This window comes from Tamandua tetradactyla, chromosome 13 (assembly GCF_023851605.1).
Source record: "Tamandua tetradactyla isolate mTamTet1 chromosome 13, mTamTet1.pri, whole genome shotgun sequence".
Taxonomy (NCBI): Eukaryota; Metazoa; Chordata; class Mammalia; order Pilosa; family Myrmecophagidae; genus Tamandua; species Tamandua tetradactyla.
The window spans coordinates 94439988-94582255 of record NC_135339.1 but is presented as its reverse complement, the minus strand read 5'-3'; the positions used below and the strand labels follow the sequence as shown (position 1 = coordinate 94582255).

Genomic DNA, 142268 nt, shown 5'->3' with positions numbered 1-142268 from the left:
CTCTGGATTATAGGGCAAGAAGTGATCAGCTCGGACAGAAGGTCACTGCAGCGTCCTCTGATATTTTGTGCACTGTGATCTGGGTGAAGCCCATGGGGACAGCTGGGGAGTGTGGTGCTCTCCTGCCCGCATTGCCCTCCCACGTCCCTTCTTCTCTCCCTCCTTTCCTCTCTCTTTCTGTCTCTTTTTCTCTCTCTTTTTTTCCCCTCCTCCCTTCCCTAAAAGTAAAAACAGATAAAAACAAACATCTAAGTCCCCATGCCATTCTCCCCACTGTAAAAAAAAAATATATATATGGCACCTCTACCATCTTCTTCCTTACTTAGGTTTCTATATATATTGATTTTCCCCTCCATTCATCCTTTAAACAATTTTTATTGTGAAAAATAGCAAACATATAAGAGTAGATGGAATCAAATGAGCCTCTATGTACTTATGACCCAGCTTCAACACCTCATGGCGTCTATACCTCAATCCTCCACCTGCCCTCTCTGCTATTTTGAGGCAAACCCCAGACATCATATTTCTTTACATAAATATTTCAACATGTAACTCTAAAAGTTAGTAACTCTTAAAAATACCTGACCTGTGTAAATATATCTCAATAAAAATTGCGTTTAAAAAAAAAACACCTGACCACTATACCCTTATCACACCTAAAAGTAATTAACAATAACACTAATTTTTTCAAATAGTTACTTTGTGCTCAAATTTCTCTTTCTCTCTCTCTCCCTCCCTCTCTTTCCCTCACCCCCACGCCAGCCAGTGTCAGGAAACAAATCCATCTCCTTTTTCCCCTTGCAATTTATTTGTTGAAGAAAATGAGTCATTTCTCCTATGCTTTCCCACAACCTGCATTTTGCTGACTGCAGCTCTAGGCCAGCACATAACATGCTCCTCTCTCGTCTGTGCTCTGAATTTGGCAGTTACCTCCAGAGGCTTGATTAGATACAGGTTTTTTGTTTGTTTTTTAATAAATTAAAGAAGTTGTAAGTATACAGAAAAACCATGCAAAACCAGGTTTAATTTTTTTGTGGGGGAAAACCAAACTATTTCACACGCTGTGTTAGGGCCTTCTATGGGGGGACAGAATTTCTGGTTGACTTTGTGTTATTAGCAGCTGTTTGTGATCGATGAGTGGATTCATTCATTCAGGAGGAGCAGCAAAACAGTGATGTTCTCATCCCCATATTCTCCCGTCATTTAGCTGGACCACTTCTGTAGCTAAGGGGTTGGGGGAAGCTTTCCCCTTTTCACTCGAAAGGCAAAGAAACCACCAGCCTGATGACATTTCCTGTCTCCTCTTTGAAGAGCGGCTGGTGTGGGCAGAGAATCCCAGGGCCCTTGGCCTCTCCCCGCTTGTCACCAGGGCACATGGACTCGCTCTGCCCAGCCTTCCTTGGTGTGGTAGTTAGGTTCAGGTGTCTACTTGGCCTGGTGAAGGTGCCTAGTTCTGTCGCTGTGGACATGAGCCAATGGCTTGTGGACCTCATCTGTTGCTGATTACGTCCACAGTCGCCTAGGAGGCCTGCCTGCTGCAATGAATGATGTTTGATTTAATTGGCTGGTGCTTAAATGAGAGACTCAACGTAGCACAGCCCAAGCAGCTCAGCATACCTCATCTCAGGGCAAGCAGCTCAGCCCAGGCCTTTGGAGATGCAGAAAGGAATCACCCCAGGGAAAGTTGTTGGAACCCAGAGGCCTGGAGAGAAGGCCAGCAGGGATCACCCTGTGCCTTTCCATGTAAGAAAGAACCTCAGTTGAAAGTTAGCTGCCTTTCCTCTGAAGAACTGCACATTTTTAATGAAATAAATCCCCCTTTATTAAAAGGCAATCCATCTCTAGTGTGTTGCATTCTGGTAGCTAGCAAACTAGAACACTTGGTCACTGTGCCTCTTGGGCCATGTGTCCTGCAGCTGCAGTTGGCACCTCTGCTGTGGCCACAGCTGCGTTCTGCTTTTGTTGGTCCATTTTTCTCTTCTGGAGCAGCAGTGAGGCTGTGTTTCAAGTCATCCTGGGGGGAGGGGGGGTTCCCGGGTGCAGACCTTCCTGATTGGCCTGGCACTCAGTCCCCAGACACGACCTCCTGCCCTCTCCTGGTGTTCCGCCTGCACTGCACGCCCCCTCCCCAGCCCACAGTGTGCCAGAGTCCGTCCCAATCTCCAGGAAGCCTGTGGCCAGAGGTCTCTGGCCCCAGACCAAGGCCAGCCAGGCCAAACACACCTCAGAGGACCAAGCAGGGGATTCTCCGAGCGCTGGCCGCTTCCTCCCCTGCTCTCCACCACCGGGGCCCGCCGGGCACCAGACAGAGCCAGGCCCCATTCTCGGGCTGCTGCACTGAAAGTCTGAAGATGTCCTAGGGTGTCAACCGCAATTTGAGGTGAAAGGTGAGAAAGGATGACGACTCCTGAGCGTGCGGGCAGCCTGTAAAGGAGCCTGGCTGGGGCACTGCCTTGGAGTGGACACAAGTGGCTCCCAGAGGGCAGGAAGAGGTGGAGGGGCGCAACGTCAGGGCCGCCAGTGGGACTTGGGCTCCCAGTTCCTGGCCAGGCTGAACCCCTCAGCCTCCCCAGTCCCCCAGTGGGTGAGGTTCCCCAGGCGGCATTCCCACACAGAGGAGCGAAGGTGCAGCCTTCCGGAAGGCGCCACATAGTTTGGGTCTCTAAGTGCACAGCAGCCACCTCCACCTGGAAGCCCTGCCGGGGTTCTATTGTGGGGGTAAGGGAGGAGAGCGGGACGCCCAGAGGCGCAGCCGCCCTGGAGCCGGTGGCCCTGCTTCCTGCTTGCCCAGACCTGTCTTTGAGTGTGTTCGGGTTCGGGTTCAGACCACATTAAACAGAAAAGGGTTTCCTCCTGAGAGCCGCAGCCAGCCGCGCGCCGCCGCCTCCAGGTCTGCATCGCCTGCGGAAGGAGGGCTGGGTTACCGCCCCGAGAGGGCCGCGAAGCTCCGCGGCAGCCGCGCCTCTCCAGTTTCCGTGACTGAGCAGCTGCTGGGCCTAGCGCACCTCAGTTTCCCCGGCCTCCATGCGCCCCAGACCCCCAGGCCCTCGGCCACGCAGCTCGCGGCACTAGGTTCCATCGCGGGCCGCACACAGGCCCCGCGGCCGCCCCGCCCCCGCCTAGACCGCGGCACCCGGGGAAGCCCGAGAAAGCCTCGCCCCGCCCCCTCCGCCCTCGCCCCGCCCCGCCCCCTCAGCCTCGCCCCGCCCCCTCCGCCCTCGGCCCCGCCCCCTCCGCCCTCGGCCCCGCCCCGCCCCCTCCGCCCTCGGCCCCGCCCCGCCCCCTCCGCCCTCGGGCCCCCCCGCCCCCCGCCCCCCGGCCGCGCCGCACGCGCCGCACGCGCCCCGCGACCCCGCGCACGCGCAAAGGTCCCGCCCGCGGCCAATGGGCGACGCCGTCGCGGAGCCCACGTCGCGCCCCGGCCCGGAGCGGTCAGTCGGGGCTCGGACGGCGGAGCTGGGCCTGCGCGCTGTCTCCTCTGCCCGCTCTGCCCGCGCTCTCCCCGAACCGCTCGGACGCGCCCCCGCCCCGCAGACCCCGCGGCCGCAATCTCCCTCCGGAGTCATGTCGCTGAGCGGGGCCCCCGCGCTGCAGGAGGAGAACCTGCAGGGTAAGGCCGGGCGCGGGTCGCGGAGCCGGGGGCGGCCGGGGGGCGGGCGCGGCCAGGGGAGGCCGGGGGCCCGGGGGAGGCCGAGGGCCCGGGGGCGGCCCGGGGGGCGGGGTGGCCGGGGGTCGGGGTGGCCGGGGGTGGCCGGGGGTCGGGGGCGGCCCGGGGGTTGGGGTGGCCAGGGGGTCGGGGTGGCCGGGAGAGGCCGAGGGCCCGGGGGCGGCCCGGGGGGTGGGGTGGCCGGGAGAGGCCGAGGGCCCGGGGGCGGCCCGGGGGGTGGGGTGGCCGGGAGAGGCCGAGGGCCCGGGGGCGGCCGGGGGTCGGGGTGGCCGGGGGTGGCCGGGGGTCGGGGGCGGCCCGGGGGTTGGGGTGGCCAGGGGGTCGGGGTGGCCGGGAGAGGCCGAGGGCCCGGGGGCGGCCCGGGGGGTGGGGTGGCCGGGAGAGGCCGAGGGCCCGGGGGCGGCCCGGGGGGTGGGGTGGCCGGGAGAGGCCGAGGGCCCGGGGGCGGCCGGGGGTCGGGGTGGCCGGGGGTGGCCGGGGGTCGGGGTGGCTGGGGGAGGCCGAGGGGGTTGAGGAAGCCGTGAAGGCAGGGGAGGCCTGGGGGCCTTGGGGAGGCCGAGGGTCGGGGCAGCAGTGGGGGCCGAGCCGGGGGCGGCCGCTGAGCAGCAGCGCTTCCCCCCGGGAGGAGGACCTGGGGGGGGGCTCGGCTGTTGGCAAGAGTTAAACTGTGCGCAGTTGAAGGGTTAACTTGCCCCTGGACTAAGGGGTCCTAAAGGGAAAGCCCCGGCACATGGTTTTTCGGGGCAGGGCAGAGGTGACGGGAAATCGGGGCGCAGTCCCATCTTGAGGAAGTCTGTGAAGGAGCAGTTGGCCGTGGATAAATTCACAGTTTATTGTTGCAGTGTTTTAGGAAGTAGCCTGGGCAGCGCTGTGGTCTGCTGCTCGTAGGGTTCGGGTGGGGTGGAGTGGGCTTGGCCTTCTCGGGGCGCCGATGAACCAGCCGAAGTCATTCCGATTCCGGAAGGGGTGCTGTGGTGAGAGGCGCCGTGTCAGCCTGTCGTCCCCAATTCCAAATGTGTAAAAGGCTATTTAAAAAGACACCTTCTTGTCGAAACCGCTGCAGTGTGGGCCTTCCCCGCCGGGGCTGGGCAGTGGGCAGCGTGAAGGAGGTGTCCCCCAAGAGTGCGCTGCCTGGGCAGAAGTGCCTCCCGCCAGGCCCACTGTCCGCGGAGCCCCTGGGCAGAGGCTGCGGGTGCCGGACACCGCCTACAGCTGGCCCGCCTGAATTATTCCTTGTAGCAGCTTAAACCTCACGTCGCAGTAGAACCTTTCGAGTTTTCTTGCATTTTCTGTGGTTTGGCCAGTATTGATTTCAGCAAACAAATACTGCAAATTGAATTTTATGGTTTTTAGTTTTTAACGATTAACATTTGTATCTTAGCGACCATCTTTTTTTTCCTAAAAGAGGAAGGAAGGAAAGGGGGAAGGGTGTTTACCAATATTATATAGTGCTCCTTTTTTTCAGGAAATGAACATTTGAAAAATGATACAGGCATGCAGTCAGTTTTATTTTTAAGGTTGGTGTTCCATTTCTCCTGGAGGGTCATCGTGAAAACAGTGTAAAAGTTGACTTAGGGGTCAGAAAAGTACAAGAAGAAGGACGCTGTTCTGCCCCAGCTCCTTGGCGTTTCAGAGGCGGCAGGAGCCCCAGCCCTGGAGCCTGGCCCTGTGCGCCCAGGGCACCCCTCCCCCCCAGCAGGAAACCAGGGCTCCCCGCAGCTAAGGGGGGCCTAGGCTCAGCCCCCCTGGGTGGGTCTGCCCGCACAGGAATGCCTGGCACACCTGGCTTTTTCCTTTGGCCTCACTGACACAGCCCGGGCCCAGGGGGTGGGTAAGGAGCCTGGCCACTGCTGACTTTTGTCCTCTCTGAAGCAAGAGTTCGCCAAGCAAAGTGAGCGTGTAAATAAGCTCTGGAGAGGACTGTTGAGCCCTTTGAGAGTGCATTTGCAGCCTTCACTAAGGTGGTTGAAGTCCTTGGACTCTTCGGCTGTATTAGAAAGCTGCCTGTTGTTAAATTGTTTTTCAAGGTAAGATTTAGTTAGCCTAAACTAAATCTTTTTTATTGTATTGTATATGTACTTAAAAGCTACAACCACATATTTTAAACTCCTGTAGTTCGGGTCTTTTTTAGCATGGACTCATTCCCCCATTTGAAATAGATTAAGGGAGGTTTTTCTTTCTTTTTGTCATGGAGTAAGATCCATGGAATGTTTTATAAGTCCTTTGCCTTAAAATCACCCTTTTTCTAATGAACACACTCCTTTATTTCCAGTACTGCTTATTTTACCTCTTGGTTCAGACATTAAGCCTCAAGTTGAGGGTCTTTGGAGCAGAGTTTGGGGTCCTCTGGAGGGGAGCCCATCAGCTCCTCCCTCCTTGGTTTAGAACCCAAATTGCTGAGTCACTGGCCACACAAGACTGCCAGCTCAGGAATTGAAAGGTTTTTGTTTTTCTGTTTTGCTTCTTCTATAAAAAGATGGTTACCCGCAGAGTGGAAACTCGCATTGAGGATTCCCTGGGCCGCCCTCTGACTGTACGTGCAGCGGAGCACGCTCCCTGCCCAGCCCCGCCGGGAGCTGCCACTCCGGTCACATGGGACCGCCCAGCTGCCCCGAGACTGTGAATCTGCACTTGGCTTGCACAGCTCCGCTCTGAGTTGATTCTCCCTTGTTTACCTCTGAATGGAGGCCCGAGGAGGCCCTGGTAGCCGGAGCCCGTGGGAAGGGCAGCAGGCTGTGTGACCAGATGCTTGCAGAAGAGTTAGCAGGTAGCAAAACTGATTCTGCTCCCCTTTTGCTACCCGGTCCTTTCTGGTTAAAGCTGTTGACAGGTGGGATGCTTGTATTTGCCGTTCCTTTTCTCTTTAGCTATTCTACTGCTCAGATGCAGGCAGGAGATTGGCTTTCGGGATAAGGTCGTGCTCTGGCAGCGCTGGATGGGGTGTGCCTGACTTCCCTCCTGGGATGACCCATTCTCCAGGGCAGAGCTGATGGCACCAGTTCTCCGGAGAGCTGGGCAGTGTGCTCTGAGAAAGCAGAATTAGGAGCTCGCTTGCCACTTACTGCTGCAGCTGGTCAGGCGGTTCTCTTGCCATAAACCACCCGCCAAGGGTGAAACCAGTGAAGAGAGCTATACTTGGATTTCTTCTGGAGGGTGTAGCATCCTGCAGTGTGAGAACAGAAGGGGCTTCAGGTGTCTGTAGTGTAGTCCAGCCCCTTCGTTTTATGAGGTGGTTAAAATGAAGCCCTGAGGCTAAGGGGAAAACAAACCTAGAAGGAAGTTTTCAGAAGACAGGGCAGGCAACACCATGAAGGGAAAGGTGTGGCTCTGGTAGGTGCTGGTGGGATGCTCTGGGTCTGAAAGAGTGCCACTGCGAGGGGCCGAGACTCCGCCCCAGCCCGTCCCCTCCAGCGGGCAGCTGGACGCTGCCTCAGCCATGCTGTTGACTTTTAAGTCTCTTGTGCTCCTCTCCCAGCTCACTTGAGAAGCTCTGAAATGAGAAGACTGTGATTCCTCGCAGCTCGCCTCTCCCGGAGAGGAGGCCCCGCTCGCACAGGGGCCTTTATCTCCCTCCAGCTTAGCAGCTCTGCCTGTCTCAAGCTTGTCCTCTCTGCAGCAGCGGCCGCTCATACGAACCTCTGCTCTCATGTGTGTCCCCCGCCTGGTGAACTACTTGTGTGCTTGCCTGTGGTTCCAACCCTGCCTGGATGTCCTCACCATAGAGCTTTTCAAAGCAGACTTGCCTGGGTTTCCGCCCAGCTCTCCAAACTGACCTGCCTGCACCCGCCCTGGGCCTGGGGTAGGGCCTCGTGTGGATGCGCCTTGCAGGGCTCTGTCGCCGCGGGCAGGTCGCGGCCTGTGCCGGGAGCAGGAGGGGAGAGCCTTTGCCCCGGCAGGTGGCCCTGTGGCTGCCGCGCTAGAGCGCAAGCTGCTTGGGGCACTGAGTGAAGCTTGAGGTCAGGTGAGGTTATATGTATATAAAACAGATGAGGGAATTAATGGAAACTAAGAGATGGGTTGTGAACCCAAAAGTATTGGAAAAAATAGGTAAGTTTTATCGTGGTAACGTGTGCACAGCACATTTCTTATTTTTACCACTTTAAAGCACTAAATTTAGTGCCGTGAATCACATTCAGGAAGGTGGACCACCACCACCTGTTGTCCACACTTCTCCGTCGTCCAGACAGAGGCTCTGGGTCTCTCGGGCACCCCCTCCCCGCTGGTCACTTTCCTTTTGTATCTCACCCAGCTGTCCACAGCTCAGGTCGGCTTTGCACTGATTCCCAGCTGCCTTGCTCGGGTGGGTTTAAGACTCACTGGCCTCATGACTGTGTTAGAAATGCAAATTAGAAGTAGGTGAGGGGAGCCAAGGGAAGACAAGGAGAGGGACATAAAATAAACCAGAAATGAGGGCTTGCCCGGGAAAAGCAACACCATCATCTTTTCCTTTCTAGGGTTGAATTGTACCAGCCTCTTGAAATAAATTACGAAGAAGTTTTCTAGGGGTGCTAAGCAACCTTAACACTTATCTTTCTTAAAAAGATGAATGATCTTAATAATTGCGAGATATTAGCAGCATAAGAACACACGTTTTCCAGGAAGCATACTTTCTGTACTCAGATGTGGTGGGTTAATAATAAAACTCTGGTTCCTTAGTAAATCATTCTTTGGAATAAAGCATTTGGACCCAAAGCTTTTGGCTGTAGACAACCCAGCATGGGATTCTTTCCTCTCTCAAAGATGCTTGGGACTCTTAATGGGGCTGGAGCGCCCCAAACTCTCCATGCGTCAGGCATCCTGAGAGATCTGGGGGTGCTGTAGTTTAGTCAATTAAATTGAGCCAGGCTTGGAATCTCAATAATGTGGATTGAGCCTTAAAAAAATGGAACTGTGCCCAAGGCAAGGGTCTGTTACTGTTTCAGGCTATGGGGCTGGGGCTGGCTGAGTGTCATCTGGAAGCCCGAGAAGGAGGGCAGGTGTTTAGGACGAGGCTTCAGCCTTCGGAGGGTCAGCCCATGGAAATAGGGCCCGCAGCCTGGGTGGACATGCTGTCAGAGCGGCTATAGGAGTGGCTTTGTGTGTAAACAGATGGGGAGCATTTTAGTCTCTGTGGGTGGGCACAGGCTGGTGGCCTGGGCTTTTCTCATCCTGGGAACTCCAGGTTTCCAAACAAACACTGGCCTTCTGTGCGTTTGTGATGTGCCTGTGCAGGTTAAGAAGGAAAACCATGCATTCACTGGACACCTGAGCGTGGACATTTTGTTAGCAGGCAACAAAGGGCTGTTGCTGCCCGCTGCAGGTCCACATTGGGTTTGCAGGCCTGGGACTTGCTTTTTTTCTGATTAACATGGCAGATTCCGTGACACGTGGCCTGCTGAGGCCAGGCCCAGCCTCCGGAGAAGCCCACCTGCCTTTACTTTCAGCTCACATGTGGAGTGAAGAATGTTTGGCTCCTTTTTTCCCCTAATTGCAGGTGCTGTAGAGAGCCATGCTGATTTAAGGACAGAGTAGTGCTCAGGGTAATTATTATTGTACTTAGTAAAATTACAGTGACTACAAAATGAGTTGATTGTGTTTTTCTAGTACTTAAATTTCTGGCCTTTTGTATTCTGCCTTCTCCCTCCTTCTGCTGCAGTCCATCCTCCATTCACTGCCAGAGTGGTCTTTTAACTAAACCGATCTGTGTGGATAAATAGGCCTATGATACACAATAGAGAAACCATTCTGAGCCCCGAAACAGGCCTATGCATGTAAGCATGCCTAAGATATGGCATGGGAGGCACCCCAGAACAGAGGAGAAAAGAGGGTTTCTGTAAATGGTGCTGGGGAGGCAGTGCTCCATATGGAGAAGCTGGAGCTGTTTGTGGTCATTCACAAAAACCAATTCCAGGCAAATTTTAGGTCTAAAAGTGTAAGTCAAAACAGTGTTGCTTTTTTGAAAATAATATTATAGTAGCATATCTTTGTGATCTCATTTTGGCACAAGATTGCTTAAATAAGACCAAAAAAGCATTTAAACGAAAAGGAGCTGATGGGCTTGAACTGAATTAAGATCAGTGTTGAGACATTACTAAGAGAATGAAAAGGTAAGTCACAGAGTTAGTTATTTGTGACTCCTAGAACTGTGTCTAGAATATAGAAATACAAATCAGTAAGCGGGAGACCAACAACTTAGTAGAGAAAAGGGTAAGAGATTTGAACAGTCAATTCACAAAAGATGATTCCCAAGTGGCCTGTCAATGTGCGGAAGTGCTCAGCCTCGTCAGAAGTTGGAGAAATGCTGACGTTGGCTGTGGAGATGTTGCCTGTCATCCAGCGACCTCAGCCCTGGCTTTGTGTGCATTGGAAACCTGTGCAGGTCCAGTAGCCCCGCCCCAAATACCTGCCAGATCCTGGCACCTGAGGCAGGAGGGGACTGTGCAGATGTCGAGGATCTGAGAGGCGGTGGCCCTGAGTCTTCTGGGGCCCTAAACGCTGTGGGCGTGTCCTGTGGGGCCACACCGTGCGCAGTGAGCAGAAAGGGTTGTGAAGAGGAGGCAGAGACCGCAGCTGTGCAGCCAGGAGCACAGGCCCTGCAGGCTCGGGAGCTGGGTGCCCTAGAGCCTCCAGAGCAGTGGGCCCTGCCAGCCCCTCGGTTCCCGCGAGTGCAGCCGCACGAAGGGGTGCGCACATGCCCAGCAGGAGCCACTACAGGAACCTGGACTGAATTGTCCCTGGAGCAGCTCCAAACCTGGGCACAACCTGAATACCTAATGGAGATTCAGTAAAGCACGCAGTAAAATTCTTTGCGGAAACAAACATAAAAAAACAGCTGTGTGCAGCACCCTGGGGGAATCCCGCTGACATTGGCAGCCCTCTCGCCATGGCGTGAAGCCTAAACCCCTTGTGCTTTATGGTCACCGCCCCCGACCCTCACTGTGGAACTCCAACCGCTGAGCCTCGCGCTCTCTGGAGGGCGTGCATCTTCCTGCTTGTGGGAACCTCCTGCTCTCTCCCTTCATACCAGAATTGTTCTCCTCCTTCAGTCCCCTCATCCCTGCCTGCATGAGTCCATGCCCCTCTCGCCCAGCCTGCCCCTATGGGGTGTGGTGTCACCACCCTGCTCCCCCATAGCTTGGGGTCCATGTGAGAAGGTGTCCCGCCTCCCCTCTCTCCCCAGCCGCTTTCCTGTCCTTGGGGACTCATTCTGGATGCCAGCCTTCCGCATAGTTTGTGCAGTGCAGTTTATGTCCCAAAGTCAGTTGCTGAGTTGGAGTGCACTTATCATCAAATTAACTCCAGAGAGTGGGGCTGGGGGCAGATAAAGCCTGCCTTAAAATAATGGCTTTAATTGCTAGGGTCGGGAGGGGTGACATTTATATGCTTTTATTTTGATAAGCAGGTGGCCTGGTGCTCAAAGAAAATCCCTAATCTATGATTCTGTGTGTATAGAGTTTTTGGAATATGTGATGACAGGTATCGGTTTTTAATATAAGCCATAGCAAATGCAGGTCTCCCCGGGAAAGCTTGGCTGAGTGACACACTACTCTGGAGAGTCAACTTAGTGATTTCAGGTCAATCAGAAATTGCCTCTGTTTGATTCAGAAAGGGATTAATCTGGCGTCCCATCCAAGTAAGAATAGAATTGCAGTCATAAATGTGTGTCTTCTCGGGCTTTGGGGTCAGTATGTGCGGCTTGCCTGGAAGTGGGCATTTTTAATCCCGCAAGCTTTTGCTACCGTCAGCTGTTTCTAAGCATTGGTGCAGGAAGACCCTTGGGCTCACTGGGTTCCAACCAGCTTGGGGGCTCTGAGCATCTGGTTGGTGTCAAGGGCTGGCACAAGGTAAGCAGAGGAATTCTCTCTGCCCTAGAGGCCTTGCCCTGGTGCCCAGAAGTGGGCGGCAGCAGGTACTGCACGCCGTCCCAAGGGGCGGTTCCCTGTGTGTCTTCCCATGAGGGCCTCTCGGAGTTGCAGGGCGAGCTGGGTGTGTGTTAGGACCGAAGTCCAAGAGTGGGTCAGAACTCCAGCTGTCTTTGGTTTTGTCCCCAACAGGCTCCTGGGTGGAACTGCACTTCAGCAATAATGGAAACGGGAGTGGGGTTCCAGCCTCAATGTCTGTTTATAATGGTGACATGGAGAAAATCTTGCTGGACGCCCAGCATGAGTCTGGCCGGAGCAGCTCCAAGAGCTCTCACTGTGACAGGTAGGGTCAAGTAGAGTGTGTCTCACGGGGCTGCCCTCCCCAGGGGAGCAGCGGCTGCTGTGCTGGAGTAAGGGACATTCCTTGTCAGCATAGGACTTCTCTGGCCCTCCTTGCACAGAGGGACCCTTGCCCTTTGATCGGAGGCACTGGCCTAGGGGATGAGTCTGGAGGAACCTTGGGAAACTGGGGAGCACACAGGACCAGGCCCCTGCCCCGCAACCCGCATTGTAGATCGGTCTTTGGCTCAGCACATGAAGCTGTGGGCAAGCTCCTGGTCACTTAGAGTGGTGTGAAGGTGGGGTGGCTGATGGGCTGTGGAGCTGGAGGTGGGTGAGAAGGCCAGCGGCTGGCAGGGGATCCCGTGCCTGACCCGCTTCCAGGGCTGAGAAGACCAGAATTGTCAGAACAGGAGGGAAGAGACACCGGGGGGACCTTCCATCTTCACCGAGGAGAGGCGTCCCTGCCTTCTGGGCTTCTAGAAGGCATGCTGACGTGCCCCTCTGTCTCCCCTTCCTCCCACGTGACAAGCCCGCCCCGCTCACAGACCCCGCAGGACGCGCACAGGGCTTCTGAAGCAGACACCCAGAGTCTTGGGGAGAAGAACAGCTCCCAGGTAAGCCGCGGAGGCTGCGCTGTGCGTTCACAATAAATGAGGGTGTTTCGAATGGAACTGCGTGGAGAAAAACCTGGCTTTTGGGTGGTGGGTGGTGGGGTGGGGCGGGGAGCCCATGGCTGAGCCCTGGCTCCCTGGGACCCTTTTTCTAATCTTCACTCAGCCTCTCCTCTGTGGCCCCAGGCTGGTGAAGGCCGGTCCCCGCGGTGGCCGCTGTTGCTCCCGGCCTCCTTGGCTGCCCAGGGCCTGGTGCCCTGGGTGCTGCTGATTGCCATGGGATTGTGGGCACAGCTTGGCCTTGCCTGGGCTCCCGTTGGAAGTGTCTCTGTAGCAGAGCTCCGTCCTTGCTGCCTCGGGGGCACCACTGGGCCGCGGTAGCCTGTGGCAGGGAGCGGACTTCACGTCCTGCACTGGCGAGCCCGACGTCGATTGGCTCTGGTGCTGCATTCTCAAATGTCTCCAATATTATCACTCTTTTTTTTCTGACTTCAAAAGTAATTAGGTGCTGAGGTACCGAATTTTGAAAGTGTGAAAGCAACACCTGTACTAAGCTGAACTTTCTAAAGTCCCTTTTAACTCATGTTACATTTAGTCTGTCAAAACATGTTAAGGTAGCTGGGGTCATGGGTGTTCATAAATGTCCACCCTTCCCCTCGCGTGCACCCTGGAAGCGCCCCTCGTCACGTGCCTGCTGCACAGCACCTCCCTCTCTTGGCCGCACTCCTGGGAGACAGGGCTTTCTGCCCTGCTCTTGTTAAGCGGCCCTGCAACCAGCGTCTGTGTGGCCACTTTTGTCCTCACCCCACACGGCCTCCTTGGTGTCATGCTTTAGCTCTCGGTCCCATCAAGACCAGCCTGAGCACCTTGGTGGGGCGTTCCTGGAAGCCCCTGATCCCCCCCAGAGGCCCTGCTCCCTGGGTCAGCTTGCAGCCAGTGGTCTGGCGCGAAGCCGGTGCCTTCTGGTGGGGTGGGACACTCATCGCCTTCTAATGGATGCTTGCTTTATCTTAGTCTGAGGAAGATTATATTGAGAGAAGGAAAGAAGTCGAAAGCATCCTGAAGAAAAACTCAGATTGGATATGGGATTGGTCTAGTCGGCCAGAGAACGTCCCCCCCAAGTGAGTCTGTGTCCAGTGTCCCGGGGCCTTCCTTGGCTCAGGCACCTGCTAACGCCGACATTGCCTCCCCCTAGGGAGTTCCTCTTTAAACACCCCCGGCGCACGGCTACTCTCAGCATGAGGAACACAAGTGTGATGAAGAAAGGGGGCATTTTCTCTGCGGAGTTTCTGAAGGTTTTCCTTCCATCCCTGCTGCTCTCTCACCTGCTGGCCATCGGGTTGGGGTAAGTGACTCCTGGCCTGGTGCACTGGGGGGGTCCTGGAAGTCCACTTCGTAACTGGCCGCCGGTGCATTTTCACACGCTGACCGTACCCGTGAGCCCGTCACATCAGGAAACGGGAGGAAAACCTTCAAGCCCAGAGGCCCCCCCTTCCCGCCCCTGCCTCGTCCCATCCCAGGGCAGCCCTGCTGTTTCTCAGCGCACAGCTGCTTTCTGCCTCTCCTTTCTGCTTTCTGGGGTGGGGAGGGGGGGCCGCAGATAAGGACTCCTGTGTTTGGCTTCTTTTCACATACCGAGTATAGCTGGAGTTTATTCTTATTTCTGCTGTGGAAATGCCGTAACCTGCCCCTGCCTCCTGCTGCTGGACGGTTGCAGTGCCTTTATGGGCTGCTGTGGGTCAGGACTGCTTGACTTGACTCTCGCGTCGCGGGGCGCACAGGGGCTCCAGGGTCCGGGCTTTGCTCCCTGAGAGGCCAGGCGGGTGGAATGGGAGGTCGGAGAGCCAAGGCCAGAGCCCAGCCCCAGCCCCTCTGCATGGCCACAGCTTATTGGACAGACTGCCGTGTCAGTGTGGGCTTCTGATTTGGGGGCACCCTGGGGCTGAAGCGCTCCCGTCAGGCAAAGAGGAGGCAGGAGTAAAAGTCTGCTTGGGTCACCCTTCTTCCAGGACCCACTGATGGGGCATGTGCGAGCTGGTCTATTTTAGGTTGAATGACCATGGAAACCTGTGGGTCTCCAGCAGATCATCCTGGCCGTCGCCCTTTGTTGGGGTCCCCAGCCTCGCTGCTGAACCCCAGAGGCCCCGCAAAGGCAGTGTGCCCAGAATGGCCCTCACCCGTTCCTCCTTGGCCCCTTGCTTCTGACCCTGGGTGTTTCTTGCACACGTAACACCCAAACTGGCTCTCCTGGGCTGGCACTTTCCAGAGTGGGACCCGTAGACATCTGCATGAGCCCCCGTCCGCCAGGGGCAGAGCCCCGTCACCTGCACTTTCCCCTGCTTCGGCTTTCGTTCCGCATCTCTGCAGCCTCTTCTCCTCTGTCCCCTTTCTGCTGACTGGGAGCTGGAAGCCTGGTGGCCCCGTTACCTGGCCTGAGCCCATCCTAGCACACACCTGGCCTGTCTGTGTGTCTGACGCACCCTGCGCATCTTCCCATCCTCCTCCTCGCCCCACCTCTCCCCAGGAGCCCCCCGAGCCCTCTGAGGTGTAGGCGCCCCCATCATCAGACTCACGCTGGTCGATGGTAGCTTTGCCCCATTCAGCAGCTGGCCCCGGGGGCAGGGTGGTGGCCTCACAGCCATACCGAAGTCGCAGCTGCTTCTTGGCAGGGAGGCTCCTCTGCACGGGTGTTTCTTGGTTAGGTTATCATAACTTTCCCCGTTACATTCATACGAATGAAGGAGGAAACTAAGGATTGTGGATACTCATCACAGAATTTCTAAAAATAGGTGTAAATTAGCCAGCCCTCTTCCATGTGCCGCAGCTGGCTGCCTGCAGTGGTGGGGAATCAGCGGCTGCGCACGAGGCCACATTAATTGCCAGTTGCTTTTCCCTTAAGGATCTATATTGGAAGGCGCCTGACCACCTCAACCAGCACCTTTTGATGAAGAACTGGAGTCCGACTTCACACGGTGGGGCTCACATCTAAGCCTGCCACCGGCTAACTGAAGAGAGACCCTCCCCCTTGGGTGGCTGCGTGGCTGGTGGTGTTTGTTGTGTAAATGCTGTGTTCCTAATTTGGTGGTGTGAAAGGCTAACACTGAACCCAGGCCAACCTGTCACCACACTCCTGGGGTTGACGGTGGGCAGGCAGACTGAGTATTGTGGTATCTGGGAGCCAGTTTTCTCTGGAAATGACAAATATCTAAGTATAAAAAACTTTAATACCCTGGTCACGATATATGTAGGACTGGAATAGCAATCATCTGTATACTTAATTCAGTTGAGACATTTATATTTCAAAAGAATTAATGTTGATATTAAGATAATGTTGATACTAAATTAAGGGGCTTATCCAGAATAAATCTTGTGGCCTTATATTCTTACGCTATTGTAGAAGACGTCATGTGCTCCCTTTAAATGGGTGCGGGCTGTCTCCTGAAGGTGAGGTGAGCATAAGTGCTGCTTGCTGTTTAGGTCCGAAGCAGAGCCCTGGCACAGCGGGCTCTGCAGTGCTGCACACAGGGTGTGCTCGGCAGGGTGCTAGCCGCCTGCTGTGGAGTCACCCGCTCGGTGGTCCCTTTGCTGTTGAAGGTGGCTGCTTCCACTTGTTCTCGTCTGCAGCTCATCTGTGTGTGCTCTTCAGACTGGAAGTAGAGAAAATAAAGTTTTGCCGGAAGCCACCCTCCGTAGCTGCATCTTTGGTAGGCGCCATGGGGCGTGTCTTGCTGGCCGCAGCTCTGCGTTCTGCTGTGTGTGTGCTGCATTTGTACACATTTCCTCATTCAATCTAGTTGTGTTAACTATAGCTAACCTTTTAGTCCTTTAAATCCTTGTTTACATTTAACTGAATACCTTGGGCTGGAGTGGCAGGCTCTTTCACTGGGGAGCCCTGGAGGCAGTGCCAGCCTGCTCCCAGGTGGGGTTGAGGCTCAGGAAAAGACACCACGGGGCAGCACGGCCAACTAAATCCCTTTGGCTTCAGAACAAATCTGAAATAACTGGGTCAGTTCCCGTGCTTTTCTGTCCGAGTAACGCCAGGATGGTGGGGAGGAGGGTGCTGTGTGATCCCAGCAGGCTCTGGCTGTGGCTCCTTCTGCGGACTGGGGAGACCCGTCCTCCGTGTGCTGTCACCAGGCCACAGCGGCCCCTGACAGCCAGTGATGTTTCTCACTCACAGCATTAGTTGAGCTGGGGAAACCAGCAGCAAGTACTGATCTTAAGTGCTTTTTGTGTAATAGATGTGATGTGAAGGCCAAGACCAGTCTAATTCCAGATACCAGAGTAGTCATTTTATTCATTAAAATGAGGGGGAAAAAGATGTGTCTATACAGACCATTATCACTCATGAATATTCATTTTAAAGTCCAAATTATTACTTTTATAAAAGAAAACCAACTCTGCATTAATAGAATAATATCCAATGACCCAAGTAGGATTTCTTGCAGGAATGTAAGCTTGATTGACTATTAGGTATCTGCTCATATACCACATTAATACACTAAGGAATAACAGAACCAAAATAACTGGAAAACAGTATCTGGATTGGGTGCTGAAAGGTTAAAGTAGAAACCTGAACACAAATGCTGTCCTCACTAGTGAGCTTTTCACATGGGCATGGGCTAGCAGTTCCGAAACTGCTCTGTGTATCAAGACAGAGCAAAAAAGCACACTGTGGGTCACGGAGGCCAGTGAGCCCGCTGCGGGAAGCCCTGGATCCCGGAGTGTTGGGTTGGTACTGGGATTTTAACTCGTGAGTTAAGACGTGCGCCCAGGTAAACACGGAAACATGGGTGTGTGTGTAATCACACGCGCATCTCCTCGCTCTGTTAGACGAGAGCAGAGCCCCTGGAGCGGTGAGCATGCCCGGTGTCCTAGCTGTGGCTTCCAGTGCCCTTCTCCACGGAAGGGAACCAGAGTGTGTCGGAGAAACGATTAATTCCATGGCAAGAAAGCTGGGCTATTCATGGTGACAGAAAGTAGGAAGTGCTCAAAACATGAAGGAGAAAATCTCAAAGGAAAAAAAAAGGGAGTACACTGAAAGGACCCAGGAGCCAACCTGAAGGTCAACTTCCAGTGGCCACAACTGGGACAGATGAGCAAGATGGCAGGAATGGATTACAACCTGTGGAATAAAGCAGCTATCCAAGAGTCCAGACTGATGAGCTGCAAAAGCTCGACACCAACTGTAAGTGACTGTAGCACTTCCAATACTCGGCCACAAATGGGTTCAAGGTCATTCTCTCAGTGTCAGGCTCAGGCCAGACTCTGCAGGCTCAGGGCGTCCTGTACAAGACCTCCCTTCAGACAGCAGCCCCAAAGCCAGGGGCCCAGGCCACCTGCACTTCTGACCAGCTGGCTGCACATTTCAGGGTTCTCGCCACTCTTTTGCATTCAGTAATGACTCATGGAGCTTGCTGAAAGCACTATGTTTATGGTTAACAGTTTTATGCATAGTAAAAAGATACAAATAAGGCAGAAGAGAAGGGTGAGGAGGAGGAGGGTCCTGAAGGCAAGCTCCACCCTCCTGGCACAGTGATGCCATTATCAATCTGGACTCTCACCTGAGCTTCGAGTGTCCCAAATTTATATGCCTTTCATCACAGAGGCGTCCTGTGTCCCTATAACTGAACTCAGTTTCCAGCCCCCTCCCCTCCCCTGAAGTCTCAAGATTGGACTGCTAAAACCTGGCTCAGTGCTCCAACCTCCCCAGTCATAGCCGGGCTTCCGGGGTGACCGGCCCCAGTCATCTAATTAGCATGACCTACTTGGGGGCCACCATGAATAACAAGACTCCAAGGATGCAGAGGTGACCTCTGGGGAACTAAAGTCAGAGGTCAGCCAAGTTCTTTATACTACACCTAAATATAAATAACCAACTAAATAAATGGGAGAAAAGGGACAGTACTTTCTTATATAATCCCAATGCATAGAGAAGGAATGGCAGGAAAATAAAACCATTAGGCAAACACCACAGTTACATCATCATTGGACAATGGATGCTAAAGTGAGTGCAAAAGAATGATAAAACAGGCTATTATAATTTTCTCAAAGTTTTCCCCCCAAGATGCTAATTCCCAGAAGAAAATGCGCACATCTGACATCATGTCACTCCTTCCCAACCTAACGCACCAAGGCAGGCACCACGTCCTTCAGCGTTGTTCTTGCAAAATGCGTCATGACCTCAACACAAATACCCAGGCAAGCCCAGGCAGAGGGAAATTCTACAAAATAACTGTAGCGCACAGTTCAGAAGTGTCCAGGTCATGGAACACTGAGGGACTGTGACTCTGGTAGAGCCAGGACACGTGACAGTTAAGTGCAGTGTGGCTCCTTAACTGGGTTCTGGACAAGAGAAGAAAGCATTAGTAAGAACAACAGGCAGCATTCGAAGGAGAACAGGCATTTGTGTTCACTCCAGGTTTTGAGACTACCGTGGCTACTCAGGATGCGACCATTAGGGGAGGTGGGTGAAGCCCATACAGGAACTCTGCAAAAGTTCTGTCATCTTTCCAAGTCTTAAAATTATTTCAAAGTAAAATGTTTAAATAGACCTTTTTACTCAAGTGTTTCTCTGGACTAGCAACATCAGGTTGCTTGGGAACCTGTTAGAAATGCAAATTTCAGGGCCCAGACCACCCCATGGGGTCAGAATCTGCATTTGCAAGCACCCCTGAGGACTGCTTTGCCCAGTGGAGTGACCAAGCCCTAGGTGCAGGCACAGAGATGCCCAGTCCCCAGTGTTCAGGGAGCAACAGAGGCAGGAGTGGCCGTGGTCTGCCACCTCCTGTGCCAGAGTGCAGGCAATGGGATTAGGGCAGTTTATCTGCGTTTTATATATATATATATATAAATTTGCAGGTAATCAAAACTTAGGAAAAAAAATTCTAATAAAGACTCATGGAGTTACACTGTGTTAAGATTTGAGAGCACACTTTTGTTCTTGTGATGCAGAAAACAGGTTTAAGAAGACACAGTGTCTGATGCTGAGATCCTTCTTGCCCCTTCAGTGAAGACTTAAACTGCAGTCTGTCCCTACATGAGAAGACCACATGGCCAGACAGAGCTCTTTGGCTCAGGCTGGTGGCTTCCAGGCCAAGCCTGGGCAGTGCTGGCTGCACGCCTACCTCCCAGGGGTAAATACAAGCAGGGGCAGGTCGTTTTAAGACCTGGAGGTGGGTTCCTGGTTTAGAAAATTCCTCTTTACTTTTGCATAGGAAGAAGGCAACCATTTGTTAACACATGAAAATAATACCTGGGTTTTGCTTGTATTGCGTAAGATAGCTTATCGCAAGTGCAAGTTTTCGTTAAAAAATGCATTTCCACGTTTGAGTACAAGCTTATTCAAATTCGCACATCTGAATCCAGGCAGCAGGCTTCACGTAAAGCTTCACGTAAAACGGGCACAGAATATTAAGCAATGAAAAAAAAATTCACAAACATACCTTTCAGGAATAGATAAACATTTTCCAACTTTAAATGAGAAGCAAAAAAAGCAAACTGATGTCGTTCATAAAAAGCTTGTATATAAAATGAGAAAATGTGCAAACACCACAGGCTCTACCTTTTCATGAGGGGAAGGGTCACATGGAGTCATAAGTATATAAGGGAAAAGGACAAGATGGGGAACTTCAAAATGCCTTTTAAAAGTATGTAATTCTCAGCATTGCATCTGCCTGTTTTGTCAACAAGTGTGACTGCTAACCAAGGACCGCCTGGGGCACAGCACGACAGCAGGGTCCGTGCTGCTGGCCAGGCTGGGCCACGTGGAGCTGCCTGGACACGTGAGGCCTGTGGCAGGCACCTTCCGTTCAGGCCCTTCTGAGACAGGAAACGCTCTAAAGGAGAGAAAGCTGTCCAGATACACAGTGCAAATCCAGTTACACATTTAAAATTTATTAAACTTTTTGGTCAAAATAGTTGAGCAAATATATACAATTCCATTTTACTAGAATTCTTAAGGACCAAAGTTGACTACAGAACTCACTTCCACATTTCAGAATTTTTAACTGTGTCACAGCCAATATACAGTGTAAGAAATATTTTTAAATTAAATGTCCTTTTAGAATCTCAAATTCCTAACTTGAACTAAAGTGGCATTCTATGAGCATTAATTTAGGGCAGTGATAGACAGTTATTTCTTGTTTATGTCTACCATTAGAAATCAAAATACACTTTAATTCAACCATGGGCCGCATGCCCAGCCTGACCGTACATCCCTGGAGACAATACCATGCTTAGGGCTCGTTTTGGATCCCACGTCAAGAAGCATCTACCACTTGGCGTTGTTTCACCTCATTTTTTTTGCCCTGGGAAATTGTAATTTTTTAATAGCAAAGATTTTACTTTAAAAGTAAACCACCAACATACTGGTGGCATAGCATAATAATTAAAATAGTTTAAGTTTCCTGGCTTGAAATGCAATGTGTAATCAACTGTATAATTTTTGAAATATCCAAAAAGTGTATTTCTTCCCCAAAGTACTTTTTAAAAAGGTTTAAAAAGAAAGAATATAAGTATTCACTTGTAGTCAATTTGAGGCATACTTCAGACCAGGTATATTATAGCAGCAATTTCATGACTATTCATCACTGTTTCTTAGAATTTTCTTTCTTAGAATGGATCTCAGTTAAGGCTTTTCCCCACACCTTACCTGGTGAGCCAGATGTACTGTTTCTACAAAAAAAAAATGTTGTAACAGTTTTTGGACAGATATATTTAGTGTGAAGTAATGTGCATACTTCACCATTCTGCTAATTAAGGACAGAAGTTTCCCAAACTCTTGGAATAAGTAATTCTGTATGATGTATTATATGTGATTAAAATAAATAAAAAGATGTTACTGTGTTCAGCTTCAACCCCTTAAAAGGGCTACTTTATCAGTGGCTGTCCCAACAGAGGGACCTGCAGACATGGGTGAGGGTGGATGCCACCGGCTCAGGCTCAGGCCCTGTCCAGGCGTGGGAGATGGTGAGGGCTTGGAGAGCTGTGTCATTGACGTGTGAAGGCCAAAATATGACAGCAGAAAAAAAATGAAATAAGAGAGAGAGAGAAATATTATATTTGACAACTATTCTTGAATATTACTTTTTTGGTCTATAAACCGGAAAGGAAGGCTCAGACTTAAATAAATACATTTATTTTGAATAATGGCCTTTATTGAGCGGGTCCATCAATTCTGCTTCGAGTGGGTGGTTCTGTGAGCTGTGGCACTCACGCCCCACCTCCCTGAAGACAGAGCCCCCACAGAGCCCCCCAGAGTGCCCAGCGAGGCAGCGTCTCCCCGGCCTATCAGGGGAAGGACATGCGTCACCACTCTGGACAGAGAGGACAGTGATGCCTTTTTCCTGGTGGAAAAACAGTCAGGCTTAATTATGCAAGGTAAGATGATGTGTTCCTCAAATCAGCCTCGTTAGTTGATTTTGTCCTGGAATATATACAAGTTATTGGTGGCTGCTACAGCAATGATGTTCTCCAGGGGATGCCAGGCTGTGTGGAGAATCTTCTTGCTGAAGTCCAGACTGTCCACACTAATCTCATCTTTCTTCCTCTTACCACCTGTACATACTTTCCGAGGCTTTAAGATCGCTCGAGGTTTGCTGTTTTCTCTGGAAGCTTCCAATGTAATATCCCTCCGTGTGTTTCTATCAAACATTCTAAAGAAATTGTTGTAGGATCCAGTCATAATAGCACTGTTTAAAAGAAAAAAGAAAATGATCCTAAGTCACTAGGAATTCAACAGAAAGGACTGATACCCTACACCTCCTGCTGCAGGGCCACACAGGGCAGACCAGGACAAAATTATCTTCAGAAATGAATGAAAATTAATGAGAAGAGAAATGCTAGGAACTTCCTTATTGAACTTCATATATATGCATATATTCATATCAGTAAAAATACATATTATAGTATAAAAAAGGAAAAATACTGGATTTATACAGTTAATTACATATTAATGTTTTTGAAAAACAGTGAGAAAAGCTACATATCCATGTGTCTCGGCCATAAGTAACAGAATTACATGCTTTCGAGCCTGGGGCAGTCTGTGGCCGATGTAACCCAGCACTGAGCTTCCATACCTGCCCGAGGAAGGCTGATGACCCGCAGGTCTGCGCACACACACTCACTCACCAAGGGGTGTGCTTGTATCTCAAAAAGCTCACAAAGCAACAGACATACAAGTCACAGTGAATCCCATTTGGCCTCGACGCTGCAATCCTGCCCAGCAGCGTCTGACCACCTCCGCAGCTGAAAACCACCACTGCAGCACACACTGTCCCATGGCACCCTCCCAGATCCTTGGGAGAAACAAGTCTTTTTTTCCCTGCAAAATTCAGAGAACATGGCTGAGCGAGAACTCCCATGCTGTGACTTCCTCCTCATTTACACTGAGCATCCAGTTTTCCCAAGGACACTTCTGCCTTCTTTTGCACTCTATGTAACATCAGCATCTCTTGCCAGTCTTTCTCCTGTCTCATGTCCACTTGCTTATATTCTGTTCCTGCCCAGCGAAGAGCCTTCTTGAGTTTCCACATGCCAGTCTTTAAGGAAGAATGTGAAGAAACTCGGCGATTCACTGTAGTGTTCAGGGCCGATTCTGGCTGTCTGCAGGCACGCTCGTCTGATTAACCTCATCTAATCGTACTAGTGGAAAAGATACTCAGAAAAGAAAAACTGTGCACAGCTAATACTCTCTATCCTGGACACAGGAGGGACACTGCGTGTGGAGGGATCTCTGCCGACTCAGAACCACAAGATTCTCAATGGGGGTGGGGGTGGGAGGTAGATGGGGGTGGGGGTGGGAGGTAGAGGGGGTGGTGGTGGTGGTGGTGGTGGTGGTGGTGGGTGGGGGAGGACAATTCCACCTGGGGTTTCTCCCAAGTAGTTTCCATGTACAATACAGTAGCTATGAAAGGAGACGTAATTGAAACGTGTCATCTGGGCTGTTGTGCACACGTGTAACCTGGTGTTCAGGGATCAGGATGAAGCCCGTCAGGTCGGGGTTAAGGTGACTCAGAACACAGGAGTAGGGAGACACTGTAGTTGAGAACCTCATCTCCTCTTTGAGACCAAAGGAACAAAGGTTTATTTTGCCCAGAACCTAAATTTCCTATAGCACATAACCTGTCTATAGGTAGATCATTTGGACAATCCAAACACAGGGAACCCAGAATAAGAAAGGGAACCTTTAATCCTGTATAATTTAATGTAATGCCTGGATACATCCCGGAGTATATTAAGCAAATAATCAAAAAGTATTGGCAAGGTCCCTTGAGGGACAGGAGAAAAAATATGGAACTATTAAACTTTATCACTGGGTAAACCCCTGACACTGTCTCAAACATTAGGGACACCCAAATCAACAGGGCAAGACACTGACCTTGAGGCTGACTCTTGTGAAGTTTTATGTAGGTAGCCGAGAAGGTTAGCCTACCTATAGGTATGCCTGAGTCACCCCTGGAGGACCTCTGCTGTTGCTCAGATGTGGCCTCAGTCTCTCTAAGCCCAACTCTGCAAGTGAAATCATTGCCCTCCACCCTACGTGGGACATGACATCCAGGGATGAAAATCTCCCTGGCAGTGCAGGAGAGGACTCCCAGGGATGAGTCCAGCCATGGCACTGTGGGATCACCAATTCCATCCTGACCAAAAGGGAGAAAAGAAGTAACAAATAACATTATCAGTAATTGAGAGAGTTCAAATAGTCAAAAGGCCACTCTGGAGTCACTCTTAACGCAAGTTTCAGTTAAATATTGGTAACTATCATAACTTGCCAATCCCCCACCAAAACCATTCTCGCCAATCCTAAAGAACACCTAGGGCGTTATATACGATTCTGCAAAGGTTCCAGGCACTAGAGTAACTTTCCCGAAACCTACAACCTCCAGCTGAGTCCCTGGACCAGATAAGTCCTGAAACGCAGAGACGCCAGTCTCTCCAGAACATCAACTAGTTTCATCCCCCATCCCATATTACCGACAGCCCTTCCAACATGAAAAAGTTAGAATGGGCATAATTCAAATACCCCTGAAGGGTGAGAGAAAGACCAAAGGTGATGGTGGAGTTATACAGAGAAGGTAGGGCTTAACAAATGAGTAGGATTGCTGTATAATTATACTGTTATTTCTTCTAGTCTCCAGTGTCTTAGAGTAGCTAGAAGTAAAAACCTAAAATTGTGGAATTGTAACCCATACCATACTCTGAAATCTGTCTACAACTAATTGTTGTGATGTGCTTTGAAATTTATTGTTTTTGGTAAAAATGTTATTTTTTACAAAAAAGAAAAAAGCCAGTTTTGATGATAAACACACAGCTACATGGTAATATTGTGAACACTGAGTGTGCACTCTGGATGATTACATGGTGTGTGAATATGTATCAGTAAAAAAAAATAACAAAAAAATATGCTCAACCTGAGGCATACACAGGATACTAGAACTCAACAGGACCCGCAATACTTATTCAGAACACAGACCAACAAAAGATGTTTTCACAAGAAGAAGTATTTTTCACTGGCATTGATTAGAATTGCTGGTACATGGTAATAATTAAAAACAAACTGACTTTTTTCCAGTTTTATTATTACTTAAAAATTCCTAACAGACACGACATGTGTGGGGACTGTTCTTGGCACCCCCTCTGCCTTGCCGCCACACATTTCATAAGAACAGCTGCCCTCAACTGGCCATGGGCTGTACTGTACCCCACAGGGCAGGGAGCCATGAAATGGGGGCTGGTAGAAGCACAGAGGGACATGGCTTTGCAAGCAAGGGGGTACATCCACTTCTGCTCGAAAACCAGAGTAGGAGGAGGCGGTGCCACGTGGCAGCACGACACTAGGCAGAGTGAGAGAAGTGCCCACAGCCTCTCCGCACTTCACCCATCCCTCCACAGAAGCTCCTTGTGCAGGAAGGCAGAGGAGTGACTGCCAGAGTATTGAATGAAGTTACTCATAAGCAAACACCACCGGCAAAGTGCTTGATGTTTTGGGGGTGATGTGTACTGGAAATGCATTTTGCAACACTTCAGATATACAAAAAGAAATAAAGAATAAGAGTATAAACAGCCACGCACCCACCACTAAGCTGAAGAGATAAGCCATCACCAACAGGTAACCCTGCTCTGTGCCCCTCTGGAGAGACAGCCTCCTGTCCCCTTCTCCCAGCAGGGAGTCACTCACTGACGTGTGTGTGTGTGGTGTGTGCGTGTGTGTGATTCCCGTATACATTATATTTTAAATATTTAGATATCCTTCAAAAATAAATGAAATTGTCTTGCATGCTTTTAACATCCCATACTGACCTCGCAACGTGCTCTTTGCTTGTTTACTGCTGTGGGAGTCCTCTGTGAGCATACAGTTCTAGTTCACAGATTTCTGCATTTTGGTACCACACGTTATGAACAGATGACAGTTACCTGTGCTGGCACCTAACAATGGCTACCTGGTGTTTCCGAGTGTGCACTCTGGCCTGCTGACCAGTGGGCACAGCGCTGGGGCCTCTGCGGCCAGCTGCCAACAGCCAGAGTCTGGGAAGGAGAGTGGTGGCCAAGGCCACTGGTCTCCACATCCCTGCCCTGATGTCTCGTCACAGCAAAACGGCACCCCTGGTGCTTCAACTGCTGGTTATAGAGGAGGGACATTTTAAAAATGTGTTCACTCACGTCTCAATTTCTCTTAATTCACATTCATGGTTTTACTATATTTTTAGGAGTTGTTTGGCACTTTCCTTTTGATTTGTAATTCTTTACATGTTCCAGATACTTATGCCTTTGTTATATTTGTTTTGGTGGGTTTTATTTTCGCCATTTTATTCTGCTATAAAAAGTTGAACATTTTAATGTAGTTGAATTCCATAATATTTTTCTTTTCTTCATTGTTTGGGTTTCAGCATGGTTTATGCATAACTTCAGAAATTATTCACTCCCCAGAGTTCAGGAAGATACATGCCTATAGTTTCTCTAGTCTTTAAACCGCTAGGGCTTACTTTAATGTGTGCTGTGAAGGAAGGCTCCAATTTTTGCCCCACTTCACACAAATAACAATGTAGTCCGACACACAGTTTTACAGATGCGTGTCTTCAGCTTTGCTCACACTGTCACTGCGTGTTTTGCTCTCCTATCCACCTTAAGTCTCAGACCCTCCTTCTCGGCTCACTCTCCTTTTGAAGGAAGTGCATCCTTGAGACATTCTTTTTGTGGGTTTCCACTTAATAGTAAATTCTGCCTTCTGGTTTCCACTGCTGCTAGAGACGTCTACTCTCAGGCTGATGTCCATTCTCCAAGGGTAATTTGTCCTTTCTTCCAAACTGCTTTTAAAACCTTCTCTTTGCTTCTGGTGTTCTGCAGTTGCATTATGACATGGCAGGCATGTCTTTGCATTTACCTTGCTGTGGCTTTCTGTGCTTTGTGAACCTATGTATCCAGTCTTTCATCGGTTACAGAAATTTCCTGGCCACAATCACTTCAAATATTACTTTTCCACAACTCTCTACCTCTGGATACTACTCTCCATGCAGATGTATGTTCTATGTCATCCTATCCATGTTCTTAACCGTTCCTTCTGCCATCTCTTTTTTTTTTTGCATGACAGGCACCAGGAACCGAACCCAGGTCTCCAGCATGGCAGGCATCTTCCATCTCAGGGCTGCGTTTTTGGTGGCCTCCTCTGCCCTTTCTTCCAGCTCACCCAAGTGAGAGATCTTCTGCAGCCACAGCACATGTGCTGCCAGACATGGACAGTGATTTCCAACTGCCGCATTTTCCGGTCATTTTCAATGTCCGTGGTTCCTTGGTTAAGTTTTTGGTTCCTTTAAGTCTATGAATGTTACAAGCATTCTTATGTCATATTCTGTCATTCACGATTTCAGCATCCAAGTCCTTCCACAGAGGCTGAGCGCTGTTGTCTGCTGTCTCTGCTGGCTTGCTCTTGGTGGTTTTCCATGTGCTAGGTTAAGCTTTAAACCATAAGCTCACGTTTAACTGATTTGATCTGTGGAATCCTGAGGGCAGGGGTATACAGGGGGATGCAGTCCACCATGGGTCCCCTAGGACCTTGCATGTTTTTTCTGGGGTGCCAAGACTACCTGGCACCCAGGCTTGTGGCTCAGGGCTGTGACTGCAGTGAGCAGCCTCAAGGAACGAGAGAATGCCTCCCTCCGGACAAGGGGCAGGCTTGTTTAGGGCGCCCTATAAAAGCAGTGGACTCCTCAAGCTCAGAGTGTCCTGGCTGTTGGCACAAACCCCAGTGCCTGTACAGCATCTACCTGGGCTCCTACATGTCACTGTTGGGACTTGGGGGGCATGGAAGACTGACGTCACCACAAAGCTCATGTTGCCAGCTGTGCCATGAGGAACAAAGTCCTGTCTTCTTAACCTGGGAACTTTGTTTTCAGCTAACACGCGCGACACTCTAACAGATAGCAGGCTAGCCTGTAAGTAGGCCCTGAAAGCGTGTTATCTCTCCAGGTGCCCACAGCCTGTCTTCTTGGAGGGAGTTCTTGGTCTGAGGTTTTCCAGACGGGGCAGCTAGTACAAACACTAACCCCAAACCTCACAAGGTGTTACCAATCTCCAGGGATTTGCATCCACCCCAATGCAAGTTCTCAGACAGACAAATTTCCTTCTTTACTCTAGCAACCAATAGCTGGACAGTGTTTTCATGACCCATGAGTCTCAGCTTCAACTGTGCTCCTCCTGTGGGCCCAAGGCCTTTCCTCTCGTACTACCTGGCAGCTGTTGATGCTGAGGCAGGAGAGCCCTGGTATCAGCAGGAACCTCCAAGGCCGGCTTGGGGCTCTTTTACCACTCAGGCTGTTACTCCCTCTTCATTTCTATCTGTGGTGAATTTCCCTGCTTTGCCTGTGAGTTCTGCTCTGCAGGTGAAGAGCTGGTTTTGTTTGTTTTTATCACATCCAGCATTTCTAGTTGCCTGTGCAGAAGGGCTTTTCAAAACGCTCAGCTAGTTACCTTCTGCCAGCAGCAGAATTCTGTTTACTTAAGGTCTGAACAAATATTCCATTTGTAAGTGATACAGGATAATCTCTTTCCATCATGTGAAGTGTAACTTTTTGTGTAATATTAAAGATATAACTCTCAGCAGCACTAAAATGATCATCTTTAAAGAATGTGCACAAAATAAACGATCAGGTATCACGAACTATCTGTCACACGATGAACTAAATCATTCAGATCTGCCATCTCCACTTTTGTCTAAGGAAGACAAAGACAGTGAGCTCTGCAGGCATGTTCTTCTACTTCTCTCCAAAAGGAAAGGTGCGATGAAATGTGGCCAGGCTGAGTCTTTTTACTTCTCCTTTATCGTGGGTACAATGAAAAGTAAGAAACTGTCGTTCCCCAAGTATTTTTAAAACAGCCAGTGTGTCCCTAGTACCATGCTGTCTAAACAGAGCTGAAATTACAAGCAGGGGGGCGGAATTTACTTGGACATCCTATTTTCTCCAGCTTGACACTGTCACCAAAAGGGCAAACAAAAGTTCTGAGCAACATTTTCTTAGTATTCCTTCTCTGCCCCCTTCCTGGCCTTCTCCCCTGCACAGGCCCTAAGGTCTGAAGAAGGCATGGCAGCCAACTTTGGACAAGTGCTCCTGATCCCATGAGCCTTACCTATCAGAGCCGTTCCAGCAGCACTCGAACTTGTCAAAGATGCAGTCGTTTTCATAGAGAGAACAAAGCTTGCTTCGAAGATATTCATGAACCTTAATGAAATCACATGAAGGTTAGAAAACATGACTCCTGTCAAGATGCCCTTTGACTGCTGCCGCTGCCCCCTCACCTGGTGTGTCTCCACTGGCCTGCTCTCCATGTTGAGGTCCCATACTTTCACCGACAGGTAGTCTCTAGTTATCATGTAGCGGCCACTGTGACTAAATTTTACATCAGATATGGAAGAAATTATTTCTGAAAAGAAGGACCTACTACTGGGATCTTCAGGTTCCTCAAAAACTGGAAAATAAAATAAAGGCTGTTTAGCTTCTGTTCAAAAACTGGAGCCTAGATAATTTTAAAGTCCACGTAGGATTTAAGACTCATTGAGACCCATGAGGGACTCAGCCCAGGAGAGACACTGACGACTGTTTAGGGACACCAGAGGGAACATCAGTGGATCCAGGAAGTATGTTCCTGGCGCTCCTCCAAGTCCACGGCTGAGAACTGCGGACAGGACATCCCAATGCCGTCACAGCTGCTAGCGAGGGCCAGGCACCAGAAACAGACATCCAGACGCAGCCTGGAGCCAGGAGCTCCTAGGAAGAACCTGGTGGCGGTGACTGAGAAAGCTCCTCAGGGCCCTCTAAGTGCATCCTGGTTAAGAACCACCGCCTCCCAGGAGGGCCACGGCCACTGAACATCTGTGCCCTGCCCCTACGACACCCAGGCCACAGCAGATGCCTGCCCCTCACTGGCCACCACAGGGAGGCTGTAAGGGGCATTTCATGACAATGCACACAGGTACTTCGGGGTATCGAGGAAAGGGGCCCTGGTCTTGGGGTGTTCAACAGCCCACAAAGCTGCCAGAGTGACAGGTCTTTCCACCCATCAAAGCCAGTCGGGGAAAAAGGAATTTCATCTTTAACATTAATTGTCATGATCTGCTTGTGGAGAAACTGAATGACAATTTTCAGAAAGACTCTAACCACCTTCTTGGTGGCGAAGCCCTTTCTCCTGAGTTTTTCTCAGCAACCAGTCCAGTACCCCACCTGACCCCAAAACGGAGCCCAGGGTCCTCGTGCTCAGCCAGCTTGAGGCAAGGAGAAGGGCCTCCCTTCCCTCTGAGCTACCTCAGGCACATGGACCTGGAGCGAAGCTGGGGGCTGGGTTTGAGAAGCGTGGGCCCTTACACTTGGAGTGCCTGTCGCACAGGGCGGAAGAGCGCATGTCGCAGAGTCTGACGGTGCCCTTGCTGCTGCTGTAGACGAACACGTTACACTGGCGCGGGTGCAGCTCGGCCGCAGTGATCACCTCCGTCAGCTCCTCCATGTTGGCTGGCTTGATGTCCACGATGTCTGGGGCATCGTCAAGGCAAAGAGCACCCATTCGGATGCCAGGTGTGAGGCGAGTCGCCACACTGGAGGGTGGGGATTTCTATCGGCACACCCCGGAGACTGCGGCAATGCGTCTGGCTGGGGGCTACGCCCAGACAACACAACACCACCTAAGCCTTTCTGCCCCTGACTAATGCTCCAAGATTTTAGTAACAGATATTGCACAGGTGATGGCATGCTAATGACAGGAAAAGGAATGCAAGCAAGTACCCCTCTGTGCAAAAAAATCCACACTCCAAATAGTAAATAATTAAACACAAGAACACTGCCAAATTCCAGAAGACTGTTCAACTATGTGACAGCAAGGATGTGTTCTGAGCAGTGAGAACAGCACCACAGTAGGGTACCTGACAGAAAGAAAGCTCACTGCTGACTCTAGAGTCTTAACCCAGGAAAGAAGACAAACCATAGAAATTAGTTCAAAAACCAAGGGTAGAACTCCACTTTGAACCAAGACGGAGTAGAAGGGACCAGATTTACCCTTTCAGCAGAAGCAACTAACAAAAAGACAAACCATGCGAAACCAGGGCTCAAGACACTGGGGTTACGGGAGGGAAGGGCCGAGACTGCTGCACCTGCTGCCTGGTGTATCCCTTGGATGCTGCACGGCGTGGGGAACCCAGGCTGAGTTTGGTAGACTCCAGAGCTGGGTGCCCAAGAAAGCTGAGGCCGTTCAGCCCCCAGCACCGAATACTAGAGAGAACCTTCAGAGAGAGAGAGATAAGAGACCTTCCTGTGGGTTCAGGTGAGGTTGGTCAGCACTTACATGAGAGAAAACAAAGAGGATGGGGAAAGACCCAAGAGAGGATTCAGGAAAACAGTACCCAGAGAGCACACAAGCTGCCCAAATGGCCGAGCTGGGGCCGCCGCGCAGCTAGTAAGGAGCTAATAAGCAGTATACGGTATACGGCACACCCAGTTGTTGGAGGGGCCAACACCAGCGAGTGGCCATCCCTGGATGCACAAGGACAGGTGTGAGGAGCAATGTCAGCAAGGCAGGCAGAGCCCACGACAGGTGTCACTGTGGCTGGCCTAGCGCCAGGGCCCTGAGGGGCGGTGTCACTCAGCCCTACCTTCCCCCTTGCTGCAGACTGCCTTGCCTGTGGCCCCTCTGCCTCTGCTCCCCAGGCACCAGTTCCTTCTAGGCCCTCCTCTGCTCTCCCTTCCCCATGCCCACCCAGGAAAGCAGCTTGCTGTAAACCCTCAGTCATCCCCAAATGTGGCAAATCTAGGGAGACTAAAACCAGATACCGTCATTCACATTTCTTTTGTACCCTCTGCTCGGAAGCCTTTTCTCTCTGCCTCTCCCTATAATGGGCACCACCGCCTGGCACCTGGAAAGCTCACACACAGGCACGCATGCACTCAGCCTCACCAGTAACCCAGGAAATGGAAATAAAACTACAGGAGGATGTATTTATTGCCAATTTGAGTGTAAAGTGGGACTATCATCCATGAATGGTGGTTACCTCGAAGGGGGAGAAGAACAACTGGACTGGAGTTACCCATGAGGCAGAGGTCTGCTAATGCTCTTTTTCTTAAACTGGATGGGAAGGACATGTTTGTTAGTGTCTTTTTATGTCTTATATATAAATAATTATCTTCTACTTATTATATCGAGAATATAAAAATGAGGGGGTCTGCCTCTCTGGATCTCAAAAGGCACTAAGGTACTAGAATTACAATAATTAAAAGTGTGGTCAGTGATGTTGAGTAGCAAATCCAGAGAAGGTCCATAAGTACAGTGGGACTGAGAATCAACCCAAGGGACCATTTCAAATCTACGATGCAAGGAGAGGCTTGTTCAACAAGTAGCACCGGGCAACTGGCTTCCATGAGGGGAAAGTACAATTAGGTCCCACATCTCACATGAATGTGGATCAAAGGTATTCGAAAATTGTAATAGTTACAGGTAAATATATGGAATTGTATGTGTCTCATGATCTTGGCTACTGGGAAGGCCACTTTAGGCATGATCACAAGGGCAAAAATTAAAAAAAAACAAAGGAAAAAAAGACCATATTAAAAAAAAACCTTTATGTATTAGAATTCTCACAAAACATAAAGAAAAAAATGAGCTTCCTGACAGGAAAAAGATGACAAAGGACAGAACAAAGCAATTTACAAAAATGGACACTGAATTAAAAGATAGTCTAAAGTAGTAAGAACCTGCTCTTATTTTGGTCTCATTAAGAAAAAGCCTTTTCTTCCTTAGAGTAATGCTCCAGCACCGCGACTGATGCGGGCTGCCCTCCCATCAGGAAGAGCTCGCCAACACAGACATGGGCCACAGTTTAAAACCCCACAAAAGCCGAGGGTTTAGGTTAACAAATGTGCACAGAGACGTGTGGACTCTGATGGTCACTGAACCACTGCAGGCTGGAGATAATCCATTGATAATCCTATCAACGGTAGGAAGTAAGCGAATGGGCCATGTTTCATGCAGTTATCTAAGCAGACAAGTGTGATGGAACAGTTTTGGTCATGGATGAATGTAATTAATGGTACTGAATCATACTCGAAAGTGATTAAAATAGGAAAGTTTGTTATGTGTATGTTACCACAATAAAACCTTTAAGGAGTGGACAAGTAAATTTTTATTTTTATGGATGTGGAACGGCAGTCATAATATATTAGGAAAAACAAGGCTTAATAAGAGGGGCTTATCCCTGAGCGCCAAGCAGCGTGCTAAGAGGTCACACCTGTTTACCCCGACCTTGTTACAGCAGCAGTCCAGGGAGGCGCATTCCAACACCTCGTTTTCACAGAGGAGTAAAAGGGCCTGGAAGGGAATGCAGGGATCTGGCCGGAGTCCCAGGGAACCCAGCATCTCAGTGAGGAGGAGGACCCCGGTTTTGTGTTTCTAAAATAAACAGGCTGATACACATGTACAAGTCTGGAAGGACAGGCACACTGTTCATAACGGTTATCGCTGAAGGAGGATTAAAAGGGGGAGAATTTTTCTTCTTTGAAATTACTTGAATTTTTTCCAAAATGATTATTATTATCAGAAGAAAGAATTATGAAAAATAGAGGGGTTTAAGGACAATAAAGAGAGAAAGCAGGAGCAGTGAGTGTAAACTACCTAATCTGGCAGTTTTCCAAAGCCAAAAAAAAGAACAGACAGAACAACAGAAACAGCAGTCTGCTCACTAGCACCGATGCTTCCCAAAGCAAGCACGTTCCAGCGTCCACTACGACGGTTTCCTCCCTCTCAACAGCTACGTAGAGAATGAACAGTCTTAAAATGCTTTTTTTCCCACAAATTAAGTGAAAGTACAGCAAAATCAGTAAAAATTGAGTGTGAAATACTAGAACTTAAAAAGTCATATACACTTAACTTTGTAAGATTTATGAAAGTAAAATCCTTAATAAAATCTTAGCACAGGGATGTACTATTGTAATCCTATTTCCCAACTCTGCCCGACTGTACATCATTCTGAAATGAGGAAGATCTGACCACAGCCATCTGATACATACATATCATGGTGCTCACTGATTTTCTGGACAAATCAGTTAATTCTTTCAATTTGAGATTAGCTAGCCATATTCAGACTTTCATTTGAAAAATAATAGGACCCTTATCTTCAATATTACAAAAAAGATGATTCTTTCTTTGATAATTGTTTAAATGTCTCATCTTCTAACAGAGTTTTCCTATCATCAGTGAATTCTCAGGGTGGGTGAACACCAATCCAGTCTAAGCCAATACTGTCTGTTCTATTATCTACAACAAGTTAAGAAAAAAATGTTCAATAGTGTAATTTCAATACTAAATTTCAAATATATATCTTTAAAATTGCCTTTAATTCAACCTATTAGGAAACAGAGGGTCTGGACCTCAGGACAGTCCCATTATAAGAGAACTTTCCCCAGACATACGGGGATGTTTGTATTTTTACGAACACTTTAAACTAGAGAACTTATAGGCTATCATGTAGCAAACCATATTTGAAAGATGAGAATCTGAGCTACAGGAGGACAGATACACGAGACTATCTGAACAAGAATCCTAAGAATAATGCCGCTTAAAGGATACTAAAGCTTCTATCTGTGATTTCTAAATGCCAGAGATTAATTCTCAGGTCATCTGCAGAAAGGTATGTTTCATGATCACTATTTACTGAAATGGAATTTATATGATACGTGTGAGCATTTGCAAAAATCCGACGTGGACTTGCTTCTACCATAAGGTCCATGGGCTTCAATATTGGGACCTAAAAACGGAAGGAAATAGGAATTCAAAACAAAGACCACAGCAGCATAAAATCAGAGCACTTACAGTAGATATCAAAAAAGGAATAAATCTATACTCACAATTAAGTAACAGTTTTATACAGGCACTCCTCAAAAGAACCAACAGACAGACCTGTTAATAAGACTACCAAATGAAATGGCATCTATGCAACAGAGTTCTCCCCTGGTTTCCGCTGCTAAGGCTAATGTGTTCTTGTTGAGGAAATGAAGACAGACTGGCACCCCAAGGCTCCCACACAAGGCTTTGCTCCTGTCAGTCTAGACGGTGGGTCACGACAGAGACACCAGACACAGAGCCTCCCCACCAGGTCCGTGAGGACTCCAACCTTGCTCCCCTCCCTGAAACTGGAACCCTCCAAAGTGAGAGCTGGGACTGCAAACCTTCTGGTTTCCCTTTGGCAGTGGTTTGTTTCTCCCTGAAAATACTCTGGAAGAGTGCACAAGAGAGAGCCTGGAACAGATGATGCTGTTTCTTGATTGGGTGCTGGCTACAGGGGTGCATTCAATGGTGAAAGCTCTCTGCATTTTTTGTATGTATATTATACTTCAATAAAAAGCGAAAAAAAAAAAAAAAGGCCAAAGCCCACACCCCACACCCAACTTGAGTGCTGCAGTCAGGAGGCCCAGGGAACAAAGGCTGCACTGGCAGAGGTGGGAGAGGTGGGAGAGGTGGCAGAGGTGGGAGCCAAGCACCAGTTAGAGGGAGCACAAGGCCAATCCAGGCGATAGCATGCAGCCGTGAAAAGGTTATTTCACTCAGGTTGACCAGTTAGGAAAAAATGTTCCAATGTGAGAATAAAACACATGCATCCCAGACTAGCAAGAATAAAATGCAGCTTTAAAAATAAAACAAAAATTTAGGTTTTGTAATTAGAAATCAAAAGGGAGAGCAGGAAACCTCTCAACTTTGTCTTCTCTAGCTGAAATTCTGTAAAAATGAACTTGGGAGAAGGTATACAGAAACCCTTCCCTCATTTAAACTGAGACTGCATTCTTTAGAGCAGGAAGAGCCAGCACGCACAGGGCTCGATGCACACACATTAATCCTTTAGCAAGATTCCAATTCATCAGAAAATACGACCACTGCAATACATATAATAGAAATTCCTTCTTTTAGTCAATTTCTTTTCTGGTATTAAAACAATCTGAGAAGAACAAAATGATTAAAAACAGCAAAATCTCTGACTGTTACCCAGCTAAATCCAGACAAGTAACAGCACATTTGAACTCAGGCTGGAGCTCAAACACGGTCCTGAACCCCCAGGAGAGGCGGTCACCAACTCTGAGCTTCCACCACCCAGGGCTCACAGAACCGCTCAGGATGAAACCACACCTCTCTCAGGGTTTAGACTAGTTTCATTTTAGTAACTATAAAAGCAGGTGTGTCCAAAACCCAAGATGGGGCCCAACAGAATGGAGTTTCCCAGACTAGACATGTGCGTGCCATGGCGATGAGGTGGGACTGACTGGGGCACTCTGGCCTGCAGTCTGACCTCAAGTGGAATCTGGAGGAGAGTGTAGGTGGGCATGTGAGCACGCAGGCCAGGAGGTGGGGCAGTGGCAGGATGGAAGACACAAGGGACACAGACTTTTGTCCAGCCCTCACTGCACCCCATGAACTTGTCCATTCCATGACACATCTAGTTAAAATTAGCGGTTTAGGTGTTGATAACTGTTAAATTAGTGTGACTGTTGCTAGACGTGATTAATCTCAAAATTTCACCACCAATCCAGGGACACAAAAGCAGCAGTATGTGCATATTCCAGGCTTTTGGTTCAAATTACAGTTCTATAAACTAGATTTGAGGAAATTACACAGCATTTTTGGGGGCATTAGCCCAGTGGAAAAATGTCATCACATCACATCAACTTATGTGGTTTGGGGAGGGTCCTGCTCCACCCTGCACCTCTCCATGGGGATGTGCACCCGCCACAACCCTCTAAGGACGGGACTGCCAGGTGGGCTGTCAGCTCCACTTTGGGCACCTGCTCTCTCAGCCCCCTCGACCCCCCAGAATGGTTAGGAAATGTCATGGAAGCAAACCACTGTTCTCTGGGCCGAGTGAGTGCCCCCAGGTCACCAGCGTGAGGTGCAAAGGTGGCAAGCACCGGTTTCTAAACACAGCGATCTTCTTTGGGGCACCTCAGCTTCCAATGTGAATTGTGCACTATGTCTTCCTCTACGGGTGGGGGGGCAGAGGTCCCAGCATTCACTGACCTCACGAATCTCACCCACCCTCAGCAGCCATGCTCATTTGGGAGGCAGTGTTGCCCAAGGGAAGCCTCTGGAACTGGTAGCACCTCCCCAGCCCCACATCAGACCAGGCATCTATGGGCTGACTCAAATTTATCTGACCTCCTTCCACCATAGTTCATCTAATTTAAGACACATCAATTGTGTGTACCACTAAGCCAATTATAAGACATCGAGATTTCAAAGTTGTATCAATTTCACAGACATTAAAAATCTCAAAATGTGAAAAAATCTAGGTATGAGAACTGATTTAATACAGTCATTGCATATTGAAGTTGGAGGTACCAAAAATGGAGTGAAGAATTTAACAAAAAAGAAGCAATAATGCTAATGGACTGACTGACAAGGAAAGAGGAGAAAATCCCAAGGATTCTGAAACCTGAGAATTTTCCTTACTTAAATGAGAGGATTTGATTAAAACATCACAAATCCAGAGCTTATCTTTCGATTTATAACCTCTGACATTTCATCTTGGGAAGGGTTCGCAATTCCATTTGGACATCCACCCTATCAATGTGCTATTCTGAACTTTAAGAGGGAAAAGTAGCTGATAAATTTAGAAATATTTCTGTCATGAAATTAAATTTTTGTTTTTTTCCTTATGTATTACTGAATTTTCTAAGGATAGTGGGTGGCCTTTTGCTTTTATGAAAATAGAAGTAATGCCATTTTTAACACATATACATAATAATGATGCTATCACTGCAGATGACTTTCATGAATAAAGAAAGCAGATATCACAAGATTTCTACTTAATATTCTCTAAACAATTGATATAAGCATCATTTATTCATTTCTGAAAATGACGGGGGACATTATTTATTTAATAATGATCATTCATTCATGTGCGGAAAGCCTATTTTATTTTGTTGCTACTATCTCAAGATGGTTTAATGATTACAACTAACAAATGAATTTATTACTGCATGCAAAGAACATCAAATAAATACTATGGGCAGTACACAGTAATATGTTGTTTTTAATTTAGTGACAGCTTTATTTTGTTATTGTTCTTGTTATTTATTTTTTGCTGTGGGATAGTTTAAAAAAAATTCAAGGCATACCCGTAGTGCTGTAATTCTGAATGGGTCTCGAAGTCGTCCATCTTCATCTTTCAAGTTATAGCCTTCTGCTCTTTTATCCCGTTCACTTATTTTCCATAATTTAATAGTTTTATCTGCAAATAGAAACCTCAGTATTCATATTAAAAGGAAGACCCTAACACGTGGCACTATAATTATTATATTAGCAAACCTTAAAGTTTTATGTTGATTCATAAAGCAAAGGTCTTTAAACACTGACATTTCCAATTACGGCTGAACACTTTGGATGATACAGAAACAGAAATCTACGTAGAATAGACTAATGTTGTTATCGTGGGGGTTATTTAGCTTAGTTTTTTGTTTGTTTTTCTGCATACTGTGAGATTTCAATCCAAACATCATTTGCTTCCTAGCAGATAATTTACTCTTCCACAAAGTTCTTCTAGAAAGGGCTAAAATGAAGAAGAAGACACACGGAGAAAAAATTAAAAATAAAATCCTAAATCAAATAGCTACTTTAAAAAAAGTTCTTACCATTTGTAGACAGTAGAAAATGAGCAGCATTCTGTTGAGGTAACCACCTAATTTTGTTAATTTTTTCCTCAATTTCTAGACTTTTCAAATAGTCAAACTCTGGTTCATGACTTTGAAAGGTACTGTAAACATTATACTCTCCCCTGGAATGAGGGCGGCTTTTATTCTGCAAGAGAACAGGACAGCTGTGTGATGAACAGACTTCAGTGTAGAGAAAGTCCTGGTGCTAACTATCTGACTGTCAAATGGACACATTCATGCCTAAAAGTTACAGATATCCTGAGCCAAAAAAAATAAACACATGAAACTCAGAATTAATTTAGCTGGAATAACAAAGACTATTTCCCAATTCTTCTCTTCCATTCTAGAGCAGATAGGCCAAAGTCAGTGGCTGCTTTTAAACCAACTTTTGCTGGAACACAGGCCTGTGCAAGCATTTCTGTGCTGTGGGCAGCTGCGAGGGGTCCCAGGGTCTGCCAAGCTAGGGCTTCAGGGAAGGGGTGCCCAGGTCCTCAAGGAGGGGGAGGCCAAGGTCGAGCACCTCAGCTGCACCTGTGATGGCAGGACTGGGGACCATGCATATGTCACAAGAACTGGAGAAGGGCGAGTGGCAGGCACACAATGAAGACTGACAGCAGTTACAGTAAATACACTAGAACTCCACGGAACTAAAACAGACAAACCTTACAATGCTGAGTTGGAAAAACGAGTGGCACAAAGATACCACAGTAAAGTATCTCATGTAAACATCTAACACACGCAAGTTTTATAAACTAATCAGAGCAGACAAAACATGCCTGTGAAAACAAGACACCATTTTCAAAACTGTGATCAAAATTGTAATGGAGGGAGAATAAAGTAAGATCAAGGAAGAAAAGTGGAAGAATAAAATGGGGCAGGAGTACAAGCTTCGTCTCTACCTGCCGTGCTTGATTTTCTTTTATAATAAAGGAATAAATCTCAGTAGTGAGTACACAGATATATTTCTATATCCCTGAAATCTTCTATGTCTAAAATGAAATTTTATATGAAATACTAAATGTCACAATTAAAAACCAGAGATATCAGTATTTTGTTTAATTCTTGCTCTATAATCAAGATGTAAAATCTTTTACGATTTCCTCTAGCATGTGTGCCAAAGTATTTAGATACTTCATAGATTTCTGTATTAAGGTAAAATACTATGAGAAAACCCCAAAAAACTATCTCTTCACTTCATCAGGCTGGTTGTATTCCTTGGACTCAAGCTGAGCTCCGCAGCCTGCATGGGAGGTTAATGGAGTTTACATACTCTACCTTTGTTAACAGCCCCTCCTCTCTACAAAAAAGGTACAACACACCTGCGGGTAGCTCTAACTAATGTGCGGATGAGAAAAAAGAAAACAAATTATATAAAAAGAAAAATCTGTAGAAACAAGTTAGTTCCATGCTGTAAGAGGTGAGGTTTATCCACAAAGAAAACTAGCAGCACAGAAACAGACAGGCCCCCCCTGGCTGTTTCTTCCAGAGAACTAATACAGATGCTCCTTACTCGGGCGTGGGAGGGTGGAGAGTTACTGCCCTGAACTCTGAAATCCAAAAATCAACCTCCAGCCCCTCCAAGAACCTGTTCCCCTTAGCCCTTCCCTAACACCCTGAGCTCTTGCACCGGCCTGGGCAGAGTAGGCCTCTTCAGTGAGGGGGGACAACAGAAAGGTGGAGAGGAGGGGCTCTGAGTGGGACTCAACTGAGAGCAGGAAAGAGAGTCAGAGTCAGAGGTGGTGGAGAGGAGGGAGTCAGAGGTGGTGGAGAGGAAGGAGTCAGAGGTGGTGGAGAGAAGTCAGAGGTGGGGCTACGAGCCTGAGGTCCTGGGCACAGGGCAGACACGAGGGAAGTCCAAGGGTGGAGAGCACATGTTGGCCCAACAGTGACTTTGTATTCAGACAAGCTGATTGCTGATGTAACTGGATAGAATATTAAAAAATGATTCTGTGGAGAGGTTTGGAGCCACAGGCTTGGGCGCCCCAACACACAGGTCACAGGTGATCTGTACAGCTGAGACTGAGAGCAGGGAACCTCTCGAGTCTCATGTACTTGACTTCCCTGTTAGACTTAATTTGGACAGAGGGTTCTCTTGTAGCGAGAGGAGAACCAGCTTGAAGATGAGGCTTCTCCTTGCCCTTCCTATCCATTTCTGCATGGCCGGGACTGTGCCACGGCTCCTAAATGACCCAGCTCTTTCTTCACCCTGAATCTTCAACACTCTGGCCAGGCACTGCCTTGGCCCTTAGCAATCCTCCCTGCCTCACCGCCTCTTAGACACCACCTACCCCACGTTCTGACAGCTCTGACATCTCCATGCAGCTCCAAGCTGAGAGCTATGGTGGTCAAGTGGCAGCTGCGACACCGGAGTTGCTTCACTGCTGCCTTCTATGGTGCTGCCTCCATCTCCATGAAAGCAACTCTCCCTTTTACATAGCTGACAAGGACAGGACACCTTACTAATAATAGTTTGAAATCAATAATTAATATTAGCTATTAAATAGTGTACAACTTACAACTATTGAATAATTTATTATATTCACAAGGAAAAATTTCAAGTTAACAGTGGGTAATACACATGGCAACAACTAAAAATACTGACCAAAATCAAAGTTAAATATATTTAAAACATAAAACTCCTCTCAGACGTTAGGTATTTGAGAAGAAGGTAGAACACAAGAGCCTTTCTTATGTTATCCAAAATATTAAAGAAAAACATGGAAAAATAAGATGACCTGGGTTTGACAAGTTGCAGTTAACTGGGTTTACCAAATTTAAACAACTTTAGGGATATGGAGTGGTCACTTCCTGTCATGGTGAGGTTCATGTGTCAGCTTGGCCAGGTGGTGGTACCTGCCTGTCTGGTTGGGCAAGTACTGGCCTGCCTGTTGCTATGAGGACATTTCACAGAATTAAATCATGATCTCATGGCTGCATCCACAGCTGATTCCATTTGTAATCAGCCAAGGGGAGTTTCTTCTTTAATGAGTGATGCTTAATCTACACTGGAAGCCTTTTAAGGAGGATTCAGAAGAGACAATCTCTCTTCCTGCTTCACCCAGCTAGCCTCTCCTGGGAATTCATCCAGACCCTTCACTGGAGTCATAAGCTTCACAACCTGCCCTGTGGATTTTGGACTCTGTTCCCATGGTTACGTGAGACACTTATATAAATTTTGTATCCATGGATATTTCCTGATTCTGTTTCTCTAGAGAACCCTAGCTAATATAGCTTAGTACCGAGAGTGGCGTGGTTCTTAAGAAATAGAATCTTAAAAATGGGTTTTCATGAATGGTTTCTACTATGACTGGACTCAAAGGCACTAAGGACTTTGATTCCTGCCAGAATTATGCTGCCAATCCATGGGGTGAGATGGCAAGAGATAGTCAAAATATCACCACTGGAGTCTTCGAATGCTTCGCTTGTACAAATCCAGGCTCTGGGGGATACCGTACTTGACACCTTTATGGAGTTTTGTGGAAATAGTAAGTATAGAGCTATTGGCTGCTAGTTGTTAGATACACTGGATACATCAATGAATGAAAGGGATGGGCTGAAGGCTTCAAATGAGAAGCTTACGCTCTGACAGATGTAAATGTTTTTATGAGTGTCCTGAAGGAAAATTTTATTTCCTGTAGCTGTAGACCTGAGAGCTCCGAAAATCAAACTCAGAATCTTATTGTTAAAGTACCACCTGCAGTTAAAGTATGTGCTGTTAAAGTGAGAGCACTGATTGGAAAGGAGTAGATGGTGACATATGGATTGATAATGATGTTGGTAGAGAGGTTGAAACCCTCGGCCATGCTGAGTCTTCTTGAGATAACCCTGTAATAGTCTGCCCTGAGGACATAGCCCCCACCGCCAGTCTGCCTTGAGAAGCTGGCCACCCAACCTCCACCTGAAGGGATTAGCCCTAGAGTGATTAATGTTTCAACAGATGAAACTGCAAATGAAGGCCCTGAAGCAAATGGCTTGGAAGACACTTCTAATTCTTTTCATGACCCACCCCCACTACCCCTCATTTCTTCCAGACCTATAACTACACTAAAGTCCCAACAGGCCTCTAAAGGTGAGGTACAAAGCATCACACATAATGAGGTTTGTTATACTCCAAAAGAACTGTGTGAGTTTTCCAATTTATATAGACGAAAATCAGGGGAATATGTGTGGCAATGGATTTTAAGGGTGTGGGATAATGGTGGGGGGAATATAAAGCAGGATCAGGCTGAATTTATTGATATGGGCCCACTAAGAAGAGATTCTGCATTCAATGTTATAGCTCAAGGGGTTAGAAAAGGTATTAACTGGATGGCTGACTGAAACATGGATCAAAAGGTGGCTGACATTACCTGAGGTTGAAACGCCAGAGCTGCCCTGGTATAATGTGGATGAGGGGATCCAGAGGCAGAGATTGGAATGTTAGAGTGGATTTATCATGCAAAGCCTGCTCTTACACCCCAGGAATGTCTGGAGGATGCACCTTTACCAGAACTGTGAGAAACAAATTGTGAGACTAGCCATCATCTCTGAAGAGCTCTGTAGCTGCACTTCTCTGTAGGTCAGATATTACTGTGGGAACTGCTGTCACAGAGCTGGAATCCTTAAACACAATGGGGATGACAGGATCCCGAGTTGGCAGAAGCCAGGTGGCAGCACTTAATCACCAAAGACAGGGTGGACGTGGCTATCATAAAAGACAGTATCAAAGCAGGAGTCAAAATAATCTGACTCACAGAGACTTGTGGCATTGGCTAATAAACCACGGGTAACCAGAAGTAAAACAGATGGGCAGCCTATTAAATTCTTGCTTGAGCTGTATAAACAAGACTTCTAGGTCAAGTGAACAGAAGTCTAACCTGAATTACAAAAACAGAGAGTCACGGCTTCTTAATCGATTTCCAGAGTTGAGACAGTTTACAGATCTAGAGTCTCTTGAATGAGGGGGAGGTCAAGTCCATCTGGGTTAGGACCCTGTTACACTGCCACAAATTTATACTGTTAATCTTCCTCCAAGCCTTCCCCAAGGAGACCGACAGCCTTTTACCAGAATAACTGTGCAATGGGAAAAAGGAAATGATCAGATATTTTGCAGATTATTAGACACTGGTTCAGAAGTGACATTAATTCCAGGAGACCCAAAATGTCACTCTGGTCCACCAGTCAGAGTGGGGGCTTATGGAGGTTAGGTGACTGATGGAGTTTTAGCTTAGGTCCGTCTCACAGTGGGTCCAGGGCCCACTGGACCTGTCCTGTAGTTATTTCCCCAGTTCCAGAATGCATAATTGGAACAGACATACTGAGCAACTGGCAGAATCCCAACATTGGCTCTCTAACTCGTGGAGTGAGGGCTATTATGGTGAGAAAGGTCAAGTGGAATCTACTAGAACTGCCCCTACCTAGCAAAACAGTAAATCAGAAGCAATACCAGATTCCTGAAGGGAGTGCAGAGATTACTGCCACTCTTAAGGACTTGAAAGATGAAAGGGGCAGTGATTCCAACCACATTGCCGTTCAACTATCCTATTTGGCCTGTGCAGAAAATAGATGGGTCTTGGAGGATGACAGTGGATTATCTTAAGTTTACCAGGTGTTAACTCGAACTGCAGCTGCTGTTTCAGATGTAGTATCATTGCTTGAGCAAGTCAGTACATCCCCTGGTACCTGGTATGCAGCTAAACAAATGCTTTTTTCTCAATAGCTGCTAGTAAGGACCAAGAGAAACAATTTGCTTTCAGCTGGCAAGGTCAGCAATATACTTTCACTGTCCTACCTCAGGGGTATATCAACTCTTCAGCTCTATGTCATAATCTTGTTCGCAGGGACCTTGATAGTTTCTCCCTCCCACAAGACATCACCCTGGTCCATTATATTGATGATACCATGTTGATTGGACCTAGTGAACAAGAAGTAGCAACTACTCTAGACTTACTGGTAAGGCATTTGCGTGCCACATGACGGGAGATAAATCCAACAAAAATACAGGGGCCTTCTACCTCAGTAGAATTTCTAGGTGTCCAGTGGTGTGGGGCATGTCTAAACATCCCTTCTATGGTGAAGGATGTTACTGCATCTGGTCCCTCTTATGATCAAAAAAGAGGCATAACACCTAACTGGTCTCTTTGGACTTTGGCGATAACATATTCCTCATTTGGGTGTGCTACTCTGGCTCATTTACTGAGTAACCAGAAAAGCTGCTAGTTTTGAGTGGGGACCTGAACAAGAGGAGGCTCTACAACAGGTACAGCTGCTGGACAAGCTGCTCTGCCACTTGCACCATGATTCAACAGATCCAACAGTGCTGGAAGTGTCGGTGGCAAATAGAGATGCTTTCTGGAGCTTTTGGCAGGCCCCTATAGGAGAATCATAATGCAGACCCTTAGGATTTTGGAGCAAAGCCTTACCATCTGCTGCAGATAACTACTCTCCTTTTGAGAAACAGCTTTTGGTCTGCTACTGGGCCTTACTAGGAACTGAACGCTTAACCATGGGCCACCAAGTTACCATGAGACCTGAATTACCTATCATGAGCTGGGTGTTGTTTGACCCACCAAGTCACAAAGTTGGGCCCGTGCAGCAGGACTCCGTCATAAAATGGAAATAATAGATATATGAGATAGGGCCAGAGCAGGTCCTGAAGTAAGTTACATGAGGAAGCGGTGCAAATGCCCACAGTCTCCACTCTTGCCACATTACCTTCTCTTTCCCAGACCAGAGCTATGGCCTCTTGTGGAGTTCCTTACAGTGAACTGACTGAGGAAGAGAAAACTCGGGCCTGGTTTAGATTGTTCAACATGACATTCAGGGACCATCCGGAAGTGGACAGCTGCAGCACTACAACCCGTTTCTGAGGTATCCCTTAAGGACAGTGGTCTGGGAAATCCTCCCAGTGGGCAAAACTTCAAGCAGTGCACCTGGTTGTTCATTTTGCTTGGAAGGAGAACTGGTCAGAGATGTGTTTGTATACTGACTCATTCTTACAGAATGCCTTATCCATCATCATGGTACTCCACACTGCATTGCTTCTGATTAAGGAACACATTTTATGACAAATGAAGTACGGGAATGGGCACATGCTCATGGAATTCTCTGGTCATACCATGTTCCCCATCATCCAGAGGCAGCTGAATTGATAGAACAGTAGAATGACCTTTTGAAAACTCAATTACGGTGCCAACTAGGTGGTAATACCTTGCAGGGCTGGGATAATGTTCTCCAGGAAGCTGTGTATGCTCTGAATCAGTGTCCAATATATGATGCTGTTTCTCCCATAGCGAGGATTCATGGGTCCAGGAACCAAGGGCTGGAAATGGGAGTGGCACCACACACTATTACCCCTAGTGATCCACTAGGAAAATTTTTGCTTCCTACCCCTGTGACCTTGAGCTCTGCTGGTCTATAGGTTTTAGTTCCAAAAGGGGAAGTGCTTTCACCAGGAGAAACAACAACGATTCCATTGAACTGGAATCTAAGACTGCCATCTGGTCACTCTGGGCTACTCATGCCCCTGGATCAACAAGCCAAGAAGGGGATTACGTTACTGGCAAGAGTGACTGACCCTATCAGGGGGAAACAGGACTGCAACTACATAATGGAGTAAAGAAGAGTTTTCCTGGGATACAGGAGATCCCCTAGGGCATCTTTTAGTGCTACCATATCCTGTGATTACAATCAATGGAAAACTTTAACAACCCAATCTAGGCAAGATTACCGATGACACTGAAACTTCAGGAATGAAGGTTTGGGTCACCCCACCAGGCAAAGAACCATGGCCAGCTGAAGCGCTTGCTGAGGGTAAAGGGAACATGGAATGGGTAGTGGAAGAGGGTAGTGATGAATATGAACTACGTCCACGTGATTGGTTACAGAAACGAGGACTGTAATGCTGTTTTGTTCATGTTATACTATTTAAGTTGTAAGATATCAGGTTTAAGAATGAATATTACCCAAGGACTTGTACCCTATTCTGGGAAGATTTAATGCATTTCCAGTTGTATGCAGGACATTTAAAGCATTGTTAGTTGAGGAAAAAAATTTGTCCTTTTCTTGCTTTCTATTTAGAAATTAAGCATGGTTTAAGGTGATGTGTATACCTGCCAAGTTGACAAGGGGTGGACTGCCATGGTCAGGTTCCTGTGTCAACTTGGCCAAGTGGTGGTACCTGTTTGTTTGGTTGGGCAAGTGCTGGCCTATCTGTTGCTAGGAAGACATTTCACAGAATTAAATCATGATCACGTTGGCTATATCTACAGCTGATTCCATCTATAATCAGCCATGGGAAGTGTCTCCTGCATGAATGATGCTTAATCTAATGACTGGAAGGCTTTTAAGGAGGATTCAGAAGAGACACTCTCTGTTTCTGCTTCGGCTGGTGAGCCTCTCCTGTGGTGTTTGTCCAGACCCTTCATTGGAGTTGTCAGCTTCAGAGCCTGCCGTATGGATTTTGGACTCTACACTCCCAGTTATGTGAGACATTTTTATAAGTTTTATATAAATGGATATCTCCTGCTGATTCTATTTCTCTGGAGAACCCTAGCTAATACACTTTGCATAAGTTTCTTAATATAATCAAGTACAGCATTTAATAGGATATGATACCCAATGTATTATCCAACAAGATGCCTGCCTCTCAGGATAGTCAATTTCATGTCTGAAGTTAGATGTATTAGGTTTAAAACATGACTCACTGGTGTATGACCCTGAACATCTCTTCCCATTTAGCCAAGCAACCTCCCCTGCTACTAGCTCTCCCTCCAAGTGACTCCTGGGAACCTGATTTACTGCAGCAGGAATCCTGTGGCAGTCAGAAGGTCAAGAGGCAAAAGGGAAGCTTTCCAGCCTTTGCACTAAAGTTCTAACACAAAAATTAGGAACTAAAAGATGAAAAACTAATTGCCCTCTAATCTGATGGGAAAGACAAATGACCCTATTTATGAATATATTTGGGAAAAGGCAAGACGACACCTGGCAGAACCCCTGGCATTGCTGCAGGGAACAGACACCTAACATTTACATCTCCTGCACCTTCACAGACACTCATTAAGAACTTGAAGAGGCACACCAGAAATAAAAGGGCAGCTGGCAAGGCCTGGTGCTATTTTGCACTCTCTTTGTATAACTGAAAAAGAAGCACCTGTCCTGCACTCCAATGCCCCTCAGAAAGGAAATGACCTCATCAGCAATGCTTATGAGGGAGACCCATCGGCAGGCTCCCAGCTCCTTGGAAGCCCCGTGTGCTCCAGCATCCCATCCCTCGCTCAGGAGGGCCAGGGAACGTATGCTCGCGCTGCCCTCATCTGTAAGCACAGAAGCTGTGTCTCCAGGACATGTTGTGCTGCCATCCTGTTCGTGTAGAAGGTCTGCTTCAGAGGCTGGGCTCCCCCTTGGCCCAGCAGGCTTCATAGACTGGGCACACCAGGGCCACCTGAGCCCTCCAAAGCCCTTGATCATCAAGTGAGCTTTCGCTGGAACAGCTACTAGAAGAGAAGCACAGACCTTTCCCCAGGCTCTCCCTGGGTAACGTGCCCAAATCGGACTTGGTTTCCCAAGGAAAAGGAAGCCTTTCAGAGACTGTATGCTACTACCTAAAAAATGAAATGTGATGAATCATTTTAAAATTGGCTTTGTGACACTAAGCTTAGTAACAGAAGCATCTTTTCACTATTAATGCTTTAGATTGATTTTCACACATTCTTGAATAATCCCCACAGAATGAATCATAAATACAGAGGAGAAAGGACCACATTATGAAAAGACCTTCTAAAGCATATGTCATCCAAGTCAGGACCCAAGAGGTTGTCACCTTGAAATCAGGCAAAACAACGACCAGGACTTTTCTCTGTCGGATTTTGTACTTCATCTTTGTGTCCCCAATGCCCAATACAATAAATAGAACACAGATGGCACTCAATGGTTCATTGACGATTTATGAAAAATTAGGTTCAATTATTTTTTCTTTAAAACATTATTTCTTAAATTTAGTAGATTGAAATGCTAGTGATCAATAAAAGGGGTAAGGGGCATGGTATGCCCGAGTTTTTTCCTGTTGTCTTTTTATTTCTTTTCTGAATTGATGCAAATGTTCTAAGAAATGATCATGATGATGATATGCAACTATGTGATGATATTGTGAATTACTGATTATATATGTAGAATAGAGTGATCATTTGTTAAGAATGTCTGAGTTGTTATGTATTTTTTAAATTAAAAATTAATAAAAAATAATAAAATATTTATTTAATATTTGCTAGCCCTCAAAGTTTTAAGGTAAAAAAATTCTTACTAAAAAGAACTCAGCTTGGGAAAAAAAAGGGGGGCAGTGCAATGGTGGCTCAGTGGCAGAATTCTCACCATGCCAGTGCCTGCCCATGTTAAAAAAAAAAAAGAAAAGAAAAAAGAACTCAGCTTGTAAAGTGATAAAGACAGTTGAATTATTAACAGATAAAAGCAAATACACTGAGAATGCCATTCCCTATATTCTTCATTTGGTCCTAGCTGCCCTGCCCTATGTGGCAGTTACAGTAGTTTCGCCCTCCCTTCCGAGGCACTGAAGCCTTGGGACATGAGCAGCCCTGAGACCTTGGCTCCCATTCACTAGAGGGAATGGATCTGAATTTATGCCCCTATGTGGGCAAGGCAGATTCTAACTCCACCTTGGTGACGGAGGCGCTGTTAAGCCACACAGGAAGTGAGCAGAAAACTTAGAATTGAAACATGGATCTCTTTGCTCACTTCTAAATTCTGTACTGAGCAGAAAAGTCAGAATTGAAACATGGATCTTTGTTCACTCCTAAATAATTCTGAAAGAACGATCTATATGCCTAAGGTTAGGGTTAAGGTTAACTGAATCCAAATGAAATTAAACACTGAGAAAAGAATTTTGCTCCTTTCTTACAAGTAACATGAGAAAGGTTTGGGGACTGTAAATCACTGACCTCTTGTTCCCGCTGAAAAATAACGACTCTGCCGCCCTTGTCTCCTGTTGCGAGAAGGTCTCCAGAGTAATTAAATTCCACAGTTGAAATGATGTCAGCTGCCAACAGATAAAGAAGCAGTTTACAAGAGCATGATTTAGGGAGGAGTCACAATGACAAGCAGAAAACAGTAAAAAAGGACTGAAAAGAAAGATACACACATACAAACTTTCTCTCTAAATAAAACAAAACTTTCATGGCAAACTTTCAATTACCAGGGGCCACCTTGTGGTTCTGCTGTCTGGGGCCTACCACCACACGTGGATTCATGAGTTCTGCTCAAATCATTCCAATGCCTGGTGTCTGGAAGCACCAGAATTTATCTGGACTGGGATGCTTGGATATAATCATATAGGACAGAGTCTCAGAAGACTGATTTTTAAACAAATAAAAGGGGAAAAAAATGGTCCTAGAAGAATGTTTCCTAACCATATAATGCAAGCCTAGCGTTAACTTTGAAAATTTATCTGATTCTTTTGTCAACAGACCCTTTTCAATGATGTTTGTACTAACTTTTGTTGTCTTCCATGCAAAACAACATTGTAGCAGTTACAGTAGTTTCGCCCTCCCTTTCGAGGCACTGAAGCCTTGGGGCATGAGCAGCCCTGAAACCTTGGCTCCCATTCGCTAGAGGGAATGGATCTGAATTTATGATAGATTATTTGAATCAAAAGAAATATCCCATGCTCCTTTTATCTACCTTATTGGCAGATGAGTAAAACACATGGATTAAAAATAAATGCATAATAGGGGGAACAAATGTTAAAACAAATTTAGTAGACTGAAATGCTAGTGATCAATAAAAGGGAGGGGTAAGGGGTATGGTATGTATGAATTTTGTTGCTGTTTTCTTTTTATTTCTTTTTCTGAACTGATGCAAATGTTCTAAGAAATGATCACGATGATGAATATACAACTATGTGATGATATTGTAAGTTATGGATTATATATCAAGAATGGAATGATCGTATGGTAAGGATGTTTGTGTTTGTATGTTATATTTAAAAAATCAACAAAGAATATCCCAGGCCTATAACCAGAAAGAAGACTGTATATGTTAAAGAACAGGTTCAACTCTGAACTCCAGAGGAAAACTGTGGACTCTGTAGCTTAGCTGCTGCACGTCTGACTGAATGAGGACATCAGGCCTGGACTGGGACCCCCAAGAGTGTTTTTTCTGTGACCGTGGATTGGACACATCCCTTTAGTCACAGGACCTCTAGGCTCCTAGGGATATCTGCAAAGGTCCAGGCTTGGCCTGATGCCCAGGACATCTCCTGGCCATGTGACACAATTTGAACAGCTCCCCCACAGCCAGCCACGTAATTCTTAAAGGTCTGAACAAACACTGTAATCAAGTAATTGCCAACATATGGTTCCGTGCCAACACCTACAAAACAAATTCTTATTGCACTAGTGCTGTTTGCTGACTTTTAACTGCTGACTTCCATTACCTGGGATTTTTTTTTCTTTTTTTAAATCTTCAGGAAGACTTGGGAAAAGGATTAGACTTCTTGTTAGAAGAATCATCTAAAATCAAATTACTCACAATAACCTGATTTGTTTAAATGAAATTGAAATATTCTGTTTTGGATTAAAAGGGACTAAATCTGCCATTTGAACCCAGAGGGTGATATTCTAGCTATGTCAGTGACTTTCTAACTTAATTAAAATATGACGAAGCTTTTAAAAGAGAAACTCCCACTGACTGCCCTGTGCTGAAAAATTATTTTCATTATGCTACGTAAATACGTATGAACCTAAAATGAGAAATAAACTCTGAAGAGCTTCTACTAGCTTTAAAAACAAAATAAACAAATTAAAGACCAACAAAATTATAAAACCAATAAAGTTTAAATTACTAACATCAATTTAATCTGAGGGATATTGTTTTTTAAAAAGTAGACTAGAAGCCTAAGTGCTACTGCCTTTTCAAAACCAGCAAACTGCTGCCAAAGTCCCTCTCACACCTCTTCGCGGGGTGGCCCAGGGGACACACACAGCCAGCCTGGTAGCACTGGGTCACCCTGGGCTGCAGGGTGCCGCTTGCTCCTGCCCATGCTGGATTTCTCCTCATAATCGGGACACAATTGTTACAACTGTACAACATGGCATGCCAGTGCCACATGCTGAAGACGGTCATCAAGATCAAGGAGAATATGCTTACTGAAATGCGGAGACCATTATCAACTGAGAAGTCATGTCGTACCCTCAGGAACCCCTAAGAAGTCCTCTAGGGATCCTTAGTTAAATATGGCGCAGTCTGCACGTGTTTCTCTCCTTTCTTCTCCAACACCACCCACCAAACGTCAGGAAATTAAAAAGGTCTTTGTCGACAAGATGAGAGAAGAGGCAGCAAGTGTGAGGAGACTTGGACAGATGCCTTGGGCGATGGACAGTGGCTGGCAGAGGGGCCCAAGCAGTTGTCACCTATGTGCACGCAAGGCACTGCCCGGGTCTTAGTGGGCCCCTCTTCAGGTGCCAGAGGGCACAGAGCTGGTGAGAAGTCTGTGGACCCGGATTCAGTCAGTGCTGGATACTGTAACCCCAATCCTATGAGGGAGGAGCACACAGTTACCCCTATTTCTTGTGGCCCAAACATCGTCAGCCAGGAGTTTATCATTCCCACCATCTCCAGGATTCTTCTCTGAAATGCCAAAAAGTCCCAGAGAAAAAAGACCTCAATACTGAAACATTTGAAGGTCCTCAAAGAAATGACCAACCCCAGTGAAGTCTGCAATTGAGACGTGCCCTGTTCTCTCAATTGCCCATCGGCTTCTAAGTGGCTCATTCTTTACCACGAGCAAGTGGCTCGCGGTCAGCCATGTGAGAGGCTCCAGAACGAGGGCACAGTGAAGCATGTGCAGGTGTTAGCAACCAAGAGCTGTAATTACAACACCCAGGTGTGCCGAGGGATGGCTGGGTTGTCGGTACCACCCTAAACACCACCTTGCAGGAGTCTGGGTCAGCCCAACAGCCCTGCAAAGCTGGAACTTCTCCTACCCCTATTTGACAGAGAAGACGACAGGGACAGAGCAAAGAAAACCCAAGATGGCCTCAGGTAGCAGATGCTGGGAGAGGGTGGCAGGGATGCAGTTCAGCAGCTGCCTCTGGGGCCTGCCTCTCTGCTATACCCCGGGGCTCTGGAGGGGAGAAGCACGGCACCAGGAGAAAGGAGAAGAGCAAGGAAGCACTATCTGAAATGTAAAAGGTGATATGACGAGGAAAAACAACTCAAGACCTCTTCAGCAGCCGCTATCAAACAAACAGGAAACTACAAGTGTGGGAGAGGATGTGGAGAAACTGGAACACTTAATTCACTGCTGTTGGGAACGTGCTGCTGTTGGGAACTTGCTGCTGTGGAAGATAGTTTGACAGGTGATTCCTCAGAAAATTCAGTACAGAGTCACCTTAACATCCGGCAATTCTGCTGCTCCGTATATACCCAGACCACCAGAAAGCAGGGAATGAAGTTCTGGTTCATGCAACAACATGGGTGATCCTTGAGGCCATCACACTGAGTGAAGTCAGACATGAAAGGACAAATATTTCATGATCTCACCAATATGAACTAATTATACATGTAAACTAGTAGACATAAAATACAGAACATACGCTACCAGGAGACAATGAGGCTAGACAATGGGGAGCGGTTGCTATGCATGTGCCAAGTGTTTAATCAGGTTGAAGTTGAGCATCTGGAAATGGACAGCGGTGACAACGGCACATTTCTGTGAGCACACTTAGTGCTGAACTGTGAGTGAATGTGGTGGAAAGGGGCAGCGTAGAGTCATGTGTGACACCAGAAGGAAAGCGAGAGGTTAAAACATGGGAATGTATAACACAGTGAATCTTGTGGTGAATAATGACTGATTAACAGTACAAATATGAAAAAGTTCTTTCATGAACTAGAACAAATGTATGGCACTATTACAAGGAGATAGTGAGCAGAGGGGCTTTTGGGAGAAAATGTGCCTACTTCAAACTATGGACTATAATTAAAAGTAACATCTTAATAGTCATTCATCAACAATAACAAACGTACCACACCAATATTGAGGGCAGGGATAAGAGGTTTGGGAGGATTTGGATTTTCTTTTATATTTTTATTTTATCTTATTTTTGGGGGGGGTAATGAAAATGTTCTAAAACTGGTTGTGAAGACTGCACAACTATATGATGACACTGGGAGCCACAGATTGTATAGTTTGGATGGACTATATGATGTGTGAATACATCTCAATAAAACTGCATTTATAAAATGTCATAAAAAAGAGGTGGCCAACAGGAAAGAAATGACCATCACAGGATTAACTTCAGTGGTCCATTCACCCAGGCAACAAATTCCAGAAAGGCAGCAGGGAAAACAAGGGAAAACCACAAGGAATAAGGCAAGTCTGTCGGAGTTGAAGAATGTGGGGAGCCTCCAGGCTGAAGGGGCCTGGTGTGGGCCCAGCATAACTGGGGGACTCAGCGCACGGTGCAGCACTTTCATGAGGAAGAAAAAGATTCTAGAGCTTTCCAGAGAAAACACACTGGTCACGTAAAGAAGGAAGGGAACCAGATGGCATCAGGCAGTATGCAGGAAAATGGCAGAATGTCAGTGACATTAAGAAGTCTGAGGAAAAACACTTCAACATAGATTCTATACCTTATCTTATTTCAGGTAAGCCTGAGGAAGGAGTCAAGTCGTATTCAAAACATGCAAAGAGCAAAGAAAACAACATGCCTCCCGGAAGGCACACTGCTGGCAAAATGAGAGACTAAACCAGAGGAAAGGGAACTCAGGATCTGACACCACCCACAGTGAAGTCCCTGGAAAGCGCCAAGTGGTCCCAAGAGGTCAGCCAAGAGTAGAGAAGAGCTGAGAGACTGCTTGACATGCTCAGGAAAAATGATCGCTAGGTATCTCTGGCAGATCCGTTGAAGTATTTGTTAAAAATAAATAAATAAATAAATAAAAGCACAGAGAAAGAGAACTAAGCATACAAAAAATTCGGCAATCATCAACTCTAGCAAATACAGAAAAACTTATGTGAAAAAGAAATGTATACTTTAGTTCACCCATAAACAATATTTACAGAGTCAACATGATACTGATGCATCATAATAGAATTCTCTCAACTCTTTCTTCTTGGTGGGGGTGGAGTACCTACGGGGTAGGAGGGTATAAAAGTAAAAAAGCTAAATCATCAATAATCATAATGGGAAGTCCACAGTCAGCAGTACATTATTTTGAAAGAGGAAAGTAAATTTCGGAAAAATTAAATGAGCTATGTAAATGAGACATGGAACTGAGAGAGCTGAAAAGCTGAGGAGGCAATGGTGTCTGATAGAAGAATTTTAGTATTATTTTTCTTTTTAACTATATGCATGAGTCACTGGTTAGGCCTGGACGTGAGCTGGGGGGAACTGTGCATCACCGGCAGTTTGTGCAGGTTGCACAGCCTTCACTGGGAACCTGGAAGAGAAGGCCGCAGGTGTACGCATGTACAGACAGGTGCAAAAAGTGCTCAAGCCCACAAATAGGCCCGAACACGGCAGGCAGAACATGGGACCACTAACAAACGGCGCTCTGCTGGTGTTGGGTTCATTGAAAGGCCACCTAGGAACGGTGCCATAGCACTTTTCCAAATGCAACCAAAGGGACTTACATTGTCCTCAGTGTGTGGCCCCGTGGGGGTCAGCCTGCCTTGGTTCCTTATGGCTTGTGAGCTGCCCCTCAGCCAGTCACAGACCTGATGAAGGATGGGGGGATGAGCGGCTTTCCAACTATGGAACCCTCAGACACACAGTGTGCTCTTTGTAAAACAACACAGAACACCAACATACTGCATCTGCATGGGAACTAGTCGCACTTCTACTACTCGAAAATATGGCTAGTAATATCTTGAATTATAAAAATCATTAGATGTATTAGTCCTTAGAAAAACAGTCCTTAAACTTCGTATGGTCTGGAGAATTTTTCTGGCAAAGTTTGCTGGGCTTTCTGTCCCACTTCCTGCCTCCTAACTGGAGACAGGATGTCCCAGGTACCAAGAGTTGGGAACATTTATGGGGAAAATCGTCAAACAAGATATCAATCTAGAGACTTCCAGAGAAGATGGCTGCTTAGTAAAACGCGCGGATCTTAGTTCCTCCTCCAGAACAGCTACTAGGGAAGTAGAAACGATACAGAACAGCACCCGGAGCCACGACAGAGACCAAGAAGACAGTGTACCCCATTCTGGAACGGCTGACTGGCTGGGAGAACCCGCTCCGGTGAGATCGCCAAGGGGCGCGGGCTTCCCCAGGCTGGGGCGGCAGGCGGCCGGAGTCCCTCCCTCCCTCCTTCCCGGGCCGGCTGGGAGAATTGGACAGGCGGTCCCCTCAAGCCGCGACAGCTGGCGCCCCCTCACCACGCGCACCACCCTGGACCAGCTGGGAGAATTGGATCGGAGATCCCCAAGCCCCAGAGAACGGCAACCGTGGTCCCTTCCAAACACGTGGCTTCCCAGCCTGGCTGGGAACGGTGGACAGGCACTCCCCCAAGCCGCGGCGGCTGGCGACACCCCCCCCCCCCCACAGCGAGAGTTTTCCAAAGTTAAAGGAGCCACAGCATCCTTTACTGGTAGGACCCGCAGACAGATGAGCACGAGCACCACCTACTGGGCAGGATAAGAAAAACAGAGCCCAGAGATTTCACAGAAAAATCTTTCACCTGCTGGGTCTCACACCCACGGAAATCTGATTAAATGCCCAGACGCCAGCAGAAGATAACGGATCACGCTCAGAAAATTGAAAATATGGCCCAGTCAAAGGAACAAACCAATAGTTCAAATGAGATACAGGAGCTGAGACAACTAACGCTGAATATACGAACAGAAATGGAAAACCTCTTCAAAAACCAAATCAATAAATTGAGGGAGGACATGAAGAAAACATGGGTTGAACAAAAAGAAGAAATAGAAAAACTGAAAAAACAAATCACAGAACTTATGGGAGTGAAGGACAAAGTAGAAAAGATAGAAAAAACAATGGATACCTACAATGGTAGATTTAAAAAGACAGAAGCTAGAATTAGTGAATTGGAGAACAGAACATCTGAATTCCAAAAAGAAACAGAAACTATCGGGAAAAGAATGGAAAAATTTGAACAGGGGATCAGGGAACTGAATGACAATATGAAGCGCACAAATATACGTGTTGTGGGTGTCCCAGAAGAAGAGAAGGGAAAAGGAGGAGAAAAACTAATGGAAGAAATTATCACCGAAAATTTCCCAACTCTTGTGAAAGACCTAAAATTACAGATTCAAGAAGTGCAGCGCACCCCAAAGAGAATAGACCCAAATAGGCGTTCTCCAAGACACTTACTAGTTAGAATGTCAGAGGTCAAAGAGAAAGAGAGGATCTTGAAAGCAGCAAGAGAAAAACAATCCATCACATACAAGGGAAACCCAAGAAGACTATGTGTAGATTTCTCAGCAGAAACCATGGAAGCTAGAAGACAGTGGGATGATATATTTAAATTACTAAAAGAGAAAAACTGTCAACCAAGACTTCTATATCCAGCAAAATTGTCCTTCAAAAATGAGGGAGAAATTAAAACATTCTCAGACAAAAAGTCACTGAGAGAATTTGTGACCAAGAGACCAGCTCTGCAAGAAATACTAAAGGGAGCACTAGAGTCAGATACGAAAAGACAGAAGACAGAGGTATGGAGAAGAGTGTAGAAAGAAGGAAAATCAGATATGATGTACATAATACAAAAGGCAAAATGGTAGAGGAAAATATTATCCAAACAGTAATAACACTAAATGTTAATGGACTGAATTCCCCAATCAAAAGACAAAGACTGGCAGAATGGATTAAAAAGCAGGATTAAAAAACAGGATCCTTCTATATGCTGTCTACAGGAAACACATCTTAGACCCAAAGATAAACATAGGTTGAAAGTGAAAGGTTGGGAAAAGATATTTCATGCAAATAACAGCCAGAAAAGAGCAGGAGTGGCTACACTAATATCCAACAAATTAGACTTCAAATGTAAAACAGTTAAAAGAGACAAAGAAGGACACTATCTACTAATAAAAGGAACAATTAAACAAGAAGACATAACAACCATAAATATTTATGAACCGAACCAGAATGCCCCAAAATACGTGAGGAATACACTGCAAACACTGAAAAGGGAAATAGACACATATACCATAATAGTTGGGAGACTTCAATTCATCACTCTCATCAATGGACAGAACATCTAGACAGAGGATCAATAAAGAAATAGAGAATCTGATGAGCTAGACTTAACAGACATTTATAGGACATTACATCCCACAACAGCAGGATACACCTTTTTCTCAAGTGCTCATGGATCATTCTCAAAGATAGACCATATGCTGGGTCACAAAGCAAGTCTTAACAAATTTAAACAGATTGAAATCATACACAACACTTTCTCGGATCATAAAGGAATGAAGTTGGAAATCAATAATAGGCGGAGTGCCAGAAAATTCACAAATACGTGGAGGCTCAACAACACACTCTTAAACAATGAGTGGGTCAAAGAAGAAATTGCAAGAGAAATTAGTAAATACCTCGAGGCGAATGAAAACGAAAACACAACATATCAAAACCTATGGGACGCAGCAAAGGCAGTGCTAAGATGGAAATTTATTGCCCTAAATGCCTATATCAGAAAAGAAGAAAAGGCAAAAATTCAGGAATTAACTGTCCACTTGGAAGAACTGGAGAAAGAACAGCAAACTAACCTCAAAGCAAGCAAAAGGAAAGAAATAACAAAGATTAGAGCAGAAATAAATGAAATTGAAAACATGAAAACAATAGAGAAAATCAATAAGACCAGAAGTTGGTTCTATGAGAAAACCAATAAGATTGATGGGCCCTTAGCAAGATTGACAAAAAGAAGAAGAGAGAGGATGCAAATAAATAAGATCAGAAATGGAAGAGGAGACATAACCACTGACCTCACAGAAATAAAGGAGGTAATAACAGGATACTATGAACAACTTCACGCTAATAAATACAACAATTTAGATGAAATGGACGGGTTCCTGGAAAGACATGAACAACCAACTTTGACTCAAGAAGAAACAGATGACCTCAACAAACCAATCACAAGTAAAGAAATTGAATCAGTCATTCAAAAGCTTCCTAAAAAGAAAAGTCCAGGACCAGACGGCTTCACATGTGAATTCTATCAAACATTCCAGAAAGAATTAGTACCAACTCTCCTCAAACTCTTCAAAAAAATCGAAGCGGAGGGAAAACTACCTAATTCATTCTATGAAGCCAACATCACCCTCATACCAAAACCAGGCAAAGATATTACAAAAAAAGAAAACTACAGGCCAATCTCTCTAATGAATATAGATGCAAAAATCCCCAACAAAATTCTAGCAAATCGAATCCAACAACACATTAAAAGAATTATACATCATGACCAAGTAGGATTCATCCCAGGTATGCAAGGATGGTTCAACATAAGAAAATCAATTAATGTAATACACCATATCAACAAATCAAAGCAGAAAAATCACATGATCATCTCAATTGATGCAGAGAAGGCATTTGACAAGATTCAACATCCTTTCCTGTTGAAAACACTTCAGAAGATAGGAATACAAGGGAACTTCCTTAAAATGATGGAATACATGAAAAACCCACAGCTAATATCATCCTCAATGGGGAAAAATTGAAAACTTTCCCTCTAAGATCAGGAACAAGACAAGGATGTCCATTATCACCACTATTATTCAACATCGTGTTGGAGGTTCTAGCCAGAGCAATTAGACAAGAAAAAGAAATATAAGGCATCAAAATTGGAAAGGAAGAAGTAGAACTATCACTGTTTGCAGACGATATGATACTATACATCGAAAACCCGGAAAAATCCACAACAAAACTACTAGAGCTAATAAATAAGTACAGCAAAGCAGCAGGTTACAAGATCAACATTCAAAAATCTGTACCATTTCTATGCACTAGTAATGAACAAGCTGAGGGGGAAATCAAGAAACAAATCCCATTTACAATTGCAAGTAAAAGAATAAAATACCTAGGAATAAATTTAACTAAAGAGACAAAAAACCTATACAAAGAAAACTACAAAAAACTGTTAAAAGAAATCACAGAAGACCTAAATAGATGGAAGGGCATACTGTGTTCATGGATTGGAAGACTAAATATAGTTAAGATGTCAATTCTACCTAAATTGATTTACAGATTCAATGCAATACCGATCAAAATCTCAACAACTTATTTTTCAGAAATAGAAAAACCAATAAGCAAATTTATCTGGAAGGGCAGGGTGCCCTGAATTGCTAAAAGTATCTTGAGGAAAAAAAACGAAGCTGGAGGTCTCACACTGCCGGACTTTAAGGCATATTATGAAGCCACAGTGGTCAAAACAGCATGGTATTGGCATAAAGATAGATATATCGACCAATGGAATCGAATAGAGTGCTCAGATATAGACCCTCTCATCTATGGACATTTGATCTTTGATAAGGCAGTCAAGCCAACTCACCTGGGACAGAACAGTCTCTTCAATAAATGGTGCCTAGAGAACTGGATATTCACATGCAAAAGAATGAAAGAAGACCCGTATCTCACACCCTATACAAAAGTTAACTCAAAATGGATCAAAGATTTAAACATTAGGTCTAAGACCATAAAACAGTTAGAGGAAAATGTAGGGAGATATCTTATGAAACTTACAATTGGAGGCGGTTTTATGGACCTTAAACCTAAAGCAAGAGCACTGAAGAAAGAAATAAATAAACGGGAGCTCCTCAAAATTAAACACTTCTGTGCATCAAAGAACTTCATCAAGAAAGTAGAAAGACAGCCTACACAATGGGAGACAATATTTGGAAACGACATATCAGATAAAGGTCTAGTAACCAGAATTTATAAAGAGATTATCCAACTCAACAACAAAAAGACAGCCAACCCAATTACAAAATGGGAAAAAGACTTGAACAGACACCTCCCAGAAGAGGAAAGACAAATGGCCAAAAGGCACATGAAGAGATGCTCAATGTTCCTGGCCATTAGAGAAATGCAAATCAAAACCACAATGAGATATCATCTCACACCCACCAGAATGGCCATTATCAACAAAACAGAAAATGACAAGTGCTGGAGAGGATGCGGAGAAAGAGGCACACTTATCCACTGTTGGTGGGAATGTCAAAGGGTGCAACCCCTGTGGAAGGCAGTTTGGCGGTTCCTCAAAAAACTGAATATAGAATTACCATACGACCCAGCAATACCATTGCTAGGTATCTACTCAAAGGACTTAAGGGCAAAGACACAAACGGACATTTGCCACCAATGTTTATAGCAGCGTTATTTACAATTGCAAAGAGATGGAAACAGCCAAATGTCCATCAATAGACGAGTGACTAAACAAACTGTGGTATATACATACGATGGAATATTATGCAACTTTAAGACAGAATAAACTTACGAAGCATGTAATAACATGGATGGACCTAGAGAACATTATGCTGAGTGAGTCTAGCCAAAAACTAAAGGACAAATACTGTATGGTCCCACTGATGTGAACTGACATTCGAGAATAAACTTGGAATATGTCATTGGTAACAGAGACCAGCAGGAGTTAGAAACAGGGTAAAATAATGGGTAATTGGAGCTGAAGGGATACAGACTGTGCAACAGGACTAGATACAAAAACTCAAAAATGGACAGCATAATAATACCTAATTGTAAAGTAATCATGTTAAAACACTGAATGAAGCTGCATCTGAGGTATAGGTTTTTTTTTTGTTTGTGTGTTTGTGTCTTTTTTTCTTTTTCCTTGTTTTTACTATTATTATTTTTATTTTTTTCTCTATATTAACATTCTATATCTTTTTCTGTTGTTTTGCTAGTTCTTATCCTAAATCGATGCAAATGTACTAAGAAATGATGATCATGCATCTCTGTGATGATGTTAAGAATTACTGATTGCATATGTAGAATGGAATGATTTCTAAATGTTGTGTTAATTTCTTTTTTTCATTAATTAAGAAAAAAAAAGAAATCAATCTATTACTATTTCTGCAGATGGGGAAACTGCATACTAAGGCAATCTGGCATCAACACATCTTGGTGCAGCTACCCAACACGTTACTGTCTTTCAAGTTTTCGAGTCCCACTTGGTCGGAGGCAGAAGGCCTCTCCCAAGCTCTGACAGCCGAGCACGCAGCGGGCAGGTGAGGGAGCCCCAGGTCACAGCCTCCCATGCTGGGACTGGAGGCTAAACTGACTACAGGCCCAGCTCCACGACTAAGCAGCTGGGCAATCACAGCAGCTAAGCCAGCTGGACAGTAAACAGACAGTCATTTTTATTTAAAAATGGGAAATCTTTATCAATTTCACCTTTCCCCTCTGACAGCAGCAAATCTTCACCTGCTGATTCGTGAACATAAAACTGAATCAAAGCTGCAGTGACTAGCCTTCCAGGGTCACAACAGGACAGAGATTGCACAGTAAGGCAGGGGGCCCTCTCTCTGCAGGCCACCTTCTGGCCAGTACACTTCTTGGAGTCACTAGATGCCACCATCTGCCACGCATGCTTTCTTCCTGAACTCTGCCCTACCTCCCACCCCTAAATGCAGCCCCACCTTTGCTTCACTCATCAACATCTTGGCTCAAATGCCACTTTGCCAGGAGCCTTCCTCAAGCAGCCAGAAACCATTCCTGGTCCTAAGGGCCAAGGATTTCTTTACAGCACTTATCACAGCTGACTTGAAAAGAAGTGTGCTGTTGGTTCCAGGCCCTTTCTTCCGCCAATACTGACGCCCTCTGTCTTGTCCAGAGTGCCTCAGGGTTGAGGTCACGTACAGAAGAAAATGAGCAATTCTGCAGTTACTATACAGGCAGAAGAAAACCAGTAACCAGACTGAAGCTTTTTGTTTTAAGGACTGTAATTCACCTTCATCGTAAAGACAAGGTGTTCAGTGAATGGGCGTAGTACTCCTGGGGTGAAAAAGAGCATAGGAAACCAACAGGAATAGTGCACCCTCGGCTCCCAGCTCGCCTGTAACAAGCCCTCAGCTTTCATCCCCACACCACGTCTCAGGATCTTTGGGAGTCTGAGGAACAGAAATGGCTGGCTGGAAGTGTAGCTGTACAAACACGATGCATGTCTGTGGGTGCCTCTCTCCGGGTAGAGCGTGCACACACCGTGTTGCAAGGGGAAAGGGACTGCAGAAAGACACCTACGTGACAATGTTCAAACACACACAACAGAAGGCATGACCCGTTTCTTATGGATACACAGGTGCAGAGACGTGTAAATACAGATGAGAATTTACACTAGATAAATGATAATGGTTACCTCTGGGGAGGAAGGGAATGAGATATGGACGATAAAGGGGACTTACTCTAATGCTTGATTGCTTTTATTAAAAAAAATAAGACAAAGCAATTGTGAGCAAGTATTAATATAGTCAGTCATTTTTCAAATATTTAATGGATCCTATCATATGACATGCACAGTTATCAGAGCAAGGGGCTCAGCAAGAATCACAACACCCGCCTTCATGGACTTCACATCTGCCAGGAAGCTATACACAAATTAACGTCATTAGCACAGTCCCCTCTAAGTGTTGGAAAAAGGAATGGGATTGGAGGGTCTCGCTGGGTAGATCTCTGTCAGGAATGACTGCCCTATGCTGGCCCAATACCGGCCCTTTGCATGGATAGCCCAACCTCAGGAGTTACCACTTTGCAGGGAAGAATCCAATCTAGCAACCTTGCAGCCTCCCCTAGAGTACCTTGCTAGGGTGCAGGCACTGATTCAGCTTCTGTCAATCCAATACACCCACAGTTGACAGTGGAGGTGCGGCAGCAGGCAGGTGGTCGAAGTGCTACGTGCAGGATGCAAATGCTTTCTTTGCACTGGACTTCCTCGGTAACCTTAAAAAGAGTCATGTGAGCAGAATGGACAAGGGGCAGGCCAGGAGTGGCAGTTCATCCCCTACCCTGGGCTGCTGATGACCAACCAGCAGCACCTCTCCTTTAGTTTCTCTCCCGCTGCACATCCAAAGGTGCAACAATAAACATGACTATTCCTCTGGTATAGTCATGGGCTGTCATGCCTGACAGAGATCTACCCAGCGAGACCCTCCAATCCCATTCCTTTTCCCAACACTTAGAGGAGACTGTGCTAATGACCTTTCAGCCTCAGTCTAACGAACAAGGAAACAGTGACAAGGATTCCATCAGCAACACTAAAAAAAGGTTTCTACTTTGAGAAAGTATTACCAAACCAGTTTCCAAACCAGATCTCCAAATTTGGGAGACAATCTTTATTCAGTCTATTCTACCAGCAAATGGAGGCTGACAATGTTCCTCTCCGGAAAGAATGCACACTCTGAGACACTTCCTTATGCTTAAATAAATTCAGTGAGTATATTTCAACACACATGGGAGAACACAGACTTCTAAGTTAGAGAAATCCTAATAGGTGAGAGGATCAAGCAAATGACAGATATATTAATAAAGGACAATACAAGTAAGCAAACATTAGGCAAGCAAGAATTACTTCAAATTTGAAATTACTGACTTATAAGAAAAATTGTAATGATCTACTTCTGATTAGTAAGTTCACTCGATGCACATAAATAACTGAATTTCCAAAAAGCTTTCACAATACTGTTTGAGAGTAATTTTTTTAAAAGTACATTTAATGACTAAAATCAACATAAACCAAAAAAAGGAAGCTAGGAACATATGCTCTCCTACTACAGAAAATCACCATAAAGGTCAGACTGTTACACAGTTTTCTCTGTAGGTCAAGTGAGAAGCAGTAAAGGAATCAAAAAGCTACTGAAATAAAGGGAGCCCAACCTCAGGAACCAAGTTCTAAAGATAGGCAGGGTGTGTGGTCCCCCTCACCAGCCAGCTCTCTGCTGCCCGAGAGCGCAGAGGAGAGGAGCAGCAGCAGTCTGGTTTCCCACATCCTCCAGAGGACTTCCCATGGACTCCAAAGTAACACTGACGCTTCCTCTAGTCTACCTCACGATACTTTTTACCCTGAACAATATTTAATGAGTGCACAGAAAACTTCACTGGATAATCTCAAAATTTGCCTGGATTAATTCCTTTTGCTACTGGAATTGGACTGTTCTTTAATGAACCTTAAATAAACTTAGAGTAGTTAAAATAAAACTTCATCACTCTATATGTTTCTTATTAAGACCACTATTATACAACTAAAACTAGGGTTTTATGTTTTATGACAGAGGAAATTAACTATAATTTTGCTTAATACCGCTAGAATTCTGATATTTCAGATGACTTTAACAACTGATTGCTGTTTATGGTACCACGAACAATTCAGAAGACAAAGTCAAAATCTAAGAACGATGACCTTTGGCATTCGTTAGGTTCTGACAAATAAAGCAACAAAGTTGGAACATGACAGAAGTGGGAGCAGAAAACACAAACCAAGCTAATCTTTGCTGGATGAAAGACTTCTGAAAAGGCAATTTGTGCATCATACTTTGATAAAAAATAAATAAAAAACAGGCTGTACTCTGCTCATGGTGGAAGCTGCAGCTGGTGAGGGAAGAAGGGGAGGGCAGGTAATAGAATAAGGGAGTTAAAAAAGAAGACTTCAACTTTAATTGCAACGTTTTACTTCTCAAACAAACTGAAGCAAGTAAGATCAAATGTCAACAGTTGGGTGATGAGAACATGTGTATTATTCTTTGCATCTTTGATACATTAAGAAGCTGCAAAGGATAATAATGTTAGTATCGATACTGTTAATATGTACGTACACATTTATCTATTTAAAAAGTAACCCATACCCCTCTCTCTCAGCCAACACGACAAGCAAACTTACTGCTCTCTCCCTATCTACGTGGGGCATGACTCCCAGGGGTGTGGACCTTCCTGGCAACATGGGACAGAAATCCTGGAATGAGCTGGGACTCAGCACCAAGGGGTTGAGAAAACCTTCTCGACCCAAAGGGGGAAGAAAGAAATGAGACAAAATAAAGTGTCAATGGCTGAGAGATTCCAAACAGAGTCGAGAGGTTATCCTGGAGGTTATTCTTATGTATTATATAGATATCACCTTTTTAGTTAAAGTGTAATGGAGAGGCTGGAGGGAACTGCTTGAAAATGTAAAGCTGTGCTCCAGTAGCCATGTTTCTTGAAGATGACTATACCAATAAAGCTTTCGCAATGTGACTGTGTGATTGTGAAACCTTGTGTCTGATGCTTCTTTTATCTACCTTATGGACTGATGAGTAAAACATATGGATTAAAAATAAATAAATAATAGGGGGAACAACAACAACAAAAGTAACCCATAGTTTACCACAATGTGAGGTGGCAAATAGTTAAGATCTTTAAGTTTTTTTTTTTTAATTAACTTTTTTGTTGTATAATGTAACATATATACAAAGCAAAGAGATAAAAAAGCAATAGTTTTCAAAGCACTCTTCAACAAGTGGTTACAGGAGATTCCGGAGTTTGTCATGGGCTACTATAGGATCCTCTCAGATTTTTCCTTCTAGCTGCTCCAGAATACAGGAGGCTAGAAGGAATCACAATTGAATTTTTTCTTTTTCATGAAAAATAACATATATGCAAAAAAGCAATAAATTTCAAAGCACAACACCACAATAAGTTGTAGAACAGATTTCAGAGTTTGGCATGGGTTAAAATTCCACAACTTTAGGTTTTTACCTCTAGCTGCTCTAAGATACTAGAGACTAAAAGAGATATCAATTTAATGATTCAGCAATCATATCTGTTTGTTAAATCCTATCTTCTCTGTGTAACTCCACCATCACCTTTGATCTTTCTAGCCTACACTTTAGGGGTGTTGGGGTTATGGCCATTCTAACTTTTCCAAGTTGACAGGGTCTGTCACTAATACGAGGTAGGGAGATGGGAAACTAGCTGATGTTCTGGAGAGGCTGAGCGCTTTAGGTTTCAGGACTCATCTAGTTCAGAGACCCATCTGAGGCTGTAGGTTTCTGAAAAGTTACTCTAGTGCATGGAACCCTTGTGGAATCTTATATACTGCCCTAGGCATTCTTTAGGATTGGCTGGTATGATCCTGGTGGGGGTTTGGTAAGATATGATAGGTACCATGTCTAACTGAAGCTTGGGTAGAGCAACCTCCAGGATAGCCTCTCAACTCTATTTGAAATCTCTTTGGCACTGATATTAGTTAATTTTCTTTTCTCCCTTTTGGTCAGGATGGAATTGGTGATCCCACAGTGCCATGGCTGGACTCATCCCTGGGAGTCCTCTCCTGCACTGCCAGGGAGATTTTCACCTCTGGATGTCATGTCCCACGTAGGGTGGAGGGCAATGATTTCACTTGCAGAGTTGGGCTTAGAGAGAGAGAGGCCACATCTGGGTAACAACAGAGGTCCTCCAGAAGTAACTCTTAGGCATACCTATAGGTAGGCTAACCTTCTCCGCTACCTACATAAACTTCACAAAAGTCAGCCTCAAGATCAAGGGCTTGGTCTCTTGATTTGGGTGTCCCTAAAGTCTGACACAGTATCAGGGGATTCCCTAATGGTAAAGTTTAATAGTTCCATATTTTTTTCTCCCATCCCTCAAGAGACTTTGCCAATACTTTTTGGTTATCTGCCTAATATACTCTAGGATGTATCCAGGTATTACATTAAGCTATACAAGACTAAAGGACCTCTTTCTTATTCTAGGCTCCCTATGATTCAACTGTTAAAATGAGTTACACAGATAAGTTGAGTTAAATTAGTGCTATAGAAAATTTAGGTTCCAGACCAAATAAACCTTTATTCCTTTGGTCTCTAAGAGTATGTGTGGTTCTAAAACATATACAAGGTCTTCCTTACCCCTGTGTTCTGAATCATTTTAACCTAGACCTGACTGGCTTTGTTCTTACCTCTAAATACAGGTCAGCCTCAAGTCTTTTTAAGCCTTAAACCATTTATCTTATATGTACAAAAAATGTATCAAGATAAATACTGAAATGAGTCACTGATCCTCCCCATACTTTTGAACATTAGTATTAGCTAGGAGTTTGTTTTGCTTAGTTTTAAACTGAATTGTGGTACTAGACCTTTTGTACTGGGGAAATATATACTTACAAATATAAGTATCTTGTCACTCCAGAAACCCAAAATAGAATAAAGCACAAACCAAAAAACGTTCAAGGTCTTTTTAAACAAAACTAAGTGGCAGCCAACAAACTTTGTTCAAATTTAAGAAAAATGGAGCCCACAAAAGGCACCCTTACAGGTTTATTACATAAGTAAAAGCAAGGGAAACTTTCCTCCACTGAGTTGGTATAAAGCCAACCTTTTCTTAACAGGCCTTTTCCTTCTTACTACTACAAAAACAATGCATCCTCCATGTGGAACGTTTACAGAGTACAGATGGGTGGTGAATGAATGAGGAAGTTCCTCTTCAGTGCAAACCCTGCACTGGCATTACCTCCCTGTTATCTAAGTGTGTACAGCCAGACTCACACTTCACATGGGATCCCTGTTCTGCAGGTTGCTTTCTATAACTTAATGCAGCCCAGACCACTGGCCAGAGGCACAGAACCCCGTTTATTCCTTTTAACGGCTTCAAGAATAATCTACAATTTGGGTATACCATAATGCTATCTAATTGCTCTGTACTTGGGGACAGTTAGGTTTTCCCAGATGTTCTATTGATGCAATGTACAACTCTGTAAATACATATTTGAGAAATCCTGGGATACTCCTGTAGAATTTCTAGTGTGATCATGGGGTTCCCATAGTGCTTGCTTAAAGTGTGATGGATAACTGCCAAAAGGCCCTTCAGAAAGTGTAAGATGCTCTTCCCAGAAATGAAAAACAAAAATAAAATCTCATTATTGCCTTATTTAATAATTGCTTATTAAAGCCTTTTCTTCAATAATTTCTGTTAACTCTTTTAGTCATTCCTATAGATATGGGGGGTGCAAAGGTAGTTCAGCGGTAGAATTCTCATCTGCCATGCAGGAGACCCAGGTTCAATTCCTGGTCCATGCACTTCCCCCAAAACAAACAAGCAAGCAAAATAAAGAAACAAAATACACCAAACAAACAAAATAAAATTCTAAAAATGGTGCTGCAGCAACTGGATACTTACATGGAAAAATAATGAAATGTGACCCGGTCATACAGCATACCAAAAAAAACGGGGGTGGGGGGGCTATAGATATGGTTAAAAATGAAGATCTATCCCTTGGGTTTTCACCCAAAGTTTCCCAATTGTCCAGGTACCTGCTATTTTTTGGGCAGGCACAGTGACTCACTATGAGTCTATAATCCACTCACTGAAACCCCTCCTCCATGTCCAACACTGCACTAGACGCATACAAGACAGGAAAGAGATAAATGCATCCCAGTCTTTGCACAATTGCCTTCCTTATTTTATTTGTGGTTTTCTTCTCCCTTGAGACCCAGATAAAATAGGCTAAGGATCCGCTCCAGGCTCCGAGTAAATCTGCAATCTGACTAGGGTTTCTGTAGTTGTCCAGGATCTTCCATCTTCATGGCTGCCCTGCATCTGAGCTCTGAATTCCTGCTATGTTTACGTTCAATTTAGAAATCCTTCTCTTTCACACCATCACCAGATGTCATCTCTTCAAAAAATTTCGAACCCAGCAACAACAACAAAACCACTTACAAGAGATGCATGCCTACTACACTTAACTGAACTTGGGACAAAGAGTGCGGGATGGGGCAAAAAAATTAAAATTCAAGTTTAATAAAAAAATTACTGAGAAATTAAGATTCATAAATTATTCAGCATGTGTAAAATATGCCCTGATCTCAGAGACATTAAAACAAGATTCAAAATGTAAATAGTATGGGGCAGGCCATGGCGGCTCAGCAGGTAGAGTTCTAGCCTGCCATGCAGGAGACCTGGGTTTGATTCCCGGTGCCTGCCCATGGGGGGGGGGGGGGGGAATGTAAACAGCATGGCTGTGGATACAATGTGCCCACTCCTAGAGGCCTGCTGCAGAAATAGCTACACATATGCAGGGACAGGCAAGATTCTTCAGGGAGAGCAATGAAGAAACCTCCCACAGGGGACTGACTGGATACACTAGGTAGCCCAGAAAATAAAATGCTAGGCAGCCATTTAAAAGAATCCAAGAGAACTACACGAGAAGGCGTGCAACTAAACTACTGAAGCATGGGCTCTGGTCTCAGAACACAGGGATTGCAACCCTGACTCAGCACCCACTAGCTCTGTATCCTTGGGCAAGTTTCTTCACCTTCTTGAGATTCAGTTTCCTTATTTGTAAAATGAAGGCAACAGTAGCACTTACATCTCCATGGGTTGTGTGAAGACCAAATGAGCTAACCCATGTATCCAGCTGAGGCCGGATTCACTAGAAGATCTTAAATTCCAAACTAGTAATAAAAAAAAGCAGGTTACAAAACAATGTTTGTAATTTCTGTAAAGAATGAAAAAAGCTACTGCTTATACACAAACTAAATTTGAAAATAAAAATAGGTAAATGCATAGAAAATGGCCTGAATCAACAAACTATTAAGAGCACTTATGCCTGGGGAGAAGGATTTGAGGATAGTAGTGGAATGAAAAGGAACTTTCATGTGTACTCCTTATAATTAAATAACAAAAACTCTGCTTTTGTGTTTTAAGACAAAAACAATAAAAACCAGTAAAGATGGGAGGGAGGGAGTTAGTCTTGAAATCTGTCCTACTGTCTTCATTCCTACTGCTAACAGCTTGCTTTAAAGCAGTAGATCTCAGTGTGATCCAAGGATCCCTGGGGTCTCCAAGAACCTTTTAGAGGGTCTGTGAGGTCAAAACTATTTTTATACTACTATCAAGATGTTCTTTGCCATTGTCACTGTGTTGACATTTACACAGAGGTTCAAAAACAATGGAGGGAAAACAGCTGGTACTCTGGCACAAATCACACCAGTGGCACTAAACTGGACTAGTTGGCACTGTATTCCTTCTGCCAGCATACTCTACAGAAAAAAAAACAGTTTTACTTAAGAATGTCCTTGAAGAACAGTCAAAATTATTAATTTCACTAATCTCAACACTTTAGTGATTCCTCATATACTTCGTGGCAGAGCAGGCAGTGAGCCAAAAGTCCTTCTGCACCCCAAGGACAAGGACGGCTTCAAGGAAAAGCACACATGCAGCTCTTTGGGTGGCAAGCTCAACTAGCCACTTTTTTCATGGAATGCCATTTTTCTTTCAAAGAATGACTAAGCAACTATGGTTATTTAGATTTTGGTATTTGGCAGAAATTTTATTGAAAATGAACAAAACAAGAAAATAACTAACAGTATTTGTTGCCAATGATAAATCGCAAGCTTTCATTGAAAGCTAGAATTTTGGAAAACTTATATCTACCACGTGAACTTGACAGCTTTCCACTTCTAAGACTTTCCTGACAAGCTCAGTGATGGTATTAATGAATGCAATTTTCCTGGATGTTGTATAATGATACGTGTCAACATATGGAAGATCTGCAGAACTCAGTGGACCAGTATTTCCAAATAAGCAATATGTGATACCACCAAATCACACAAAAAGATCTATCTAAGGAGCAAAACAGAATTATGATATCAATTTAACAATATATAAACATCATGGAGGGCCAGCCATGGTGGTTCAGCAGGCAGCATTCTCACCTGCCATGTTGGAAGCCCGGGTTTTGATTCTGGTGCCTGCCCATGCAAAAAAAAATAGGGAAGGTCATGGATATAGCTTCAGATTCCCAACTGCAACTAAATTTGAAGAAACTACCACTTCTCACATTCTGGTATAGTACCAAAAAATATCCACAACTATATGAAAAGACCAATAAATTACTCCTCCATTCTCTAACTATATATCAGTGTGAAGCTGGATTTTCTCCATCCATTTCAACAAAAACAATTTACTGTGACAATGAATGTAGAAGAGATATGAGAATCCTGCTGTCTTCTTTAAACCAGATGTATAAAGGGTCTGCAAAAGTATAAAACAATGCCACTATGCTCACTAAACATTTTTTTTTTGGTTTTGTAAGTTTTTTCATTAAAAATGTTCTATGTTAACCTATAATAGATTCGTTATTATTTTAAAGTGACATAAATACTTAAGTTGTTCTGATACAATATCACATTCTATAAACATCAATAGAACACACAAACCAAGCTCTCTGGGTCTTCAACAACAATTAAGTGTGTAAAAAGGTTCTGCAGCCAAAAGGCTTGGGAATCAATGCTTTAGAGCAGGAGTCGGAAAGCTAAAATCCAACAAAATCTGGCCCAGTGCCTGTTTGTGTAAATAAAGTTTTATTGGAACATAGCCACTCAATTTTGTATTGACCATGGCTGCTTTCCTGCTAGGAAGGCAGAACTAAGTCAGCAGTTGCCATGGAGACCATCTGGCCAGTAAAGTCTAAAATAGTTACTATTTGGCTCTTTTCAAAAAAAGTACACCTACATTGATTCAGAGAAAACCTGCATTTCTAGCCTTTGTTATGGCAACAATTTCCTAACTGGCATTTCTGCCTCTATTCTCTCCCCATTCTATCCATCGTGCAAAGGCCAATGACCTTTCTAAAAACAGAGTTAATGTCACTCCTGCTGCTTCAGGCTCAGAATCACCTTCAGAACCCAACTGAAACCCCTGAGCACAGCATTCAGGCCTTTCCCCTTCACCAATGACCACTCAGCTCTGCTCTGCAACCATGCTGGGGGGTTCCCAGGATGCACCATGCTCTCTCCAATCTCCATTCTGAGCCCAGGGGGCTGGAACATTCTTTTCCCCTTCCCTTCCCTGCTCTCCCTACACCTACAGAAGAGCCTTCCTGATGTCCTCCCCTGCACACCCCACCCAAGCCTGTGAACTGGGCTTTTATCCTATCATGTTCCCTCCTCAAGGCGCCATGAGACCAGCTACACTGCAGGATCTATTTGTCTGTCTCTGAACAGAGGGCCTCGTGAGTGTAGAAATTGTTTCTCTATTTCCAACATCTAGCACTAGAAGATCTTCAGTGCAATTTGGTGAACTGATTTACTGAACTGTTCAAGCTGAAAGTTAGCCTTCACAAGGCAACAGAATCTTGAAAACTGCCTGTTGCGGGCCGTGTACCCAGTCTCCCATCGATACCCTAACCCTATTAAAGCCAGAGGCAACAGTATCCCCACTTTGTAAAGCAGGAAACAGGAGGCAAGGAACTTGTCATGTTACCACAAAGCTAACAGGAGGAGAGAAGCGGAATTTGCACCAAAATCCATTTGGTTTCAAGTTGTATTGTCTTTCCATCTTCCTTGACTTTCCTTATTCTGACTGATATCACTGGGAAGAGAAAGCCTAACGTACATGATAGTATTAGGGAAAAGGCAGGATACAGCCAATCACTGAACAGCATGGTATGCTAGTGAAAGGAGAGTCCAACAGCGGTGAGAGAATCCTGCAGGTTAACAGTGGCATCTGATTCCTAAAAAAGTAGAATTTGAGATGGATTCTGAAGTATCAGGAGGGTGTGGGAAGTAGACAGAAAACCAAGAATATCCTAGTTGGGGGAAATATTTGAACAAACATCAAAGAATGGGAATGACCACTGAACAATAACGGAAAAGTCAAGAGGCTCGGTGGCAGACAGGAACTGGGTGAATGGAGAGATGAGGGAGGAGGTCAAGAAACTAAAAGAAACTGCTATTTTTGTGTTTAAATATAGCTAAAACTAAACCCACATTTCTTAAAATACACATGAATTAATTAGCACTTGAACAGCACTTCACAGGTTATAAAAGCACCACACGTTGGTTGTTTACGCCTAACAAAACCTTATGCTGTAATAAGTTTTTCTGATTTCTAGATAAACAAGCTGAAATTCAGAAAGAACCTTCAGAACTGACAAATGTAGGCATGAACTCAACCAGGATTTCCACCAAACAAGGAGCTTTTTAAAATCAAGGACTAGAAAAAAGTCCGGACTGAGAAAGATAAGGACAATGAAAATCAACATTATTTAATACAATAAAAAATTTTATAAATTTACATCTGATTACAGAACTATGATTAGTTCGGCTTCTTGAACATACATCCTGCTTTCAAAAACACTGAAATGTAGCCCGTGCTCAAAAAGTATGTTGAATGAATTAATGTCAAGAAAGATACACATATTTGATTCTCCAAAGGCAGAGCCTCCCCATGAAGCTTTCTCATAAGTTAAACAGTAAAAGATTACGAGATTGTTTGACGGCCTTGTCCAGATGATGTGCTCCTGAAGGTCTTTCTCCATAGCACAGACATAACATTAAGTAAATGGGGACTGTACGAGGGTATAAAAATCAGATTGAGAATATCTCAAGTAATCAGACCCTCACCCAACTGCGATTTAAAAAGAAAAGATCAATGATAAATATTGAGTGTACAATTTTCTACACCCAGAAAAAAATCAACTGTAACACTCTAAGATAACGACGACGACCGAAAGTTTCACATTCACCAAAGCTGTATTTCACTGATTCTACGCACATTTTCCTCCCTGTTAACATTCTTGAAATCAGTATGTACTCTATATTCAATGAAATACTCTAACTTCCTCTTATCAGTGCCCACATTTTTGTTACTGTTCCCAATTTAAAATGTGTCTTTCTTTCATATTATCTATGTAACCCCTCGCAAAGAAGGCTTGAACTACTGGATATTCATACTGCTTATATAAAATATAAAGTCAAGGCACTTAAAACTACAATCTTCAAGGATGAAAGGAACCAGTGGCTTCTCATCATACAGTTATATAAAACCAGGTAATGATATTTCAACAAGTCATTCCTCTAGCCCCTCCCCAAGGTTTCCAGAAAATAATTAATACAAAGAGAGCAAAACCCAAAACTTCACTGTAAGGGATTAATTACCTTTGCATTTAATGTTGGGGAAGTGGCATGACGCATTCCCTCTGAGTGATATCTACTCTTCAAACACTACGAAAACTGTTCTGAAATTGAGGCCATTCCGGAACCCTTGTTATCCATCTTCTATTATTTTAATAGGCATTTCCTTTACAGGCATCTCATTTTCCTTTGTTTTCAAAAGCCATTTCCATAAATTTTCAGAGATCTCTACTCAGTATTAGCAAGACAGAGGACTCCAAGGCAGCTAGACCCCACAGTGGGGGCCTTACCTGAAGTGGCTGCAGGCACTCCTTGAGGCACTCACAGCATCTGGCCTGCCTTCAAACCCTGGCTCTCTGTCCAGTGGCTGGGCAAGTTAACGAGCCTGCATCTGGGTTTCTGCATTTAAAACTTGGAGAAGCAACAGTGCATCTCCCTCCTGGGCCATGTGAAGATGAAAGTGATAGGTCAAGAAAGCACTTGGAGCAATCTCAGCAACACAACATGTAGTCAGTACCTGCTAGATGCCTTGACCTCCATGCTGGGCCCTATACAGGTGAAAGGGGAAGGGAGGTAAACCCTACTGTGTAACGCCTAAGGAGCCTGAAGTTTAAAGAAGATAGGCAAGCAAAAGGCCATAAATAAGGAGGTGCGCTACCTGAAATAGTGGTCTATCCTGCAGCAGTTCTGCTCAAGGAAAGGGAGCAGAAGTGGGTGAAGGGGCAGAGACCGCACACAGCAAAAGAATGCATGGGTATTTAACACCTCCCAAAAAGCGTCACCATACGAGCACAAGCAAACAGCTTCTCTTCTTGCTTACTTCTGGAAGCCCTCCTGGTTTGCATGTTTTGGATCTTGCTCACCTAGGCATAAATGTTCCATTTATCCCACCTTCCAGGCAGTCCGATGACTGATGACCAGAGGCCTGTCACCACTGTCAGTCAACATTCTTGCTGCCAGCAGGACAATTACTAACCTTCTTTAAGCCCTGATCTCCTCCTAATTACAGAGAGAGAGAGATGGGAAAACAATGATCTCACACACAGCATTACTGACTCTTAGCACTAAGGCTGACCTGACCCACAGAAAAACCCAATTCTTAAAAAAAACAAGCCAAAAAATACATTTTACACAGTCCAATACTTTCATCAGGAGTTATGATTAAAGAACCTAGAAATTACTAGTTTTAAAAACAAAAAGGAAACCAAAACCAAAAGCCTCTTTCCTTTTTATTCATTCCACAACCTTCAAAGTCAAAAGTGCTTACTTTTAACCCCTATTCCCCATCCTCTCTAAGAGCTGTTGTTATCAAAAGAAGAAACGGACCCAAGCCTCAATGTCCCTTGGACTTTCTTCTTCATACCTATCCATCACAGGGAGACGCAGAAAGACAGTCTAAAGTGTAAGATTAAGGTCGAACTCTGGGGAGTAGTTTGAACCAGAACAAAACCTCAAGAGCAAAATACCTCACAAACCACAAATAAATTTTACTACACCTTCAATTGTTCAGTGAAAGTTGCAGCCTCTCCTGAATCACTCATTTCCTATTAATTTCCTCTAATGAAAATTTCTTTCACTTCAAGGTTGAGTTTGAGACACAAATTCTGCAAATCACATTACCCAACTTTCTAATGATTGCTTTTTCCTTCATCACTAACTTCTATGGTAATAATGCAATTCAAACTAGTAATATCAAAACCATTTGACAAAATGGTAGTGATAAATGTGTTAACCGCAATCAGTTACTCAAGTTAAACATATGGATTAAAACAGAAAGCTTCAAACACATACATTAATTTAAAAAGTGGGTCATCACCACAAGCAATTTAGAAAAAGTCAACAACCTGAATTATAAAACTTTTAGAGAATTAAAAATAAGGGTTTGAAATTGCAAAAACTTCCGATCAGTTTAATTTAGAGAACAAAACATTTTTGTAATGATTTTTAAAGAGAATAATGCCATTTTTGAGATGTCACATTCAAAAATGTCACATTCAAAAAAAAATACACACGCACACTCTACAAGGACATGGGCTTTATGGGGAACGCGAGGGCGGCACGAGAGACTCCCAGGTTCCACACCCCCACATAAGACTCTGAGCCTTGGCCCGCGGAACGCTAAAGTCACATTTAATTTTAATTCATTCAGCTTGGTGAAAAAGCTTCTAAATGAGAAAGAAATGGGAACTTAGAGCAGGCATGAAGACTCCTCACACACACACATACTCCTTCCTCCTGAGATAAGTCACTACTTCATTCCAGTGAGGCTCAGCTCTCACTCACCTGGCACATGCAAAATGAAACAAAAAGAACAACTATGTCCAATTAATATAAAAGAAACAGAATCTTCAATAAATTAGTTATGTTATATAAAATCACCTAGCTTCAGCTTCAAGTCCTATACATCTTTACAAATTTCTTTGAGGAGAGTTTCCTGCTTACTAATACAGGCACTGACGTCTCCCGGGGCCAAGGATCTCCAGATGTCCTCAGGGTCATGCGTCAAACTAAACCCTGCCGGGGAGAGATACAGGGTGCAGGGGGAAAGGTTACTCAAATGGCCAAGGTGGAGGAAAGCTGACAAGACATCTGACCAGTTTCTTAGGGGAGGGAAGATGTACCTGGGGCAAAGCACTAGCCAAGGTAAATCACTTTTAAGAGAAGAGTGAAAGTGCACAATGTTCAGCAAGATGACCGAACACGACACAAAGTGCCCTGGCTTTAAACCTGAAACAGAGTCTCTAAGAATCACTTCTACATCCAACTGTGTTTAAGCACACATGTTGCGTGCATACACACGCACTCTACAAGGACACGGGCTTTATGGGGAACGCGAGGGCGGCACGAGAGACTCCCAGGTCCCACACCCCACCTAAGACTCTGAGCCTTGGCCCGCGGAACGCAAAGCTCAGGAAAGACATGCCCACGGAAGCCAATGCCCTGAGGTTCAAGACTGGCTCTGCGGTAAGGACACTCAAAATCCAAGAACGTGAGAAGCTCAGAAAGGACCTGAGAGCTCGGTAGCCAAGCTTCCTTTCTGAAGATGAAGAAAGCGAGGCAGAAACCCTGGCGAGGACAGCCCGGGGGTTCGCACAGGGCTTGGGCCTGGAACCGAGACCCCCGACCAGGCACCCACTCCCCCGGCACCGCCGCTCCGCATCTTTCCGCCGGAACAGAGACCCCAAACGGACTCCTCGACGCCCCAGTTCCTGCCTTTACGTCCTCGGCTCCACGAACGCAGAGGCCGGCACTGACACGGCAGACCACCGGGAACGGGTTGGGAGGACGCGGGTTCTCGCCCAGCTCCACCCTGCCCGGCTCGGCGACCTCGGTACCTACATAAGCCCTCAGGCCAGCCGCGTCCATGCCCTCCCGCCCGCGAGCACGACACGTCGGCGAGCCGCGCCGCGCCACGTTCCCCGGAGGCTTCCCGCCGCCGCCGCCAGCTCCGCGGCCCCGGCCGGGCCCACCCGACTCGGACGCGGGCCCACGCGCGGCCAGCCCAGCCCCCGGCCGGCCCGAGCGCGCAGCGACGTCCCGGGACGCCCGGGCCCACAGGGTCGCCGAGCAGACGCGCCGCGGTGCCGCCCGGAGCCAGGGCGCGCTCGGGACAGCGCCTGCCGGGCCACGAGGCGCGGCGGCCGGCCGAGGGCAGGAGGGCCCGGGGCGCGCCCCACGCGCGGGCGCCTTACCTTCGGCCACGTCCTCGTCGATGGCTCCCTTGACCTGCGAGAAGCACCACTGGAAGTCGTTGCCGCCCGCGGGGCAGCAGCCGCCGCCGGCTCCTGCAAACACACAACCCGGCGCGTCAGGCGGGCCGCGGCCCCCGCCCCGGACTCGCCCCCGGCCGCGGCGCGGGCCTCTCACCTGCCATAGCCGGCGGGCGGCGGGCGCGCTGAGGCGGCGGCGGGGGCGGCGCGTCGGCCGCGCCGACTGCGGCTGACGGGAGGAGGCGGCCGCCGCGCTGCTGCCGCCCTGGAATCTCAGCCCCGGCCGCCCAGCCGCCGCCGCCGCCGCCGCCTCCGCCGCCGCCGGGAAGTGATTTTTTTTTTTCCCTTTTCAAAATGGCGCCCAATGCCCGTCGCCCCGCTCGATGACGTCATCCCTCCTCCGAGCGCGCCGCGGGCGGGGGGCGGAGCTGTCCGGGGAGGGCGCCCCCGGCGCGGGGGCGGGGCCGGCACGGCCGCGGGGGCTGTCGGGGGCGCTTCGCGCTCCGACGGCGCCTGCGCACAATCCACCGCGGGCCGCAAGCCGTGCCCCGCCCCCTAGCCTAGGGCCACGGCTCCGCCCAGGGCCGGAAAAAGGGACTCCTCAGTGCCGTGGGCCGGGTTCTTGCCCGTCGGGTTTCTTGGCGTCTGGGGTGACCTAGTGCTTGGGACTCAGTGACAGGTGCTCCCTGGAAGACCATCAGTAGGGCCGCCGCCGGCCTCCTGGCTCTCTCAGAGGGATGTTAGAGAGCGCGAAGCTCTATCCCCAGGGACTTGGCGGGTGGGCCCGGGTGGTGGCCGCGACTCTAGCCCCCGGGCTTCTCCAGAGGGCGCGCCCGCCCGGCAGTGCTTCACGCACGGCCCCGCCCCTGCCGGGCCTCGGCCAATGGAGGCGTGGTCCTTCCGCGAGCCCCGCCCGAGATGCCTCGCCTCTACCCGGGCCCCGCCCCTTCTGGGTCTCGGCCAATGGAAACGCAGTACTTCCGCGAGCACCGCCCCACATGTCTCGCCTCTACCTGGGCTCCGCCCCTTCCGGGCCTCGGCCAATGGGAACGCGGTCCTTCCGCGAACCCCGCGGCGGCGTAGGTCAGGGCTGCCAAGTGCCGCGCAGGTCAGCGGCTCTCGGCCGGCTGACCCCCCTCTTGGACTCGCCCCACTGCGAGCTGACCCCCTTTAAGCTGACTCCCTCCCCGGGCCCTACCCCGCCGGCCGGCTCTGCGCGTCCTGCTGTCTGAGCACGCGGAGCAGGGACCGTCCCGGTCCTGGGAGCCTGGGAGCGCGGGCTCGCTGCTGTCCGACTCTGGGGGACTCCCAGGCGCGGGGAGCCCTCGCCTACCAGCAGCAGGAAAACTTTCGGCGTTGGGTGGCCACGGTGGCTTAAGTTGCAGAGTTCTCGCCTCCCATGCCGGAGACCCGGGTTCGGTCCTCGTGCCTGCCCATGTGAAAAAAAAATTTTTTTTCGGCGTTGGACCTCCGCTGGGCTCATCTTTTTTCCTAGCGGGCTTGCTTTCAGAGGCCCAGGGACAGGTCACCGCCACTTAGGAGATTTTCGGCAAGCGAAGCCGTAACTGCCCTCGGGGTCGCCATGGAGTCGCAGTGGCTGCCTCACCCTTCTGGAGGCCGAATGTGGGGATCCCCGCGGAGGTGTTCCGAGCAGTTCCGGCGGGTACGCGGGAGGTGGTGCGCTAGCCGGGGGTCAGTGAGGAACACAGCGGGTAATGGAGAAAGAAAAATGTAGAAGTCAGACCGTGTTACATAGCAAAGTACTGAAAAAAAAGGGTGTGCGTAGAAGAAAAAGGCAATTTTTATCAGGGTGTGTATTCCTTTTCAAGAACCACTACAGTGGTTCTCTTTGCCTTGCTGGGTGTCCAGGCCGAGGCTGCAGGTCACCTGCTCAGGCCCTGGGTGCCTTTCCATCCTGCTCCGGTGGTGGGGGCCTGCTCCCCTCCCCCATTCTCCAGAGTTCGTTACCTGCTGAGCTGTGTGGGACTCCGAGAGCATCGGGTCCGCAGAGTCATGGCCCCCAAACGCGGGTGCCCTGGTCCCCAGGAGTCTGTGGATTATCCACCTCATGTGGCAAGGGGGACTTTGCTGCTGTAACTCCACAGCCCTCAATATGGGGGGGGGTTTCCCTGGCTGACCCAGGTGGGCCCAGTGTGATCAAAAGAGCACTTAGGAGAAGAGCCCTTCCTCCAGCAGGGTTGGCGAGACAGCGATGGGAACTGCAGGGGAGTCCGAGCCCCCTTGCTGAGCCCGCTTCTGGGAAGGCCTGGGGTGGGGGAGGCAAGCCACCTCGGGGGGCCAAGGCAGCTGGCACGGAGACCTCAGGCCACGGCCAGCAGCGAGACCAGGTCCTGCCAACTGCTTGCAAGGGTTTGGAAGCAGGCTTCATCCCAGGGCTCCAGAAAGGACTCCAGCTCAGGGGACCTCTTGATTTCGTCCCATGAGCTGCTCAGTGGGGAACTGGCTGCCATGGGGTCCCCGGCCTCTGACCTACAGAACCATGAGGTGACAAACGGGTGCTCTTTCCAACCCGGAGGCCTGGGGTCCTTTGTCACGGCAGGAGTAGAAAGCGAATGCGAGTGCTTATGCAGAAACAGGTGTGCTTGGGTTGCTCATCTTGCTGGCCTTCGCCATCCTGGGGACTGGGCTTTTAGTTCAGTCACTGACTGAGTGTCACCTGCCTAGTATTTGCGTGGCAGGGCCATGGAGCCACGTCTGGGGGCCCGTGGGGGCAGGTATGGGGGAGAGCCCACCTGTGCTCCCCACTGCCTCTGCTCCCAGGGGTCCCACGAGCACCCACAGAGCACTTTGCCTGCTTTCACCCAGTGCTCAGGAGATCCCACAAGCAGATAAGGAAGCGATTTGCCCAAGGCTGCATGACTGCTCAGAACCACAGCCCAGGTCTGCCCTCAAGGCCAGGCCCCTCAACCTCGAGACCGGAGGTTGTAAAACGTGAAGTAAGGTAGGACCCAGCCTCTAGGGGAGAACCTGCACTTGTATATTTATGGAAAGGGCAGGTGGTCCAGGCAGGCTGCTCATCCTAATGCCTGGGGCCTGGGTGGGGAGAGCGCTCTCAGTGGACTTGGAGACGTCCTGCGGTTGCTTTGTACCCCCCATCCCAATTCGATTTTGTGGGGCCCATGGCGGCCCGCAGCCCTGCTCTGTCCTGCATGCCCCTCCCCTTTCCCTCTGCCCTCAGAGCAGCTTCAAGGACCTCGCAAGGACCAGCCTTCCTCCTGCCAGTTCCCCAGCCCGCCCTAACCGGGTTTTGGCGTTCTCTTCCTCTTGGGGAAAACCGGATACCTAATAGCATTGCCTTCCAGAAGTCCATTCAAAGGCAGCCAGGGTGGGAGGTATCTCCATGTGGAGCCGGGAACAGAGGGTTGCCAGGTGGGAGCGCTGTGCCCCCGTTGTCCCCCTGGATTTTCTCCTATCGGGCAGGGACTTCCTTTCCCCAAGGGCAGCCCTCAGGTCAGAACCAAAGAACGGACCACCGAAGCGTGCTGGTGGAAGCTGTGGTGTGCCCCAGAAGAGCCGCATTCTTTAATCTACATTGAATATTGCTGGGTCGGAGCTTTTTAATTATCCATAGAGATGTGACCCACCCAACTGTGGGTGGTAACTTTTGATGAGGTGGTTTCCATGGAGAAGTGTCTCTACCCATTCAAGGTGGGGTTGCTTCCTGGAGCCCTTTAAGAGGGAATCATTTTGGAAAAAGCTTTAGAGGCACCAGAACCAACAGAGCCCACAGAACAGGCAGAGCCCCGGGAAGCCACTGAAGGGAAAGCCAGCAGATCTCGCCATGGACCTTTCCAGCTGAGAGAGAAACCCTGAACATCATCAGCCTTCCTGACCCAGGTGTCTTCCCCTGATGCCTTAATTTGTACATCTGCATAGGCTGACTTTAATTTGGACATTTTTACAACCTTAGAACTGTAAACTTGCTATTTAATAAATTCCCTTTTTTAAAAGCCGGTTCATTTCTGGTCTATCACATTCTGGCAGCTTCTTTGAACTAGAACACCAAGTCCTCACTCTTGGGTTAAATGTGCAAATGATGAAGCACAGGTGTAGGAGGGAAATGGGGCAGCCACTAGCCAGGGCAGCCTCCCCAGGCTTCCCAGGCCTGGGAGGACAGCAGACGCTGGGTGCAGTCAGGGTCTTCCACCTCCCTGGCTGTCTGCAGCCCACCCACGGCCCCCACGGATGACTGCATCCTAGTTCCTGGGACTGGTGAATGTGGGAACAGGAGGGAGCTGCGGGTGAGGTTAAGTGAAGGGTCCGAGATGGAGGTGATACTGGACCTAGGGCAAGTCTGAGGGCATCACAGTGGTCCTTAGAAGCGGGGGCCGGGACCAGAGCTTGTAGTTTGTAGGCACACCTGTGCATGTGCACAGTTTGTAGGTCCACGTGTGTGTATGTATGTGTGTGTGCATAGCATTTGGTGTGCGTGTGTGTGCATGTGCATAGTTTGTAAGTACATGTGTGTACGTGTGCATAATTTGTAAGTGTACGTGTGTGTGTGCACGTACATAGTTTGTAGGTGCACGTGTGTGTATGCATGTTTGTGCATAGTTTATAAGAGCACTTGTATGTATGCGTGTGCATAGTTTGTAGGGGCACGTATGTGGATGTGTGCACGTGCATGGTTTGTAGTGCACGTGTGTGTGTGTATGTGTGTGTGGATAGCTTGCAGGTACACGTGTGTGGATGTGTGAGCATAGTTTGTAGGTGCACGTGTGTGGGGGTGTGTGCACAGGCACATTTTGTAGGTTCACGTGTGTGTATGTGTGTGTGCATAGTTTGTAGGTGCACGTGTGTGTATGTCTGTGTTTGCATAGTTTGTAAGTGCACGTATCTGCAGTAGATGTGTGTGCACATCTGCGGCGTGCCTGTGCATGTGTAGGGTCCCATGGGGCTTGTGGTCCCCATGAGGGGCCCCAGCAGCAGGCAAGGAGGAGGGTCCCTGGCTGAAATGAGGAGCGAGGATGCTGTTTTCAGGGAGGGTGGGGTGGACCCTCCCACTCTGGCTCCAGATTTGAGTGTCCTGATGCAGATTTCATAGAGTGCAGGTTTGAAATCACAGCTAAGTTGAGTGGTAAAGTCAACGCTGTGCCTCTGCCAGCTGATGTTTTGGGTGGAGACACGCACGCCGTGAGGCTTGTGTTCACGCAGGCACACTGCTTGGTTGGATGGGCCAGGCCCTGTGAGCCCCTGCTCTCTGAGGTCTTCCTCAGGGTCCCCGGCCTGGTGGGGACCCCGGAGTGTTGCAGGGGCTCAAAGAGAGCTCAGGTGACCCAGGAAGGAACCGGGGAGACGCCTCTGCCTAATCAAATTTAATGCCCACACTTGATTGAGTCACATCTCCATGGAGATAAGCTAATTAAAATTCCCATTGCACAGTACTGAATAGGGATTAGAAGAAAACGTTGCTCCCACAAGGTTGGTTAGGCTTTTCTAGGGTGCATAAACCTTTTCAAACTGGCACAGTTTGTCATGACTGATGAACCAATATTGGTGCATTTTTAGTAACTAAAGCCCGCAGTTTACGTTAGGGTTCACTCTTGTGGCTGTGCATCTCTGGGGACGTCAGGGCACACGCCCACCATGAGAGCGTCAAATGGCAGAGTTTCCCCACTCTAAAGTGTCCCATGCTCCACCTGCCTACCCCACTCCCCACCCCCACCAGCAGCCGCTGTTCCTTTTACTCTCTTTATGGTTTTGCCTTTTCTAGAACATCGCTTTGTTGGACTCACACATTCTGCAGCCTTTCAGCCTGGCCTCTTCCCCTGAGCAATGTGCACTGAAGGCTCCTCCTGTCTTTTTGTAGCTCGATGGCTCATTTCTTTTTATCACCAAATAATATTCCATTTTATGGATGTGCCACAGTTTGTCTATACATTCACCTTTTGAAGGTTTTTTGAAATTATGAATAAGTCTGCTATGAACTACCATGTGCAGTCTTTGTGTGCATGTAAGTTTTCAAATCATTAGGGTAAATATCTTGGAGCACAAGTGCCCGATCAGATGGTAAGATTGTGTTCATATTTGAAGAAACTGCCAAACTAACTCCCAAAGTGGCTGCACCGTTCTGCATTCCCACCAGGAGTGAGAGAGGGTCCCCATGGCAGCACATCCCCTCGGCACCCGTTTAGATTTGAGCTCTCATCGTGGTGGTAACAGCACCTCGCTGCTGTTTGCGTGTGCGATTGCCTAATGGTGTAGGTTGCTGAGCGTCTTGTCATATGCTCATTCGCCACCTGCGTGTCCTGATGAGGTGTCTGTTCAGATCATTTTCCTATTTTCTAAATGGCAAAAATATTCTTCAGATTGTTGAGTTTTAAGATTCTTTGTATATTCGTCTGTGGCTCGTCTTTTCATTCACTTGACAGTGTGCTTCACAGAGCAGAAGTTTTAATTCTAATGAAATTCAACATACCCATTTTTTCTTTCATGGATCATTCTTTTGGTGTTGTGTCTAAAAACTCGTCACGAAACCAAGGTCACCTATTTTCTCTTATATATCTTCTAGAAGTTTCATAGTTTTGCATTTTACATTTATGTCTGTGATCCATTTTGAGTTATTTTTTGTGAAAGTTGTAGATCAGTTATGTTTACTTTTTTGCCTGTGACTGTCCATCGTTCCAGCACCATTTGTTGCAAAGACGATCTGTTCTCCACTGAACTGCTTTTTGCTCGTTTGTCAATGATCAGTTGACTACATTTGCACGTTTCTGGCCTCTATTCTGTTCTAATCACCTAGTTGTTCATGCTTCCACCAGTACCAGACTGTCTTGGTCACTGAAGCTTTGGAGTAAGCCTTAAGGTTGGGTCCGTCATCCTCTGACTGGGTTCTATCGGGTTGGCTCTTCTGGCCCTTTGTCTTTCCGTATAAACTTCAGAATCACCTTGTTAATATTCATAAAATAGCTTGTTGGGATTTTGATGGAGACTTGGGAAGAAATGACATCTTAACAAAATCAAGTCTTCCTTCCATGAATGCAAAATCTCTCTCCATTTATTCACAGCTTCCTTGACTTCTTTTTTCAGAATTTTGTAACTTTCTTTATATAGATCTTATATATATTTTGTTACATCTATTGACACATAACTTCATTTTTTGGACGCTAATATATATTGTTTTAATTTCAAATTCCAACTTTCATTGCTAGTATATAGGAAAACAATTGACTTTTGTATATTAACTTTGTCTCCTGTAGCTTTTCTATAATCGTTTATTAGTCCCAGGGGATTTTTTGTCTATGTCTTGGAAAATTTTCTTCACAGACAGCCATGTCACCTGTGAGCAAAGACAGATTTATTCCTCCTTCCCAATCTGTTTACCTTGTATTTCCTTTTTCTTATCTTATTGCAACTACAGATGGGGAAGGAAATCAAGTGTAATGAAATGTTGGGGCCGACTGTAGACGCCCCTTTCCTTCACCTGAGACCATTCTGTCCACGCTCTTTCCACCTGGAGTGGCCCCCCGCGCTTGCGCCTGGTCATCGTTCCATGAGTGTGCAAGCCATGTCCACGAGACTCCCAGCCCCACTCCTACAGGGCCCACCTGGCGCACAGGGGTCCACACTCCCCCCAGCCCGGCCTGAGCACCCTGGTGACAGGAACACCCAGAGGCGTGCTTCCCGTAAACCCTCTCTGCACGCAGCAGGCTGGCCTGAGTACGGGAAGTGACCCAGGTTTTATGGAATAAGAGGTGTCAAGAGATGAGATTGAGGACCCAGACGGCTATTTGCCGTGACCCTGACGAAGCTTTGTTAATGTCACATGCCCAGTAACCCTGAGCTGGGAGAAGGCAGCGTGTGCCTCCTGCACACCCCTCACGGGGGTGGGGAGTGCACTGTGGTTGGCAGGGTCTTTCCAGAGAGCAGCTGACTTCCTGGGCACTGGCCAGGATTCCCGGCATCTTTGGTGGGTCCTTGGGGCATCAACTCCGGGTGGCAATGGAGAGCCTTTGTGTCCCTCTTGGAATTTCAATATTCCTTGTCTTCTCTGGGCCCTTGTATTCTCACGGATTTTAAAGATACATTGTTGTTCTTGCTATAATGTCATTCTAAAAGAAAAAGGGACACGTTTCAATGTTATATTACAGGTTTGTCTGTGACAGAGGTCATTCTGGATCTTTCTTTTTCCCCCTTTGGCAGCCTTCTGTGCCCGTTGGCTGAGGAGCTTGGGGGCGGATTCCTGGCAGGCGGAGTCCCTGTGCACTCCCTCCCCTCCCTGGGCTCTTGACCAGTTTCCTGGCTGCTCCCTCCCTTCCTCCGCTGCTGCCTGCGCCCCCCCTCAGTGGGCCCCCCCGCCGCCCTCCCTGCGGGCCCCCCAACCCTGTGGCTCCCCCACCCCAGCAGCCCGGCCCACAGGGGGCATAGGAGGGAGGAGGGAGCCAAGCCCGGCTTCTGGCTGCGTGCAGCGAGCGGGTGCAAAGTGGGCACCGCGGGCCTCCCATGGGTGCTGGGGGCGGGGCTGCAGCACCCCATGGTCGGCAGGGCTCGGTGGGTGAGCTCCTGGGTGGGTACCGCTGGCCCGACAAGCCTGTTCCCCCCAGGGGGCAGGAAGGCCTTGGGCGTCCCCCCGCCCCGGCACTGGGCCTGAGCCCCCCACCGCTCCGAGCATGTGTCCCAGCTCACCTGTGGGCTCGGGGGCGGCTCCGGCCACTCTGCGTGGGGTGTCCGCTCGGACGAGGGGAGTCCACGTCTGCCGGCCTCTGCCGGGTCTCCGCCCCTTACAGGCGTGTTGGCCTCCCGACCTGCCAGTTCAGGGGCACAGGAGAGGCCAGTTCAGGGATGGACCCGAGCGTGGACCAGGTCTGGGAGATCCCATTAGATGGGGCCAGACTGAACCCAGTGGGCCTTCGCCGGCATGGCTGGACACCTCCAAGCAAAGGAGACTTGGAGGCAGAACCAGACGAGGCCAGATGAGGCCAGATGAGGCCAGAAGCCTTTGGGAACCAGAGGAGCAGATGCAGGAGGAGATGCGGCCATGTCAGGAGGCCGCTGCAACCCGCAGCCCCCCAGCCATATGCTGTCCCTGCCTGCGGACCTTCCCCACCCAGCAGTAACTTGCTGGGGTGTCAGCCGACCGATGTGTGCCATCGTGGCCTCAGCACCCTCTGACATCCCGGGCGGCCGCCTACCACCCTCTCTCCTCTCCGCGTCCCAAGCCTGGCCCCCTCTGCCTCGCAGGCCGGGTGGATGGGGCCTCAGGGGAGCCCCAGCTCCTGCTGCACAGATGCACAGGTCACAGGGAGGCTGGCCACTGGGTCTCTATCTTGCATCCCCTGTGGCTCTGTGGAGGTCGGCTCTGCTGCATCCCTAGGGGCCCTTAGCCAATAGCACCCAGGCAGCTGTGCCATGGTCCCCACCCGGCCTTGGCAGAGCAGGCCCTCGTTCTCTGCCCTGCTGCCTCGTGGGTGCCCAGGTACTGGCCTGACTCGTGGGGCCCTGGCTGGCCACGGCATCTCGTGGGTTTATATTTCTTGGTCCAGGAAGCAGAGCCCCAGGCTGAGGGCGCACCAGTCCAGCAGGAGAGGCTGAGCTGCCACCCTCTCTCCCCTCTTCCCCTGCAGGGGAAGTGTACAAAAAAGGGGTACACCTGGTAGGTGGAACTACAGAAGGTTCTGCCCCGTGGGTGGAGGGATTGCCTGAGCTGTGGGTGCCGATGGAGTAGGGGGCCACGAAGAGGGACTCTTCATGCCCCCAGGCAATCAGCAGGGAGTAGAGCTGTTCTACACCTCAGGAACAGAAACTTGGGGAGGCCCCTGGCCACTGAGCTCAGGGGGTACAGACGGGGTGGAGGGTCCCAAGAGGGCGACAGCTTAGGTCCAAGGTACGGCCACCCTGTCAGGCATCTTGGCCGTCAGGTGAGACAGGTGGGGCCAGCTGGACTGCATGCCTTTTCCAGAGGCTCAGAGAGGTTAGGTGACTTCTCCTGGGTTGCCCAGCTCAGGAGTGGCAAAGGTGGTCTGGCACGGATTCTTTGACCACAAGGCTGCTGCCAACTCTGCCCCCTGCTCCTTCCCTTTCCTAGTACCCAAACCTGGCCACTGATCAGACTCATTTAGGGCTGAAGAAACAGATTGCGGTGCCCTATTTCCAGGCATTCTGATTCCAGGGCTCAGGGTGGGGCCACCTCTAGTGTATAAAAGCTTTCCAGCGGGAGTAGAGGGGAAGGTCTGGGGAAAGCAGCCTGTAAGGCATGGCTGAGTTTCTCAGGTCTCGGGCCCTGCAGACTCCACGTCTGCTCAGCTGTGTATTTTGTTTTTTCCAATTTGCCCTTTTGGTGTCCTGGGAGAGATTCCTTGAAAAGTTCTTTGGTCTCTTGGCCAAGTTTATGGCAAAAGTGACTTTCCAACCCCTCAGGCAGGAGCCTGGGCAGCTGAGCCCCAGAGGAGTCCCGAGTGAGTGTGGGTGTGTGGGTGGGTGGATGGCAGGGTACAGCTGGACTGGGTGGAGGGACAGGTCCTGGCACAGAGTGGCTGGAACAGCCAGGCGGGAGATGCCTTCCCTTGGGGCTGCTCTTTGTCCTCCTGGACGCACCTCAGGTGCTTGGGGTAAAGGAGCAGAAGGCCTTAGGCCAGCTCGGAGGAGGTGGCTCTTGGAAGGGGGTACCCGGGGTGACTGGGAGTGCCCAGAAAGCCTGGGCCCTGTGGCTGCTGGGGGCTGGGCCACCAGGGGCCGGGGCCGAAAGGTGGCCCTAGGATTCCTGGATGCAGATGCGCTTCACTTGTTTGAAAACTCACAAAACGAATGTGTACCGTACTGCCCGCTAATCTGGCAGCCCCCTAACCAGCGCCTGGCCCCCGCCTCCCCGAGACCCTCCAGGGCCTCCGCCTCGAGTCTGCTGCCTCCTCAAGAAGCTCTCGTTTCTTTCAGTAGGAAATGGTGCTCCAAGCCCGAGGTCCCAGCACCAGGGCTGCTCACGGCTTCTGCCGTAGTTTCTGGAACTTTCTGACGGACGAGATAGGAAATGCATACTCATTTAAGGTAAAATGTCCAGTGCTGGTACAGGATTTTCTTACTTGCTCTCTCCTCCTGGGTATGGCGTGGCTATTTCTTCTCTTTCACACCAAACCCTCGTCTCCTAGGGACATTCACGCCATCGCGTGCCATGCACACGGCGGTCTTGGCGTCGACACTGGCAGGGAAGGCTGGGGTGCACGCGTCCCCCCCAAGGAGCCACACTGTCTCTGTGATCTTCCTCAGAGCTTGCCTTATGCCCCCCTCTTCTCAGCCCTCATGGGTCTTAGTTCCACGACTGCTGCCTTCGCTGCTCACCCCGCGTGCTGGGCTGCGGCCTGCCACGCGCTCGGTGCCCGAGCCTTGTTCGCTGTAGATTTCCTGGGAAGCTCCCAAGCAACAAGAGTTCTTGAGTTCCAGCGTTCTGTTTACTGTTCGGGTCTTCTGTGCGTCCGTGTCGGTTCTTTTGTTGGATATAAAATTCTTGGCTCACATTTTGTTTCCTTGAGTTTCTTAAGTAAGTTGCTTCTTTCCTCTGGCATAAAGGGCTGATGCTAAAAAGTCTGATGACGACCTATTTTTTATTCTCTTATAAGCCACTTACTTTTTTTTTGTATGGATGCCAAAGGGTTTTCTTCTTTTTCTTTAAAGTTCAGTCATTTTACTAGACTGTGTCTTCGTACTGGTCATTCTGGGTCCTTTCTAGCAGGTATAGATATGCTCTAATTTTGTATCTCTCTTCCTTTCAGGACATTTGTCTCGAATGATGGTTTTTAGTGTTTGTTGTATTTCTTGGTTTGGTTTTCTTTTTCAAATAACTCCTATTATCTCTGTGTGGGATCTTCTTTGCCTACCTTAATATTTATTACTTTCTTTTGAATACTTTCATTTCTTTTTTATTTTTTAGAATCTTATTGAGATTCATCTTTTTTCCCCTTAGGATTTTGCCTGTTATGCTTGTACATTCTTGTGTTTCTTCTAGTTTAGTCTTCGTTTATGCGATGATTTACAGATCTTATTTTTCTCTCTTAAGTTCTGTTGTTGTTTTTCTGAGTTTTCCAGTGCTGATTTATGTTATTCTTTCATGTCATGCCATTTTCTTAATGCCTTATTTGCAACAGAGATTGCAGTTTGACTTCTGTGGGCTTGTTCCCCTGGCATGCTTTCATTGTCTGGGAGTACAATTCCACTTTCGTTGTCTGGGAGTACAGAAGCAGGGACTGTAGCCAGAAATTCTCAACACCCCCTGGGGCTCTCCCAGGACAAGCCATGTGTGGGAGAAGGTCTCGGAAGCAGAGTTCAAATCGGGGGCAACAGAGAGAGGAGAGTCCGGAAGTATCGGCCCCTCCCGAAGCACAGCAGCCAGGTCGGAAGCCAACAGAGGCCTGGGGTGGCCCCTCATGGATGAGGGCACCTTTCCCTCCTGGTGCACGGCCCTCCTTGGGGTTAAAGAGGGCACACCCGGTGGTACTGTGACACACTGGGCCCAGCACACACACACGCACATGCCCACATGCACATGTGGCTTCCCACTGCCAACTGGGCCAGATGTGGGTGCCCGGGCACAGCAACTTCAGACGCAACCGAAGTCACCTCTGCGCCAGCCCGATACAAGGAGAAATGAACCGGGAGTGGGATTTGACCTCAATACTTTTCTGTGGCGTTAGTTTCCTGACCTTGTAGGAGCACAGCTTCCCTGCCCCAGAACCCCCTCTTCATTTAGGGGTTCCCCACCTTCGTTCCCCTCACCCACCATCTTCTGGACTCTCCTCTCTCTGTTGCCCCCGATTTACCCGATTTGAACTCTGCTTCCGGTACCTCCCACACATGGCTTGTCCTGGGGGGGAGCCCCAGGGGGTGTTGAGAATTTCCGGCTACAATCCCTGCTCGGAGAGCCTTTGGTCCTCACTGCAACCCCTGGCGCACTGGCCTTTGGATGGCCAGACCCTGCCTAGCCTCAGCTGCTCCCATCTTAGCGGCCCACCGGTGCCTCTGGGCTCTTCGGGGTTCACCATTCTCTGGATGGCAGGTGCCCCATTGCTGCCCTCAGCTTCTCCCCACACAGGAGAGGATTTCGGGTCTTTCTACCTGGTTGCCTGTCTGGTTTGATGTGGGGAGCCAGAGAGTCACAAGGCTCTCCCCCTCCCCACTCATGTCTTCCCAGGCTCCCATGGAGGTCTGGGGTCTCCACTCAAATGTTTGCTTCAGGCGCCCTCTGGGTGCCCGGGCTGGCATGTTCGTGACTCATCCCCCGCAGGGACTGGCTTCTCCTTTCTGTTGTCTCCATACCCGCTCTCTGCCATTCTCTCTGCTTCCTTGACTTCGGCTTGCCTTGGTGCCTTCGGCCCTGGCCTGCCTCTTACTCCCAGCTCATTTCTCCTTGTATCGGGCTGGGGCAGAGGTGACTTCAGTTGCATCTGAAGTTGCTGTGCCCGGGCACCCACGTCTGGCCCAGTTGGCAGTGGGAAGCCACATGTGCATGTGGGCATGTGCGTGTGTGTGTGCTGGGCCCAGTGTGTCACAGTACCACCGGGTGTGCCCTCTTTAACCCCAAGGAGGGCCGTGCACCAGGAGGGAAAGGTGCCCTCATCCATCAGGGACCATTCCAGGCCCCCGTCGGCTTCTGACCTGGCTGCTGTGCTTCGGGAGGGGCCCAGCGCCCGGCTGCTGAGAGTCTCACCTGTGACCCCCAGCCCCACCCATGGAGCGCCGTGCAGCCCCCTCTCCACAGCCGTCTGGGAGCCGCTCAGGAACAGATTGTCCCTCTTTGGTTTACTCAAGAATCGTCTGGAGAACTTGTTAACTAAACGGGTGCGTTTGGGTGTGCGTGCATGTGGATGTGTGTACATGTGAGTGTGTGTCAGTGTGTGCATGCATGTGTGCATGAGTGCATGTGAGTGTGCATGTATGTAGGCGTGCATGCATGCATGTGTGCATGTGTTTGTGTGCATGCATGTGACTGGGTGCATGTGTGTGTATGTGAGCATGTGTGTGCATGCATATGAATGTGTGCATGAGGGTGTGTATACGTGTGTGCATGTGAGTGTACATGTGTTTGTTAGTGTGGGTGCATGTATGCGCATATGAGTGTGCATGTGAGCTTGTATGCACGTGTGCACATGTGAATGTGCATGCACGTATGCACGTGTGTACATAAGTATGCACATGCGTGCTGTATATGTGTGTATGTGTGTGCATGCATGTAGGTGTGCACATGGGAGTGTGTGCATGTGAACACAGGCACGTGTGGGACAGGCTGGCCGTCTGCATTACTAGTACGTTTCTCAGGTGATTCTGATGGACTTTAAGACTTGGAATCCCAGCCAGTGAAGCGCCATGTGTCTGGAGGTCAAGGCCATGCCTTGGCTCATGTGGACGCTGGCCCCATGCCCTGCGCACTGTGTGGCACATTCTACCTCCTCAGCTGGCCTGTGGGCCCGCTGTCAGCACCCCCCTTCTACGCATTGTTGCACTGGTGGCCCCCCACCATCCCCTTCTGTACCTCACACCTTTGCTTCAGCCTTTCCCTTTGCCTGGAATGCCGAGCCCTCCAGCCACTGTCCTTTTGCACCCAGGCCATGGGATGACCTCGGTGGGGCCTGCTTTGACTTCCCCTGACCAGTGAGCTGAATTCCCTCCTAGTTCCCATGGCAACTGAGTCATCAATGAAATAAGTGCTATGCCAGGCACTGGGTTTCTGATGACCAGCAAAGGCCCTGGCCCTGTGCACACGGCTCCCAGGCCAATGCAGAGATGGACAGTGGTGGGTTTCTAGACTGAGGTGTGGGAGAAAGCAACTCTGAAGGCAGAGATGGCTATTCAGGGACCCAGGGGAAGTGTTTCCAGCGGAGGAGACAGCCTGGATGAGCTGGGGTGGGGGGACAGCCTGGACGAGCCGGGGTGGGGTGAGCTGGGTGTCCACTAGGGAGTTGTGTGTCCACCAGCAGTGGACAGAAAGGAGGGGAGATCTTAGCCCCTCCCTCGTGGCAACCCCAGGGCAGCCCACCAAGAGGGATCTAACATCCAATGGAGCAGCTCCTGCAGTTTTTTCCTGGGGCTGCTACAATGGCGATGTATTCTCCCCTAGTTCATGAGTACAGAGTGGGGAGGCTTCTGCCTCGGGGCTCTGGAGGGCTCCTTCCCATCCCTTCCGGCCCCTGTGTCTGCTTCCGTCCCCACATGACGGCCCCTCTGTGTCTGGTCTCCCCAGTCCCAGTGGACAGGGCCGCCCCAGCCCAGCACAACCTCGTCAGAGCTCATCACATCTGCAAAGACATGATTTCCAAATAAGGCCACATTCACAGCTTCTGGGGGAACATGAATTTGGGGAAGTCATGATGCACCCGAGAATACACAAGACCCCCATGGTGTGGGAGGGGGTCACAGCAGCAGCAGGTCCCACTGCACCCTACCTGCACCCTCTGAGGGCCTGGGGCTGTTCTGTCCCCTCTCTGTGTCCAGCATGTAGCTGCAGTCAGCCAGGTCGGGTTCTTGGTCTTTATCCTCAAGCAACAGTCTTCAGGGCCTGGGATCACCTGATACCTTCAGGGGGCTTGGAGGGGCCTGGCAAGGGCTCAGGGAGCTGCCGTGTCTCTGTGTGTGTCTCCCACCACCATGCGTGGCCCGAGGCCGGGGACCCGTCTCTGCAGGAGGTGAGCTGCTCACAGTGAGCCCTGGTTTGAGCTCACCAGGGAGGTGGGGGTCCGACTGTGCCAGATCCCCCCGGGGCAGGTGGTTGGGAAACAGATCTGGGGGGGCTCCAGGGTCATGTGAGAGGCAGTGCGCCCCGCCTTTTGAAGGTGGGGCTCAGCAGCATCTCTCTGGATGCTCACTCCGAGGGGGAGCTAGGCGCCGGCAGCTCTCGGCCGGCAGGGCACCCGGCTTTGGCCTCGACTCTGCTGAACCTGGTGGAGCCACGCGCTGCCGCCCTGGCCATGGCCCCTGAATGCGCGGTGCGCAGCAGTTGCCACCAGCGCGGCCTGAAGTGGGTCCAGCATTTCTGCCCGCAGGATGGCGGGGTGGTCGGTGTGCAGGTGTGCCGAGCTCCGGGGGAGGCCCGGGCCACTCCCTGGTGTGGGGCTGGGCTCGAGTCGCCCAGGAAGCTCGGCCGAGGACGGCAGTGGCGGGGGCTGCGGGCGCTGTGGGCCCCGGAGCACACCAGGACCAGCTGGGCAGATGACGCGGGCCACACACGGGCTGTGGACAGGGGCAGGAGGAGGCCCGGGCGTGGTGGGCGTGGACTCAGGTGACCACCTCGGGGACCACTGCTGGACATCCCTGGACACACACCCTTGGCAGTCCCCACCCAGGCCCCAGCTGTGGTGCTTTCTGTGCGGACCGGCTGCCCCGGTTTGCTGGGATCTCAGAGTTCTCTGCTGCTAACCCCTGGCAAACCAGGACGGTGGGCTTTTGAAAACCTGGAGACAGTGGCAGGAAAGGCAACAGAAGTGATCTTAATGGAGAAGCAGGTCCGGGGGGAAGGCGGATGGGCTGGGAAGGAAACCGCCTGGGAGTGTCGGAAGCAATGAGTGTCTCTCCCGGTTCCCAGGCCAGAAGCCTGCAATCGAGGAGTGGGCCGGGTCTCGTGCAGCCCCCGGCGGCTGTCCCTCCTGAGGATGCCTGTCCTTGGACTCGGGGTCCCCTGACCAGTCCCCGCGGCTCTCCTCTCAGGAGTTCTGGGGGCCGTGTGTGGGAGGAGAACTTATCTTTGGGGGGCCACCCCTGGAGCCCCTGCGGGTGTGTGGGAGGTGGAGCCATGTCCCGCCCAGGCACTGTGGGGAGGGGGCGCGTCTGTGTTTAGAGAGCTCCAGGGAGACAGGTGGGCCAATAGGGACAGGGACAGGTAGCCCAGCTCAGGGGCTCGGGCAGAGCACTGACAGCAGGCAGGAGGCTCCGCGCCCAGGGTGTGGGCAGCAGCGCGGGGCGGTCAGATGACACGCCACACGGGCCCAGGACACCCTCCTCGCGGGCTTCCCGCCATCAGCAGGACGCATTCCACGGCCGACCAGCACTCAGGCCCCATGTCCCCCAGCGTGCAGGGCCCTGGCTCACCTATGGCCCTGGGGAGCTCAGGCCACCCCACCATTGCGCAGAGGTAATGGGGCACTTCTTAACTCCTTCGCATTGTTGGAGCAATGGAGGGTGGAGTGAGGTCATGGGGCCCCAATGACCAGACAACGGGGTGCGGTAGGAAACCTGCACAGATCCGTGGGGAAAATCCCACCTTGGTTTTGGTTTTTACCTGCACTGCACGCTCCTTGGGTTTCCACTCTGTCAGCGCCTTGATGTGTCTTATTTTAAGTTAGTTATTTAAAAGCGTGAAAAACACTTGCTCGTTTTAAGTTATTTTTAAAGAACTAATTCGCAGATGGGGATAATTTCATTTCAAAAATAAAAATATTAGATTCACTATGTTTTTTTTCTCTTAAGTATGAAAACGCAGGCAGACCTGAAGCGTCAGAACCCCAATGTGGCACGGGAGCAGCACCGAAGGCACGTGGGGAGTTCACAATACTAACCTTCCTTCGTGCGAACATATTTGAATTTAAATTATGCGCAATAAATGTCACATCTTTCCCCATTTATCTTAGTAATTTAAGAATTCTGTGTATTGAAAGAAGATTTCTGAACAAGTTTCCTTGACAGTAGGAACCTACTTATCTCCTCCTGGGAGAGAGTGTCACGTTGATTGATAAGCTGGCTGTTGCGATGCTGCGGGGGCCGCCTGGTGGGGGCTGGGAGGCACCCCACCCCTGGGGCGCTCCCGGGGGTCCTGAGCGCATCCCTTCCTGCTGGGCGCCAAGCTGCACCCCGCTTTGGAAGCCGGCACTAAGTGTCCTTTGGTCTGAGCTCTGCTTTCTGCCCTGAGCGCGTCTGCCCCAGGGGAGTGAGGACATCTGAGGTTCAGACGCAGAGACGGGTGCTTGATTTCCTGTCTCGGGTTAATAAAGCAGCAAAGGCAGGACAGCGTTGGCTGGGAGCACAGCATGTGCTCGCGGCTCAACCCAGCCACCCAGCTCCGGGTGGAGCCTGTGGCCGGCAGCAGGGGTCAGGAGGTCGCTGTGTTCTTAGATGCACCCTAAAAATGGGGGGGGGGGGGCCCAGAGAGAAGACTGTGCTGCAGGTGGTCCCCACCTCAGGGGCTCGTAACCAGAATGCTGTACCCTGAGCAGGGGTGCACAGATACTTCCTCTTAGGGTACAAGGGCAGGGGGGGCATGGGACATGGGGGTACAAGGGGTGCAGTGGGTCCTGGGGCTAGCAGGGTACGGGGTCCACAGGGGAGGCTGGGGGCATGAGGTATGGGGTTCTTGGAAGCGTGGGATACAGGGGGAACCAGGGGCAGGATTCATGAGGGAGATGGGGTTCAGGGTATACAAGGGGTACAGGGGATTCTGCAGGGGGCATGGGGTTTAGGGGGTACAGGGTATAGGGGGCTCTAGGAGGCACAGAAGTGGCGGGTCGCCTGGGCCTCGGGCTCACGGGTTCCCCAAGCCTGCCGGAGTTTTCTCCGTCCTGACAGAGAAGCTGAGGGTGGGGTGTGGTGCCGGGTGAGGCCGGCGGTCACAGGAAACCTGCCCAGGGCCCTCTGACGTCTGCTGGATGTGGTCCGACTGTAGTGGGAGGGGGAAGCCATCCGCAGACCCCGGCCCTGGTTGCCAAAGTGAAGACGACAGCAGGAACCCCCCGCCACCTTGTCTTGCCCCCAGGGCCCGTGAACGCTGCTCCCCCCGCCCCAGCCACTCTGTTCCTGGGGCCACCGCTGGCGTGTCCTCCCCAGGGCGCTGCTGCCCTCTGCCGGCCAGCGGGGGACGCTGCGGGGACCATCCTCTGCCCCGAAGGCACAAGGGCCCCCAGACAGGAACACGCAGGGAGAGGCCGTGATGGAAGGGGGCACCCCCGTTCCATCAACACCCCCAAACTCAGAAAGCCTTCACTTGGATTGGAGGAAGGGCCCCCAGGACACGTCTGAGCGCCTAGCTGTGGCCCATGGCCTTGGCCCATTGAGTGAGGACCAGGTTGTCCTGGAGGTGGGGTACGTGTGGCCAGGAGGTGGGGCACCTGTGGCCGGAAATTGGGGTGCCTGTGACTGGGAAGTGGGGTGCCTGTGGCCGGGAGGTTGGGTACGTGTGGCCGGGAGATGGGGTACGTGTGGCTGGACGGGGGTGTGCGTGGCCATGCTGGTGGGTGGTGGTCTGCTGGGTTGGGCTGGTTGGGGTCTCTGGGGTGAGGACCCCGCAGGGTGTAAGGCTTCCTGTCGCCGGCTTCGGGGACGTAGGGACCTTGGCTGGCCCCATGGCCAGATGCCTTGTTGGGTATTTCTGAGTTGAAGAGTCTGAAAAATGTGATGCACATTCTCCCACTTAATTATTTTTACTTTAATTTTTGCCTTGACCCAAAGTAGCGAGGGGCGCACTGCCCCTGCCCCTGCGCAGCTGGCCCATGTTTTGGGAAGGTCTGTGTGCCTTCCGTGAGCTGCCTGGGCTGCCCAGGTGTGGTCCTGACCCCCCCGCCCTGAAGCCTGGCTGTGTCTCCAGGTCCTGCAGTCTCCTGAGTTCCAGTCATGTCCCTGGGCTTCAGCCAGATTCCCCTGGGTTTCAGCTGTGTTCCCCCAAGTCCTTAGGTCCTGCTGTGTCCCCCTGGGTCCTAGATGTGCTCCTGAAGCCTGGCTGTGTGGCTCAAGCCCTCCTGCCCCCTTCTCATCTTCCTGACACTTTAAGGAAAGTTTTCCCAGTGCCTCCTCCTGCCTCAAGACATTGACCAAGGCTCCTCATTGCATTTAGGAAAAATGCAGAGTACATCCCAAAGGAACACAGCACGGTTACAAATCGCTCCAGACGCAGCTCCGAAAGCAGTGAGGAGGAACTGAGTGGCGTGAGGAACACGGCGTTAAGATTTTCTTCTTTTTCCTAGAATCTCCCCATCAGGCCTTTTCCCTAAGCTTCATCCAAACCCTTAAGCTCAGCCAGAGTGCGTCCACTCTCCCTACCTCCCCCTGGGTTTCTGGACCCACCCTTTCTGCCTCAAGCCCCCTTCAGTGCCATCTGACGGTGGTTGCAGGAGAGGCACCAATCCCACCTCTTACCAGGAGTGACTTTGTTTGCAGCTCGGTGCTGGGTTTGCTGAAGCTGCTGCAGTACAGTATCCCGGGAAGGGGCTGCTGTTCACAGCGGGCTCCTGCTGCACGGGAGGACACACCCACACCCACTGCCCTTTGCCCCCGGGTTGCGTTCCTTCCAGCCTCTGGCCTCGGTGGCCGCCTCTCTGTTTCCTGTGGGTCACTCACAGCTTCTCTGGGATGCTTTTTGCGTGTGAGTGTCTCTGAACTTCATCTCTGTGCGTTTGTTCTCTCATAAAGGGCTCCAGTGAGCAGAGTCCTGAACGGGCGGGGTCACATCTCCATGGAGACAGCCCATGACGCTGTTTCAAGAGGTCACGCCTGCGGGAGTGGACTGAGCTGGGCCACTCAGTTAAGGATCTTGAGATGAGGCACCCAGTATGCTCACCCTGGGAGGGAGATGGGACACAGCAGGGGGGCCCTGTGGCTGCAGGGTGGACGAGAATGGGGGTGGATGCGGCCAGCAGCTGCAGACGGGACACCTCCGGGGGCTGGGGGAGGCTGGGAAGGCCCCTCGGGAGCTGCAAGGAAACGGCTGTCGGCTGCTTTAAGCGGCCCGGTCTGTGGCTCTGTCCATCCCACCCACAGAGGAGATTGCGCCCACCCAGCTGTGTGCTCCGGGCCTCGCTGCACCTCCTTTCCGTCCCGACCCCCGATGCCCCAAGCAGAGCCAGGCTGGTGGCTGTCAGCCCTTCTTGGAGGCCGGTGGGGATGCCAGTACCACGGGGGCTCGGCCGCAGCCACCTTCCTCAGACCGCCCGACCCAGGGGGCTGTGGTTTGTGAGCTTGGAGCTGCCCTGGGCATCCCCGGGGCCCCGTGGTCTGGCCTACACCTCCAGTCTCCGTGGTTCGCTTCTCTCCAGGCACCCCACATTCCTGCTGGGCCCCGCCCACCTCAGGCCGCCCCTGGCCCTAGTTGTTGGAAGAGGAGGTGGGTGCTCCAGGGGAACTGTACCCCAAAAAAGACACGGGGGATCTCAACCCGCTTTCCTGTGGTGGGAACCCCCTTGTCAAAGGGACTTTCCAAGATGGTGTTTTAGGTAAGGGGCAGCCGAACGCCATCGGGAGGGAGGCCCTAGGAAGAGGCCTGGTCAGCCAGTGGGAGCCAGGGGACAGGGGACAGGGCAGAGGGGAGAGGGCAGAGGCCAGCCGAGGGGCCCAAGGGAAGGCGGCGAGCTGCTCCAGCACTCAGCCCCCTCTGGGGGCAAGCGCGGCCCGTGGAGACCCTGGACCCCAGCCTCGCGGACCAGGAGATGCCAAGTGCCGTGTGAGTGGCCAGAGCGTAACCCCGTGACGCCCGCAGTGGCCTGGGCATCCTGGTGCCGCTGGCCCGGAGGCAGGAGCTGAGGTGGCTCTGGGGTGGCTGTCGGGTAGGGCCCTCTCGCAGGTCCCGGGTCCTCTGGGGGGGCGTTGATGAAGGTCCCAAAGGGGTGTCGGCTGGCAGGCACCCTGCGTGCACCAGCCGCTAAATCTGTGCTCCTGGGGGTGGGGGGGGCTGAAGGGAGGGGGGCGTTGGCTGGGGGGAACCTAATCGGTGTCTCCCCATGGGGCTGGCTGCAGCCGGGTCCCCCGGTCTCCCCGCGGCCTTCTGCGGCGGGGTGCCGCCCCGGGCTGCTGAAGAGGCCGCTGGCAGCTCGGGGCTCTCGGTGCGGCCTTCCTGGCCTCTCGCACTGCAGCAGCCTCGCCTCGGCTGGGCCGTCCCTGAAGGCAGATCCGACCTCCTGGGGAATGGACACCAGCCCCACGACAATGTTGAACGTCAGCCTGGAAAACTGAGAAGGCGAAGGAAGCCCCTCGTCCTTGGTGTTCTAGAACGTGCCCCCTGCCGAGAGCACCTTCCCCGAATGGCTCGGGCGAGACCCATGGTCACCCCTGGCTTCCCAGGCTGGGGATGGGTGCAGACCCTCCTGGCTCCCGCCCGCTGCCCCACAAGCGGCCAGTGGAAGTGCTGTCCGCCGATCGGCTGGAAGCAAGCGCCTATGGACCAGACGCTGGCCGAGCACCTCGCCTTCCTCCAGGCCTTGAACTTTCTGGAAAATGGGCTGCTTCAGCGTAAAGCACTCAGGTCTGCCGCCGATCCCCCCACCTCTCCCCGCCCCGCTCCTCCTCTCCTCTCCATAGCAAAGACCCTCTGGCCCGGGACCTCATGGCCGGCTCCCCGGGCCAGGGCCCCGCACCCTGGGCGACGCCTGTGAGCCCCGCGTCTCCTCCCCAAGCCAGGCCCCCAGCAGGCCCACCCGCCCTGGACTGCGCCCCATCTCCAGGCCCTTCTGGGCTGGGCTGAGCTGCCTCCCCGCATGGCCTGGGGACACAAGGTGGACCCCGTCTCTGCATAGAGGCCCAGGAGCCTCTCGGGAGGACAGGAGTCCAGTTCCCAGGTTCTGACACCGCCACTGGCTCTCTCTACGGCGGCCCGGCCGGAGCCCCCAGGCGGGACGTGTCTCCACGTGCAGGGGGTTCCTGCAGGTGCACAGCAGGGACTGGAGGGGCCTCCCCAGGTCAGCTCAGGGGCAGGTGGTCAGGGTAGAGGGAAGGGGGTGGGGTCGAACCAGGCACTGCCCATGTGAGGCCTTCCTGTGAGGTCAGCAATGCCGCTGGGGCCCGGGGAGGGACAGCACGAGTGTCCGGTCCTGTGCTATCTCCAGCTTGTCCCATTGTCCAGCCGCAGCAGTGAGCTCCAGGGACTGACCGCAGCTCTCGGCAGGGTCCGCATGGTGCTTTCTTAGCAGGGCCTCAGGAATGTCGGGCTTGTGTCCTCTGAGCAGGGTCACTGATGCATGGCCGCAGGGCGTTCCTGACGCCACTGTGTCACCTACCCCTGTGCACAGGGCGAGTGTGGGAGTGTCCGGGAGCTCAGTGCAGGGCAGACTGCCCAGCTGCGCCCTGCGAGTGTGTCTGGCTCCCACTACTTTCCTCCTGAGGGGCAGCGTTGGGGGCGTCTCTGATGGGTGGGGGGTGCAGTTTAGAAGGAATCAAAGTCCTCGACGGGAGGAACCAAGAGTCGGGGTGCCCAGCTGGCGGGGCGGGTGTCCGGGCCCAGTGTGGAGTTAGACTCCGAGGCCTCCATCCATCCAGCTTGTTCCCAGCTAGTGTGACCGCAGAGCGTCCCTTGATTGCCAGGCGCTGACCACAACTACAAAACCGCAGAAGAAGGAGAAAGAAAACTGCTTTCCCAGTCTTCGAAGTTGCCCTGTGTGAGCGCTTCCCCTCGGGGCCTTATGAGGAGGTCAGAAAAGCTCTGGGCTGAAGGCCCCTCCTGCTCCTGCAGCATTGTGGACGTGCACTCGTGGCCTCAGGAATGCCCCGTTTACACGGATGTGAATGCTCCCCTTCCCTGGGCACTGCCTGCATGTCCTACAGCCCCTTGCCCCGGGCAGCGCGACTCTGTTCTGTAGGGAGCTCGGGCCGCTCTCCACACGCAGGCCGGGCTCTGGGGCAGCGGGGCTCGCGGCCACCAGCAGACTGAGGGGGCCGTCATCCATGTTCCCGGGATGCCCTGGAGCGGGACGAGCGGCCCCCACTGGGAGCCTCTGCGCTGCTGGGGGAGGCCGGGGTGTGGGGCCGGGGGTGCCAGGGGGTCAGCCCCCTTTTAAATGGCCTTTCTCCTCATTTGGCCTTTGCACTGCTTCTGCAGTCCTTCGGCTTTGTTCTGGGGCTGAGAGCGACGCTTCCACCCGTTCCTGCTGGTTGTTCAGAGCTTCTGGGCAGGAGGCGGGGCGGGACCCTGGAGCATCGCACTCCGCGGTCTCGGAGGGGGCGGGCCCTGCACGCCCGTTTCAGTGGCCTTGTCCTGCGCTGCTGCCCACCTGAGCCGCTGCCTGCCTGCCCGCCTGCCTACCTGCCCACCTGCCTACCTGCCTGCCTGCCTGTTGGCCATCTGCCTACCTGCCCACCTGCACCACTGCCTGCCCACCTGCCCCCCAGCTTTAACACGAGCCCAGCTACCTGAACCCCCAGCACAGGACTTTGCAGGGAATGGGGCGCCTGTGTTTATCACCATACATTAAATATGCCTGTTTCAGACAACATTAAAATGTCCATCAGCCTGACTTTAAAAACCCTGGGTAAATAGCAACAGTTCAATTGCTTCCCCTTGAGTGGACTAAGCCAGAGTCGATTTTATCTGATCTGCTCAACATCACTGTGAGGCAAGTCCTGAGATGCAGCTCATTAACACCTTTAATAGGGCACAAAAAGGACATTTTCAGCTGAGGAAAATTCTGGCATCATAATGAAAGCAACTGTGACGGCTTCAGGGGGGTGAGAAGTCTGCTCCGAGCCTCAGAGGGTGCTGTTGGAGGTGCGACCGGTGTCCGTGGAGTTACGTGACTGGGGCTGCCCGCAGGCCGCCGGCAGGTGACCCTGTTCTCCAGGACACGCTCCATCTTCCTGGTCGACCCAGGTGGCCGCTGCGTAACTCGGGGCTCGCAGAGGGGAAGGTCCAGGGAATGTGCGCCGGGGTGGGTGGAGGCCCCACGTCCCTCCTCTCGCTGCTGGGGTCAGAGCTCTGACCGGAATATCAGAGATGTCTCTTCTCCCAGAGTGGGAGATGTCACCCTAAGGTCACATCAGAGTCTTACGTCCAGAGGAGCCATGAGCCAGAACCTCCTGGCACCATGAGATACCCGGGGTCTGTGCTGTCTGATGTGGCCACTCGTCAACCGGGCCGTTGAGGGCTTGACAGGATTCTAATAACAGCCGTTTCGGTGTCTCCACATGCTGCTCACCATCCTAAGCCTGGGGCCTGAGGGTGGGGCCCCCTGTGCTGCGGGGAGCTGCGTGGTGAGTCAATCCTGCTGGATGTTTACAGTCGAGGCCAGAAGTGGAGCTTGAGGGTTGGAGATGATAAAGGGGTCTCTCTGCAGCACCCCAGACAGGAGAGACAGGGTGTGGGTCAGGGGAAGAATCCTAGGGGCAGCCATGAGCTGAGAATTTGAATTGTTGCCCCTCAGGCAGGGGCCAAGGCTCAGTGGTTGGGAAAACAGGGCTGGGATTGTGTAGGGACGGGCCAGAGGAAAAGCAGGCCAGGACCCAGGGGGAGTGCACGCTGGGAGGACCCCTGATCTGGGGAGAGGTCCAGCCCCACTGGGCATGCTGGGAGAATCCCAGGGTCAGGGAGGGGTCCAGACCACCACTGGGCATGCTGAGAGAAATGCACAGACAGGGGAGGGGTCCAGGCTGCTGCTGGGCATACTGGAAGAATTCCAGGGTCAGAGGAGGGGTCCAGGCCCCTGCTGGGCATGCTGGGAAAACCCCAGGATCAGGGGAGGGGTCCAGGTCCCCTCTGGACATTTTGGGGGAATCCCAGGGTCAGCGAGGGGTCCAGGCCCCCGCTGGGCATACTGGGAGAATCACGGCATCAGGGGAGGGGTCCAGGCCATCACTGGACATGCTGGGAGAACTGGGCAGCCTTGAAGGTGACCAGTGCGTCCTCGAAGGAAAGCCCGTTTTTCCTCACTTTTAACTCCTTGGCAGACAATTGAGCCCCCTTTTTTTCTAATGTGCAGGTTTGGGATGACACTCACCACAATTTTTATTGTGGAATCATCTATGAACTGTGTCCCCTTCTGCCCCAACTCCTTAGGCCCTCCTGAGCCTCTTCCCGTGGCCCGCCCATCAGCAAGGACATGCCTAATGCCCTGACGGGAAAGGACGTCCCCCGTGGCATCATGACTCAAAGGCCTGTTGGCAGGGTCCTCCGCTGGTATCCCCTGTTTTCAGGATGAAGATCTTTAAGTGGAGTCCAAGCAGAGTTCCCCACTGTGCTTCTTTTTGGGTATACGACCTCCTCCACACACCCCCGCACTTCAGAAGAGGGGCGCAAACCACCCCCTCTCCCCGGGAGCAGAGCAGAGCCGGCTGGCTTCTGGGCGGTGACAAAACCTATTTTGCTGTCAGCTCAAAATGCATTGGGTTATATGGATATGAGGAAGGTGTAACCATGCTGAAGTTTTAGTTTGTTATTTGAGAAGATAATGCAAAATGGAGTCAGCATGGCTAAGAGATTCAAGGTAAAGTCAGGAGGCGGTTCGGGAAGTGACTTTTATGCACGACTCAGCCAGACGCACAGACCTCCCAGGCCAGCAAACTTGCAGCGTCCACGCTCCCGGGAATGCCGTGGGCCAACCCCAGACAAAGACCTGCAAACTGTCCAACCTGAAGGGCAGTTGGCAAGCCCCAAACATCCAACAATCATATTCTTTACAAACCACTTATGTAACCATCTTTTTCTTTGAAAACCCGTGCTTGGCAACCTCGAGCTGGGAGCTTTTGTTGCCTTGCAGCTCAGTGTGTTATTTTGCAGTCAACAGTTGTTCTAAAACCATAGTCATGCTTTCTTGTGGTCAGGTCACAATGTCACTTTCCCCTGCCAGGTGTCAGGGTGGGGACCCGAGGCTGCGGGGCCGACCCGTCCTGTCTGTGCTGCCCGGCTGGGGCTCTTTCCACCCAGCAGGATTCAGGTCGCGCCAGCAGCTCCGTGCCCTGAGTTTTCTGTTCCCCCCCTCGCCCCCCAGTTTTTGAGGGGCCCTTTAATAGGGTGGGAGTCTCCGACCAGCCACAGGGCCCTGGGCCATGCACTGCCTCCCAAGGCTGGGTCCGTATGGCTGCCTCTGACCTGTCCCACTCGAGGGGCCTGCCTTGTGCTGGGAGCTCAAGCTAAGGCCAACCCTGCAGCTCGCCATGCGCAGGCACCCAGGGGCAGCGAGGGCCAGTGCGGCCCCTTGGGCACCGTCCAGCCCCACTGGACCCCCATGTATCCGGAGCATGTCCTCAAGTGTCTGGAGCGGCACCACCTCTGCGCCCGCCACGCTTCAGGATGCGAAGTTGGCTGATAGAATGGGACTTGTTACTTTCCTTTCACTGCAGGGAAGATCAAAATCCCAATCAAATCCCCCTCCAAACTTTGCATGCTTTTAATCTGCCCACAGATGGGGCGATGCTGCTTTGGTGACATCTGTGTGACCGGCCAGTGCCGCGGGGAGCGCGGGCATGCACAGGCGTGTTATGGGAATAGGAAACGGCGAGGTGAGTGGTCCCGGGTCACTGTGTGACCAGGATTGAGACGGAGGAGCTAATAAAGGCTCCGGGGATAGGATTTAACGAGGGGAGAAAGGCAAGAGCTAATGCAGAGGTCAGCAGAGTGGTGTGGCGGCGCCTGGACTCTGAAGGCGTCTCAGCGACCCGCCTGCCTCCTTCTGCTCAGCAGCACCTGCAGCGATGAAGATACCTGGCTCACTTGGTAAGGAAAAACCATCCTAGCTCAACAGGTATGTTGTTCTTGCAAATTCGCACAGCCCTTTCGGATCCAGGACGTCAGACCCTTTCCAAGGCCCCAGAGGTGGGTGCAGCTGGACCTCTGACCTGGAGGTGGCTCAGGTCCTGGGGTGAGAGCCTCAGCTCCCCTCCACCACGCCCCCCCATGTGGCTGTTGCCCCCTCCCTGAGGTGAGCACAATCGCACATTTTGCTCAGGCCCACGATGGGGCCTAGGTAGAGCTGCGGCCCCTTCTTGGGCTGTCCATCGCCTGCCCGCTGGGTGACCCGGGAGCTGCTGGTGGGATTTGCCTGGCAGTGTTTCCAAGTCCCTGTCAGGGGTCGAGGGGTTGGCCACATGAAGGGGAGACCAGAGGCGGCCGGGGACCAGCTGGAGCCTTCCCAGCAGAGGGTGCAGCCCACTTGGGCATCTGGGTACAGTGGTAATACGTGCCCCACAGGCAGCCAGCCCCGGGAGACACCCCGAGTGCACAGGAGTGCCCGCTGGCCACGCCTTCCCTAAGCAGGCCCGTGCTCACGGCTCGGGGTGCCGGCACCCCTCTCCCCATGAAGGCCCCGGGCTGGCAGACATGGCTCGAAGACACTCGGGCAAAGGGGTGGCCGCTGCACACATGGACTTTCTTGGGGCCAGGGCTCTGAGTGCTGGGCGGCTGTGGGTTTCGTGCCTTCTACGCAGGGTGGGCCCCATGGCAGGAGCAGAGCAGCAGCTCTGGGCACGGGGACGGCTGCTGCCCCTTGGACTCAGGCAGCTTCTCAGCTGGGGCCGCAGAGCCCAGCACTGGCTCCCGGAGGGGTGGGGGTGGGCCCTGTCCAGTCCTGCCTCTGACACTCAGTGTCACCCAGGAAGAAGTGGAACAGAGCCTTCATTTAAAAAAATTTCAACCCACCAAAATATGGTGATTTTCTTTTCAAATATGGGGGATATTAGACATCTCTTCGTGAGCTTGGTCTCTGACCTGGGATTTCGGATGCACCTTGGCCTCTGGAAGGCTGCCAGGCCCGACGGCTGCCTCAGCCAGGTGTGGGAGGATTGGCCACACCGCGTGGCCTCAGGGATGGGGGCCCTTGGATGCAGAAACTGGGGCCAGGACTCAGAGAGCGCTAGGGGCGTGGATACTGCAGGGCCTGGCATGGCAGAGTGAGAGGCACTGGGTCCCTCGGAGCTGGGGGTGAGTGTGCAGGGAGGGCATGGCAGGGCCATGCCAAGCCTGCTGGACGGCTCCACCCAGGACGCCTTCATTTAAAGCAGGAACTTTAAGTGAGGATGCAGGCAGAGACCCAGCATTTTCTACAGTTAGTGATGGGGGGCCGGGAGGGCCATGGGAGAGCTGGGCCGTCGAGAGTTGCTGGTGGAGGGGTGAGAGGTGGCCGCCCGGAGCCCCAGCATGCCCAGGCCTGAAGGCCGAAGCTGGTTGTAACCTCTACTGGGGTTCGGCGCTGCTCGGGGTCTCTGCCCGTCTCGTCGGGGTGAGGCCGTCCCCTGTGGTGGGTCCTGGCGTCCAGGGCAGAATGGGCCTGTGCCAGTGACATCTGTGGCTCGGGGATCTGCTGACTTCCTTCTTCCCCAGCGGCCCTGAGTGAGGAAGGGCTGTGCCGGAGTCGCGCGGACTCATGCGGGGCTGCAGCGTGGTGTTTCCAGACATCGGTGCCTTGAGGCCATCTGGGCACCGCTGTCAGGACCGTCCCCTCCGCCTGGAAAAGCCCGAGGGCGGAGGCCGTGACGTCAGGGCCCCCGGGGGAGGTCACCTCTGCCTCACACTGGGGACAGTTGGGAAAGAAGGCGACGCGTTCATGAAAGGCCAGGGGAGCCGCCTGCACCCGGTGGGCTCGTGGCACCCAGTGTCAGGTGGCCCGGCTGCGTGTCCGTGAAACCGCCGTTTGGCATGGAGCGCGTGGCCCAGGAGACCCCCCGAGGGCCTCTGTCCTCACCACCAGGCCAAGGACAGGCAGGAGGCCCGTCCTGGAGCTGCTGGCTTCCCAGGAGCTGAGGATGTGGCCGGGGAGGGCGGTGCTGGCGGGGCAGTGGCTAAAGAATCCCTGCGGCTGTCCTCGGGCGCCCCCATGCCACGCCTGGGTCACTGGGGCGCTGGCAGTTCTGCCCAGGCCTCTGCAGACTCTCGCCCCCTCCCAGCGGGACCCCACACACTGGCAAAGAATGCTAGCCCTCACCTCCAGGAGCTTGGAAGACAGCGGGCCTGTCATGGTTAGGGACAGGTGTCAACTTGGCCAAGTTGTGGTACCTGTTCATCTGATTGGGCAAGCGCTGGCCTGTCTGTTGCAATGAGGACATTTCATAGGATTAGGTCATGATCACGTCAGCTACATCCACAGCTGATTCCATTTGTAATCAGCCAAAGGGGAGTGTCTTCTGCAATTAGTGATGCTTAATCTAATCATGGGAAGCCTTTTAAGGAGGACTCAGAGGAGACAGGTTCCATTCCTGCTTTGGCTGGTGAGCCTCTCCTGTGGAGTTCATCCAGGCCATCCATCGGAGTCATCAGCTTCGCAGCCTGCCCTGTAGATTTTGGACTCTGTGTTCTTACGGTCACGTGAGACACTTTCATAAATTTTATATTTGCAAGTGTTCCCTGTTGATTCTGTTTCTCTAGAGAACCCTAACTAATACAGGGCCCTTCCTGGTCTTCTCTACCACTTGGGAGGCAGTTCTCCCGGGGCTCTCTGAGGGCGCAGACCTTGGCCTGGCAGAGCAGCCGGAGGAGGCCCTGGGAGACCTGGTTTGCTGCAGCCCTCATCAGACTGGGGTCTCCTTGCCTGTGAGTGACCTGCGGGCTGGGCAGTGTCCTCCTACGACACTGCTCATTGCCCCGTGGGGCTGGGGGCTGCACAGTGTGCAGTGGGCACCGAGGGCACCAGCACCCTCCTATCGGACCTGGCCCGGGTGTGGGCCCCGCGGTAATCGCCGGCCCTGCGACCCTGAGCCCGCCGGGAGGTCCCCAGGGCAGGTGACCATCCCTCCCCGCCTCTCCCTGGTGCCCTGAGGCCGTGAAGTCACACAGTCCTCCTCTGCTTTTTCCTTCCTTAACGGGACAGACACTCTGCGTCCCAGGCTCGTTTTCGGCAGCGACCTTCCTTCCTCTTCTCCATTTCATCTTGTGATTCGGCACCTGAACGTGCCAAGAAAGCGTGAATGTGTCAACAACTGCTTCCCGTATTTATCAACCACTTTACGTTCCTTCATCTTAATTGAAAGCCAACAGCATCCACCCCATGGCAAGGAATAACGCTTCTATCAACAAATAATTTTAAAAGGCACTCAGGGCAATTCATTTGTTCCATGATTTGGCAAAAGAGATGAAGTGCCCCTCAGTGCACAGGTAAAGGTAAGAGATAGAAATTCGAGAAATAACTGACTTTGATGGAGAAGTGCCCCGTCAGCCATTGAGCCACACGCTGAACACGGGCTCTCATTTAATCCTCCCAAGCCCCCTCCGGGATAGGTCCTGCATGGCTCCTTCTCCTACAGAAGAGGAGATGGAAGCTCAGAGAGGGCCACACAGCCAGTTCCTGGCAGAGAGGCAGCTGCATTTGGTAACTGTGTGCCCGCCTACCTCCTGAGCTGTGTGGCTGCTGCCCGCACAAGCTGCCAGGCCCGCGTGGGGGTGGGGACCAGCTGGGCCTCCGGGCGCCACAGGCAGCCCCACTGGGAACCGGGGTGGGGGTGGAGGGTGGGGGCAGGCGTCTGACAGACTCTGTTGTGCTGCGTGGACCGGATATGATTTATTAAGTGGGAAAACCAAGGTGTAAGGTGCTTCTGGCTTTAAAATATGAAACACACACACACACACACACACATGCACACCACGAGCAGGTATGCAGTCAGGGGAGCTGTAGGAAAGGAATAGACCCAGCCACTGGCACTGGCTCCCTGGGGCAGGGAGTGCTGAGGTGGGGACAGGAGGGGTGTCGGGGTGGGGGGGAAGGGCTCAAAATGAAGCACAGTGAGAGGCTGCCCACTTTATACCAGCGCACAGGAAGTCCTTACACGCACAAAGGTTTCTGCTCGGCCTTGAAGAATGTTTTTATGACATGTAGACGTTTATGTACAACTTTGTCACAGATGCATAATTTTGATCATATATATGTATACAATTAAGTATCTATCTACCTAGTCATCTTTTTTTTAAAAAAAAAACATTCCTCCTTCCTCCCCCTCACCATCCTGCTAGTAACCTCTCATTTTCTTTCTGTCTCTGTGAATTTGCAATTATTTGTCATCCCTTATAAGTGATATCATACAATTTTATCCTTACGTTTTGCTTATTTCACAGAGCATAACATTTTCAAGGTTCCTCCATGTGGCAGCATGTCTCAAACTTCATTTTTCCCTGTGGCTGAGTAATATTCCATATGTGTGAGGACCACATTTTGTTTATCCATTCATTTGTTGGTGGACACCTGAGTTGTCTCCAGTTCTGGCTATTGTGAATAATGCTGCTAGGAGCGTTTTGTACGAGCACCTGTTGGAAACCCTGCTTTCTCTCTCTTTGGGTGTATACCTAGAAGTAGAATCGCCATGTCGTACGGTAATTCCATGTTAACTTTCTGAGAGACCGCCATGTTGCTTTCCACAGTGGCCGCGCCATCGTATGCACTCACCAGCAGGGTGCAAGAGTTCCAATTTCTCTGTGTCCTCTCCAACACTGATTTTCCATTTTTAAGATAATAGCCATCCTTATGGTGTGAAGGGGCATCTCACCGTGGTTTTGATTTACATTTCCCTAATGGCTAATGATGTGGAGCATCTTTTCATGTGTTTGTTGGCCATTTGCATGTCCACTTTGGAGAAATGTCTAGTTAAATCCTTTGCCCCTTTTAAAATTGTATTGCTTATCTTATTAATGTTGCACTGTAAAATCTCTTTATATATTCTGGATATACAGTTTGAAAGTATTTTTTTCCATTCTGTATGTTAAATATATATATATATATATATATATATATATATACACATATATAGTTTTAAAATCATTTTAGTTTATTCAAAATTTAGCAAAAGTACACAAAATAGGATTAGATAATTGGATTTTTTCTGAGTTGGTTGGCTCTCTGGCTGCCCTAGTACTGATGTTTCTCAAATTTCAGTGGCTTCCATGCAGAAAAAAGTTTTTAAGTATTTTTTTTTAACTTAGGGTGAATTGTTTTAATGTTCCTGAGCCTTCTTGTGTAAAATGCAGGACAGTAACTATTAAAATGAGATAATAAGGCATAACAGGCTTAACACAGGGCACAATAAAGGATGACTTTTTCAACATAAATTAAACTGAAGTTCCAACCAAGAAACATGGATAACAATATATATACCACATATAGCTTTAAAACATTGTTCATTGTCACCCCTCGCTTACTAAGAAGGGAATTAGCCTGTCTGGCTGATTGACAGGACCAATGAATGTCTGAATTGCAAATCAATCATATGCGGTTCAGTTCAAACTTCTCATTGAACAACTGGGAAAATGGAGATCTAGGGGGTTTATGAAAACCTCCTACAGAGAGACGAGTACTTTGGGACTGAGTCAACTCTAGGATCCTGGTTCTTTTCACCAAAACGAACTTCTCTTTCATTTACGTGACTGTTAGCAAAGTCCAAAGCCCCCCCTCAGTGCTGCACTCCTCCCTTGGTCACTACACATCACTCCGCTGAGGGAGATGGTGCTTTGCTTCCTTCTTGTCTTTGGGAGGTGGATAGTCTGGGAGATATTTGACATTCTTAGATTCTAGTATTTTAGAAGCTAATTCTATACTGAACCTTAAAACACAAAACATCTGTGTGTGTGTGTGTGTGTGTGTGTGTGTGTGTGTGTGCACATATAATTTCTATATGGAAGAAGCAGCACTGTCTCCCTATGTCATCCTGGTTGTCACTGAACATGAACCAGAGATGGGCTTTAGATTGAGAATTCCCAAGTTGGTGTTGACATTTCCATACTGAAGGGCTCAGACATGTTTACACTTTCAAAGAGGTGTAGGAGCCCTTATAGGCTGCACTTTACTGAGTCTCATTTTGAGAAAGAGCAGTGAGGATGCCCAGCTGCTCTTCATGTAATTTTTTTTACATGGGTAGGGTCCGGGAATCGAACCCAGGTCTCCGGCATGGCAGGTGAGAACTCTGCCACTGAGCCACCGTGACCCGCCCTCTTCATGTAATTTTACAGTAAGAAGTAAGAGTGAAGCCAATTAATTCACTTTTCCTCCTGGACTTTTCCTCCTTAGTATTTTACCTCCTTGTAGGATAACTGGTTTAATGAATGGATATGGACACATAAAAAAAGAAAGGGAGACCGTATGAAGGAGGAAATCAGACAAGAAATCCAAAACAACTCTTTAGAAATGAAAGTCACAGCTTAGGGGTGGGCTGGGGGTGGCACATTCCTTTCACAGAGCCCTTACACACAGCACAACTGCCCTGAAAGCAGGAATGGAATGATGATATTGTAAGCCACTGACTGTACACCATGCATGGAATGTTTTTATGTCAAGAATATATGCTTGTATGTTAAGTTTTTACAACAACAACAAAAAAGGCAGGAATGGGAAAGAACAGACACTCCTCTGCAGACCGAAGCTGAGATCTTGGCTTTACAGCTTTTAATGTCCTTAAAAACTGGCTGGGCATCAGGTGTCCTTTCCAGTATAGGCCAAGGAAGGTAAGCCCAATTTGGTGTTCAGAGCTGCAGTCAGCAGTTCATGGAGGGACACCCCATCGTGGGAGTGCATGCAGCTTTTTCCAGCCCAATCATAGCACTTGGGCCCACCGGATGGAGAAGATAGCCAGATTTGCTTCTTTGGGGTTTGCTTCTTGATCATGTAGGCTGGTTCTGAATCCAGCTTGATTCTTAAAACATCATTCCCAAATGAGACACCATAATCCTCATAAAATTTACCTGCAAAATCTTCAAAAAGTTCTGCTAAGGAACCCAGTGTTTCTTCTGCCAGTCCTTCAGACGTGCCCTCATGTAGAGAACCTGGATCACCCAAAGTCCCCATTTTACCCAAATTCATCAAATTCATGCTCCCTCCCCCACTGTGGCCAGTTATCAACTTTAATCAACAAAAACAAATTCTCACTAGAAGTAACTTGTAAAATGTCATCTATGTGGGAAAGCCTTAACTTATTGCTCTGTCCTTAAATGCCATAAGATAACTCACACAGGAAAGAGACCATACAGATGTCATCCATGTGGGAAAGCTTCATTCAGTGTTCAAACTTTAGACAACACATTCTGTGCCTTTTCATTTATCTCTGGATATATATTTCATATATTTTCCTTCTGGTTACTGTGGGGCTAACATTTAACATCCTAAATAACAGTCATACTTAGTTTGATATGAACTTGACTTCAAGAGCACACACACATACTTCCCCTATAACCCTCCGTCCCCTTGCTTTTTTTTGTACTTGTTACCATTTACATTGCTGTACATCGTATGTCCCACTACATCACTACTTCTTTATGCTTTTACATGTTCGCACCTATAGGAAATAAGAAGTGCAGTTACACACCAAAAAAAGAAATATTTTGCAATATTGATATTATAGGCGTTTACAATTACCCAAATGGTTAACTTTACTCTTGACTTCTTTATGCTGCTCTAAGACACTGACTAGTGCCCTTCCCTTTCAGTTTGAAGAACTCCTTTTGCTTTAGTGGTAGGATAGGTCTCAGGGTGATAGTGGTAGGGTAGGTCTCGGGGTGATGAACTTCCTCAGCTTTTGCTTATTTTATAATACAAGTATACCACAGGTTTTTGAAAGAAAGTTTCACCAGACAGAAAATTAGTGGATAATTATTGTTCTGTTTCAGATTTTTGAGTATTTCAACCCATTGTCTTTTTTTGGCTTTTAAGAAGGGGAACTTAATAAGTTGCAAGTTTACAGTTCTAAGGCCATGAAAATGTCCAAATTGAGGTAAGGCTATAAAAATATCCAAATTAAGGCACCCAAGGCCAGATACTTTGGCTCAAGCAGGCCAATGACATTCATGATTTCTCTCTCAGCTGCAAAGGCACACGGCGACATCTGCTAGCCTTCTCTCCAGGAATCTTCAATGTTTCCCCGGAGATATTGCTTTTATGCATCTCCGGCTGTGTGGATTCGACCTCTTCCATTGGTTCTCTCAACCCACTGTCTTTTTTTTTCTTTTTTGGCATGGGCAGGCACGGGTATTTTTTTATTTTTAAAGTAGAAATTTTTTGGACTCATTTTTTCTTTACCGAAAAATTGTGATAGTGTTGAGAATTCTGATTTAGCCTATACCCAGTTTTCTTGATTATTACCATCTTACATGAGAATGGCAGGCACATTGTCATAATTAATGAACCAGTATTGATACATTATTATTAACTAAAGTCCACAGTTTATTCAGATTTCCTTAAATTTTACCTGGTATCATTTTTCTGTTCCAACATCCTGCCCAGGATTCCTGTATTAGCTAGGGTTCTCTAGAGAAACAAAATCAACAGGGAACACTTGCAAATATAAAATTTATAAAAGTGTCTCATGTGACCACAGGAATGCGGAGTCCAAAATCCACAGGGCAGTCTGCGAAGCCGATGACTCCGATGGATGGCCTGGATGAACTCCACAGGAGAAGCTCACCAGCCAAAGCAGGAATGGAACCTGTCTCCTCTGAGTCCTCCTTAAAAGGCTTCCCATGATTGCATTTAGCATCACTAATTGCAGAAGACACTCCCCTTTGGCTGATTACAAATGTAATCAGCTCTGGATGCAGCTGACGTGATCATGACCTAATCCTATGAAATGTCCTCATTGCAACAGACAGGCCAGCGCTTGCCCAATCAGATAAACAGGTATCACAACTTGGGCAAGTTGACACGTGTCCTTAAGCATGACAGTCCACCCCTTGTCAACTTGGCACCTATATATATCACCTTAAACCATACTTAATTTCCAAATGAAAACAAAGAAGCACACATTTTTTTTTTCTTTTACCTGACAATACTCAACTGTCCTGCATATAACTGGAAACACACTAAATCTCTCCAGAATAGGGTGCAAATCCTTGGGCAATATTCATTCTTAAACTTGATATCTTACAACTTAAATAGTATAACATGAACGAAACAGCATTACAGTCCTCGTTTCTGTAACTGATCATGTGGTTGAAGTTCATATTTATCACTACCTTCTTCTACTACCCATTCCATGTTCCCTTTACCCTCAGCAAGCACTTCAGCTGGCTGTGTTTCTTTGCCTGGTGGGGTGACCCAACCTTCATTCCTGAATTTTCAGAGCCATTAGTAGTCCTGCCTGAATTGTGTTGTTGCAGTTTTCCATAGATTTTAATCACAGGGCATGGTAGTACTAATAGACGCCCTAGCGGATCTCCTATATTCCAAGAAAACTCTTGTTTACCTCCATTATGTAGTTGCAGTCCTACTTCCTTCTGATAGTCAGGGTCAATTACCCCAGACAATAATGTAATCCCCTTCTTGGTGTGTTGATCCAGAGGCATAAGTAGCCCAAAGTGGCCAGGTGGCAATCTTAACTTCCAGTTCAGTGGTATCACTGTTGTTTCTCCTGGAGAAAGCACACCCTGTTTTGGAACTAAAACCTGTAGACCAGCAGAACTCAGGGTCACAGGGACAGGAATAAAAAATTTTCCTAGTGGATCACTAGGAGTAATAGTGAGTGGTACCACTCCCATTTCCACCGCTTGGTTCCTGGACCCATGGACCCTGGCTATGGGAGAAACAGCACCAAAAAGCAGACACTGATTCAGAGCATATACAGCTTCCTGGAGAACATTACCCCAGACTTTCAAGGTATTGCCACCTAGTTGGCACCGTAATTGAGTTTTCAAAAGGCCATTCCACCGTTCTATCAATCCAGCTGCTTCTGGATGATGGGGAACATGGTAAGACCAGAGAATTCCATGAGCATGTGCTCATTCCCACACTTCATTTGCTGTGAAGTGTGTTCCCTGATCCGAAGCAATGCTATGTGGAATACCATGACGATGGATAAGGCATTCTGTAAGCCCATGGATAGTAGTTTTGGCAGAAGCATTGCGTGGAGGGAAAGCAACCCCATATCTAAAGTATGTGTCTATTCCAGTTAGAACAAATCGCTGCCCCTTCCATGAAGGGAGTGGTCCAGTGTAATCAACCTGCCACCAAGGTGACTGGCTGGTCACCTTGGGGAATGGTGCCATATTGGGGGCTGAGTGTGGGTCTCTGCTGCTGGCAGATTGGGCACTCAGCAGTGGCTGTAGCCAGGTCAGCCTTGGTGAGTGGAAGTCCATGTTGCTGAGCCCATGCCTAACCTCCATCCCTACCACCATGACCACTTTGTTCATGAGCCCATTGGGCAATAACAGGAGTTGCTGAGGAAAGAGGCTGACTGGTATCCACAGAACGGGTCATCTTATCCACTTGATTATTAAAATCTTCCTCTGCTGAAGTCACCCTCTGGTGTGCATTCACATGGAACACAAATATCTTCATGCTTTTAGTCCACTCAGAAAGGTCTATCCACATACTTCTTCCCCAGACCTCTTTGTCACCAATTTTCCAATTATGGTCTTTCCAAGTCCCTGACCATCCAGCTAAACCATTAGCAACAGCCCATGAGTCAGTATACAAACGCACCTCTGGCCAGTTTTCCTTCCAAGCAAAATGAACTACTAGGTGCACTGCTCGAAGTTCTGCCCACTGGGAGGATTTCCCCTCACCACTGTCCTTCAAGGACACCCCAGCAAGGGGTTGTAATGCTGTGGCTGTCCACTTTCGGGTGATACCTGCATATCGTGCTGAACCATCTGTAAACCAGGCCTGAGTTTTCCCTTCCTCAGTCAATTCACTGTAAGGAACTCCCCAAGAGGCCATAGCTCTGGTCTGGGAAAGAGAAAGTAATGTGGCAGGAGTGGGGACCATGGGCATTTGGGCCACTTCTTCATGTAACTTACTTGTGCCTTCAGGACCTGCTCTGGCTCTATCTCGTATATACCATTTCCATTTTACAATAGAGTGCTGCTGCACACGCCCAACTTTATGGCTTGGTGGGTCAAACAACACCCAGCTCATGATAGGCAACTCAGGTCTCATAGTAACTTGGTGGTCCATGGTTAAGCATTCAGTCTCTATTAAGGCCCAGTAGCAGGCCAAAAGCTGTTTCTCAGAAGGAGAGTAGTTATCTGCAGCAGATGGTAAGGCTTTGCTCCAAAATTCTAAGGGTCTGCGTTGTGATTCTCCTATAGGGGCCTGCCAAAGGCTCCAGACAGCATCTCTATTTGCCACTGACACTTCCAGCACCATTGGATCTGCTGGCTCATACGGCCCAAGTGGCAGAGAAGTTTGTACAGCAGCCTGGACCTGTCACAGAGCCTACTCTTGTTCGGGTCCCCACTCAAAACTAGCAGCTTTTCTGGTCACTTGATAAATGGGCTGGAGTAGCACACCCAAATAAGGAATGTGTTGTCACCAAAATCCCAAGAGACCAACTAGGCTTTGTGCCTCTTTTTTGATCATAGGGAGGTGGTAGATGCAACAACTTATCCTTCACCTTAGAAGGGATAGTTCGACATTCCCCACACCACTGGACACCTAGAAATTTCACTGAGGTGGAGGGCCCCTGTATGTTTGTTGGATTTATCACCCATCCTCTGACACGCAAATGCCTTACCAGTAAGTCTAGAGTGCTTGCTACTTCATGCTCACTAGGTCCAATCAACATGATATTATCAATATAGGACCAGTGTGATGTCATGTGGGAGGGAAAGACAATCAAGATCTCTGCAGACAAGATTATGACATAGGGCTAGAGAGTTGATATACCCCTAAGGTAGGACAGTGAAAGTATATTGCTGACCTTGCCAGCTGAAAGCAAACTGTTTCTGGTGGTCCTTACTAATAGCTATTGAGAAAAAAGCATTTGCCAGATCAATAGCTGCATACCAGGTACTAGGGGATGTATTGATTTGCTCAAGCAATGATACCACATCTGGAACAGCAGCTGCAATTGGAGTTACCACCTGGTTGAGTTTACGATAATCCACTGTCATTCTCCAAGACCCATCTGTTTTCTGCACAGGCCAAATAGGAGAGTTGAACGGGGATGTGGTGGTTATCACCACCCCTGCATCCTTCAAGTCCTTAAGAGTGGCAGTAATCTCTGCAATCCCTCCAGGAATACAGTATTGCTTTTGATTTACTATTTTGCTTGGTAGGGGCAGTTCTAGTGGCTTCCACTTGGTCTTTCCCACCATAATAGCCTTCACTGCACGAGTTAGAGAACCAACGTGGGGATTCTGCCAGTTGCTCAGTATGTCTATGCCAATTATACATTCCAGAACTGGGGAAATAACTACAGGATGGGTCCGGGGACCCACTGGACCCACTGAGAGATGGACCTGAGCTAAAACTCCATTGATCACCTGGCCTCCATAAGCCCCCACTCTGACTGGTGGTCCAGAGTGACGTTTTGGGTCCCCTGGAATTAATGTCACTTCTGAACCAATGGCTAATGATCCCCGAAATATCGGGTCATTTCCTTTTCCCCAATGTACAGTTACCCTGGTAAAAGGCCGTCGTTCTCCTTGGGGAAGATTTAGAGGAAGATTAACAATATAAATTTGTGGCAGTGTAACAGGTTTCTCCCCCATAGGGACCTGGCCTCCCCTTCATTCAAGGGGCTCAGGGTCTGTAAACTGTTTCAAGTCTGGAAATTGATTAAAGGGCTGTGACTCTGTGTTTTGTAATTCAGGTTAGACTTCTGTTCCCTTGACCCAGAATTCTTTTGTTTATACAGCTCCATCAAGAATTTAGTAGACTGCACTTCTATTGTATTTCTAGGTACCCCATGATTTACTAGCCAATGCCACAAATCTCTGCGTGTCATATAATTCTGATGCCTCCTTTGAGTTTGTTGTCTGTTATAATAGCCACGTCCACCCTGTCTTTGGTGATTAAGTGCTGCCACCTGATTTCTGCCAACCCAGATCCTGTCATCCCCATTGTGTTTAAGGATTCCAGCTCAGTGACAGCAGTTCCTACAGTAATATCTGACCTACAGAGAAGTGCAACCACAGAGCTCTTGAGGGATGATGGTGCTAGTCTCACAAATTTATTTCTCACTGTTCTGGTAAAAGATTCATCCTCTGGAGATTCCTGGGGTGTAACAGCAGGCTTTGCATGATAAATCCAGTCTAACATTCCAATCTCTCTAAGCCTCTGGATCTCCTCATCCACATTATACCAGGGCAGTTCTGGCATTTCAACCTCAGGTAATGTTGGCCACCTTTTGATCCATGTTTCAACCACGTGACTGCAGGAATGCAGAGTCCAAAATCCACAGGGCAGGCTGCGAAGCCGATGACTCCAATGGATGGCCTGGATGAACTCCACAGGAGAGGCTCACCAGCCAAAGCAGGAATGCAACCTGTCTCCTCTGAGTCCTCCTTAAAATGCTTCCCATGATTAGATTTAGCATCACTAATTGTAGAAGACACTCCCCTTTAACTGATTACAAATGAAATCAGCTGTGGATGCAGCTGACGTGATCATGACCTAATCCTATGAAATGTCCTCATTGCAACAGACAGGCCAGCACTTGGCCAAGTTGACATGTGTCCCTAACCATGACAATACCAATGGCATTTAGTTATCACATCTCCTTCGGCTCCTCTTGGCTGTGACAGTTTCTCAGACTCTTTTTTTTTTTTTTTAACTTTTTGTCTTGAAATACTTTCAAACTTATAGGACAGTTACAAAATAAAAAAAAAAAATACAACCCCCATACAGAAAAATCAATGCTCCCAGATAACCAGGTCCATTTTAACATTTTGCCAAATTTTCCATATCATTCTATCCATCTATCCATCTATCTATCTGTCTGTCTGTGCCTATTTAATCATCTGTCCATCTATCCATCCATTTTCTTAATTCTTCAATGTATACATCATGCTCCTTGAAATATTAATATTGCCATGTAAATTTCTTAAGAACTCATAAGTAACCACATAACATGCAGGTATCATATTTAAGAAATTTAACATTGTTATAAAGCTTACAGTCTGTATTCCAATGTTTTCATATGTCCCAATAATTTTCCTTTCAATTTTTTTTCCTCTTTTGGGAGATTTCATCCAGGATCATGTATTTATTTAATGCCATTGTCTCTTTAGTTACTCTTCTTCTTTTTAAATTGTGGAAGTATACATACAATATAGACATTCCCATCTCAACAATTTCCATGCATACTATTCGATAGGATGAACCACATCCACAAATTATGGGGCTCTCACCACCTTCCAGTACTAAAACTTTCCCATCTCCCCAAACAAGACCCTTAGACCCCTTATGCATTAACTCCCCATGTTCCCTCCCCCATTGTTCTAGTTTGAAAGCTGCTGGAATGCAATATACCAGAACTGGGGTAGCTTTTAAAAAGGGGTACTTAATAAGTTACAAGTTTACAGTTCCAAGCCTATGAAGATGCCCAGATCCAGGCATCCAGGGAAAGATATGTTGGTTCAAGAAGGCCAATGATGTTTGGGGTTTCTCTTTCAGCTGGAAAGGCACATGGTGATGTCTGCTGCTTTCCCTTCAGTCTTCTTCAAGGGCTTCCCCAGGGCTCTCCATTCTGTTGACTCTGTTGGCTCTAGTGGCTCTTTCCAAAATGGTTCACTTTTAAAGGGCTCCAGTAAGCAACCCCACCTCAAATGGGTGGAGACACATCTTCATGGAAACCATCTAATAAAAAGTTACTACCCTCAGTTGGATGGGTCACATCTCCATGGGAACAATAAAAAAGATTTCACCTAGCAATACTGAATGAAATTAAAGGACATGGCTTTTCTGGTACATAATGACTTCAAACTGGTACACCCATCCTGGCAACCAGTACTCTAATTTCTGTCTCTATGAGCTCGCATATTCTCTGATATTTTCTTCATAGTTACCATGTGTCATGGTCAGGTTCATGTGTCAACTTGGCCAAGTTGTGGTACCTGTTTGTCTGGTTGGGCAAGTGCTGTCCTGTCTGTTGCAATAAAGACATTTCACAGAATTAGATCATGATCACGTCAGCTGCATCCACAGCTGATTCATTTGTAATCAACCAAAGGGGAGTGTCTTCTGCAATGAGTGATGCTTAATCTAATCACGGGAAACCTTTTAACTAGGATTCACAAGAGATACACTCTATTCCTGCTTCGGCTGGGGAGCCTCTCCTGTGGAGTTTGCCCAGACCCTCCATTGGAGTCGTCAGCTTCACAGCCTGCCCTGTGGATTTTGGATCTGCATTCCTGTGGTCACGTGAGACACTTTTATAAATTTTATATTTGTGAGTGTTCCCTGTGGATTCTGTTTCTCTAGAGAACCCTAACTAATGCATCTTGGTACCAGGAGTGGTTCTTAAGAAACAGAATCTTAAAAATGGGTTTTTAGGAATGATTTTCTACTCTGACTGGACTCAAAGACACTAAGGACTCTGATTCCCATAATCAGAATGACACTCCCAATCCATTGAGTGAGTTGGCAAAGGAGATAGTCAAAATATCATCATTTGATTCTCCTAATGCTTTGCTTCTCTGAAGTCAGGCTCTGGGGATAATGTTTTTGACACATTTACAGAGTTTTGTAGAAATAAGAGGTATAGAGATGTTGGCTGGTTGTTGTAGATACACTGGATACATCAAGGAGTGAAAGGGATGGGCTTAAGGCTTCAAACGAGAAGCTTAAGCACTGTCTGACAGATGTAGACGTTTCTATGAGTATCCTGAAGGAAAATCTTATTTCCTGTAGCCGTAGACTTGAGATCTCTGAAAATCAGACTCAGAATCTTATTGTTAGAGTAGAAACTTTACAACGTAAACTGAAATCTCAGTCTTGCATGATGTCTGCTGTTAAAGTGAGGGCATTGATTGGAAAGGAGTGGGACCCTGAAAAATGGGATGGTGACATATAGATTGATAATGATGTTGGGGGTGAGGTTGAAACCCTAGGTCATGCTGAGTCTTCTCTAGATAATCCTGTAATAGTTTGCCCTGAGGACATAACTGCCCCACCTCCATCCTGCCTTGAGGAGTTGGCCACCCAACCTCCTCCTGAAGGGATTAGCCCTAGAGTGATTAATCCAGTTTCAACAAACGAAACTGCAAATGAATGCCCTGAAGCAAATGGCTTGGAAGATATTTCTAATTCTTTTCATGATGCACCCCCACCACCCCTCATTTCTTCCAGACCTAAAACTAGACTAAAATCCCAATGGCCCCTAAAGGTGAGGTACAAAGTATCACCCATGAGAAGGCACGTTATACTCCAAAAGAACTGTGTGAGTTTTCCAATTTATATAGACAGAAATCAGGGGAATATGTGTGGCAATGGATTTTAAGGGTGTGGGATAATGGTGGGAGGAATATAAGGCTGGATCAGGCTGAATTGATTGATATGGTCCCACTAAGCAGAGATTCTGCATTCAATAGTATAGCTCCAGTGGTTAGAAAAGGTATTAACAGTTTCTCTGGATGGTTGGTTGAAACATGGATCAAAAGGTGGCCAACATTACCTGAGGTTGAAATGCCAGAACTGCCCTGGTATAATGTAGATGAGGGATCCAGAGGCTTAGAGAGATTGGAATGTTAGAGTGAATTTGTCATGCAAAGCCTGCTCTTACACCCCAGGAATGTCTGGAGGATGCACCTTTTACCAGACAGTGAGAAATAAATTTGTGAGACTAGCACCATCATCCCTGAAGAGCTCTGCAGTTGCACTTCTCTGTAGGTCAGATATTACTGTAGGAACTGCTGTCACAGAGCTGGAATCCTTAAACACAATGGGGATGACAGGATCTCGAGTTGGCAGAAGCCAGGTGGCAGCACATAATTGCCAAAGACAGGGTAGATGCAGCTATTATAATAGACAGCAAACTCAAAGGAGGCATCAAAATTATATTACACAGAGATTTGTGGCATTGGCTAGTAAATCATGGGGTACCTAGAAATACAATAGAAGCTCAGTCTACTAAATTCTTATTGGAGCTGTATAAACAAAAGAGTTCTAGGTCAAGTGAACAGAAATTTAACCTGAATTACAAAAACACAGAGTTACGGCCCTTTAATCAATTTCCAGACTTGAAACAGTTTACGTACCCTGAGCCCCTTGAATGAAGGGGAGGCCAGGTCCCTTTGGGAGAGAACCCTGTCATACTGCTACAGATTTATCCTGCTAATCTTCCTCCAAGCCTTCCCCAAGGAGACCGATGGCCTTTTACCAGGGTAACTGTGCATTGGGGAAAAGAAAATGATCAGATATTTTGGGGATCATTAGCCACTGGTTCAGAAGTGACATTAATTCCAGGGGACCCAAAACGTCACTCTGGACCACCAGTCAGAGTGGGGGCTTATGGAGGCCAGGTGATCAATGGAGTTTTAGCTCAGGTTCGTCTCACAGTGGGTCCAGTGGGTCCCCGGACCCATCCTGTAGTTATTTCCCCAGTTCCAGAATGTATAATTGGTATAGACATACTGAGTAACTGGCAGAATCCCCAGAATCCCTTGGCTCTCTAACTTGTGCAGTGAGGGCTATTATGGTGGAAAAGGCCAAGTGGAAGCCACTAGAACTGCCCCTACTGAGAAAAATAATAAATCAGAAGCAATACGGGATTCCTGGAGGGATTGCAGAGATTACTGCCACTCTTAAGGACTTGAAGGATGCAGGGGTGGTGATAACCACCACATCTCCCTTCGACTGTCCTATTTGACCTGTGCAGAAAACAGATGGGTCTTGGAGAATGACAGTGGATTATTGTAAGCTCAACCAGGTGGTAACTCCAATTGCAGCTGCTGTTCCAGATGTGGTATCATTGCTTGAGCAAATCAATACATCCCCTGGTACCTGGTATGCAGCTATTGATCTGGCAAATGCTTTTTTCTCAATAGCTATTAGTAAGGACCACCAGAAACAGTTTGCTTTCAGCTGGCAAGGTCAGCAATATACTTTCACTGTCCTACCTTAGGGGTATATCAACTCTCTAGCCCTATGTCATAATCTTGTCTGCAGAGATCTTGATTGTCTTTCCCTCCCACATGACATCACACTGGTCCTATATTGATAATATCATGTTGATTGGACCTAGTGAGCATGAAGTAGCAAGCACTCTAGACTTACTGGTAAGGCATTTGCGTGTCAGAGGATGGGTGATAAATCCAACAAACATACAGGGGCCCTCCACCTCAGTGAAATTTCTAGGTGTCCAGTGGTGTGGGGAATGTCGAACTATCCCTTCTAAGGTGAAGGATAAGTTGTTGCATCTACCACCTCCCTATGATCAAAAAAGAGGCACAAAGCCTAGTTGGTCTCTTGGGATTTTGGTGACAACACATTCCTTATTTGGGTGTGCTACTCCAGCCCATTTATCAAGTGACCAGAAAAGCTGCTAGTTTTGAGTGGGGACCCGAACAAGAGTAGGCTCTGTGACAGGTCCAGGCTGCTGTACAAACTTCTCTGCCACTTGGGCCGTATGAGCCAGCAGATCCAATGGTGCTGGAAGTGTCAGTGGCAAATAGAGATGCTGTCTGGAGCCTTTGGCAGGCCCCTATAGGAGAATCACAACGCAGACCCTTAGAATTTTGGAGCAAAGCCTTACCATCTGCTGCAGATAACTACTCTCCTTCTGAGAAACAGCTTTTGGCCTGCTACTGGGCCTTAATAGAGACTGAATGCTTAACCATGGACCACCAAGTTACTATGAGACCTGAGTTGCCTATCATGAGCTGGGTGTTGTTTGACCCACCAAGCCATAAAGTTGGGCGTGTGCAGCAGCACTCTATTGTAAAATGGAAATGGTATATACGAGATAGAGCCAGAGCAGGTCCTGAAGGCACAAGTAAGTTACATGAAGAAGTGGCCCAAATGCCCATGGTCCCCACTCCTGCCACATTACTTTCTCTTTCCCAGACCAGAGCTATGGCCTCTTGGGGAGTTCCTTACAGTGAATTGACTGAGGAAGGGAAAACTCAGGCCTGGTTTACAGATGGTTCAGCACGATATGCAGGTATCACCCGAAAGTGGACAGCCACAGCATTACAACCCCTTGCTGGGGTGTCCTTGAAGGACAGTGGTGAGGGGAAATCCTCCCAGTGGGCAGAACTTCGAGCAGTGCACCTAGTAGTTCATTTTGCTTGGAAGGAAAACTGGCCAGAGGTGCGTTTGTATACTGACTCATGGGCTGTTGCTAATGGTTTGGCTGGTTGGTCAGGGACTTGGAAAGACCATAATTGGAAAATTGGTGACAAAGAGGTCTGGGGAAGAAGTATGTGGATAGACCTTTCTGAGTGGGCTAAAAACATGAAGATATTTGTGTCCCATGTGAATGCACACCAGAGGGTGACTTCAGCAGAGGAAGATTTTAATAATCAAGTGGATAAGATGACCCGTTCTGTGGATACCAGTCAGCCTCTTTCCCCAGCAACTCCTGTTATTGCCCAATGGGCTCATGAACAAAGTGGTCATGGTGGTAGGGATGGAGGTTAGGCATGGGCTCAGCAACATGGACTTCCACTCACCAAGACTGACTTGGCTACAGCCACTGCTGAGTGCCCAATCTGCCAGCAGCAGAGACCCACACTCAGCCCCCGATATGGCACCATTCCCCGAGGTGACCAACCAGTCACCTTAGTGGCAGGTTGATTACATTGGACCACTCCCTTTATGGAAGGGGCAGTGATTTGTTCTAACCGGAATAAACATACTCTGGATATGGGTTTGCTTTCCCTGCACGCAATGCTTCTGCCAAAACTACTATCCGTGGGCTTACAGAATGCCTTATCCATCGTCATGGTATTCCACATAGCATTGCTTCAGATCAGGGAACACACTTCACAGCAAATGAAGTGTGGGAATGGGCACATGCTCATGGAATTCTCTGGTCTTACCATGTTCCCCATTATCCAGAAGCAGCTGGACTGATAGAATGGTGGAATAACCTTTTGAAAACTCAATTACGGTGCCAACTAGGTGGCAATACCTTGAAAGTCTGGGGTAATGTTCTCCAGGAAGCTGTGTATGCTCTGAATCAGTGTCTGCTTTTTGGTGCTGTTTCTCCCATAGCCAGGGTCCATGGGTCCAGGAACCAAGGGGTGGAAATGGGAGTGGTACCACTCACTATTACCCCTAGTGATCCACCAGGAAAATTTTTTATTCCTGTCCCTGTGACCCTGAGTTCTGCTGGTCTACAGGTTTTAGTTCCAAAACAGGGTGTGCTTCCTCCAGGAGAAACAACAATGATTCCACTGAACTGGAAGTTAGCTGCCACCTGGTCACTTTGGGCTACGTATGCAACTGGATCAACAAGCCAAGAAGGGGATTCCATTACTGTCTAGGGTAATTTACCCTGACTATCAGGAGGAAGTAGGACTGCAACTACAAAATAGAGGCAAAGAAGAGTTTTCCTGGAATATAGGGGATCCCCTAAGGCGTCTTTTAGTTCTACCGTGCCCTGTGATTAAAATCAATGGGAAACTGCAACAACCCAATTCAGGCAGGAGTACCAAAGGCTCTGAAACTTCTGGAATGAAGGTTTGGGTCACTCCACCAGGCAAAGAACCATGGCCAGCTAAAGTGCTTGCTGAGGGTAAAGGGAATATGGAATGAGTAGTGGAAGAAGGTAGTGATAAATATGAACTTCGAACACATGATCAGTTACAGAAACGAGGATTGTTATGCTGTTTGGTTCATGTTACACTATTTAAGTTGTAAGATATCAAGTTTAAGAATGAATGTTGCCTAAAGATTTGCACCTTTTTCTGGAGAGATTGAATGTATTTCCAGTTACATGCAGGAGAGTTGAGTATTTGTTAGGTAAAAGAAAAAATGTGTGTTTTATTGTTTTTATTTTTAAACTGGCTATGGTTTAAGGTGATATATATAGCTGCCAAGTGGACAAGGGGTGGACTGTCATGGTCAGGTTCATGTGTCAACTTGGCCAAGTTGTGGTACCTGTTTGTCTGGTTGGGCAAGTGCTGGCCTGTCTGTTGCAAAGATGACAGTTCATAGAATTAGATCATGATTACGTCAGCTGCATGCACAGCTGATTCCATTTGTAATCAACCAAAGGGGAGTGTCTTCTGCAATGAGTGATGCTTAATCTAATCACAGGAAGCCTTTTAAGGAGGATTCAGAAGAGACAGACTCTATTCCTGCTTCTGCTGTTAAGTGTCTCCTGTGGAGTTCGTCCAGACCCTCCATCGGAGTCATCGGCTTCACAGCCTGCCCTACAGATTTTGGATCTGCATTCTGTGATAACGTGAGACATTTTTATAAATGTTTTATTTGTGGGTGTTCCCTGTTGATTCTGTTTCTCTAGAGAACTGTAGCTAATACACCATGGGACTTAAATGTAACAACCTAAATCTATAACAATCTCACTTGTTTAGATCCCAACTGTGATGGTTGGGTTCTGGTGTCAACTTGGCCAAGTGATGTTGCCCAGTTGTCTGGTCAGGCAAGCACTGGCTGACCATTGCTGCAAGGGTATTTCATGGCTGGCGGATAAACTGGAAGACTGGTGTATTAAGTCATCAGTCAGTTCATTGTGTCTGTGGCTGGTCACATCTGTAATCAACGAAGGCATGTCTCTCACAAAAGATAATCCAATCAGTTGAAGGCGTTTAAAGAAGAAGAGACTCTTTCATGGCTTCTCCAGCCAGTGAGCCTCTCCTGTGGAGTTCATCCAGACACTTCATGGGAGCTGTCAGCTTCACAGTCTGCCCTGTGAATTTTGGACTCTTCCATCCTCACAGTTGAGTGAGACATCTTTAAAAATCTCATATTTACAGATCTCCCCACTTGGTTCTGTTTCTCTAGAGAACCCTAACTCATACACCAACTTAACTTCAATAGTACACACAAATTATGCTCCTATACTTCTGCATACCATGAGTTTCAAACCATCAACTTATCATTATATATTTTTGTATTTGCCTTTCAGATAGTTCAGGAAGTAAAAACTGGAGCTACAAATCCAAAATAAAATAATTCTGGCATTTATATTTACCCCTATCATTATACTCACCGAGTATCTTTATTTCTTCATGTGACTTCAATTTATTGTCTTTTTTTTTTTTGCCTTTTAACCTGAAGATATATCTTTTGCATCCCTTGTAGCTCCAGTGGTGACAAACCCCTTCACCTTTTTGTTTGTTTGTCTATCTGGTAATATCTCAGTCTCTCCTTCATTTTTGAAAGATAGTTTTACCAAAAATAGAATTCTAAGTTGGTACAGTTTCGCTTTTAGCACTTTAAATATGTCACCCCATTGTCTTCTTACCTTCATAGTTTCCAATGAGAAATTGGCACTCCATCTTATTGAGGCTCCTTTATATGTTACACCTTGCTTCTCTCTTGTGGCTTTCAGAATTCTCTATTTTTGATTATAATATGTCATAATGAGGGTGTATTTGGGTTTATTCTATTTGGAGTTTGTTGGGCATTGTGGATGTATATATTCACATCTTTCTTTTAATTTGGGGAGTTTTCCTTAAATATTCTCTTTGCTCCTTTCTCTTTTTCTACTCCTTCTGGAACTCTTACAATGTGTAAATTGGTACACTTGATTGTATCCCACAGTTTCCTCAGTCTCTATTCACTTTTCTTCATTCTTTCCTCTTTCTGCTCCTTTATCTGGGCTATTTCAGTTGTCTTATCTTCAAGTTCATTAATTTTTTCTGCCAGTTCCAATCTGCTGTTGATCCCTTTAAGGAATGTTTTGTTTCTGTTCATGTGGTCTTTGGGTCTGTCTCATTCTTTCTCATCTCTCTATTGGTATTCTCTTTGTGTTCATCCATTATTTTGTGATTTTCTTTAGTTTTTTATCCATGTTTTCCTTTAGCTCTCTGAGACTATTTAGTATAATGTTTTTAAAAGTCTTTGCCTGGTATGTGGCCAGGTATGGTTTTCCTCGTTGATACTTTCTAATGCCTTCTCCTTTTCTGGGCCATCACTTCCTATTTCTTTGTATGCTTTATAACGTTTTGTTGACACCTGGACATTTTGATATTTTAATGTTCCTGCTGGAATTTTGACTCTGAGGTGTTTGTTAAGCTTGAATTTAGCTAGCTTATGACCAAGCTTTTATTGATTGCCAGGAGCTAGCAGCAACAACAAAAAGTAGAAGGGAAAAAGAACCCCCTTTCCAAGTCTTTGTGGATTGACTTGCACGAGTGCTCTACTTCAGGGCCTATCCATATGTTTGGCTTTGGATTAGTTATTTTGGTCAGGTATTTTGTTGAATGTCCCCTCAGTGGGGAATTTTTAAAAGTAGATCTTTAACTTTTAGTGTGGTTATAGGTTTATAGAAAAATTAAACAGAAAGAAGAGTCCCAATATTACCCCCTCCTCCTACTTCCCATCTCAGTTTCCCTTCTTATTAACAATTTGAGTTTGTGTTTGTTGAAGTCTTTGTACCACAGAAAAGTATATTATTGAATCGAATCCATTCCTGTGGGTTGGGCCCATTGTCATTAGGACATTTTTATTTGGCTACTTCAATGAAGGTGTGGCCCAGGCTGGGTCTTAACCTTCTCACTTCAGTCCTTATGAGAGTGAAATTCAGACAGAGAGCAATAAAGCCATGGAAACAAGACGTTGAAATCAACACAACCCAGAATAGACAGGAGAAACCAGCAGACACTACCCTGTGCCTTGCCAAGTGTCAAAAAAACCCAAATCGCCAGCAGCCACATTTGAAGAAAGCACCGTCTTGATGATGCCTGGATTTGGGCATTTTCATGGCCTCAAAACTGTAATCTTGTGAGTTAACAAGTTCCCATTCTTAAAAGTCAACCCATTTTATGGTATCTGCATTGAGCAGCTTAGCAAACTAAAACAGTGTGCATATTTTACAATTGGTGAACCAATATTGATAGATTGGTGGTCACTAAAGCAAACAGCTTACATTAATTCACGCTCTGTGTTGTGCAGTGCTACGGGATTTGGCAAATGCATGTGATACATCCACTGTTTCAGAACCACACAGAATCGTTCCACTGCCCTAAATGTCTCCTTTTCTCTGCCTACTCATGACCTCTTTCTCCCACTTACCTCTTAGCAATCTTTTATTGTTTCTATGCTCTTGGCTTTTCCAGAATGTCTTATCATTGGGATCATGTAGCATGTAGCTTTTTCAGACTGGCCTCTTTTACCTAATACTGTGCATTTCAGCTCCACCCATGTCTTTTTGTAGGTTGGTATAGCTCGGTGCTTTTATCTTCACACAGTAGTCCATTGTATGGATGTGCCACAGTCTGTTTATCCATTTATCCATTGAAGTGCATCTTGGATATTCCCAATTTTTGGCAATTATAACTAAAGCCCCTATAAACATTTCTGTGCAGGTCTTTGTGTGGACAAAAATCTTCAAATCAGTTGTGTAAATACTTACAAGTGTGATTACCTGATCATATGGTAAGATTATGTTGAACTTTATAAGAAAATGCCTCTCATAGTGGTTGTATTATTTTGCATTCCTAGCAGTAATGAATGAGAGTTCTAGTTGCTCCGTATCCTGGCCAGCAGTTGCTGTGGTCAGCTTTTGGATGTTAGCCATTCTAACCGGTGTAGTGGTATCTCATTGTGGTCTAACTTGCAATTGACTAATGTCACATGATGTTGATTGTCTTTTCATGTGCTCATCTGCCGGTTGTTTATCTTCTTTGGTGAGGATCTGCTGGGATCCTTTACTGACTTTTTACTTGAGTCATATGATTTCTTATTGTTAAGTTTTAAGAATATTTTTGATGCAAGTCTTCTATCAGATATGTATTTGGCACATATGACTTGCTTTTTCATTCTTTTAGTGTACTTTACAGAGCAGGCTTTTAAAGTTTTAAGAGAGTTTAACTAACTAATATCTTTCTTTCATGGACCATGCTTTTGGTGTTGTATTTGAAAAACTCATCACCTAACCTAAGGTTATGGAGATTTTCTCCTAAATGTTTTATAGTTTTAATTTTGCATTTGGGTCTATGATCCATTTTGAGTTTACTTTATTTTATTGAGATACAATTTACATATGACACAATTCACCCAAAGCGTACAAATCAGCATTGTTGAGTTGTGCAACAACTAATTCCAGAACATTTTCCTCACTTGAAAAAAGAAAGCTTGTAAACACATTAGCACTCAGTCATTTTGAGTTAATTTTTGCCCAAGTTGTAAGGTCTGTATACAGATTCCTTTTCTTTCTTCATATGGATGTCCCATTGTTCCAGCGCCATTTGTTGAAAAGAATATTCTTTTAGCTTTGAATTGCATTTGTGCTTTCGTCAAAAATCAGCTGATTTTTGGGGTCTATTCGGTTTCACTGATATATATATCTACTCATTTCCCAACACCACATTACTTGGTTACTGTGGCTTTATAATGGCTCCCCAAACCGGGTTGCATGAGTTCTCCAAATTTGTTCATCTTCTTTTGTATTGGCATTTCCAGGTCTTTTACCTTTCCACAAACACTCTAGAATCAGTCAATATCCACAAAATAGCCTGCTGCGATTTTGATTGGAATTTGAACCTGTAGATCAAGTTGGACAAGTTGACGTCTTAACAACACTAAGTCTTCAAACCCATGAATACAGAATATCTCTCCATTTGTTTAGCTCTTCTTTGATTTATGTCGTCTGTGTTTTGTAGTTTTCCATATATGGAGTTTAGACATCTTTTTTTTTTTATTTATAGCAAAGAACTTCATTTTGGGGGGTGCTTATGTAAATGGTATTGTTTTTAAATTTTTAAATTCTAATTGTTCATTGCTGGTATATAGGAAAATACTTTATTTTTGTATACTGAACTTGTGTCCTGCTACCTTGGTAGACTTGCTTATTAGGTATAGGAATATTTTAATAATTATTTTTTGCTTTTTTATATAGATAGGCATGTCATTTAAGAATCGAGATGGGTTTTTTTTTTTTCTTTCCAATCAGTTTAGCTTTCTTTTCTTTTTGCATTATCCACTAGCTAAAAGTTCCAGGTCTACGTTGAATAGGAGTGGTGAGAAGGGACAACCTTCTCTTGCTCCTTATTTCAGGGTCAATTAATGGTGCATCATTAATTATGACGTTAGCTGTAGGATTTTGGTAGATAGTCTTTGTCCTCCATTCCAGTTTGTTTTGATTGGACGTTGGATTTCATCAGATGTTGTGGTGTCAATTGACATATGATATGTTTTTTTTTTTTTCATTTAGCTTGTTGCTGTGATCAATTTCATTAATTGATTTTTGAGAGTTTAACCAGCCCTGCACCAACCCCACTTCATTGAGGGCTTAGTTTTCTTTGTTCATAATTGGATTCTATTTGCTAATATTTTATTGATGACTTTTGCATCTACGTTCATGAGATTTATTGGTCTATTGTATTCCTTTCTCGTGATGTTTTCATCTGATTTTGGAATTAGGTAATTTGGCCTCAGAATGAGTGTTCCCTCTGCATCTGCTGTCTGGAACAGACTATATATAGAGAATTGGAGAACTTTTCCCTTAAATGTTTTGTAGAATGCATCATTGAAAAAATCTAGTGTTTTGGTTTTGGAATTCATTTAATAGATACAGGCCTGGGTAGATTGTCTATTTCCCCTTATATGATTGTGTCTTTCAAGAAATTGGTCCATTTGGTCTAAGTTATTGAATTTATGGGCACTGAATTGTTTATAATCTTCTTTTATTATATTTTGAATGTCCAGAGAATTGTCATGAGGATCCCTCTTTCATTTCTGTCATTAGTTATTTGCATCTGCTCTCTTTTTCCCTTGGTTATACTGGCTACAGTCTTCTCAATTTTGTCCATCTTTTCAAAGAGCCAGATTTTGGTTTCATTGATTTTCTTCATTGTTTTCCTGTTATCAATTTCCTTGACTTCTGCTCTAATTTTTATTATTATTTGTTTTCTCCTGCTAGGGTTGGGTTCGTGTCGCTGTTCTTTCTCGTTTCCTATGGTGGAGCTTAGATCGCCTTCATGGCTCTCTTCTTTTCTGATGTGTACACTCAAAGCTGTACGTTTCCCTCTAAGCCCGGCTTGTGCTGTGTCCCACAGAGGTTGATAAGTTGTGTTTTCATCTTCATTTAGTTCAGAATATTTTAAAATTTATTTTCAGATTTCTCATTTGACCTGTGTGTTGTTTAATCTCCAAATGTTTTGGGATTTTTCCAGCTATCTTTCTGTTATTGGTTTCTACTTCCTTTTTAATCTGAGAGCATATTTTGCATGATTTCTGCTTGTTTAAAATGATTGAGGTGTGTTTTATGGCACAATGCGGTTTATCTTGGCAAGCCCTCCTTCTGCGCTTGAGAAGATGCCTGCTCTGCTGCTAAGTTATGTATTCTATGGATGTCAGTTAAAGCCATTCCACTGGCGGTCTAAAACCAGCTTTTTATATCCCATCTTAGACCTTAGAAAAAGCAACTTATTATTCCAGGTTAAATTTGTCAATAATTTTTACTACCACACAGCAAACTGCCATAAATTTAGTGGCTTCCACATGGATTTATTTTCCCAATGTTCTGTCTTCAGACACCTGCACTGAGCCTCCTGGACCTCTGCTCAGGGTCTCCCAGGATGGCCAGCCAGGGGCAGCTTGGCTACATCCTCACCTGGAGGCTCAGTCAGGGAGGAGTCCACCTCCGGGTCCCCTCACGCTCAGGCAGAATCCACTTTGCTGTGGCTCTAGGACTGGCGTTCCCACCACCTTGCTGGCTGTCAGCGAGCGGCTGCTCTCGGCTCCTGGAGGATGTACTCAGGTCCTTGCCACGGGGCTCCTCCCTGGGTCCTCTCGTGCTTCCACTCTCCCTAACTTCTGGGAGGGCCCTGTCCTGGCGATGGTCCCACCTGATTAGGTCAGGCCCACCACCACACCCTCCCTGTTAACTCAAAGCCGACTAATTAGGGGCCTTCATTACATATGCAAATTGCTCCACCTTTGCGTCATTCCACACTCAAGAGGAAGCCATGCGGGGTTTGCACACAGGGGCTGGGGCTCTAGAGGGGCACTTGGGATCCCACCTCCCCCAAGGAGATACTGGATACACAGTAAAACCACATTGAGGGTGGGTCACTGGGGCTCAGCAGACAGAGTTCTCGCCTGCTGTGCTGGAGAACCAGGTTCGATTCCTGGGGCCTGCCCATGCAAAAAACAAAACAAAACAAACAACCCACATTGATTTGGGTCTCATAGGTGACAAATGTGGATATTTGAGTGAGTTTGTCCGGGTCAGTGTGAACACTGTAATACTTGGGATGAGGTTGGGTACTAAGTGGCTAGTTTATAGCACAGGCTTGAAGTGGGAAGGGATCTGTAACAGCTTAGTTAAAAAGCCACACATTGATTGAGCGCTGTGTCTGCGAGCAGCGTGCTGGGGGTGGGGCTGGCAGCCAGTGGGCACGGGTGAGCCAAGACCCCTGACTTCAAGGAGCCTTAGCTGTTTCCCATCATCACTCTTTTCCCTTAAGGCCTAAAAGGGTCTCTGTCAAGTGCTGGTGGGTGCTCGTGCACACACCCGGTGAGTAGCTTCCCAGAGTGTATTTTGAAATCGTTTCTAGGCCTTTGGGGTTGCTTCTCCCAGGAGGATGAAGGACAGAGCTGCCCAACGTTGGTTCCGGCTGGTGACTGCTTCAGGAAGGAGGAAACTGAGGCACGAGGGGCTGCGGGATTCCCCTGGTCACCTGCTAGACGGAGGCCGGGACCCCTGGCCCCGACAGCGGTAGGAGGGAGGTGGCCACGGCTGTGGCCAGTGAGGGCCGCACGGTGGCGTCCAGGGTAGCGCACGTGGGGCTGGCAGCGCGCAGGGCCCATGGGCCATGGCCAAGGTGGGCACAAAGCCAGGTCTCCACGCCTGCCTGCGAGCTCCAGGAAAGCATCAGCATTTTGGAGGCTGTGAGAGTAGGAAGTGGTTTGTCTGAGTCGGACGTGGCTGTGTGCGATCCCAGGTCCCGATGGTAGCGGGGACGTCCACAGCCCCGACCCTCGTGGACCCCACAGCCACGGCGGGGCTTCAGGGCCCACGAGCGAGCACATGTGAGTGAGTGTAGACAAGGATGCTTCCTCCTCCCGCTCGCGCCGTGTGCTCATGAGGCTCAATCGCGAAGCCCTGCGGGTTTGTTTGCAGACGTGCTAAGTGAGCGTCAAAATGCAAAGTCAGAGGAACTGTTCCAAGTTGGCCCCAGGGAGACCAGATCAGAGCAGGAAACAGATGGAGGAGCTGTGGCCTCTGCAAGTCTGTGGACGCCAGTGCTGGGCATTCCAGCCTGGTCCGAGTCGGCAATCCCAAATGCTTTCCCCGGGGAGCTGCTCTCTTATTGTCTCCAGGAGGGAGGGAGGGCGGCCCCCTCGGGGGTGTCTGGGCATGCTGGGGCATGCTGGGGACTCACTGGGGACTCGCTGGGGATTTCCCGTTCCTGCTGGGGCACCCTGGTGTGGCACAGTGGCATTTTCTTTGGGAATCACTCTATTCAAATATTCTGTTTGTTTTCTTCTCTTCAGCTCGATTTAATTTTATTCTGTAGGGCAATCATGAGTGTATTATTAGATAAAATAGCATTTATCAAAATTATGCACACAATGTCTGGTCGGTAATTAACAAAAAGGCAGTTCTGTCGTGATGGGGACACCGAGACCCCAGCATGCAGTCTCTTTCTCAGACTATGAGAAATGAGATGAAATGTTGGCACCGGATTCGCTGCCGCCTCCCTGACCGCCGTGAGACAGCTCCCGGGACTTCTGTGTGGGTCTTTAATGGAAAGTGCCGTTCTGTCGGGAGAGGCGACTCCCTGGGGTGGCTCCGCCCCCCCTACCCTGCAGAAGGACGTCCCACTTCCACGGCTGACGGGTACCCACCGGACGGCCTCCATGCAGCTGGCAGAAGGGGGCCAGGGCGTGCCTGTGATGACCGCAGACAAACTCCATCCAGGCGTGACTTGGGCTCCTGTAAATGGCGCAGGTGTGACACCAAGGAAAGACGTGCAGTGAAGTCTCTACTTCGCCCCTGGCGGTCATTTCTTGGAGCAGCCCCTTCCTGGGACCCCTGCCATGAAAGCTCCCTGGCCACGGAGCTGCAGCCACAGGCCTTGGTCCTGAGTGGCCCACGCTGGCATTGGGGAAGCCGAGGCGGGCCTGAAACACGCGCATGATAGCTCCGGGTTACATTTGGTGGGGGCAGTCAATCACTTTGTCTGGGGGTGCTGGTCCCATGGGCTTGTGCCAGCCCCCAGCCCCGGCCACGCCCCAACCTCCTGGTCCAGTACCTCTTCCAGCCATTTGCATCCATGCCACACCTCTCACCTCCTCTGCTGTGTATTTTTGCCTTCTCATGAGTTTGTGGGCACTCTTCAGAGGAAGGGCTCTTGGCTGTTTGCTTGAAAATGAATCAGCGTGGTGGAATACACCACAAACAAATAACAGAGGGGACCATTTTTGCAACACCGAGGCCAAATCATGGTTCTAGGTCTTCCAGCATCTTCTCTCTCCCAGCAGGAGGAGGGAGAGTAGTGTCTTCGGGTCTCTTTGACTTCTGTTTGGGTCTTTATTGCACTTGGGCTTTGTTTCGTGCATGTTAGGCACAGGCTTCTAGCTCTGCTTCCCTCCTGCACCCCGGGTTAAACCAGCCGCCTGCTGCCAGCCGGACCTGTGTGAGCCTGGACGCTTGAGCTCTGCCAGGCACCAGACGCGTGAGCCCCACCTTCCACCTGCATGTGTGAGCCTCGCCTTCCACCTGCACACGGGAGCCCCACCAGGCACCGGACACGTGAGCCCCGCTGTGCACTGGACGCGTGAGCCCCACCTTCCACCTGCACACGGGAGCCCCACCAGGCACCGGACACGTGGGCCCCGCTGTGCACTGGACGCGTGAGCCCTGCCTTCCACCTGCACGTGTGAGCCCCACGTGCACCCACGACGGCTGAGCCTGGGCCTGGGGATTCCGCAGGCTGCATAAACCCAAGGCTCCCGCTCACCGTTCTCTAGAGAATCAACTACTTTCGAACATCTTCCTCCATGCGAATTAAAAGCCATTTGGTTTATTTCAATAAAAAAGGAAAAGAAAAGACCTCTTTGGATTCCAGGTGACATGGCAGGCATCTGCCTTCACGTCGGGGAATTATGTGTGTCATGGTGTTAACCCCGTCCCTCCCACGGGGGCCTGGCTCCGCCTCCGCTTCTCCAGGAGGGGCCCCGGGAGTGTGCAGGTGAGCTGCCCGCTTCTCCCGGCTGCTCGGGGCGGCTGCGTGGCCCGCGGGCGCAGTGTGGACCCCTGCGAGGTTTTGCACCCACCCCCTCTGGGCTCTGCGAGGCTCGGCTGCAGCCACGCTGGGGGGGCTCCTCCCCTGCAGCTGCGCCACCAGCTCCCCGGCGTCAGGCCCAATCCACCCCCAGCGGTGGCTGCACAAAGTTGACACATTTCAGAAGCAGTCTTTTTAAAAAGCTGCCACCTCCAACCATGGGCCACTATGGGCCGCACCTGAGGGCCAGCATAAAGCCCTCTGGGCCTCGCAGCTTTCCCTCTGTCTCTCTGGCTGGGTACTTGATTCTTTAAAGTCAACTCCACGGCTGCCTGGAGATGTGCCATGTCCGCGGGCACAGTCGCCCCCTCTCCCCTGGTTGTGTTGGTGTGAGACGGGCATCCTGGCCTGCGTGTCACCAGACCTGGGAACATTCGTCTCTGCCATGTTTTCAGGCTTGAGGGGGTGGTTGCAGCTGGCATCCTCTTCTTGGTGGGGTTAGAGCCTGGTGCCTGCCCCTGGGGTGGACGGTGGCTCAGGGAGGCAACAGGCCACACAGCGGCTGCCATGCGTGCTCCTGGACGTGCAAACGGGCTGATATGGCCTTGTGGGGTGGCGGGCCAGCCCTCTCCCGGACTCGCTGTGGCAGGTGGCATCTGTGCTGAGCCGGAGCCTCCGTCGAGCCCTGCTAACAGGACATGCTCTGGACCCTGGCCGCTGACCCTGGGCTGCATCTCTGGTTTACACACCGGCACTGGCCTCTCAGGAAGGATGCAGAACTGCTCCAGCTCCTGTCCAGTGCCCAGCTCTGCCAGGTCCCCGCCCACCCTTTAGAGTCTGCAGTGTCTCCCTGTGCTGAGCCCCCTGCCTACTCGCTGGCCTGACTCCGCTGATGGATGCAGGTGTGGGCTTCTCCTCTTTTCCTTTCTCGCCCACCAGACTGGAGAGTGGACTGTGCCCGTGTTCTAAATCACTGGAATCTGTGAACGTGTTTACCAGGTGTGACGGTGAAGTTCATGTGTCAGCTTGGCTGTGATGGTGTCCAGTTGTTTGGTCAAGCCAGCACTGGCCTGATGGTGACTGTGAGAGTATTTTGTAATTGCATCTATGGGTGATTGCATCTACAGTCAACAAAGGAGATTGCCTTCAGCAATGAGAGAATGTTATCCAATCAGTTGAAGGCCCTGAAGGGAATGGAGGATTTCAGCAGGCAGAGAGAATTTCCATCTCTACTCCAGCCAGCTGCTCCTGGGAAATTCACTGAGAACTTCACCAGAGTTTCCAGCCTGCAGCCTGCCCTTGCCAATTGCCACAGTCACATGGGCCAGTTCCTATGATAAATCTCTGTCTCTCATATATATATATATGTCTCTTGATGGTGCGAGTCCCTGGAGACCCCTGACCGATGCGCATGGCAAGGAGAAGTTGCAGCTGCAGGTGGAAGTGATGTTGCTATTCATTTGCCCTGCTGCGGAGAAGCTTTCCTGGATCCCAGGGGTCCCACGCAGGAGCCAAGGGTTAAAACAAGACCTGCAGAATTTGTTGAGAGCAGCTGGTGTTAAAGTGGCGGCAAGAAATTGAGGAGACAGTTATTTGCTTAATGGAGAACAGTCTGGAAGAGAGAGAATGTTTGTTTCGTCTTAGCCCCAGGTTCTTTGTGGTCATCTTAAGTAAGCACTCGGTATTCTCACCAGGTGCATGCGTACTCTTTGTCACGTGAACCCTGCAGTATATAAGCAGGAACCAGTTAAGAATAAAGTTGTCTGATGTCTCTGGTCTGTTATTCTGAGCTTCAGACCCCCTGAACCCATCTGTGTCTGTCTTTCTCATCATTCCTTAATATCCTTCGAGCTCCATTTCATAGGAAGCAACAGTCCCATGTTCTTGCTGGTTCTTGCCTGGGGGTGGCAGAAGGGTCCAACTGGGAGAGGCGTTGTGGGGAGATGCCACCTGATGCCCCAGAGCTCAGGCTGGATGAAGTGGCACCAGTCCAGGATGCAGGGAAAAGCGTGGATGCGGTTCCCTCCGGAGACTCCAGAAGGAACACAGGCAGCCGGAGGATGAGTCTGTGCTGCGTTAAGCCTCCATGTTTGTGGTCATGTGTCACAGCAGCCTCCGGGGACACATCCAGTGCCTCCCAAGCAGACTGCCGGAGCCCTGCCCGGTGCCCCGAGGACCCCAAGAGAGGGCGGCCTGGCAGCATCTTGACCACGACGTCCTCGGCCTCCCTGCATTGTCCTGCCAGCTGCTTCAGGGCCTCAGCCCCTCGAGTCTGCCTCCCGGGCTGCGGCTGACTCGCCAGTTTCTGACCGCTCTCTGGTTTCTGGACACCCTCCACCTGCCTGCCCAGCCCCGCTCAGGTTGCCTCAGGGAAGCTTCTGGATTCTTCTGGACCATTGCACTCATAGCCTAACCCCATGTCTGGGCTTTGGTCCAAAGGCCTGTTGCTGCTCGAAGGGCAGTGACCTACCAATGTCCACTCTGAGCCCCGCCCACCCCGCCCGTTCTCAGCACACTGGCCGTGCAAGCACGTCAGGCACTCCACGCCCAAAACGCTCCAAAGGTTTCGGGTCTCACATCCGGCACCAAACCAGAGTCCTCCAGGCCCTGCACAGCCTCAGCCCCCAGTGTCCTTCCCGGCTCCTCCTCTCCTCTTTGCTCACGCCTGGCCCCGCTGGCTTCCTGGCTGCCCCTGCGGCTTCCCTGCCCTTGGGCCTCAGGGCCTTTGCACCTGCTCTTCCCCCAGGTTCTGGATGGCTGTTCCCTTACCTCCTTGAAGCTGCTGTTCCAATGTCACTTTCTCAGTGGGGCCATCCCCACCCTGTAGTAAAATTGTGCCCACCTTCTCCCTCCCCAGCTGTCCCCCTTCCCTAATCAGTTTTTCTGTAAAGCACTTACCACTTCTAACACCCTCTGACTTTTCTCATCCATTTATTTTTGCTCTTCACGTCACTGAAATGTAAACTCCACGAAAAAGGGTGCTCGGATCCGCTTTTCCACTCTCTCCCCAAGACCTGGGGCAGGGGAAACCCCGAGTCCCCCCAGGTTGTTTGTCCGGGACATGGCTGGGTGAGGGCAGCGGCCTGCCGTCTGTGGCTCGGTGCCCTCCGTGTCCTGCGGCCGCTCCTTCATGCCCACGCCCTCGTTGCACCCTCTTGGCTGAGGTGGGGCCGTCCTGAGCCACCCACGGGCCTTCCCTTGGGTTCCACTGGGAGCTGGGGTGCGGACAGTCCCTCTTCTGGCCCCCCGGGATGCGTTCTTTGGAGGCAGCTTCGTGGGTTGAGGCCCCCACCCCCATTCCATCTGCACCGAGGAGTGGGGCCCCCGCATGGCGCGTGGCACTCACACGTGGCTTTCAGGGAGGCTCGTGCCTGGCTGCCTGGGGACAGTCACCACGGCTGGGGAATGGGCCGGGGGGCTTTGGGCTGTGGCCTCTGCCGAAGCTGGGCCCGTGGACACAGTAACTGCGCTGCTTTGAGATGGCCATGTGGGGTGCAGCTGCTGGGGGTGGGGGACAGAACTGGGGGCGCTCCCCACCCCGCCATGGCAAGCACCTTCATCTGCTCCCTGACATCCAGGCTAAAGGGAGCAGCGCTGTGAGCAGGGAGTATCTGCCAGCTGGAGATGCCTGCAGTGTCCCTTGGGAGACAGATGCTCCTGGAGCCCACACTGCCCCCCAGGGTCCCCCTCACCGCAGGGTCCTACAGCACCTCCTGGGGAGAGGCAGGCATGCATACAGGTGCCAGATGTCAGAGAGAGGCATCTACAGGTGCCAGGTGTCAGGGAGAGGCAGGCATGTATACAGGTGCCAGGTGTCAGGGAGAGGCATGTACAGGTGCCAGGTGTCAGGGAGAGGCAGAATTCCAAGTTGGTGTCCGAGATTCCTGGCTCCTGTGCATACACACAAGGTTCCCGGTTTGACCAACACACCTCCAGGTGGTGCTGGGAGGGGACTCTGCAGAGGTAATGAAGGTCCCAGTGAGTAGACCTCAGGAGAGGGAGCTCTCCTGGGTGGGCCTGACTCAATCAGGCGAGTTCCTCAAAGGTTCGGCTCCACCTCGCCGAAGAGGCTGGAAGTGTGGGATTCAGAGGGGAAATTCTTTGCTGCTGGTTTTGGAGATGGAGGGGGGCCATGGCAAAGAAGGTTGCTCCTCCAGGGGCCGAGCGCCCCTCCCAGCTGATAGCTGGTGGGATCCAGACCCTCCAGGTGCTGCGCTCCACCCACCACCTGGCTGACCCGGGGGTGTGCAAACGGACTCCCGGGCTGACACCTGACTTTCAGCCCAGGGTGTCTGACGAGGCCCCCAGCCATGTTTTACCTGGACTGCTGACCTCAGAACTGGCAGCTGATCAGTGAGCATAGATGTGTGGTAATTTGTCATGTGGCAATAGCAGACGGTTACACCCCTTGTTCCTGGACTCTGCCCAGTGAGGCTCGGCCAGCGTGTCCTTTCAGTCCTCGGAACCCCAAGGCCTGCGGTGGCTGCCCTGTTGTGTGGGGGGCACGGCTCACGGGGGTCCCAGGGACACTGGGGACTGTCTCCCACCTCCCTGGAAGGGGTGCTGCTTTCCGGTCCCATGGCTACGCTCCCCTGGCTGCTGCAGAGCCCCCCACTGCATTCTCGTTGCCCTGGAAGAAATCCCCCCCCACCGGGGGTGCGTCCAGACAAAGAGGCTTCTGGGGAGGTGGGGGAGGTTCTGTGGGACCTGTAGGTACGGGGGAGGTGAGGGGGAGCCCCCAGAGCTAGCCCCTGTACCCCCCCCATGGTCCTTGCGTGTGTGTTGCTCAGCCTGGGTCACAGGGATTCCTGCCTGTCACGGCCCAGCCTCTCGTGGTGGGGCCTCCCCCGACCTGCGGCCCACGCGTCCGAGCCCGCCCCAGTCCCTGCACCCCAAAGGGCCACTGTCGAGCTCCTCCTGGCAGCTAAGGTGCAGCCCGGTTCATGAGCTGCTGGGGGTCTACGCACTTTACAGGCATTTATTTATCAATGAAAGTTAAATGACCACACGTAGAGATTATGACATAGCTGGGAAACCCAAAGAAAGGAGGAGAACTCTTTTCTCCCCTTCCTAGAATAACCATTTTAATTTATTTCTCATGAAATTTTTAAATATTGATAATTAAATTATAGGTATAATTTTGTAGCCTGCTTTTCTCTATTCTTTGTTGAATAATAAACTTTATTTTTAGAGCAGTGTTAGGTTTACCAAAGAACTGCGCTGAAAGTAGAACTCTCATATCTGCCCTCTCACAGTTTCCCTGATTAGTAACGTTTTATTGTCTGTTGTTACAGTCATCACATATTATACATCATTAATGAGAGTTTGCGGTTGATATTCGGGTTTGCCCTGGCTCTGTGCTGTTCAGTTCTGTCGGTTGTGACAAATGTGTGTCACTCACTCGCTGTGTCCCTTCCCCACTGTAGAAACGCCCCGGGCTCCACTCAGTCATATTTAAAATATCTTCATTTAGTCAGTTTTAGTGATGCA

General features: G+C 48.7%; 3 protein-coding genes and 2 long non-coding RNA genes across 7 annotated transcripts; 2 read left to right on the top strand and 3 right to left on the bottom strand.

The window, feature by feature from the left end:
- Positions 1-3389: 3389 nt before the first annotated feature.
- Positions 3390-16144, top strand: BNIP3 (BCL2 interacting protein 3). 2 transcript variants are annotated; one of them, XM_077126426.1, is made up of 6 exons: positions 3390-3610; positions 11701-11851; positions 12380-12464; positions 13476-13582; positions 13657-13806; positions 15361-16144. In XM_077126426.1, the coding sequence occupies exons 1-6, from the start codon at positions 3565-3567 to the stop codon at positions 15404-15406; spliced, it is 585 nt and encodes a 194-aa protein (XP_076982541.1). In that variant the 5' UTR covers positions 3390-3564; the 3' UTR covers positions 15407-16144. The 2 variants fall into 2 exon arrangements, with proteins under 2 accessions (XP_076982541.1, XP_076982542.1); XM_077126427.1 differs by lacking the exon at positions 3390-3610 and adding an exon at positions 4857-6434.
- A 5434-nt stretch (positions 16145-21578) lies between these two features.
- Positions 21579-78366, bottom strand: PPP2R2D (protein phosphatase 2 regulatory subunit Bdelta). Of its 2 annotated transcripts, XM_077126424.1 has the most exons (10): positions 78333-78366; positions 78158-78250; positions 49561-49658; positions 38609-38774; positions 38096-38208; positions 34560-34737; positions 30317-30481; positions 29254-29423; positions 29085-29176; positions 21579-22153 (listed from the first exon to the last, which is right to left on the bottom strand). In XM_077126424.1, the coding sequence occupies exons 1-10, from the start codon at positions 78337-78339 to the stop codon at positions 21874-21876; spliced, it is 1362 nt and encodes a 453-aa protein (XP_076982539.1). In that variant the 5' UTR covers positions 78340-78366; the 3' UTR covers positions 21579-21873. The 2 variants fall into 2 exon arrangements, with proteins under 2 accessions (XP_076982539.1, XP_076982540.1); XM_077126425.1 differs by lacking the exons at positions 49561-49658; positions 78158-78250; positions 78333-78366 and adding an exon at positions 40918-41046.
- Positions 78367-85285: 6919 nt separating this feature from the next.
- LOC143653311 (uncharacterized) lies at positions 85286-89510 on the bottom strand. Its single transcript, XR_013161249.1, has 3 exons — positions 89212-89510; positions 86822-86940; positions 85286-86247 (listed from the first exon to the last, which is right to left on the bottom strand). It is a non-coding gene; the product is annotated as an uncharacterized LOC143653311 (long non-coding RNA).
- A 9200-nt stretch (positions 89511-98710) lies between these two features.
- LOC143653441 (uncharacterized) lies at positions 98711-102483 on the top strand. The gene is made up of 5 exons (XM_077124468.1): positions 98711-98756; positions 98855-99042; positions 99183-99306; positions 99827-100331; positions 101387-102483. Exons 1-5 carry the CDS (start codon positions 98711-98713, stop codon positions 101391-101393), a joined length of 870 nt encoding a protein of 289 aa, XP_076980583.1. The 3' UTR covers positions 101394-102483.
- Positions 102484-112021: 9538 nt separating this feature from the next.
- Positions 112022-127940, bottom strand: LOC143653310 (uncharacterized). Its single transcript, XR_013161248.1, has 3 exons — positions 127847-127940; positions 112972-113032; positions 112022-112523 (listed from the first exon to the last, which is right to left on the bottom strand). It is a non-coding gene; the product is annotated as an uncharacterized LOC143653310 (long non-coding RNA).
- Between the last annotated feature and the right edge of the window lie 14328 nt (positions 127941-142268).

Excerpts from the sequence above, each read along its gene's own strand:
- BNIP3 (XM_077126426.1), top strand. The coding sequence starts at position 3,565 with ATGTCGCTGAGCGGGGCCCCCGCGCTGCAGGAGGAGAACCTGCAGG. Across the intron at positions 11,852-12,379 it reads AAGAGCTCTCACTGTGACAG|CCCGCCCCGCTCACAGACCC; the intron begins GTAGGGTCAAGT and ends CCACGTGACAAG. Across the intron at positions 13,807-15,360 it reads CTGCTGGCCATCGGGTTGGG|GATCTATATTGGAAGGCGCC; the intron begins GTAAGTGACTCC and ends TTTTCCCTTAAG.
- PPP2R2D (XM_077126424.1), bottom strand. Across the intron at positions 49,659-78,157 it reads CGACGAGGACGTGGCCGAAG|CTGACATCATTTCAACTGTG; the intron begins GTAAGGCGCCCG and ends ATCTGTTGGCAG. Across the intron at positions 38,209-38,608 it reads TTTTCTACTGTCTACAAATG|ATAAAACTATTAAATTATGG; the intron begins GTAAGAACTTTT and ends TTCTATTTGCAG.
- LOC143653441 (XM_077124468.1), top strand. The coding sequence starts at position 98,711 with ATGGGGGTGGATGCGGCCAGCAGCTGCAGACGGGACACCTCCGGGG. Across the intron at positions 98,757-98,854 it reads CAGACGGGACACCTCCGGGG|AGGAGATTGCGCCCACCCAG; the intron begins GCTGGGGGAGGC and ends TCCCACCCACAG. Across the intron at positions 99,307-99,826 it reads TTTCCAAGATGGTGTTTTAG|CCGGGTCCCCCGGTCTCCCC; the intron begins GTAAGGGGCAGC and ends GGCTGGCTGCAG.